The sequence below is a fragment of the Trachinotus anak genome, unplaced genomic scaffold, assembly GCF_046630095.1.
Source record: "Trachinotus anak isolate AG129_WGS33_773 ecotype Australia unplaced genomic scaffold, CSIRO_AGI_Tana_v1 ptg000013l, whole genome shotgun sequence".
NCBI classification, from domain to species: Eukaryota; Metazoa; Chordata; class Actinopteri; order Carangiformes; family Carangidae; genus Trachinotus; species Trachinotus anak.
The window spans coordinates 15117189-15261367 of record NW_027273864.1 but is presented as its reverse complement, the minus strand read 5'-3'; the positions used below and the strand labels follow the sequence as shown (position 1 = coordinate 15261367).

Here is a 144179-nt window from a genome sequence, read left to right as displayed (position 1 = left end):
CCTTCTTCTTGCCATTATAGGAAATGAGCTCACTTCACTTCCCCTCCATCCTCATCGGGTTATCCTGTCATTTTTCTGCACTGGAAGGTCTGGTGCTCCTGGGTTCCCCTGGGGTCCATCTTGCACTCTCAGCCTTGAGCCTGTCTATGTTGAAACCAGCAGTGTTAGCCACAGAAAGAAAATGGCTCCGGTTTTCAATGGAGGCTGTGACTCTTTGATACACCCTACCCTAACAATCTTTTAGGGGAAGTGGGCAGCAATTGGATGGGTGGTGAGGTGGGGATGAAAAGAGGAGATAGAGGATGAGTTTAATGTGGCACAAAATCATAGTAGAAAGCTCAGGAGATAATAAGCAAGGGTGGAGGCACAGGGTGAGCCACAGTTCATATTTAACCAAACGGAAGATTGAGCATGTCCCTATGATCAGCAGGGCAGCTTTACTCAACCACAGCTATCACTGCTGCTCATGGTTACAGAGCAGCCATGGTTTGACTCTCTCAAGTCTCTTCATCACTCCTTTAGTAGAGTTGCTGTTCAAATGTGATGCGAGTGGTAGAGAAAACTTAGGAGAAAGACGAGCAAAAGCAGTGCACAAAGGAAAAACTGATGAGAAGGCGAGCAACATCAGCGATTTAATCTTGCAAAATGTCGTCAACAGTTTGTATGACGTGTATCTGTGTTTTTGTGCTTCGTGAATGCACTGCTGCGATGTGAAATGGTGATGCAGTGCTGCTGTCAGAGGCATGACGGCAGAGGAGAGGGCAGCCGTCACTCTCCCAGAAGTACGGAATGAAAATGTTTGTAATCTCTGTCCTCTGTGTCCTTTCACACTTCTCCAAAGTTTTCAAGTATCAGATGATCGTTTTACGTGGGACCTCATTTGTTCTATCACACTACGTGCTTTCAGCTGCTGCCTGCTCTGTTGGGGTTGATCTGAGTTGTGTGCTGTGGAGAAAGTGCATCAGGTGAGGTGCCTAACAAAACTTGAGCAGCAGGGACCCATGTTATGGTGATAGATGGTGGGAGTAGTTTAGATGTCACACTGGGCGAGGGTCTGTTTTTTTTTTTCCCCAGGGGGCTCAGGGTGATAATGTTGTGACAGCTGAGCTGTCAAGACTGTAACTGAGAGGTCAATTTATTAACAGTGACATTGCCTGTCCTCAGGTCTCCACTATGTGACAACTGGACAAATACAATCCATACACTTCACTGGAGATTTTTTTCTTTCTTACTCTGAAATAAAATTTGTCTGTAACTAGATGTGTCTTCTCTAGTCATATTTGCTCTGCGAAACTTAAACTAAACTTTAAACTAATATTAGTTCAGTTGTGATTGAGATTTGTGGATGTTTCTGAAATTTTAGAAACAAATTTTAAATAGTAAAACAAAATGGGGTTAACAGTAGACATTTTAGGTCATTGAGATGAAAGTATGCTGTTGCACTTACCCTTGTGGTTTGGGTTTGTGAAATGGGACGTCATGTTTATTTAAAACCGTGTCAGCTTCACAATATTGGTCATATGTTCACTGGGACACATTATAGTCTTTTTTAATGAATGTATCGATCAGGGGCGGTGTACTGTTACACCTCTTCCTGCTGCAGCAATGTTTATCACATTCATGCCCTTTTCAGAGCACATGAAAGGGCTGGTGTTAGTGCTGTGGAGCCTGGTGTGCTCTGCAAATCTATTTTTCTGATTGCTCCAGCCACACTCACTGCTGAATGGCCTCAGCAATATTAATGGCACAAAAATACTCGAGTTGGTGCTGTGAAATCGTTTTGGGCCTAGAAATTAGACATAGGTTTTTAAGGAAATATAGGATTTCTTCTTGACAAACTGCTTAGTACATCAAAAACACTGTGTTCATCTTCCAAAACCACTCAGAGTGTCCTTCTGTTCTACAAATTATGATCCTCCATGGGCGCAAGTGATTTCACGGTGTTAAAATAAGAAAGGCAAACATGGAGAGGAAATTGAGACCATAATCCCTTTATAGCCCCCCTTTATCATTGGATTTTCTCATATTTTTGAAGGTTTTTCTTTAATAAAAATCAGTTAATAAGGTTTGTTGTACTTCACACACACTAAAGTAAGCGATTATGCCCAGATTATGTCCCATATCAAATAGATCAGAGTCTCTCTCTTTCTCTCTTTCTCTCTTACCATTTTTGATCATGGTTGCTAACTGTGTTGCAGATGGAATTGATGTCATTTCCTGTTTCAGCTGCCCCCACCCCCACCCCATCTGTCACTTCCTCTTTCAGCTGGCTGCATGTAAAAGAGAAGTGCGTTTGTGTCTTTTGTTCAGCTGTTGAGGAAACCAGCACACCCATCCTGTGTCAGTTGCAGCGTTCTGATCTTCAGACTGTAGGCACCACAGTCTGTCACAGTCTCTTACACATGCAACAGTGAAGCCTTTAAACCAGTCTAACTGTACTTCTGAGAAGGAAAGAAGTCGCCCTCCTTCTTTTTCTCTCTTATTTATCGTAAAATGACAGCAGCATGAATAACACGCATGTGTCAGTGAGCGAATGTCACAATGACAGTGGCAGACTTCACAGTAAGGAGAAAAGCATGAAAATGACATACACTCTACGCACTCCTTAATTGGCCAATAGCAGAGTGTGTCTGCTTTCAATGACGAGCGTTTTGAAAAGTGGTAGTTGTGTACTCGCAGTCTGTTGTTGTAACTCATCGTAACTCACCATTGGTACCATTGAACACACCCCTCAAGCTAAGAAAGATTTTTGGAAAGAATGTTGTAGAGCCATAAAATATGTTTGTACTTTGCTGTGTTGTTTTGTTTTCCACCTCATAAAAAAACTGCTCTTAAGGCAGGAAGGCCCAATGGAGAAATGTGTATGAGACCCCTTACAACTAAAAAGAAAATCTGGCAGTGCATGCTAGGTTGTGTCACTTGTAACTTGTGTGTGTGGGCTTTCGTGTGGTGTATAATTTGACATAAGGGAGGCAGGCTGACATGCCCTCGAATACTACACACAAACTAGTATTCAACTTGAAATTCAGTTCAAAAACTTTTCCATGAGGGATTTATGATTAGTAGGTAGAATTAAAAAAAAAAAAAAAAAAAAAAAAAAAAAGCATAGTGATCAGACCACTTAACAGCACAGCCTTTTAGATTATGCTCTCTGTGGCTGTGACACAGTAAGTGAAGAAAAGGTGATTTATTAGTTTTGCTTGTCAAAGCATGCTGCTGCGTGTCCTCCCCACAAAGACTCTGCATGAGGAAACATTGTACAAATAAAACGGTTACTGATGACTCTTTTAAAAACTGATGGTTAATATGGTTGTTTAAAAAAACGTTCAGCAAGAAACCAAACGTGAAATAAGATGTGGAAATTCTAATGTGTTGTACAAGACTATAACACCATAACAAATATCATACAGTGTGTAAACTTAGGGAAAAGGCTTCTTCTTACCACATTTTTGAAAAGAAGCCCAGAATAATGAAAATCACTTATTCCTTACAGGTAACAACTTTGTTCTAAGTATTGAGCTGAATCAATTTGTTTTCCAAAAAAAGATCTGTGAACTAAATATAAGTTTCCTTTTGAAACCTTGTATGATGTTTCGTGTCTTAGAAACAGTTGTATGTATTTCCGGAGGAACACAAAGTAACATATACGCAGGCAACACCTGGCGTTCAATGGATAATTTTGGCTGAAGTGAGTAAGATAGGGTGAGGCTTCAAGAAGAAAGGCAGCTGAAAACACTTATCACCTGAGTTATCATGTTCAAGGGATCGGGAGGAGACACTGACTCAGCTCCTGCCTTGCAGTGGCTCTCACATTGACAGAGATTATGTCCTCCAAGAAGGTTTTAATCAGATCTGCTGGCAACCTGGGAGCTACTTTCACTTTGCTGCTGCTGCTGCTGCTGGTGTGTGTGTGTGTGTGTGTGTGTGTGTGTGTGTGTGTGTGTGTGTGTGTGTGTGTGTGTGTGTGTGTGTGTGTGTGTGTGTGTGTGTGTGTGTGTGTGTGTGTGTGTGTGTGTACACGCGGATGGAGTGAGTATCATGAGGCCAGAACCACAGCTCTTCTTAGTTATAGCTGACCACAGAAGTGTAAGTGCACATGTTCACATACTGTGTGTATGTAGGGGAAGGAAAGCACCTTGTAGTGCTCATAGTGAAAATAAATTCATTCTAAGGATAATTCCCCTGTTTCCCTGCATTTTATATTCTGTTCAATGTTCAGCTGAAAACCAAAGAGCTCATAACAGTGGGAAATTCCCAGGGGAATTAGTTTAATGGTTCCCTTCAAACAGAGTTAGTTTCCATGAAATGATCTTACCAATAATGCAGAACACTGTGTTAACATGCCAACTGAAACACTTTTGATATTCTAGCATGCAACAAGTCACATGGACTGTTTTCATAGGATTTTAAGAATTTGAATATAATAACTAGATTATTTGCTTTGGGCTTTAAATCCCTTATAAATAAAACTGTACCTCAGTTCTCACTTTTGAATCACTTCCACTAAATTCTATTTTAATGTCAGCTCTGGATATTACACTTCTTTTGCACTTTCCACTTAAATAACTCAAATTGCAACAACTGTGCCAATGGCTCAGGGAGCTGTGTGCCTTCCATTCCTAGCGCAGTTGCCGAATGTTAGTGAGCCGGAGGTTAGGAAAACTAATAAGTAGAGCATATGATGGTCTCATCCACATTATTAAGAATTCCTTCCCACAGACAGGGGAGTTCATGGTGGTTCAAATGATACTTGTGTCTGTGTAATCACTGTAATTGCACTCTTACAAAATAATAAAATCAGCCAAGGAGATACAACAGTGAGACATCCACTGTTTAGCAAGTGGAGAAAAGGGCAAGAGAGAAAAAATGAGCAATAGAAATAGTGCTTGGTGACACCACACCTCTCCTATTGCCTTACTTTTTCCAGCTGCAAACATAAATGGCAACAATGGCTAATTAATCAGGAATGTTTGAGATAACTCTGAAGCCAGGTATGGCCTGATGCACATCATTTTTTATGACCCTGTCATTTCATCTTCAACCTTTGAACCTCTGAGGCAAGACCTGTGGCTGCCAGATACAGACTGGTTATGGAACAGTGACAGTGAACGGTAGAAGGATAATTTCATTGAAGTAGAGGTGATGGTCAAAGAAACTGACTTTAGCTGCCTGTTTTGAGTTCATGTTGTAGAATTGTGTTTTGTCTTCACTTCGGTGTCTGGATCCTTGGTTGTGGCCCTCTCCCTGCCAGAGGTGAAAATTAGCAAAGGATGTTTACTGAAGTATTGTGCATAAAACAATACGGGGTGCTGGTGTTTTACCTTCACAACATTTACGAGGGAACTATTGAAGTAATTGATATGATGTGGCTCCTCTTTTTATGACCTAGAATCTTACCGCTTTGGGGACAGTCAGTCGAATCAACAGTACAATGAAACAGACTTCCTGAGACAAACTTCTCTCTGGAAGTAACAGTTACATGGCATTTCTGCATATATTATATATAGTTGTGTAGTTTCCCTGTATGTGTCCCTGCAGCTTCTCTTATTGATATTTGTCTGCGTCAAGTCTAGAGGTTTAAGTCAGTCACACTTTATCATTTGGAGAAATGATTATTCTGTCCTTGCCTTTATCTCACATTAATGAGCGTGGTAGTTTCAAACAAGTGACTCTCCCTCAAGGTGACCCCAATGTCAGACCACCACTGATGCCCTGGAGGAATAATTGAACCATAATTACCTATTAACTCACTGAAGAGATTTAGCCCTTTCACTTGAATACAGCTTAATTATTGGCTTAGGTTTGTTTGCTAAAAGCTGTAGCTTTAGCTCTGTGTTAGACTGCATTAGGTCTTTATTGCTCTGGCACGAATCCTTGGCTAATAAAACCACGTTTTCATGTTTGTATTTGGTGCTTGCTCAGAAATTCAGTTTGTGACCTTTTAGTATGCCTGGTACTGTACATTGATATCATAGCTTATTTAGTTGTGTTTTTGGATGAGCTCCTATCTAACTGTGGTGGAGTTATAGCAATTTAAAACTGAGAACTGCAGATATTCTCTCCAGTAAAGACCACAGTTCTACTTTATGCATAACTGCCTAACGGTGAAGATCTCAGCAAATGAACAATACCAGTTTGCAACAGTATCCTGAGTTATTTTGTGTTTTTTTTTTCCCCCAGACTTTCAGATGCCAATTAATTTGGCATATTTTACACTGGAAACTCCCACCAGTAAAAAAGTGCACAACATGCTAGACTTTAATTTTGAGGGTGGCACTCGCGTTTGGACAACTAGTGTAGGAATATTTTTTTATTTCTAGATTTATTTTTTATCATTAGTAACATTTAATTGTTCATGTTTTACAAAGTGTTTAACCTGAGCCATGCCAAACAATAATAACAGCAATCAAATCACATCCACACAGGGCTAGTAGTACACAGCAGTTAAATAATATTTTTAATGCAATGGTATGTAATCAATGCTTGCTGTGGGCTCAAGCACAAGTTCAGGTTTGAGGTCTGAATCAGAATCAGGAAGAAAAAAAAATGTGTTGGAGCATCTCTTATGATAAGTTCAAGTTGGGCAGTGAACAGATTTTTTTTTCCTAAGTGTGGATTGTTTAAGGTGAGTTGGTGAAGAGGACAGGGAAAGATTTACAGCAGTGACAAGAGAAAGAGATGGATGATGGAGGGAAAGGGCATGGGTTACCAGACTGAAAGAAAGTGATTAAGGAAGGGGGGGGCTTGTAGCTGTAAGCAAATGCTTCAAGTTGGAGCGGACCAGAGTGCAGCTGAGCCTCTGGCAGGGACACAGCACTGAGGGCTTTATTGTGATTTGTAATTATGTGGTTTTCTGTGGGGCCTCAGTTTGGTGCGCTCCCACACTGAGGCTCTTTTTAGCAAGGGAATACTGAGTAGGAGAACAGAGGGAGGGTGGGGCCGGGGTCACTGTTAACTATTTCTGTTAAACCAAGAATGAGTAGACATAGCTGGAGCTCCACTGGAGTGTTGAACTGGAGCCACGGAGAAGCTGTGACTCAAAAACAGTCACATTTATACTTAAATGCAGGCTGAACTAGCTGGAAAAAAAGACAACTTTCCTTTTCCTCGCCGTTTCCTTTTCAGGATCAGTATGTGTGTGGTTAGTACGATGTTTAAACTGGACATCTGTACATTTGTAGAATCACTGAAAAATGTGCATGACTAGCTGAGCTGAATATGAATGATTTTGTTTCTAAAAAGAAAAGGGAACAGATATGGGTAAAAATGGGCACAGCTATGGCCACAAATAGTCCACAGGTTTCTGAAGCCGTGTACTCATTAACCGCTGGATGATAGAGTCGTTTATTTTAACAACCCACTGATTAAGTAAAATGAGAGCAGCTGATAAATATGAACATTGGTAAATTTTCTGAAAAGGTAATGACTTCTCTTTTTTCACAGAGTGTTAAATCATTGGTATCTCTGGCTTCCTACAGTGACACATTTATTTTCTTTCATGGGGATGTTTTTACCATCGGTCTGTCTGCACCTTAAAACTATGCGATATAAACACAAGTCAGTGTAAATTATGGTGGGCAAAAGTCTATGCAAATATCTTAATTCATGCGTTTTTTTATTATTACAGCAAGCTTGTGGAATTTGAAGAGCTGTCAGCCAGTTGTGTGTTGTTGCATGAGTAATGGTGGTCTGCTGTGTAGCAGCTCAGATTTCCTTAGTCGTGTGCTGATTGAGACCTGAATCTTTATTCTTGGCAGCCTCTAGAGACTGACAGAGGATCCCTTCACTTAAATGTGGATGAAGGGACAAATGGGCTGCAGGGAGTGGAACAAACTAAAAAAACAGAGATGAAAAAGAGAAGGGAAGTCACAAATTTAGGTATCACCTGACTGAACATGAATAGAAATGAAGGGAATGATGGACAGGACAGTGAAGGAGGGAGCTTGAGGAGAGAGCAGAGGTGATAACAAAGTGTTGGAGTGTTAAATTGCTGTGCTGCATTTTTTGCTGTCAGTCAGTGGTTGAGCTGTGCCAGTTAAGTTGAGAGAAAGCAGACAGCTGTACTATGAAGAGTTTGAAAACAGGGCAGGAGGCTTCGTCAGAAGTCTCTCCTATATTATACCAGCATGCTCTTTAATTGCAGTGCCTGTAGTGCCAGGCATTTATTACTATAGCTTGCATTTCTGAAATAGCCTGTGATATTTGTTGTGATTAGTTTTATAGTGATCTGAGTTTGGTAAGGCTGAATGTTTTTTTTTTTAACAATAAATCCATTTTAAAGCACTTTTTTGTAGTTAGATTTAAGTCAAACGTGCTGTGTATAGACAGTGATTCAGAGCTTTTCTGTGTATCTGCTTATCGATCACTGTTCTCTGCCCTTAAAAGCAGACCGAACCAAAGACAGAAGGCCATGCATTGACTCAAACCTGGCCACAACAGCTGCCAGTTGCAGCAGGTTGATTTCCTGTTTTTCTTTTTTTGCCTTCATGAAACACTGCACGCATTTAGGTCTGCAACTCTCGGTGCATCAACACACAGAAATATCAGATCAGATTCAAGAGATAAGTGTAGATAAGATTCATCTTTCCATTTGGCTCTGTTTTAGATTGACACATTATCCTACAATCTATTAAAGTAGGTCTCCATTCTTCAGCAATTTCTATGGTATGCCCAGGCCTTTGGTGAAAAATGGCCTGCCCTTCCCACTCCGGCTTGCTTAAAGACTGTGGGTAAATGAGGCATAGAGACAATGGAAGATTCTGGGCTGCGGCAGCCTGGGGGTGGGCCTCGCTGCTTTCTTCAGCAGACCCTAAATACAGCTTTTCCCATCTTTAGAGGAGAACTATTACATTAACATTATCACTTCTCAATTGCAGCCCAGCTCAGCCCAGGCACATGTTTAATCCTGATGTTTTCCAAGCTCTGCGTCTGTGCGTTTTCTTTGGCCCTCACTTATGTTGTGGTTCAGGAGCAAAGACAAGGTAGTTTGGGTTTGTCTGGGAAGTGCAGGACAGACCTGTACTTATGAACTTGTTCATTTCTAGTACTTTTCTAAGTATAGTTTTAGAGCTCATTTTTCAGATGCGACTCGCACTAAAAGATAAAATACTCCAGTGTAGTGTGCTGTTAACTCAATGGACACGATAGCCCCTTTGGTGATTTGGTGGTGTTTGAATTACCTTAAAGAGAAGAAGAAGCTGACTTCAACCAGGGCATACTGTGTGTGTATGTGAATACAGGCACAGGGAACAGGAAGGGCAGGGCTGGGGCTGTTCAGCGTGTTTCCTGTAAAGCAGGAAGTGAGCAGGGTCAGACCACAGAAGCACTATGAGTTATTGCTCTGAATTGCCGCTGCCAAAATCCAAAATAAACAGTCCCTTGGTGCCTCACTCTTCCCTCTGATTTTGAACTTGATTATGATTGGACTGCTTCATTCAGTTCTGTCTTACTAGCCAGTCAGCACAACCACTAATGCCTGCTGTCTGCATGAAGCCTTATCATCAGACCTTTACACTTTCTTAAATTACAAAGAAAACACCCATGTCCTTGATTGCTTTTCCCGAGAACACCTGTGATCAGTCTGCTCTTGCCACAGAAGGTTCCTGAAGGTTACTGTGCAATAGAAAAGGGCTAATATTATCAGTAATGCAGTATGAGGGAGGATAGGAACCTGACATTCATCTGAGGATCAAACCGTGATCTTTTGCATGAAAAGACAAGAGAATTAAAGGAGCAGAGAGATGGATGACTCAGCTGTTTGGGTCTAGTCTGTTTACACTGACATTAACTACTGCATTGGAAATGTACATCACTGCGCCCTTTTTTGTTTAGTATTAACATCTATAGACACATTAAGTCATTTATTCTGTTGCGCAACAAAATGTTTGACTTTATTATTAATTTATTAAGGTACTTGCCTGCCACTATGCAGTTTCTATATTCTGTCATATCTCAATGCAAACATACCAAACAACAGACAAAATATATCATGTGAGAAAAAAATATCATCCTGCTACTGTACAATCAGCAGAACCTTGTTATTTGGCAGCCAAAGTGTTCATATTTGGACGAACAAATGAATGTCATCTGGGTTCACTCTGCCCCAGTTTCTGCCTGAAAGTGCTCCTCATAAGCTCTGACACCGAAGAGTCAAAGTCAGAAAATGGACCCCAAAACTCAGCTTTTGGAAATTTTATTTTTATTTCTTTATTTAAGTCGGCCTGGGTATAAAATTATATTTTGGTGTTATTTTAGTTATTTTCTACTTCTGTGCTCAAATTGTTGTTTTTCTATGCAACCATCATCCACAAAAGCCCTGTTAAAAACAACAGATCCCACTATATTGCCTTTAAGAAGACTCTCCATTATGCTGGCTTTGCTTGTTTACACTGAAACAAACAAAGCCAGCATATTGCCGCCCCCTGTGTGATTTTAAGATATCATGCTGTTGTTCCAAAATCAGAGGCGTGACGTGTAACACAACAGTGTAGGCGTCTGTCCACCATGGGAGCTCTCTTATTTACACAGATGTCGATCCAGCTCTATGAATACCTCTGCTGCTGGCTTAAAGGTGGAACAAAAATGTTCCCAGTTCATGTTTATACCTTTTATATAGAACGGTGAGGTGGAAAAATATGTGAAATATTCCCACTTTTGCAGTTTCATTCTCACATGACAATAATGCTGTATTTGCATTAGCAAGTGGATCTGTTGCATTAAACTCTGAGCATCGAGTAATGGCAAGACAGTACTACACCACTTGACACAGTTTACACTGGAGGGAAAGGAAGCAAAAATCAAAACCACATTTAATGTGAGTGGTGGAGACAAAGGAGGAACACAATGAAAGAAAAGCTTCAGAGGAAGTGGCAAATACTAGAACAGAATGAGTTGTAATCAAAGAAACCCCATGGTAATAGCCCCAGTTTTTTTTGGGGTAGTAAAGACAAACCTGAAAATGTTCCTATAATCAAACTTATGCTAATTTTCTCTGCAATCCAGATGATCTTCAATGCAGTTCTGATGTTCTTCACTTAGACAGGAAGTTTGTGCAGTGTTTCCTGGACAGTTAGGGTTATCAAATGTTTTTAAATCATACATGATAATTTGTTCACTTGGCAATTTAGTGGAATATGAAGTACTAACCACTAAGCAGTGCGGCTTTTGTCCCTCAGCTTTACCTTCACAAGAGCACCTTCTACAATATGCTCCAACTTCCTGTAGACAGTGTCAGAAAGAGGAGGGAATTGAACATATTTGGTCATTGCAAGGATGCCTTTTTCCTTTGACATCAACTTCCCCATTTGCAGTGAGCCACCAATATTTTGTCCTTAAGGGTGAAGGACAGTAAATGTAAATTATATAAAAGTAGCGGTGGCCTAAAGGGAGGTTGCGACTGAAAATTTGTAATAGATCTGGGCAGGGAAGTGAAAGAGTGGCAACTGGATTTAACTTATTACCACTGTGGAGGTGACCTTGGGCAAGGCGCTCCTGACTCCTCTATAGGTGCTTTTCAGTGGCCAGTAGTGGGCAGGAGATCAGGTTGTATTGGGCAGCTTCTAGTGTGAGTGTGGAGTGCAGCGTTGCCACGTAAGAGTGTTGATGCTTAATGAATCTACCCTGGATAAGTAAGGGTCAAAAAACGGGGGAAAAAGGCAACAACTATTTGCACTCAGCAACAACACATTATCTCCACCTTTTCTTCACGCCACTTCCTGGATGAAGCCAGAGGTCTCTGTTGCCAGGTTGCGTTGTCAAGGAAGTGTTTTTGTTGTTGAGGTATTATTCTCAGTGTAATGGTGTTAATGAATTAATATGCTTTGTCTCGTCATCTTGACCCAATGTCTGATGATAGTCTTCTGTATGTCAGCCTCAGTGAACTGTAATTGTTAATGTGTGGAAAGGCCAAGTTAGCATAGGGTTTCAGCTCTCTGGTTACTATGGTGATTATCACTGGAGCAGAGTGTGTTTTGAAAGCAAACGGGTCTGTTTTGGCACTACAACCAGCCGGGAGGATGTCACTGACAGCGAAGAAGGTGACTGTGAGTGCCTGCATGCGTTTCTTTTAAAAGAAAATTTCTGCCCTGGGTCTTATTTTGTCTGGGTCTTATTTTGTTTTGGGTTGTGACATAAATTACTGTGTTTGATTTGTGATGACAGTTTTTAGTTTTTCCACTAGTTTCACAAACTTTGTGGACTGACACTGAACATATTTAAGGATTTCACGAAACCTACATTTCAATCTGTCTCATTAGGGTGATATAGAAGCACAAATGAGTATTAATAATATTAATATGATCTCAACAGATTAGGTTTTTAACATAACAACAAAACATGAACTTCCTTGTAATGTTTTAGCACATGTACAAAAACCTTTGTCCATTTCAATTCTGGTTAGCATTTTGCCCTGCAGCCAAGAGTATGAGTAGCTGCTGTCACTGTAGAGTCTGGTCAATAGCTGTTACGCTAATGTTGAAGTCGAAAAGTCAACGTGCCGCTGATGTCCTGCTGATAGCTATCGAGCCACAAACCCTGTGCCAAAAATAGACTGTTAGGAAAAAGCGGACCAAAAAAACATGTTTGTACTTAGTGAACAGAGCTCATGGATTACATGCAACACTTCTCTGGCTGGACACACAGAAATCCCTTTTGCTAAAATTGTTATATTTTCCAGTGACAAAGACTAAATAGAGTTTTTGTTTTTGACACCACAGGTGTCCAGCAACATTTCCATCATAAACTTGGTAATTGAATGTCTGGTAAAATGTCAGTAACCCCTGTTCTGTTCTAAACCAGAGTCTCTAGACAGAGCATTTGTCTATCTTTCTGCCTGTGTGTCGGTCTCTCACTTTCTATCGCTGAGTCTCTTTCGCTCCCTCTTTCTGAGTCCAGGGCCATCTCTCTGGTCAGCTGCAGCGAGGGGAGCCTGAAAGGAAGTGGAATAAACAAAAGGAAAGCAAGCTAAACAAAGCTGCAACGAGGCTTTGGTCGACTTGCTGGTTCAGGAGCAATGTGTGCACACAAAGAACTCTCTGTGAGAGTGGTAGTGCTCCGTATTCTTGTGGAGTACTCACTCAGTCACACACACACACGCACACTGATTAAAATCACACACAGTTTAGTGCACAGATAAGTTAATATGAGTACACAATTTTAATGTTTTAGTACATGTGGTTTTTATGGCTCATCCCTTAACTTTGCTAAATGCCAGCAGAAATCTGTAGTCACCACTAGTCCATATTCATCCTAAGTAAATTCAAGCTGCGGTAAGGACTCCTTGAATTGAAAATAGAATTACTATATCTGGGTTTTCAGAAACAAGCACTGCTAATCATGTTCCTTATGGATACAAGTCGTAAATGTACAATTTTTGAATTTATGCGAAGGTTGTTTGAGAAAACACTGGCTCTTTAAACTGCAGCTTTCCTGCTTTGATTGGCAACTTTACAGTGCCAAATAAAGCCTCATTGATGTGATCACTCTGTCTGGGTTAGTGGTTACATAACTGTTGTTTAAATGTCAAAAATATTAAAAGAAATTCCCTGCTTTAATAGATACCTAGGAAAGTCAATATTGGAGGTTAATTTGCCAACATGTCAGTAAACCTTAGAGGCCTATCTCCATCAACAGTTCTCTCGGCCCTTGTGTAAGATATTAGAATTAAATCTAAATCCTCTGATGACTGTGGTGGTGTTGGTCCTTTTTCATGTTTTTAATCTGATTTTGATCTGCTTGCTGCAGCTTTATATCCCCTCCTCTCACAGTACTTGCACCATAAGGCTACCATTAACATTATTAACACAGATAACCTGTCTTGAATCTCATAGACAACTTTAGTAGCAAAATTAAGTGCCGAGCTCCAGGAGTCTGTAGTACTGAGACTACAAAAGTTGTTTTTTCTTGTAAGACAGTCTATACTTACTAAAATCACTGACACTTTTTGCTGCACCAATGAGGTGAACTTCTGCTTACTTTTTTATCTTTTCCCCTCTCAATCCATCTCCTGCAATCCTTTCCAGATTTTTACAATGGTCTATAGAATAATAATAGAAAAGGGATTAATACATTACAGTACATTAGTAAGATGACAAACTGTAGGCCTGCATGGTGTCTTATGCAAGTAGTTGAATACCAGAAATACCCTCATGGATTGATAACAACTTCGGGGAGAAAGCTTCTATAGAAAAATTTTTCATATTCCTTAAATTTACATAATACCAGTTATTACCAATGCTGTCACACTATTCCACTGATCTAGAGGCAGCGGTACCAAGTCAAGATATGCTACAGTGTGCCAGCACAGACAGGGAAGAAGAAGACTGCAAGCTAGTAGCATGGATGTAAACAAGTTATTGCTGGTCAGTCTTAGAAATATCAATGGAATTAAATTTGTCAAGGTCAAGACACATGCCGAGTATTATAACCCAAATTCAGTTTTTTGCTCATTCACCTTTCATCATTGTAGGTGCATGTGGTCTTTAGCAAGACAACTTTTAGTTAAGTGAGACATGGGCAGGTTCAAACTTGTTTCTTTCGGTTTTTTTTCCTGACTACAATACAAGATTGCAAATTCAACTCATCCTCTAAAAGAAAAAAAGAACATTTTTGAGAAATCCTGTGACTTAAAGCCCAGCTAAAACTGTGGAGCCTGGACCTCAAATACAAGCAATTTTTATTTAAAAGTTTCATAGCACTGTATTTTACAGAGTTTGTTTTTCCAACCTGACACAGAATGTGGAAACAAGTGTGATGGAATTATGGACGGATGGCAAGTGTCTGTTTGACATTTGAAACTGAAATATCACAGCCACATTGTCAAAGAGAACCGGTAGAAGTAAAGTGCAACTGCCTATCACCTACCACATCTGAATGATTGAAAGAGCAGAGCACCTGTAATTAATCTGCAGAGGAGAGAAACCAGTTGGGGGACTGTACAGACAGTGTCACTAGCTATCTTCCTTGCTGTTTTGTCTGGTCTTGCATGGCGTCATGCAGCGTCTTGATAGTGGGTCACTGACAGGTAATGGCCCAGTGACTAATGAGGACAACTCAAGTTTGTTCTTGGACCGATGATGGAGTTTGTGAGAAATCAGGATTCTTTTGGTTATAAATTTTCATATGCAGGGAGGTTTCTTGAGGCCAGTGTCATGTCAACAATATAATGTCCTTGCATGCATGTGTAGTTCAAGGTCCCTGCTTAAAACAGTAGCACAGAACAGACCATCTCTCTCCTGTGCAAATACACATGATCAATAAAGAGGCTCACAGCAAGATGGTGTCATCTGCAAAGATGAGTAGTCCTGTGTTAGATACATTTTAACAATGGTTTAGTCCACTATAGGAGGTTTTTTAAAATTAGGATCTGCTAGTGAAGGTAAAAGACTTCAGTTTTATGGAATTTCAGTTTGAATAGATACCTTGAAAAGAGAATAAGCTAACATACTGTGCTGAGGCTCCCAAGTATGACTGAACCATGTCAGGGATTTTTCTGGTGCCTGAGCCTGCAAAATGAGTCTCATATGTAGCAGAAACCAGTACAGTGATAGCTTTTATCTTGCATCATGGCCTGAATATAATCTCTGATAACACCCACAGTTCTTTATCATAATTTCTTGATTTCCACTTCCTCAGATGAGATTAATGAGTACAACATTTAGTTTGATTCAGTATTTTTACTAACCATTCGTGATGTTCGGATACAGTCTCAAGGTGCTTGCAGACATTCTCTCCATTGCTCTCAGTTTTCATATTTTGGCAGCTTTGCCGCCTACACTGGGGACAGGAGACAGCTGCTCATTGGTACACTCAGGGCTGTATGTGAATGAGAGATTTTCAGTTTGTCAAGTTTGCCACCTCACATGGCATCCACACCAGAGAAACAAGTGGAAGAATTTTTAGACAAAAAGGCTGTAGATTCATACAATAGATTGCAGATGTATGTTATAATTTTTTGCTGCACTAGTAATGTTGTGCCTATTTACCGTCCCGGTCCAATCCTAAAAAATCAGCAGCACTCTACAACAAAGCTTCAATCATGATTGAAATACATAGCATATATAGCATATTCAAATCAGATCTGTTTGAAAGTTGAGACCAATAACTCTGCAATTACATCCGCCTTCATGGTGTGACAAGTCAACTTAAATTCTTTCATTCAGTGAAAGGTGTCAGCAAAGCAAGCTGCAGCCTGTGTGTGCTGAGGAAATTGTGTGAACCGTTGAGAAACCTCCCATTTCACCCCTCCTCTTTTCATTTCCTGTGCCTTTTTTTTCAACTTTCAAGTCGAGGTTGCCATAGTGACACAGAGAAGAAATAAACTTCCTGTCTGTTTCCTGTGCTTAATTGCAGCCTCTTTTGGCACTTTCTCTTATACTTCCCTTACAATCTCATTTACAAAATCATTTTTAGATTTTATTTCACACTCTCTTCATCTTTTCATGTAGATAATTAAAACCCACATATACCCATAGTAGATAGAAATAGAAGAATAAATAAAAGAGAAAATAAAAGAAAAGCAAATTATATTTCAGGGAAGTATTTAGAAACCATGTAAATACATTATGTCTTATTTTGTTGCATATAAATAATTATGTGGCTTTAAAGTTACTCTGGAGAGAGAACAGGTTTTATATTAAAGTTAAAACTGGATTCAAAGTCAGTGTCTCATTTAAACTTGAGTTGAAATGCTGAGCAATGATGTTTGCTCTGGCCATGTCAGGTACATTGGTCTGGTCCCGCCTTTCATGTCTGCAGGCTTCAAGGCCAGGGCAGCCTCTGATTTTTAGGGCTGTGCGAAGGCCAGTCGTCAAAGGCAGCCTTGGCTGCCTCGTCTGCTCTTTGATCGATGACCTTTCAGTGTGGAGTAATTATGCCAGGCCAGACTGGGAGGCTGGTGACTTCTTGGGCTGCCATGTCTACACAAAGGTTCATAAACCTTGAAATTTGGGACTACATGTGGAAATTACTTGTATCCACAGCAGAGTTTTCACATTATTTTCAAAAGGTTCACTGTTCTGACTGAAATGTCAATTGAATGCCTACAGTGTCATCTAGTAAAGACTCGGCTCCCTCTGTCTGTCTCAGTAAGTTTAAACTGTTTCACTGTAGTCAAACATTTAATTGATATGTTTCTGTTGTCAGAAGCTGTACAAGTATAAAATGGGGATTTAATTGCAGCTCATAAATGCTGCCTATAGCACAAAGACAGTTGAATAAATCACTGTATTATGGTTCTGAAATTGACTGACAGGATACTGTTAACATAATTATAGTGGTTGACTATATTGACACTTTAAATAACTCAAAGAAAACTGCAGGCAACAGAAAGTTGTCTCTAAACATTATAGGGGCTCAGCTGCAACTGTTTGCAAACAATGATGCATTCATTGTTTTTGGAAAGGTTTTCCCCACAAACAGTACAGCACAAGATTGTAACTTTTAAAAACAATTAAGAATTTTTTTTAAGAAGTTCAAAAACCTATGGAGAACCAGGATGGATGGCCAAAAAGAACAGGCTTAGTGTAGACCAGGCCTCAGCGTGTAGAGAGTATCTGTCTCTGCGTATGCTCCTTCTTATCTCTGAAGTATGTGTACGATATGCATCATAAAAACATGCTTTTTGCCAGACTCTTGAATTCTTGCCGTAAAACGGATAAAAAGGATTCTGCCTTTTGGTAGAGAAACATATTGGATTGGACCTGTTTTGACTGAAATAATCTCAAATAATGACTACAGTACTTAAACATGCTTTAATCAATCACATTTAAATTCAGCTTTGAATTTCACCTTTAGAAAAAAGTGATTCCACATTTGCTGGCTGTGTAAAAGTATAGTAGTATAGTAACATATTCACCTTGATTTGACTTCAGATTTTTGGGAATTACTGCTTTATTTTACATTTTCTAAACTGATTTACCACCTGGAAAATGGTCATTTATTAGAACACTATTCAAGAAGCCTTGTATTTTACTGTTGCCTCACTGTCTAGCTTTTGTTACTGAGTAAATGTTTATACCGTACTTCTCCCACAGCTCATTGCTTATATTTTGATGCAGCAATCCATAATTCATTGAACCCTTTTCCCTCCATCTCTGTGTGCCTGTACATGTGAATGTGTGTCTGAGTACAAAGGTTAGTGCGGGAGGGGGGGCTGGTAATGGATGTATGTATAATGCATCAGCAGTACATGTCCTAGTCACCCATAGCCCATGATGCAGCAGATGTCTCCAGTGAGCTCAGGACCACCACACTGTGTGTCGCTGAATGCCTTCATCTTTGCCAGGTGAAGAAGAGTAAGACAGGGTTTTCCTACAACAACATGCCAATATGAAGGATCGGCAGAACATATTCATGCTATTGAGTGCTTTTTGTCGTGACTGGACTGCTAAAGCCAGTGAAAGATGCGGTTCTGGCTTTGTTTCGCTGCTTGAAGCGAGACTGCAGCTCAAATAATGATTGTGTGGAGTGGCTCCTCCTGTGAGAGTAATGTAAGCATAGCATGGCTTTCTGGATGGCACACAAGGGTACAGTATGAGTACGATCACTATCCTCATTCCTTAATATAATAGTTTTTGGTATTAATGCATCAAAATCCTTGACATAAAACCTAATTTATGCAAAACTGAACCACTATCACATGGCTGCCAGATTCAATGATGCAAATTTTTGTATACTTATTTAGATACACAGCTACTTAGCACCAAATTGCATTTACAAAATTGAATATGGTTAATGTTTTGTACAGAACACAAACACGCACAACAACTAAAAGGGAGGTAGAGTGTGATGGAAAATACAGGAAATAAATTTACAACCTGTTGCCCAAATGACGTAAAGAGCTCATGTCACATTGCTTAGTAGCAGACAAAGATATATTTGTGTGCTTTATCCTTCTAAAGAAGTGTTGAAGCGTTGTGTATTTTCTGTTCATCTTAGCAGATTGAACATCTGCATGAGGTATTAAATCAGTGTCTGACCTTGTGCTGCTTTAGATGATGGATAATATCCCTGTAGTCAGTGCGGGAATTTGTGTGCGTGCATGTGTGTTTGTGTGGGGATTGTCCTCCAGTACCCTTGATGTTAGCCCAGGTCTTTGTCTCTAGCTAGGGCAGCAGCACTGTGTCAGAGGTCATGTAACACAATCCTAAGCCTGACCTCACCAGATGCCTGCAACATGTAAGCTCTGATTTAATTATAAAAAACTAGGCGTCAAAGAAAAGCGAGGATGAGACATGCGCACACATGCATCGCGGCTTCCAGCAGATAGATAAATCAAGAAATTCTTGTTGTTTCTAAATATGTCTTTCTGATATAAGTAGAAACTACACACAGCTACCAGTAACAGTACAACTGTGTAAGGAAAGCAGATGGAGAAAATTCATGTAAAGATGTGTCTCTGTTATTTAACCTCACAAAAATCTTAAGCAATACCAGCTCACACATACATGATGTCAAATGCAAACAGCTGGCTAATTCCATTGGTTAGTAAGTTATGCAATAATCTTTTCACTCATTTCAATCACTGAATACCAGCTACTACAGTATGTTAATCACTATAGAAGAACCTGTTGGTAGTAGTGTGTTTGAAGGGTATTCTCTCTTGGAACAAAGATTGGCTTGCTTATTTGCTTTGTAGTAGCATCATAGCAGAGGAAGCCCACTCCAGATGTTACAGCACATTACAAGAAGCTCGGAGTGCTGCAGACTTTCAGCATCGTTCTGCTTGATGCTCCTTCATCCCTGCAAACAGTTCGAAAATCAGCATCAATTATGGATTCATTCCATCTGGTGGGCTGTGATTACTGCTCCTGGCGCTGTAGTGTGCCTGATAGTCACTCCTGCTCACTGCTCTGTCAAATGATTTCACTACAAGAATTCAGAGCTAATGAAATGAGGCAGGAGAGACACTTGGATCAAAGCCATGAAAGAAATTAGAGCAGGAGAGACCTCACCTACATTTATTTTCCCTCATCAGCAAATTTAACGAGCACGATCAAGTCATTTGTAATACATGTTGGCTGGCTCAAATTGGTAACGGATCGACCGGAGCTTCCCTTTTAGATATTTGTACACTCGTCTGCTTCCGACTGGAGGTCAAGGTTGTTTCAATCATCGGCAGTTAAGGACAGACTGAGCAGTTAATTTGGCACCCTCACAGCGGGACCTCACTCCAGTGTCTCATCAGGGTCTCTAAGGGCCGTCACTCCAGTTCTCTCCTCCTCTTCAGCTGATCCCCTCTCCTGTCTGCTACAATTAATCGTTTGCTGTCTCGTTTTTCCCAGTCTCCCATCAATGTCTTTCAAACCCTCCCACTTCTGGTTTTCTAGACCCCCCCACTGACTTTGTCCTGCCTCTGTTTTCCCATCTGCAAACAGCATTCACCTTGTTGCAGCACTTCTGACCTCTACCACTGTCTCATGGAAAGCAGGTGGTTTAGAGATTTTACCTGCTCTACATCCCTTCCCCATCCATCTAGTTAGTGAAACATATAATTTACTAATTACTTATTACTGTGTGTGTGTGCAAGTTTGCATGCATATAAAAAGCCTTGAAGGGAGAAACAGTTGCCATGGGAGTTTAGAAAGTTGCTGTTAGACAGAGAGATAACCATGAGTATTTTTCTAAGAACACGTCACCTTTCACCTCTGCTTCTCATTTGTTTTAAGTCCCACAAAACTGACTCTACAGCACTGAAGAGCCTCATGTCACAATCTTATCTTGCTAATAAACACAGCGTAGGATCTTTATTGAACTGAAATTAGAAAATTCGATTTTCTTTATTTTGGACTGTCAGACAAACAGAAGTTGGTCATGTAATGTTGCAGTTGATAAGCTGCTTGATCAACTATTAAGGTCTGGAAAGGGACTGCAGCACAGCAGAGGGGTAGAGGAGTCAAGAATGCTTGCAGGGAGTTGTCAGTCTGTCATAAGACCAGCTGCTGTTTCCTTCTTTGTGCTCAAACCACATCTCTCAGGGGGAGTAAGGGGACAGAGACATTTTGTTCCAAAGGGCCCAGTAGTCTGTCAGAACATTGTACCTCTCACACACTTTCATGTCTGACAGGATCCTGAGTCCCTATGAGCTCCATTATCAATTGAACATTTCTCAGACACATTTCAACCTGATACCTCAGTGTTATTACCCTTTCTTTTATTTGAGTTTCCTCTTTCAGCAGCCCACTACATTTCAGTCTTCTATAGACAGAAGGAGGATGTCTGTGCAGCATCCTTTCCTTCAAGGAGGATGGTATACTGCCGTTAGGCATTTGTATCTAACCTCCATGACTGTTCAGTACATCAATGGCCTTTATTCTGATAAAAATACATTATACATATACTGTACACTGCAGTTCACATAGAGTACCTACTTGAAATTTGGGTTGACAAATTTCTCAACATTTACTGTGTGTGTGTTTGTGTTTGTGTTCTTTTTAGTTGTTTTTTTTTTTTTAAATCCGTCTCCTGTCCACTCATTTTCTTCTCATATACATTGGTTAATCTTTACACCTCTAATTGCTCAAGAGGTCCATGTGGTTCCCTTGTGACTAATAAACTCACTACCACATAGTGCTTCAAGCTCTGTTGTTTCTTTTTTTAGCATGTTTATGGTCCCACAATCAAATGTCAATCATACTGTATATAAGTTTTCCTTTCGTTTTTGTGATTCCAGAATTGGTGAAGTTAATGTGTAATCGATTATAACCTTGATCAGAGCCGGTGAGAGAGATTTTCCATACACAGTAAAACATGTTGCAGCTAATCATGTTGGAGTTGTGAGTTCTCCCAAACTGGTCCTTCCAACTCCTCATCTTACCAGCTAATTGTGACTTCTTTACTATTGAGGAAAAACATGCTTTTTGTTATTGTTGAAGCTTTTAATGATTAATGGATTATTGATTGATGCTGTACTAGTAACTGGTCAAGGAAATTTGCATCCTTACGCAGAATTTTCATTAATTGACTTACGTGAGGTGCATAAAATGCTCTTTTCTCCCACCACCTTCATCAGTCTAGCCTCACATTCACTCAATATACATAGAGGAAGCAGACTTGGTCTTCTCGCCTCTTATCCCTCTCTGCTTTGGCAGCAGTTGCGACTGTGCTGTCCAGACTTGCTCTTTGCCTGAGGCATGGTAACCATCTGTTGAAGGAGACTGAATCTCTCCGTCCCTGTCTTTCCAACAGACAGATATGTCTGTGTGTATGTGTGTGCACATGTTTTTGCATTCACAAGTGTACACATGTTCATGCAAGCTGCTTCCATTTCCTCCTTGATTGGATCTGAGAACAGGAAGTGGCACGTGTGTCTCTCAGAGGGGCTCTGGTCTCGAGTCTGGATTGGCACATTTCTCGACAAGTAGCAGAGAAGAACAGGTGGCATCGGGCCACTCATGGTTGGTGTGTAGGCAGCCGAGGACAGTGGGAGGAAGAGTTTGAGAAATGATGGAAGCTGAAATTACTTAGATTATAGAATAAAGAGAGAGTGAGGCCATTGGGAGATGGAGAAGTGATAAAGGCAATTTTTTTGTGTAAGAGATATGTATGTGTCAGAATGTTCAGTATAGTGAGGCTGTCTTGTCTCACTGGATCCTGCTGCAGCTAGAATTGCCAGCTCAGCACTTTTATTGTTGCTTTTTTCCCCTCTAACCCTGTCACCATCTTCTCTACCTTTTTGTTTCCTTGAATTCCCATGGCTTCCTTTATCACTTTTGTTGCTCAACTTTGCATTAACACAAGCTGCCTCATCACTTTTCCCCTGTATATTAGCAGAGGGATTGTGAGAATTCATTGTGTTATTTGCTTGAGACACAAAGTGTTGCAGGCGTCTGAGAGTGAGAAAAGACACAGTGAGAAGTGATGTCTAACAGTGGGAAGAGCTTTGTGTGCACTGCGACCAATATTTATCAGCACTCTAAGGAAGCAGGAAGAATCACATTCAAGTTGACTAAATGGCATTAAGTCTCAGTTTCTCTTAGTGGATATTGATTTGAAAGCTCATGACATCCAGTGTTTGCCTTTATTGTCTTCAGAGTTAGCCTGTGCATACTTGATATTCATGGGCCAGCCTGAAATATTCTGGGTCAGACATTGATTTATTTATCGATTATTTCTTGTCCTCTTTGCAATACGTTTCTTTCATTCAACTTCTTTGTTTGTAATAACTTCCTCAGCAGCAGCATGAGAATCTGTCAAATAACTGTCTCATTTTTCACACAGCACAGCTTGCATGCCCTAAGAGTTCAGTACAAATGGCTACCACAATTACAACACAGCACTACAGTAATTACTCAAAGGCAGTCTATGTTGGATATTGTGAGCAGCTTGTAAAAGCCTGTTTGAAAGAGGAGTTCATGAATATACTGGGGGAGTAGTATCATCCTGTGTACACAATAACATGAACACCTACAGTATGCAGTTAGTGTAATGCAGGACAATAGCTTTGCAAGAAAACATGCTCATTAGGCCAAGCTGTTACTGAGCTTTTAGTTTCAGCTTGGAAGGGAGAAAAAGCCTAAATGGGAAAGAAACAATCTAAATGGGACATTTAGCTTCTTTTCAGATTGTGTCTTTAAACATTTATTCGAATTATCTTTACATTTAAATGTGTCTTTGTTATTCACATCAAAATGTATTTTCTCTTTCTCTTTCAAAGCTTCTTCCCCATTATGAAAATAACAGTCAGATACACTCTTTGATATTGTTATATTGCCTAAAATCATCCTCAAAGTTTTCTCTGAGATCACAGTCGATTAATTTCCTCTGGGGCCTCCTTTCATAACATAATCTTTGGGCTAATGCTGTGAAACTGAGTTTGTCAGGCTCATTGGGAACAAGAAGCCCGTCAATATTGTTTGGTTGTAAGTCCTTATTGTCTGAACCCATTTCACAGTTCCACAAATGTTCTCTCATCAGCTATGAAATGTATCTTCTTCAGTCATGTCCCATCAAGGATTTTCTCTGGCAAGTGGCCCTAAAGCGATTTGCTGTGGGTGGCGAAGGCAGTTGTCATGCTGACTGAAAGGAGGCGGAGCAGTGTGAGTAACTTGTGTGAACTGTAGCGCTGATTGGAATAGATCTTGCCTAAACATCAACAGCAGGCCTGTGTTCTCAGCTAGCAGGGGCCCACACTGCTGCCTTTGTGTCCTGCTCCCAGTCCCACCAGGATGGGTCACACTTGCTCCAAACACATGCACATTTATTCACACATAGAGTAAATGCCTTAATACCATTGGAGGTGGACATTTGAAACAGTTACGTTTTAAATTTGATGAGGATGTGGCTGCAAGATGCTAATGCAATGTGTGGCCACTGCAGGAAGATGAAGAAATAAGATGATTGTTTTAAGCTGTTCCTCAATCTTGACACACAACAGTGGGAAGTACCCTTTATACTTTCTTCCTTTTATGTCTGGACTTGTCATTTTCATCATGCTTCACTGAATAACCAAACTCTAGAGACGGTGTGAGCATGCCAGGAATTCTCACAGACGAGCTGGCTGGCACAGTTCTTCCTCTGATTGGGTTTCATCACTAGTCAAATGTGGGAGTAGATGAAGCTCAGTCAGTTCTTCTCTCAAAACCTATTTCTGTAAAAGAAAACTGAAATTCCATATTAAGGATGTAGGTTTTCACACTTAAAAAGAAAATGAGTAAACCAGCCATCAACAGATGTTCAGTTGGTTTTTGCTTATATTTTGTGATCCTAAGTTTGACAAGAAAGCCTCTTGGTGCTGAGAGCTACTGTCCAGTGTGGGCCATATTACACATAAAGACAAATCACCAAGGTTATTACGTCTGATAAAGCGCGGGTAGAAAACCGGGCCACCTTGGAAAATTCTACACTTTGGACAATGACAGGTGGTAGTGCAGTGTGTTATTTTATCACTTTTACCCACCAAGACAAATTTGGCTTCAGGTAGCTCAAAGGCTGCTGATATAGTGTAAAAGACTCAAGCAGGTCATTTGTCCATATTAGCAAGGTAGAGTTCAGCAGGCAACGTGGCATTGAAAGACTAGTTAGTGTCCATGTCTGTAATGTTCACGCACATTTGGTTAACTGCTGGACTTTTAGTTTTCTCAGATTGTAGCGTCAAACTAATGCCAGAGAAGTGTACCCAACCTCTAAATCCACCTGTTTGCACAGTGGGAACAGACAGATTCCCTTGGCACAATAATGATAATCGTTTTTCATAGCCAGGCGCCCCTAAGCAGCTATCTGCTCCTCCCCAAAGAAGTATAGATACCCAATTACAGGTGTACTCATATGAGTCCAAATGATGTGTCCCATGTTGTCTATAAATATAAACAAGAGTAATTTCCTTTATCAGCTCTCTAACAATTCATTTAATGAAACCATCAGGTACACCAGGGCAACAACACGCTTTGTTTTTGATATCTTACCTGACCCAGAGGGACCAATGTATTCTTTCCTTTTTCGCAATTAGCGAAGGTTTGCTTTAGTGTGTGGTCACCTGGGACTTGATTAAAGCTGTTCATGTTTCTGTTTGGATGTGCCGTTGTAATATGCAGAGGGAATGCAACCAAAAAAGGAGACTATCACTCACTCAATGTGACTGTCATCTGACCTGGTTGTGTCACTGATAATGACACTCACCACCTGTGGTATTCACAGAGGGGTCAGGCCCCTGACTCTGTCCTGCTGCAGCTGGACCCCAGTTAATCCTGGCACTGGTTCCCCTGGCACCCATCTCCCTCCCTGTCTGCCAGTCGCATTGAAACCCATCAGTAATCAGGCAATTTCCTGAGTCTTGCTGGGAGATTTACAAATTCCCTACTGCTTTTTCCTAGTGCCACATATCTTCATGCTAATACCCCCTTCTTCCACAACAAGCATGCAGAAAGATGATATGTAAGCGTGCACACACACTGACATTCTTCCTCCTGTTGTCCATTTTCTACATCTTTTGTGTGAGAGCAAGGCAATTGTGAGTGAAATATAGAAGCTAACTAATCTCATTCAAATGGACTTGGAGACTGAATTGGCCTCTTTTTTCCACCTCTTCCTTTTTTTTCTCCTAATTTTCTACCATGAGTCAAAGACGACCACAACTGTCGAACATGTTGCCCAGTTGCTAGGCAGTGGACAGTATTTATTTTCCTGCAAACACAGCTTTTCATCATCTCGTGCTCTGCACAAGCAGTCCTATCCCACAGTGTCTTTGTCAAATAGTTTAGTTAAATGCATTAGTGCCTCTGTCATTTCATCTTTAGTTCATTCTTCAAAAACACATAAAAACAAAGCAGAGACGCTAAGTCTGCTGATTAGTTTGTTCTACTTGCGAACTGTGTGAGATCTGATGATGACTATAGTGTATTCAGTCACCAAGGCCAACAGTTATAGCTTACTGTAGAGGGAAGCTCTGCTTGTTCAGCACTGAGTCATAAAAAAATTTCCAAACAATCTTTGGAAAATACTAGTATGAATGGCGAATGTGGAAATGGTCAGTGTGTGTGTCTGTTCATGCAGCTGCAGTCCTGAGCCTCCGTGGTCCATAGGGAGATATGGTGATAATGCAGTATTAGGCCACAGATCAGACAAAGTGTGTTGTGTAATAGATCAGTAGTATTAATCTGACCATCATCAGGCCCAGAGTTCCTGTGACAGCTTTTCCCCACAGAACCACCAGCCACATATGCTCATTGCCCCAATCTTGAGAGTGATTGTCACTTATATCACATCAGTGACCATGACAAAAGAATCCTCTGTGATCCCTCAGCAGTCCCAGCTGCCACACTGAATGTGTGTTTAAGTTTTATTCAGTTAAGGCTTTGTTAGCAGAAACAAAGCATGTCCAGTCCTGTAGGGATTCTGCAAGCATCGTTATTAAAGTACATGTGCTTGTACTGTTGTTGGCAACCTTTTACTGTCAGCTGGCAAATATGAAATATTAAAGCCAAATAGTGCAGTGCAGGACTTCCTGTGTGCATGTACATTATGGTTGCTGAATCACTAATAGTCAGGATAACTGCAGCAGCAGTACATTGTTCATCTTTTTGGGAGGTGTATATAAAACCTGGGTTTAGTCTTCAATGTACTGTGTTGAATTCATTATTTTAGAGTGCAGTCACATTAAAGTTACTGTCATGTGTAAAGAGGAACAGTCTGTTTTAGCAGGAGAATCATTTCAGGTAGATTCCACATACACATGCTTGAAAGACGAGAGTACACAGAGTCTGTTAGGAGCTAAAGTGTTTTTGTATTGTACAGTAAAGTGACCTGCTACCTATTTGTTAATCAAAGCAGCAGTAGCACCAAGGTATGTGCCAAACTTCACTGCTCATTTCTAACTGTTAGCAGCTTCAGGTTCAATGGACAAACTCCAAAGGGCATGTTTACTACTTTCAGGTGTGTGTGTGTGTGTGTGTGTTAGCTTGGCCCTGGTCAGTGAGATTCATGAACTCAAAGGTCTAGAAAGTATGTTCTAGCAGTTTGACTCCAGATTCGCATATCTGTGGCTGAGGGAATTCAACCATGTCTGTCTTGCTGTGTTGCTCCCCTCCCGATGATAATGCTAAATGATAAATTATTGATTTGCTTTATCAGTGCTTAAACCTAAAGAGGTAGTTTAATAGGCAGTTATACAGACTTAATGTGTGGAGGTTTAAGAGAGGACCGTTTTGATGGCCCTTTGGCTTTGAACCAATATTGTAGTTTTCAGCTCAAGTAGAATGATGCTTGAGTGGCACATATGATTTATTTAAGTACTCTATCTGCATTCTGTCATAATAACTAGATTAATGTGGAGTGCACCCTGCCCATTTCCTCTGACTCAGCCTGTATCTTTTTAGATGTTTCTCATTTTTCATTTTCACCCCGGACAGTCACACCCTTTTGCTTTTGTTACATTTCTGGCCACATATTCAGCCTTAGTACGCACCTAATGACACCTTTAGGCTGTCAAAATCCATTGGATGTCTGTTAAAACAGTCTTTATTTCAAGGCAAACTGCTCTTTCTGCTCGATTAGCCAGTCTGAGCTCATACACCATGGAGGAGTAGGAGCTGACAGCTGTCTGTGGAAACTATCTTGGCCCATTCCTACCCAGAGGCTACACTGTGCATGTGCGTGCTGCATGCTGTGTGGTAGTGTATTTTGAGGGTCATCCCAGAAAGACTTCACCCTGGGCGAGTTCGAATGGAGAGTGCACTGACAGGCACCCCTGGGTGTGTGTGTGTGTAGTGTTAGATTCCTTGTGGCAGATGAGCTCTTTCTGGTCGCCTCAGGCTGTTAGAATAAACATAGCACTGGATAAGAAAAGCCCATATCCTGTCAGTGCAAGACGGTTCCATTAAAATGCTAACCATGATACAGTGACTTGTCTTGAAAGAAAAAGAGGCGAATAGGATGACAGGTGGCTTTTGTTCCTTCAGAGGTTGAGAGTGTCTGGGGTGTTTCCACTGGGAAATGAAGACATCGCTTTATTACCATTTGAAATCAGACTACAGGTAGAGCTGACTGGGTTGTAGCTTAAGAGGCAGAATCCCTGAAGATATACGGTGAGAGAGAACAGTATAACTGGCCCAGGATGAAATTGAGAGATGAGATCTGTTGCAGAGCTACAGCCAAGGCTGTGAGGTAAAAGGGAGGGGAGCAAGACGAGTGTCCAGATGTGAGGCAGCCACGCTGGTGGCCTGTTTACATTTCTCAGCTAACAGGAGCGTATTTTTAACCTCTTGCCTGTTTTTGTTCTCTCTGCAGGTGCTGGAGAGTCAGGAAAGAGCACCATTGTGAAGCAGATGAAGTGAGTGACTGCTAATTGTTTTGCTTTTCCTCCCAACATGTCTGACAGACTAATGTATCTTTTAACAGCACAAGTAAATGTTCAAGGAAATTTAAACATAGATGGTGTTTTCAACATTTATTTGAGGATCAGTATGTTCTATTTCACTTATCCAAACCAGATCACAGAGGGGCTGGAGCTGACATTGGGTGGGCGAGGGCGGAGTACACAGTGAACAGGTCACAAGTCTGTCACAGGGCTTACATAGTGAAACAAACAATCACACACTCACACACCTATGGGAAATTTAGAGTCACCAGTTAACCTAATCTGCATGTCTTCGGACTGTGGGAGGAAACCAGAGTACCTGGATGGAACTGACGCATACTCGGGGAGAACACACAGATTGTTGCCCCCCCCAGCCCCGGGGTTCGAAACCTAGAACCTTCTTGCTGTGAGGCAACAGCGCTAACCACTGCACCACCATGCTACCCACTGCAAAAACATAAATAGAAGAATTATAGCAGCACAATAATTTGCGGATATGAAAGCGAATGTGGAGCCCAGATGTTGCCCAGCAACAAAATATCTTTCCTAAATTTCAATCTTAGCCCTGATCACTTTCTTAAATTGTCACTATGAAAGCGAATGTGGAGCCCAGATGTTGCCCAGCAACAAAATATCTTTCCTAAATTTCAATCTTAGCCCTGATCACTTTCTTAAATTGTCACAAAAAAGGATTTTACACTTGCTTGAGTTGGAAAAGTTGATGTATCAACTATAATTCTAGCACATTGCATCATCGCACATCAACTTCAAATATTTGAATTACAATGGATGGAAACACTCATTAATTTGTATTTTCTTTAGCTGATTCTTTTGGTTAAAATTTGCACTAAATTTAGATGGGGAACTAGTACATGATTTCAGGCATTACCTACCTGAGATAATTTTATCACACATGATTTTGCTGTGACTACAAAATAAGAGAAAGTTCCAGTGGAGAAGAACAACTAACATGTCAAATAACTGGGTTGTTAAAATGTGTTATACCAACGCAAAACTGTGAAGTCAGTTTTCTAAATGGAGCTTATCTCTACTTGATAGTTCATCAGTTAGATCAGCTGGAAACTCTGAAAATCGTCACTTTTTCACACTCTATCTATAGAAGATGGATGTCATTTCATTTTCAAAATATTACTTTTTTTAAAAAAATTCAAATTCCAGTAAATACACACACACACACACACACACACACACACACACACACACACACACACACACACACACAGATATGGTTAGGATGGCACTCATTGGCTCAGAACCAACAGGCTGGAAATGGGCCTCATACCATGAACATTTATCACCAGCCTTAAGAGGGAAACAGATAATTAAGGGATTGATTAAATTAGTCTAGGAGTCCAGCAGAATACATATATCTTTTGCCATCTGAACAGGAGTCTCAGCCGATACCAGGGTCCATTGGTACCTGTTGGCTACAGATAATTCAGTGAAATTGCTCCCAGACTTGTTTGTACATTTGTACAATTCAGAATTAGCCTAGCAAGGCCAGCCCACCATTACTGCTGTGGTGAATGCAGTCTGATAAAGCACAGTAAGCATTTGATAAGGACTAACGTCATTTTAGTCAGACTGTACATAAGATCTTTGACAGTGCTTTTCTACACTGAAACAACAGCATGAACTTTTCCTACAACCCATCACTGGACTGTGACTAGTTTTTGCCTTAGATTAAAAAAATGGCTTATTGTGCACGAGCTGACACTGTCAGTGACAGCTGGTGAGGTTGCCATGTTTCCTAATGAGTTGGTTTACAAACAGTCACAAAAGATATGATAAACGATATGAAACAAAGAGGAGTACAACTACAAAGAGTTATTTTCGTTGTGTTCCATACAGCCTGAACTCTGATTACTGTGCACTGAAGCATAAATGAAACTGCTGGTTTCCTGGCTGTGTAATTTCGCACCTGCCAGTCTCTCTGAAACCCTCACTACATGTCCTTAAAACAAGGGTTGAGAAGTTAGTGCTAAATGTGCATTTCCAAAGCATGAATGAAAGAATAAATGTAAATGTTAAGTTTCTTGTATCGTTCAGTGTTGGTGCACTCACTTAATCAGTTTCTCACATCACTCAGATGGAGTTCTTTAAAATCCACACGTGCACATCAGTGAACACCTATGTTTGATGCTATTGCTGTTGTTATTAATTACCATAAAGGCTCACAAATTCACTCATTCATTTAATCTAGTTTAGAGTTGCATTGAAAATTTCCTCTGGTTGACACTAGACTAAGAAGTTATTCTTAACACAGCAGTAATAAAATATTTAAATAAGAAGGAAGCGGCTCACAAAGTCCATGTAATAAAATATGTCCTTACTTGCTGTGCATTTACTATCATCACTATTATATTATAGTTTTATATTAGTTTTTACTCATTCATGGTGAGCAATTGTAACAAAAGTATTTCCCTGCAGGGATCAGTAAAGTTTTCCTGTTTACCATCACAAGAAATTATTTGTTTAAGGTGTAAATATTGTTTGCTTTGCTTTTTTCTTGCTATTAAAACTCAAAAAGGTGTACATGGTGAAGTGTAGAAGCAACTCTTTTTAGAGTCTTGGGTTCAGCATGTACAGCATGTGGCCATATAGGCCACAACCATCTTCAACAACACAAAGTTTATTTTTATGCAAAACAATACTACTGTTGAATACAAATCCCTTAAATTTAATCTAACATGGTTTTATGTCAAATTTCTGGTTGTGTTATTTAAAGAGCTATGTGGCACTAAGTGTCAAGCAATACCTCTTCCACCTGTGCCAGCCTAATGTTAGGTTTAGATAAAATCTGATTAAAATTTTCTAAAACAAAGTTTGCAAGTCACAGTCAAGTCAACTAGAAATGTTTTTATGAAAATATTAAAAGTTTGTATGAGGGGGATGACAGTGTGGGTTCTGGTTTTGGTTGTGCCTCGCTGTGTTTACCAGTGGGCTCACTTGCATTTTAATAAGGTCCCATTCAGCACATCTCACCACCAATGAGCATCCTGTCTGTGTGACTCTGGTCTCTGGGCTGTGACAGGCCAGGGGAGGTGGTTCTGTTTGGTTTCCAGTCCAGCAGCTTGTGTCTCAGCCCCATGGTTTTTCAACCACATGCCTCTTTCTCTCTGTTTCTCTCTCCCCTGCTCCAAAAGCAAGTAAATATTTGTTTTAGGGTCCTCTAGCTGAGCGATACAAAAATGCCTGAAATTTCCCAGCACCTCAACCCACTGAAAACAGTTTTCACAACCATATTAAGATAATCTTAATATTACAACTGCTGTCAAACAATAAACAAGGAAGGTGCATATTAGTTGTAGGTTCTCTGTCAGAGGTGACTTGTATAATATTTTCCATTGTATTTTATCGTCAATTTGAGATTTCTCAGCACATGCGTTAGCCCTTTTTTTTTTTTTTTCTTCACCTTCTCCCATTCTGTTCTGTTTTCAGGATTATTCACGAGGATGGATACTCAGAAGATGAGTGTAAACAGTACAGAGCAGTTGTCTACAGCAACACAATCCAGTCCATTATGGCTATCATCAAAGCCATGGCCAACCTCAAGATTGACTATGAGGAAACTGCTAGAGCGGTAGGTGTCTGACAGTGAAAGTGACCCTGAAATACAAAACTGTTTACTCTGCAAAAACTAAAGTGAAATGATGTTGGGAATAAAAAAAAAGATGTTTTATTAGATTGTGTGACTGCTTACAGCCATGGCAAAACTTAAGATAAGCCAGCAAGAGAGCATCTCCATCCATGCTAAATATACTAATATATAATATTTATGTTTTACAATGCTCTATCCTCTACGTATGGATATATGGGCTGTATATTAGCTTGATAAGCATGTTGCAGATACTTTTAAATACAGATGTAGTTTGTTTTACAATGCTCTATCCTCTACGTATGGATATATGGGCTGTATATTAGCTTGATAAGCATGTTGCAGATACTTTTAAATACAGATGTAGTTTGAAGAGTTAAACTTTGAGTCCTATTGTCCTCAAGCAATTTGAAACAAACCAGTCATTTCAGAGTAGGGAGCTGTTAAAGGTAGTCACAAAGCGTCAGGAAACTCATTAAAGGTTAGTGTAATAAAGCTGCATGCAGTTCAGTGATATCATTTCTACTAATCACCACTGAGCCTCCACTCTGCCTCCATCCCAACCACCCATATCTAGCTTTGACGATTTGAGGCAGCAGACCTTATGCAGCTCATGAATTTCTCTCTGGTGCAGTGTGACAGATTCTACTTGGAAATCAACTCTGGGTAGCAGATGCTTAAGATGGTCTCCTGCAGTGCTCTGTATTTTTGTCCGTGTGTGTGTGTGTGTGTGTGTGTGTGTGTGTGTGTCTACCCTTAAAGAAAACTGTAAAGAACTGTCTTTCGTCAAGGCACCACCCAGGGAGATAATGACAGCACAGGAACAAAAACTCTGCATTACTCGTGAGGAGAGAAATTGACTCCCTTTGTCCACAGACCCATCATCTTTCAGATGTGATTAATATATTCTATTATCACAGATCATCTGAAAGATCATTTCTAAATAAGCATCCTTAATTAATCGAGGATGAAGCAGTCTGTCAGTATCCATATCAGAGTAAACTTGAAAGGATTTTACTGAATAAAATGCAGAAAAATGTAGACAGCTGTGTTGGTATGCCTTTTACACAATCCAACAATTAAACACAATGTACAGTATGTGACATTGTGTTTAATTGTAATTTCTACTCATCTTGTATTTCTGTAATAAAACAGCAGTGTGTCATGTGTAGTGATGCGATAAAACATGTGCTCCACAATGTTGGCAATGAAATTCAGATTTTTTTTATAACCCTAATGTTCCCAACTTCGCAGTTTCTGTACATTTTTGATACTTTTCGTCTTTCTGAGTGTCAGTCTCCCAGGTGACCTTCATTCCACAGCAGTTGGATAAACATGGTTTTATGTGGAAAGAGCTCTTTGACTGCCTGGTGTATGTCAGGTTTGGCTCAGCCAAGGTAGCTAGCTCTGCATGGCAGGTTCTGTTGGACAGATTGCAGTGTTTCATGAATTAGTTTATTTGAGTTACTCCTCCCCCCACTGCAGTGGCCCACAGAGAGTTTTGCGTATCCTGGAATATTTCACAGAATTCAATTAAAAAGATAATATTTGTTTCACAGCCAGAGGGGAAGCAGTCAACATTCAGCAATGCTCTGAAGTCCATGTGTGACTGAACTGATTTGTCTAATCCCTGTATTTGTACATACGGAACAAACTGCTTCATAAGTGCCCATCCAGCAGCTTTAAGGCCGTGCAGATATAATGTTAGTAAAGTTAGAAGCATTATTATGCCCTTCAGGTGAAAACCAGCAAAAAGCAGGTATCAGGCACCAATGTGATTTACATTATGTTAATCTGATGTCCATGTTAAACTGTCTGTGTTATATCACAGGATTTTAATTACTACCATGTGGTACTCGGTAAAGGCTGCTACCTTACTGTGACCTTCAGCTGAGATGGATTGGAGGGTAGAACAATGTTTAACTAATACATGGAAGTCTGCTCTCAATAGTTAACATCAAAACCTTAGATCCAGTGCAATGAAGGTCACATTAACTCTATAGGATGCCCTTTTCATGCTGCAAGTGAGCCATCTCTAGCTTTTTTTAGGTTAGGTTGTGTGCATGTACGGGTATGTGTGTAACAGTCATGTTTAAATTGATAGAATCAGAGGATAGTCCTTAACTTAGTCATAACTTGACTCAAGCCACAACAGGGTTGGTCCATCAACAGCCATCTATGATCTTAGCAAGACACTGAGCAACAAAGAAGAATAGAAAAGAGTAAGTTAGTATGGGACCAAGAGAAGAGAAGCAAAGCTAAGTTTAACTGTAGAGTTTCTGTAGACTGCTGACTCATTACATGTAGCTCTGGGTAATAACAGCAAATAAATGCCTAAGATATTAATCCAAGTGGATAGTATCCATGTTTGTCCCCAGTGTTTTCGCCATTTAATGTTTACTGTTTAATTCACTGTCTTTCATTTCATGTGGCATGGGATCATTCATTACAGTGCAGTTTGATCACAGACGATTGTGTAATGGCCCAGGGCCAGTGACACATAAACCTGAGCCAGTCTGCACTTGGGCCACTTGAGCATCATCGATCCACTTACGCAGATAAAGGATACATAATTTCTGGTCAACACTGATCACACTTTGATTTACTTATGTGTTTCTTCATGTCTCTTTTGTGCCATCTGATTGGTCAAAAGAGCATATCTCTTTACAGTTGGCTGCAGGAACGTCTTACGACATAACATGGAGAGAAAATGCTGTTCATAGCTCTTATCTGCAATTGCTTTGTGGAGTAGGTCTAGATGGTGGTTTTTTAAAAGCAACCACATGCACACACTGATGTCAGCAAGGCAGTGTGCTGGCAAACACTCATCATACGTATCAGATATATGTTGGTAAAACAAGTTCATCTAGAATATTATCAGCCCCATGAATCTCTGTTCTGTTTTTTTTGTTTGTTTGTTTTTTGTTACTGCTGGTCACATCTAAAAAAAAAAAACTACAAATAAAATAATTTTAAAAAGAATTAAAAAATTTTAAAAACTTTTTTTTTTTTTTTAAATAATCAATTAAGTATGTTATTGTATTTTTCAGTCATTTTACCACAGTTCTAAACTCATGATGAAATGCATTCAGGGCTACCACCACTGGACGTTGTCAGAAGCAAGGAGAATACTGGTCATGTGGAAATGAAGTTCTAAATATAGCTCTGCCGTGCTTATCAGCTTTTCCTCGTAAAAAAAATACTTTGTTTTTTAAGAGACATACTCTGTCTAACTGTGTGTGTGTGTGTGTGTGTGTGTGTGTGTGTGTGTGTGTGTGTGTGTGTGTGTGTGTGTGTGTGTACCTTTACTTGTCAGGATGATGCCCGCCAACTGTTTGCCCTGTCAGCAGCAGCAGAGGAGCAGGGCATCCTGCCAGAGGACCTGGCCAACGTCATCCAACGACTGTGGGCCGACAACGGCGTCCAGAGCTGCTTCACACGGGCCCGAGAGTACCAGCTCAACGACTCTGCAGCATAGTGAGTGTTTTAATAATATAAATTATCATCAAAATTATGGTGTGGAGTATTGTGTCTAAACATAAAAGTGCACATGGTTGTGCTCTGAAAACATGTTGACTGGACTTTCTTTGTTTCTGGAGAGGACATTTTAACAAATGCATTGTTCAAATAAAATTTGAAAGACTGCATTGATTTAAAACTAAATAATCATTACCAAATTAGTGAGTTGCAGTTCATGTTAATTATTTGGTTTGTTCTTTAATTTTTATATCTTAGTTTGAGAGGAAAGAATGTAAAACTATTGTGTCCCATGAGCATTTAGAGCTGAGGTTTAGCTATAATATACCTTCAACCAGCTCCAGAATATCCTACCCATTTTTCTCTGTGCTGGATTCTGTTTTATTACTTTTCACATTTTTGATATTTCAACACATTTCCACATTTACTCTGCATCATCGCATTAAACAGTGAGAATCCACAGAGAGCAGCTACTGTTATTATAAGAGGGCATTACTGTTTTGTTTAACCAGTAGCTGGTAGCTTTTACCAGTCATGCTGCTAATCTGCAGCAACACAGCCAACCTCAGCCTCTCTCCACAGGTCTTAATTACCTCAATGACCCTCATTTGTGAGTGCTCCATTTGTTGGCTGAATTGTTCTAATGCACCAGTATTATAGCAGGGAGAGCCAGAGGTAATTGTGAGAGGCTGCTGGTAAGAGGTGAGAGGTGGTTGTCACTCCGACCCTTAGGGATGCACTGCTGCTCTGAAATGGAGATCCAGAGAAAACAGCCTCAGTGTTGTCCCCCCACCAGCTGCCTGCAAGCAGCAGTAGCAGCAGCAATTCACTGCCCTAATTTCTGTTTAATACACCAGGCCTTTGACAATACTATGACGCCTCCAGCTTGTGCTGTAAACTGTCAGGGGAGTGTTAAGTGTTTCATAAATGATTGCTTTGCAGACAAGGCAGTATTTAACTTCAGAGGGGAGTGATGTTCTTTGTTTGTCTTGGCCAGTGTAATCATAACTTTTACATCAGTGCTTCACTGCTCTTGTTAAAGCCATGGGGACCTGGACTCACATTTAGTAGCTGGGAGAGTGGACGACGTGCAGTGTTTCATCAAGGCTTTGTAGAGTGCTGGGCGAGTCGGCTGCTAGAGAGAGAACTAAGTGAGTCTGGTGCTAGACCATAATCCATGTCTGAGCGCAGACTAAGAGCCAAAGAAAGGATGGGGAAGATAAAGAGAGGGAGAGAGAAGGCACAGCTCACATTAACAGAGATCTCTCTCTTCTCTCTCTCTCTAGGTTTGATAGAAAGGGATGTGTACTGTACACTCTGAAAATAATGGACCCAGCTGTCATTATTTGAGGAAACAAGCCTAACCTTTTCACATGTCTGCGTGTATGACAATGAAATGTTCTCTCCTTGCACTGTAATTGTTCTGTTTGCAACAATATTTTGCAGCCTTTGGGCTCTACAAGTCTACAGTGGTTTCTCTCCATCCTTAAAATGTCCATCATCTTGCCATTGACAAATCTATGTCACACTACATTTGAGTACCTTTTCTTGTTAGAGTGTAAGCTAACCAAATTCAGTTCATCCTCAAGGCTTATAAACCCAATGGCCAAATCAGGTGGTGTTACAGTATCTGATGTGTGGACTACAAAAGCAGCCTAAACCTCTCTGTGTGACACGTGGCATGAAGTATTGGTGCAAAAGCTCTAATATCTACACTCAGGCTGTGGCTTGTATGGGATTACATCCAGCACCAGCGCTTTGTTATACAACGCAGTCTTTTAATGCAATTGAATATAATGTTGAAAGACTGACAGAAAATGTGGTTGCCCTCCAGCCTTTTGTGTCTCCCATGGCAATAGTATATGTGTAACAGTTTATTGTGGCCTTGTATTTAGTGCTTTTATCAGGCTTTAGGCATGTTGGCCCGAAGTAAGGTTGCTTTATTTGGCCATGTTTGCATACACACACGCACACGCACACACACACGGACACAACAGATCTTCTAATCTTCTATATTGTATTCAAAACAATACAAAATATGGACCTAGTATTGTCAAACTGAAATTGAATTAAGTACATCAAAGCTATATGTATACCTTTAAGAGGAAATCGAAAAATATAAGCAATCTGTCTATAATATTTTACAACGGAACTGTGTGCTGTGCCCTGTTGCCTTCGTTGTTTGCAATTCCTAAAGCCACATCAGGTGATTTAAATTTACTGTTTTTTGTGTGTTAACATTTGAACTAACAGTGAAGCAGGAATTAGTGTTTACATCAGTGACCAGACAACATCATTTCATAATTATTAGCGAGGATCACTGATAAAATGTTAATACTACAGTTGTCCTGCCCTTGCTTTATGTGTTTCTGGCAGCTGAGGAAATGTTAGAGAAAATGTTTTCCGATCTTAGACACATACACGGACTAAAAATAGTAACTAAAAGCATTTCATTAAGAAATTATTCATGACCTTTAGTGTTTAAAAAGTAAGGTGATCTAACGATGTATGGTCAGTAGAGGTAAAGAAGTCTGGTGTTGTTCTATGACAGCACACTGACTCCTCATGTAATGTCATTATAAATTTGAACCTGACTGTGTTGAGACAACACAGTGCTGCCAGTGCTGTTACAGGGCCGTCATGAGGCACTTCTGTTTTTCTCATGTCCGTGTGAAGGAACAGATGAGACTTTTAACCTGAAACAACCCTCCCTCACACCTCATCTTAACAACAACAGCTTAAGATCCTTTCCCTTTATGAGTGTAGAGGACAACAGTCTTAATTTTATGTTTATGCAATATGTTTTGATCTTCCTGTCAGCTACCTTAATGACCTGGAGAGGATAGCCAAGCCAGATTATATCCCCACACAGCAAGATGTGCTGAGGACTCGAGTCAAGACCACTGGCATTGTGGAGACACATTTCACCTTCAAGGACCTGCACTTCAAGTAAGACTTTCACAGTTTATAATCAACTCCTTAAGCTCATTCTGTGAAACACTTAACAATGTGCAGCTCACCGTTTCATTTTACCTGCAAAAGGCCATGACCACTAGTTCACTCACTTGTTTGGCTTGACTAAGTGCTATATGTAATAGTCAAGCTGGGTCACCTTCACTGCATCAGCAACTAATACAGAGCTGCTTCACACAGTGAGGCTATAATTGTTTAGACCATCATCTAGAAACTAAAGTGATCAGAGAGGATGAGGATGAGGTCAAGGTCAGGCTCAGCTCAGCAAGTGACAGCAATTACTTGATTAGGCTCAGCACCTGCAATTCATCAGCACATTTTTGTTTGAATTGCTCTGACGGTTTCTGGAAAGTGTTGCATGTGAGGATTCACACAGTGAGCATGTTTATGAATGCATCAGAGAAAAAAGCAGTGAAACCCATTTTGACTTTCTCTATGAATCACAGTGTTATTTGAAGATAATTTCGACCAGATCTTAAACTTTATTTGCACATAAAGAAAAATGCACTTCTTGTGCTGATGCAGAGAATTCCACTTTGTTTTGACCATCATTGGAGGATTTTAACAACTAAGGGGAATTAATCAGTGCATGTACACGTATGAGTCATTTATGTTTTTATTAAAGTTGTTACATGTGTTTGCCAGTGCACAATTTCCTCTTTTGGAAATTCAATAAACTTCACAAACAGCTCATCCTACCCATCAGTGGGGACTCCATTAGTGAAAACATTTTTTTTTTTTTTTTTTTGGTTATCTCACACAAACAATACACATGTGCGTGGGATTTAAGTAACTGAATAGTTATCACAGCAGAGTGACACACATCTGTAATGGAAAAAATGTCTTAGGGAATACAAACCTTCATTAATACCCCCTTTAGTTTGTTACTTCGAAAGTCAGTTTTCAGTCATGTTTGTCAGAAGTTGTCGTGTTCTTACAATGTAAATGATTTATCGTTGTGTTTGTGGGTACCGATAATGGTATTTCTTTATAGTTGAAATAAATTCCAAAGATTGGAGTCATTCCTCCAGCGACGCACACACACACACACACACACACACACACACACACACACACACACACACACACACAGACATATCTGATGGAGACATTAGTCACACGTAAGGCTTTGAAAACAAAGGAAAATGTTTGTAAAATGTCAAAGATATATATCAAAATGCTTTCAGTCAGACTTCAGTTCAACTGCTTTCATAATGTAGTTAGAGTGAAGCTGTGTATGCTTCTGCTGCTTCTTTGTCTGCTGTGTGTCTGTGTGTAATATGTAAGTCTCATATTTATGTCTTGATATATGTTATTTCTTTTTGGAAGACATGAACCAAATCCAGGCAGCATATGTTTACCTACAGCAGTCTCCTCAGCGCTGTGCTGCTCTGATATATTGAGCTTATGTAAGCAGTGTGAAAGATGAGGTAAACAGTCTAAAGTGTGTCACTGTTATAATGAGCTCTGCTTACTCAGCCCAAAGCTGGCTCTCCGTAAGAGTCAAGGTTCGTCTTTAATGGACCAAATTCTGCAAAGTGAAAACTGTTTAGTAGGAAGAATGAAGTGTTGTGAAAAAAGTGTGTCACTCTGAGAAGCTACAGATGGTTATAATCTACCTTTATCTGCCAGCTGAAAAGCTTTCTCACAATATTAGATGAAGAAAATATTAAATATGGCTCAACCATAGGTAAGCTCCATCTTTATGAATAAGTCATATAGGATCTGAGTGAAAAACTTGCAGCTGCCTTGCCTCCACCTGTCTTAAGGCCGTCTGTTACCACAGCATCTGCACTATACTAAAATGCTAGCGAATGCCAAGAAAATGACAAGGCCTGTGCCGCGAACACCCTGCCCCAAAGAGAAGAAGAGGCAGAAAGAGGGAGAGAGGAGAAGACCTTAAAGCCGCTTGGCACTGTCACACTGAAAAAGTGTTGTGTCCCCTCTACACAGTCCCATCCGCTCTCATAAAAACAGCATGTTTACACTGTGTGTGTGTGTCTGTGCAGGATGTTTGATGTTGGAGGCCAGCGGTCAGAGAGGAAGAAGTGGATCCACTGCTTCGAGGGAGTCACAGCCATCATCTTCTGTGTAGCCATGAGCGCTTACGACCTGGTCCTGGCTGAGGATGAGGAGATGGTGAGTTAAGCTCCAACTCCTTCGACTGAAAACAATAGCTTCACAAACATTTCACAGCAGAGCTCATTCCCAGGATAATTCAAAATGGGGAGGGAGGTTGGGGTTTCAGTGCGCTCATTTCCTTTATGTTCCCTAGTTGTACTCGAATAATCTCTTTATCTCCACATTTGTGCCCGTCCCACCCAGAACCGGATGCACGAGAGCATGAAGCTGTTTGACTCCATCTGCAACAACAAGTGGTTCACAGAGACGTCCATCATCCTGTTCCTCAACAAGAAGGATCTGTTCGAGGAGAAGATCGCCCACAGCCCTCTGACCATCTGCTTCCCTGAGTACACTGGTACAGTATCAACGTCTCAATACAAACCCCGGCCAGGGCTGTCTGATTTGCAAAGCTTCAGTGTTTCATGTTTGTATTGTATGTATTTTTACACACACTTGATTGATGAAAATGCCAAATTCAGTCTTAGAAATCTCAAATTAGTATTTACACTCAAAGTATTTTTTGAAAAACAAGTAATATTCTTTTAATGTTATAAGGTTATGAGTTGCACTTCTTTCCTCCTGAAACAAAATAATAAGAGTCTAGTCCCAGTTTGTGCCTTTCATGTATTAACATTATATTGAAGTCACAGAGCTAAGCTTGTGTTTCTCTGAAAAATAAGTACATGCAAACTGATAAAACACGTCTTTTTTATTGTGCAACAAACGGAATATTTTTTCATCAATAGGCTTTTGGAAATACCCTTAAGATGTTTTAAACAATCCTCTGGGGTTGTCATACAGTGCTGAGTAAGTTTGTTCAGAAAAAATTATGCTTCATTCAGTGATCCTCATGGCTCAAAGAGAGGCTCAAACTAGGCCTTGGCAAAATGAAGCAGGATGAGTCAAACATTATGAAGAAAATGGAACTGGTTCCTGTGAACTTCTGAAACGAGTCCATACGGATCACAAACAAGTAAAACTGCCTCACCTCGTCAGCAGGAGATTTTTTAACTCCATTTTCTTTCTCAGGCCCTAACAAGTACGAGGAGGCCCAGGCTTACATCCAGACCAAATTTGAGGACCTGAACAAGAAGAAGGACACCAAGGAAATCTACACCCACTTCACCTGCGCCACCGACACCAAGAACGTGCAGTTTGTGTTTGATGCTGTCACTGATGTCATCATTAAGAACAACCTGAAGGACTGTGGCCTCTTCTAAAAACACATCTAGAAAGAGTCAAGGTGCGTTCGTTTAGAGAAATGACTCAGGCAGTGATTCATTTCTAACAAGTCACAAAATATATATAGTTTGTGTTTGAAATGACTGATTTATGTGTGTTGTTTATTTATTTTGTTTTTGTTTTTGTTTTTTTTCTTCTTCATTAGATTACTTGAACAGTTCTGATGACCATAAAGATGGGGGAATATACACACATCATGAATGACTGCACTGGCCAACCACGATTTCTGCTTTGATCTGCTTTTTATAAAGACACCTAAGAGACTGAAAACTCAACGAGCCCTGCAGGATTTCAACAATTGCTGATTCAGTCGCTCGTATTGTTAACTCTTTGGGCTATGACCACAAAAAAAAAAATCAACATTTATTTTGTATTTTTGTTCTTTATTTCTTGTTTATTTTCAATTACCAGAGGAGGCAAAGGAAAACTTTTTTATATAAATGCATTCATTTTACTTTTAGAAATTCTGATGTGCAAATTATTAAACTTTTAATCACATGAAGCTTATTTTTTAAGAGATGAAGCACAGGCATGGACAGAAAATATGATTGATAAAGGAAAGTGCTTTTTTTTTTATAATGTTTACATAAGTTCATCATTCATAGCCAAACCGCATATTGTTCTGCATGACTCAACATGGCAAATATTAGCTCTGTAATCTGCACAAATTATCTAACATTCCTACAAAATATTAAAAAAAAATATTAAAAGGTTAAAAAAGAAAAAAAATGGCTTCACATGCAGGCAGAAATTAAATTCTAACTGATATTTAAAGTATGTGTGTACCTAACATTCTATCACTTTTTATAGTACCTTTACCATGTCTGTTGCAGTATGTTTGTGCCTTGACTTCTGTTTACAACCAATTCCTAGATATGCTTTCAGTACTGTCTGACCTACTGTGCGCCTATATTTTTCTTCCGTTTTTTTCTGCCTAGCAACTATGAATATATAGTGATTATTAATGAGAGACGAAAATCTAATTCAGAAAAAAAGTTAGTGTTTTTGGTAAATATTAAAATGCTTTAAAAGTCCTATATGATTTAATTTAAATAAAAGTAGAGATCACCTGACTCTTGCATGTTATTTTTCCTCTCTGTTTTGTTGTTTTGTATTGGTACATTGTTGTGACACAGGAGAATTATATTGCAAGCATAAAATACAGTTGGGATTTGGAATAATCATTATTTTCCAAAAAACTGGATTACTCTGCTGAAAAGGAGCCTGACAGCTTTGGACCAGTGATGTGAGAGAATAGATGTTGTAACAGTGGCTCTTTCAACCATGGAAGCTAGAGAGTGAGCAGATTTCACTGGAGTAGATTATTTCAGTCATCACATCCATCCAACAAACTGATGTAATATTTAGGTTGCAATAAAAAAAAAGTAATACTCTTGGATGTCAGTGGCACATGGTTTAGTGGCTATTCTCACACACAGGTAAGGTACAGTGTAACATGCTCCTCCTCTCAAATTCTCCTGGGTGAAGCTTTTCTATTAAATCATCGCTCATTGGTAGTTTGATCAACCTAAAACTACACAGGAACATTTGCACCATCTATATTCACTGTAGGTTCGAGCACTACACTCAGTACATTTGACCAGTGAGAAACAAGCACAGTTGGACTTAAGCCATCAGAAATTGCTGAAATGTTTCTTTTGCTAAATCAGTGTTATGCCCACAGCACACATGAGTCAACCTAAACCGCAACTTCTCCCTGAAGACTTGTTTTTAGACAAGCTGAGGGCCCCATCTAGTGGACACTTGGAGCATAAATTACTCAGTCAGCCTCACTCAGCTCAGTTAATTTCAACACTGACTCTAAGACACAATGCCACACAATCCTACAGGATGGAAGCAACAACTGATTTTCACAAAACAGCTTTGTGACAAAGTGGTGTCAGAAGGGGGATCGCAACCGATTTTCTATTGCTGCCGTGAAGTCTGTTGAATGAAATGCTGCTGTCAGTGAGGCTGACGGAAAGGCAGACACTTAAGTTAGTGCAGCTGTTTACTGGGCTCTTGCCCACCTAGTGGTCGGGTACAAAGAGAGAAGGAAACCATCAGTAAATTAGACATGCCTCAGCTCCAGTGTTGTACTTCATCAGTCTTAGGTCGGCTGCAGGAGCTTGTTAAGTAGGTGAGAGGCTGTTCGTGGTTTAATGCACATCACACAGAGAAGCGGGTTAATTAATGATGCCTGTATTAGTCTGCAAGTCATAAAATGCACCAGCCCTCCCCCAGACTCATCCAGCCAGTCTTCTCCAGATGCTCCCCAGAATAGTAAAACTCATACTGAGACAGAGTATGAGCCATTGTGGGTGACCTTCATAGAACTGCAAAGGCAGACTGGCAGCATTATATACTTTTTATGCATCTATACAGCGTAAAGGTTGTCAGTGCAGACTAGGTCCGAGGACAATAGGATGTAAATGATCACTGGAGCCTGGAGGTTCTGCAAGCAAAAATACAGCTGTGTTGAACACAAAGTCACTCATGAAAAAGTGACCAGGTGACATGTCATGTTACCAGCCAGTTGAAGTAAAGTTCTGCACTGTGGTGGTTCATCTATGTCCTCATTCACCTGTTCACCCGTATCCACTGTTACCACACTAAATAATCCAACCGTCTCAAATAGAAATCTCATGTTACCTACAGTTTGCTCCAACACTTTATCACTTACCTTTTTTTTCTGTGATTCAAATCAAATAAGTAAATTTAGTGATCACCCCTGTTGTAATGTCATTACCCATCTCTGATCATGCCCTGTCTCTGCTTTGCTGTCTATCTTTAAATAAAGCAAAAGTATCAAATGAATAAATGAAAATACAAAAGGTGTGAGACACGGACTAAGCCCCGACATGAATAAATGAGTGTAGGCACATGATGTTGCAGTTTTTTTGTCTACTTCATGAATATAATGTAGAAGAAAACAGTATAATATTAGAGTGAAAAGAACATGGATGAAAAACAGGGAGCTCCACACATAATCAATATACTTGCTGAGTCTTTAATAGAAACTGATAGGATTCTGCTATTACACCCCATATACATATTTGTCATATGAATCTATAAAGGGATAAATACAACTTGCTCACTTGTGACATCCAGTTTTGAGCAGATGGGGTCTTACTGCTACAGCAAGAACATGAGACAGTTCTCTGTTAAAAATAAAATCCTGAGGAGACTCGTGTCCATCAGTTTTGTTTTTTATAGTGAAACCTTACCAGCTGACAACCAGTGGTAGTTTTAGTTATTCTTAATTGTACAAGATCATTAAAATCACTGATGCTTCCTTGGCTAATTATAATAATAACAGGTCACAGAAACTGAAGACGTCATAGAAATAACTCAAAATTGTACATAACTTCATTGAAACTAACTCCATAGACCTGTCAGCAGTTCTTTCTCTAGAGGGCACTGCAGCTCTACGTCTGAAGACTCCACCGGTCCCACTCTTTCTTCCAGTTGCTCAGAGGCCCAAAACATCTGGTTTACCCCACAACAATAAGATCTTAGTTTCTGTTTACCCAACAGTGAAAGAAGATGTTCTCTTATGTTCCCTTGAGTTCAATGTGGCAAAACCATCAAAGCAACAGCTTTCAAAGCGTTCTGTGCGCACTGAAGGTTTGATGTTTCTGATTAAATTTTGGCTTAAAATAACTGGGAATGCACTGAAGCTATGAATCGTGGCTAAGATCAGTGTCTGTGAGACTCGGTGACTCATCCAAACAAAGAATTTGCTGTTTCAAAACTACATCCTGACATTATTGAACACAACAGAACGGGGTAAACAGACGGGATGAAACAACTTAACTGATGCCAAAGTGTGTTTTGTGCCTCAGACTTGCACTCAGCCTTAATAACCATCACCACTGCAGTATTTATAACTGTGATGTCCAGAGAAAACTGATAAAATATCCCCATCATGATAAAATCAAGTACTGTGAAGAAGGAGAGTAAACATTTCATCAATGACCTTAATGGACATGGACCGTGCTCACAAACTGGTACAATGATTAAATCCATTAGGCATTTGGAAAAGCAGAGATGCTCGGGATAAGGGTCAGCCTGAGCAGAAAATTGAAATAATCACAACTCCATTAGCAGCCCTGTGTAATTACTTAATGCATAGTGTAGAGTGCATGGGCTGGTGGATGTTAGAGTGGAGGGCTTTAGGAGGCACCATCCTTAATGTTTTTTTTTTTAGAAACATGATGTTGGTGCAAGTGAAAGCCTGGAGTACTGCAGACTGCACACTGCCAAATTACTATTTTCATTCTCTAATGTTAGTGTGTACTGTAGCTTAAACTGTATATTGAAGCTTTTTGTGAAAATATGTGCAAGGATTATACAGAGAACTCAACAGGTATTTAAGTGCTCAAAAGAGTCAAATGTGAGGTGTTTATAGGCGCAGGACTATGAGAATTTAAATATGATTAAGTTGATCGTATTACCATCATGTCAAAGGTCTGTATTTCACGTGCTTGCTGTGCTCACATCACAGCTGTGTTACTGGGTCATGTTGGTTAAGCAGGTTAGAACATGCCACAAGTACCCCTATGTTAATGTTGAACTTGCTGTGGAGATACATCTGCACTTGAACAGTGGGCTATCAGATCTGGATTACTCCCCAGCAGTAATGAGCATATGAACAATCCCGCTAGCCCATCAGATTAGCATGAACATCCACTCACTGAATGGCGTGAATGGAAAGTGGAGGGCTCCACGACTGTCAGGGCTACAGGCTCAATGCCCAATTAGAGTGCAGATTACTACATTTACATTGAGGCATTTTGTTCACACTCTTATTCAGTGATTCACAAATGAGCAAACAGTGGGACAAGAGGAGGACTACAGGGAGGGGAGCAGAGGTTTGGAAGGGCTACTGAATAAGAGACATATCTTGCCTGCATTTTCACAAAGCCAGCATGACAAGAGATGAGGCAAATAGCGGATTAATTGATTAGTTGATCAATAGAAATGTAATCATCAACTGTTTTAATAATGTGCAAAAATGCCAAAAATTCACTGATTCCAGTCTCAAATGTGAATACTTATTTTTCTACTTGAGTAAAGTGAATGTGCTTTGGTTTGGTCACCAAACTGCAAATTAATCAATAATGAAAACAATCATTAGTTACAGCCCTGCATCATGTATTAAAACATTAAATTGTGGATGTAGGAACACAGATGCAAAGACTGGATCTTCAAGGGAGAAAGCAAACTCATGAAACTGTTGATATTAAAATTGTGGGGTTTTCACCCAATTTAACAAAAGGCATGAAGCGAAATAAACCAGAGGTCAAATATTTCATGAGACTCAAGAACTGGCCATATGTCCAGAGCCTCCAGCGAAATTAAACCCAGTCCAAATATCACTGTCAGAGAGGAAGAGCACATCCACAGCAGAGGTTTGATCCAGACAGTCATTTAATTTCCCCTTCTTCTACACAAACAGCTAAAGCACCTTTTTTTTATCCTGTGCTGGTCAAAGACAGACTGTATATAAAAAAAAAGGGTCTAAAATCATGGTTAGGGTTAGGGTTTCTCTGCATGTCTTGCAGCTGCACACAGAGCTGCTGCTGCTGCTGCTGCTGCTGCTGGGTTTGCAAATGAGCCCTGTGAGCCTCCTGCGCTCTGATTGGCTCCTCCAGACTCAGGTCGCTGCGAGTGGCTGCTGAGCGCGGAGCCGTGAAGGGAGGCGAACATATGAGGGCTGAGATCGTCCCTCAGCACATCTGCCCGTGTAGACTGCTGCCCGAGACACATCTGATCAGGCATTTTCTCCTTCATGGGCCAAAACATTTCCTTTGGACGGAAGCGCTCGTTTCAGAAGTGAGTGTTGGCTTTGTATTTTACATTTAGCTTTGTATGTTGCCGTGATTTCTTACGTTGCGTTGCCCTGTTTTAAAACTAGTGTATAATTCTTGGTTGTTTTTTTTTTCTGCAGGAACTGAATTTTACAGATGAGAAGAAAAGAAATGGTGAGTTCGTTTTCTCTCTAAAATGTTAGCTCTGTGTTTCAGACCGTGGTTATTTTACTATTTTTTACGCACAAAGCGAAGGGTACACGCTGACCTGTGTTTGGGTTGATCTGAGCGGAAGAGTAGTGCGGCGGCCCTCCAACATTTGGAGGCAACAGATGCCAATGCGGCACTGCAGCAGAAGGCTGAACCGCCAGTGATGCTCGGATGCCTTTGTACAGTGACCAGTTTACAGCAGTAATAATGACAGTTGATTCTTTTCATACATTTATGCAGCAGATGGATATGTATTAAGCAGGCATGCACTGATTATAAACATATAAGCATTATATATATTTTTTTAAAATATATATGAATCACATTTCCTGCTTTGTTCATGTCCATATGCCTCTTGGGTACTTTCTCAAGTTCTTGCAACATCTAGCAGAGTTATGAGGAGAACAAAATGGGGGCAGAAGGTCCCTCAGCAGGGTCAAATACTCTACTGGACAGTGTGGAGAGGTCATACAGGTTCAAAGGGGAGTGCAGTGGCGTCAGGGGAGGAAAGAAGTGTGCTGTTATGCTGGCTTGTGCTGGACGTGGCTATATATCTCACCTCTTTGTTTTGCAATAGCAGCATCACACTCAGCTGGAGGATTTTTGCACCGTCTGAAGTCAGTTTTGTTCTCAGCTCCGTTAAAGTGATTGAAATGAAGCAAACAAACCCATATAGAAAAGCTTACGTTCTCCGAAAGTACATGGGATATGTTAATAATGTCATTGTCCATGTTTACAAAGAATATGTGAATATGTATAATAGCAAGAATATTTCTCCTCTTTCTTTTTTTTTTGCTGCTTCCTTTCTACTCTTAAACTCCCTCACACACACTGTCACATGATCCTTATGCCCTGTTTAAGTTTGAGCGTGAGCCACCGTCTCTCACTGGCTGATCCTGACCAATCAGCACAGTGAGTCAGAGAGGAAACAGGAGTATTATATTCCTTAGTATGTCACTGGTGAATTTCATAGGCAAGCGAGCTGCACCCTTAAAGAGGCAGGACCCCGGTAACTAAATCATGATCCACGAGACCCCAGTTTCTCCTTGATACACTGCAGATGTTTTTACTTTGGCGCAGAGTTGTCTCACTATGTAGATAAATAGTTGAGGTTAGGCAGTAGTGCAGATCTCTGTAATAACAACAGTCTGGGTGTTCGGATGAATCACTTCTGAGTCAATGAAAATAGGGCGTTCACTCAAGCTGTTGGTGTGGTCAAGTAGATTAACGGACAGATAAATTTGCATTGTGCTGAAATCTATTGACAAACCTTTGAACAGCAGGTTGGCTTGCCTGTAAGATTACAATAAGAGAAAAGGTGTTTGAAGCTCACTGCGAGCAAGCCTGAGCGTGCCCACGGAGCACTCTGCATTCAGTCAACTCTGTTTTTATCTCAGCCATTCAGCAACAGTTCATTTGACAGGCTTTGAATATTCCTGTCACCTGCGTTTGCTCACTGTTTCTCCTAACGTGTGTGAATTACTGACTCTTGCTCTTTTGTCTCCTCAGCTTTGCTTACGTGACTCAAGCGACTGCTTACGGGAGCACATGCAGTATATGATGAGGTCACTGCAAGACCTGAAACAACTGCGGAAGACCTGCCCCGCAGCCAGGCGCCCCCTTGCTCCCATCAGCACCCAACTCCCAGAGTTAGCACGCCACTCTGCAGTAGCACGTGCATGTCAGCAGCGAGCACTGCAAAGAGAACAGCGCACACGCCTGCGGATATCTGATGCCAGCACAGCCAGTACCTACGACTCTGCCTGCTGCCTGGCGAGTCCTCTGGAGGAGGAGGTGGAGGATGACGACTCAGGCAGTCAGCTGGGCCTGAGCCTCAGACTGGGCTCTCCCTGCAGTCAGAAGAGTCTGGACTTTGATTCAGGCTACTCTGAGGCTTCATGGCAGGATGAAGCAGTGGTTCTCAGGAGGACGAGGAATGTGCGGGTGTCCTCCTCAGCCTGCCTCCGTACAAACAGAGCACTGAGTGGACGCGTCCGACCTAAATCCACCTCTGACGCCTGTCTAGAGACGTGGACATCATTTGAGGTCAGCGACCCAGAGGACTGGACAAACTCTTTATTGACCAGGGGGCGCAACCGTCAACCTCTGGTCCTGGGAGACAACAGCTTCGCAGACCTCATACAAAACTGGATGGACTTGCCAGATTGCCCTGAGCCCACTGACCTGAAGCCAAGCTCAAGACATCGACTGGGAAGAGGTTTCCTTGTCAACATGAGAAGGAAACTGGCTGGGTTTTCTAAGAGTGTAGAGGACAGAGTGAAGATGAGACCCGCAGACTCTGCTCATGCTAACAGAACAGCAAATGCTCCAAAACGTCTGTCCTGCCCAGTTGTGGCATCACAGCCCAAAGTCCCCTTTTTCCACCAGTCACATTCTTGCATTAATGAGCTGGACACAGACTTTTACCACTTTGCTGCACTCATGAAGTCAGGCAGCCGACAGCCCATTATCTGCAAAGACATCATTGGCTACATCTGACACATCAGTTTCCATGTAAAGCCATGTAGAGACAGATGAACAATCCTCAGAGTCACTTTATTTTTATATCCCTTTTTTCACTTTTATATGCTGTGATTAAGCTATTTGAAATAAAAATGTTCTCATAATTTAAACTCTACGTACTCTTATTTATATTTCTCATGTCTTGCATGTGACACAGGTTGATATAATTTTGCCTTCTCAGAAGACATTTGACCACATTTCCTTCTATTTGATTGAAGCCTCCGCCATGGTCATCTGAGTTTCATTACAGCTCATTACAGTGAGACAGTGACTCCTCACTGCCGGATTAGTTAAAGGAGGCTTTTACTGTCTCTGCAGAAAGCAATGAATGTGGGTTCATTTGTTTTCATTAGAAATGTAATACTCTGAGCATACATGATGGAGCTTGAAGATGCATGGCTTAGTGTAATTGGTTTATAATCAGAAAGATAAATTGAAATCACAGTAATATCTCAGATGTGCAGACTTGTCGTCTTTCCAGGACTAATAAGGGCATTTGAGGTGGTAAAGTCCATTTTAGAGCACATTTTGGAGCACACTTCTTAGATACCAAAGGACTGAGTGTTCTCAAAAAAGTGCTGCTCTTACTCAACAAAAAGTTGAATCCTTTGGAGAGGCTTTAAACAGGACAACGAAGCTATTTACAGGCCAGAAACAGAGGCTGTATCAACACAAGGCGTTGTGTGCCTTATGAGGTAATTCCCCATGTGTCCGTGCAGAGAGAGGTGAAGAGAGGCAAAGCAGCTGGTTGCAGATGGAGCACAAGTTTACTCTCCCCTTTGCTTTATGAAGCATAGCACCCCACTAAGAGGCCCTTGCCTCATTTAACCTACTGTCGACTGGCCTCACAGGTGGTACCAGCTCATCCACGCACATCAGTTAATGGTACTATTAGTTCTGGGCTTACTGGAGAGTAAAAACACACTGATACAAAGGAGTGACATATGCACCAAGATAAGGTAATGATCACTTCACCTTTGCCTTTACATATTCGCTTTGTTCATCAATTAAGAGGAGAAATAGCACCAGGCATAGTAAAGATAAAGCTTTTTCCCAAGGCGGGATTTCCCATGCACCCTGCTGCAGCCACTCTCACCAATCATGTCTGATATCGAGGACATGGGAGGCTAGAGAAGAGAGATGGTTCTTACTGGGTGCCGTTTGTCTTAGCCTGTTTATCTAGGTCTCATAGAGGTATGTCACCATGGCACACTGCTATGCACACTGGTTCCCAGAGGTTTGCAGCTGGATAAGTGCATCAATACATCACCTTCCCCAGCTGACTGAGGATCATCTGAGAGACGAGGGGAGAAGGAAGAGGAAGCAATGGATCCAATACATTATTCAAACTTATCTTGACAGCACTTAGTTTCCAGATCATCGTCCACTATTCTGCATGTGTGTGTGCAAGCAGGAGAATCTTTTATATACTTAACTATGGAGTGTAGTAAAGCATCATCATCTCAAGCATCAATATTAGTGGAAAATGAATTTCTCACTTCTGTAAACTAATGGTTACTGTAATACATATTACCAATCTAAGTTGACAAAACTATATTCAGCTGTAACAGACAAAAGAAAATGCAATCCAAAAAGCAGTGTTGAAAAAGTGAATGCAACCATGAACTTGTTGTTGTTGAAGTGGGTGTTCAGATAATCCTCATCATGTTGTATTTCACTGAAGAGGCTAGAACTTGTTGCATTATTTCCAGAGAAGAGAGAATTTATTACAAAACATCAGGTTAGATATGATCCTGTGGGATCATATCTAACCTGATGTGAAATGCAAGAAGTTTCCTGGCAAATAACAGATCAGTTCACGTTCAACTTGTTGAACTATAAAGCTTTTAGGAAACAGCTGCAAAGGAACAGAAGCCAGGAGTCATTAAATGACTAAACAGCAACAAAATGCAGTTTGTCCTGAGGTAATACTGTATTTTGCCCAGAGATAATAATGTCCGTCTATGGTATTAATGGCAGCTCCAAACATGATAATCTGCTGACTCCAGGAATTAAACATTTCTCCAGTCCATGTCGCAAAAACATTGACACGTGTGACATAAATGAAAATGTAACTAGCTTCTCTTGCCAACATGAATATGCTGGCAAACTTGTCTTTAGACTGTACCTATACCTTTGTCTAGAGACCACTGTGCACTTGTTAAATTTTGAAGCAGTTTACTTTCTTGCTCTCTTGTGGTTGTGGTGGAGGCAGCCCATGGTTGCTCAGTTTATCTAACTAGTCATTATATAAGTCTCCATATCTGACCACGTGTACTGTCTTTTATCACTTCCACATCACATGACACTATTTCATAACATTTAAACTCCAAGTTTGATCAGATCTTCCTGGTCCACTTCCTTGAAGATGGCAATCTCTGAAAACCTTCTGATAACTTTGTCCAACCTACAGGTAATTTCATCAGTTTTACTTTTTCTTTCTTCTCCACACCTGCTCTACTCACCAGCATGACAAAAGGATAAAAATGGTCTGTGCTTCAGAGCTGACCTCTGCTGTCCACCAGAATTTTACCTGACAAACATCCTTATTTGTCAGCAGTGTGGACAGGACCTGTGCATGATGGTTTACCTCTGGTTCATTGAGATGCCTTATATCTAAAGTCCAAATATACCTTAATGTTAAAACTGAGTTATTATTGTTTCAATTAGGCAGCAATCACGGCTGCATTATTCTGTGCGTCTGTCAGCTTTGCTACTTTAATGTACCTCAAAGTGTCTTTAGAGGGATGTTGTTAACTAGGCGCGGAGATACGGCTGCTCCGGGAGGATTGCTCAGCCTGTCCACCAGGACAGGATACTTTTAAAAAGACTTACTTTTAGAACTATAAACTATAAATGATGGCTGCCACCCACAGTCTACTTGTACTGAGTTAGACTCTCTTAGTACCAGTTACCATAAACAGTACCTGTGAATCTGGCACACAAGATGATCTAAAGCAGATCTGATGAGGCATAGCAACCTTACAGGGTGGCCAACTCTAACACAGTGGACACACAACAAATCTCCTGTTAATTAAAAGTGTTGCCGAGGGTTTTATTTCTAGTCCTGGATAGTCCTGGTTGCCACTGTGAGCGTGAACTCATGTTCACTAATCCCCCACTCCCATCACCCATGTCGTAATTATCCCCTCAGTAAACAGAAGCAGAAGATGGGTCTTGTGTTTCAGTTTGGGAAAGTCCTCTTCACTGTGATTCTTGTGTGTTGAAGCTCTAATTAGAGCTTCTATCTGTGAATCTATGCAGTAACTGTCATAGGAAGCCTTATTCAGGATTATTGAACTGTGCACTCCGTGAGGGACCTTAAATCTGTCTTGCCTGACAGATTTCAGATGTAATATGAGTAGGCTTTGAATGATCCTTCCCAGATCACTGCAGTATCTTGTGGATGCAGATGTTTGTGCTGTTATTCTAATCCAATTTTTAATTTAGGGCTACTAGATGTCACATAATTACTGAACTGCTCCATGAGGATTTACTTGATGTTTTTCCTCTCATTTCACTGGACTCATGGACATCATAGTCCTTCACTGCATTCATATGAATGAATATGATCTAGGAACAAGCTCTTGGGTAAAATATTGGAACTGAGCTACTGTGTAAATGGGTTAATGAGTTCAATCGCTCTCTTAGAAGACTGAAAGTGGGAGAAAATGGTCAGAAGTGGATCAATGACAAGTGAGCTGTGTAGTTTCCTCCCAATTAATCACGCACAGCCAGTGTTAATTTCACCTTCTGCACTTGTCTTGGGTTTGTTGCAAGACCTTTTGTTTTTTTCTTCGCATTATGTTGAGAAGAAGGGAACCACTGTTTTGTTTTTACATTAAAGGGCTGCTGACTGACCACATAGATCTGCAGCTGACTGAAGTTAGAGCTAAATGACATCATTTGGCCATTTTGCTGGAAGCAAGCTGGCGTCATGAAATGCCTCCAGAGAAAGTGTGGGGAGGGGGGAATCATGACACCTGCATATTGAGATATTGGTCGATGGATGACAAAATGAATGTTAATTATTTACTCTGGGTGAATTTGAGTTCACTGATTCACTGTGTTGTTTGCGTCAGAGCTTCAAGGTTCCATGTTTCAAAGAAACCAGAAGTGAAACATCATATTCGGAGGTGCCCTTGAGGCAATGGGAGAGAAATTGTGTAATGATATTTGGGAGAGGCTTTTTTTCTGACTAAATGTCTATGGAGCTGTGTTGAGTTTGAAACAGTTAAAGTTAAAAGCAGCATTTGGCTTCCAGATCTGTCACAGAACCAGACAGCAGTTAAAGCCTGTCTGCTGCACATCACAGATAGAGATCACTTTATGTTGTCTTTACTGAAGCAGGACTCCTCTTACAACTGCTGAGACATATACACACACATTCAGACACACACATGTAGGCTATTCCTATTACCTATCAACTAGTAGAGACTGGAGCAGGAAGTGAAGTGTGGGGGTTGTTTAGCCTGCAGCCTGACAAAGCATGAATGTGATTAATGTCCTTTTTTGTTTTCTTTGTTTCTTTTTTTGGCTATAACATGGCTAGTTAAATAAAACCAGAAAGAACATTTCATATCAGACCTTCACTTGTCTCCTGATACAGAGATTCTGCTCTCAGTCACCACAAAAACCTCCCCCATTAAACCTGGCCAGGATTAAAAAGTAATTTCCGGAGTCATTAATTCACAAGTGTTCCTATTCTGATACTTATATATCCCAGTAATTTAGAAACATCTGCCAGTAGACCCCCGCAGTAGAATTTCCTGACTTAAAATAGTTGAGTATCACTGAAATTATTGCTGGTTATTATTATTATTATTAGTTGTTCTTGATAATTTGGACCTTTCAAGACTAATAATAATAAAAATCTATCATTTTTTGAAGCCCTTCAGAAAGTAAAATTTCCTTTTAAAACATCAGAATATCCTTCTCTTTGCTGTGACCAGATATGCTTTGAACAGGGGATCATCACACAAACTTTATTTAGAAACCACACAGCTGCTTTCGCCTTCTGCTTACTATAAACCGGAACAGGGGGTCCGTGGGAATCATAACAGATGAGATGACATGATGGCGAAATATCCCAGAAGACTTTGCCTTGGTTCTCATGGCCAAACAGGGCCTCTTAGGTCAGATCCTACTTCCTCTGTTCAGTACAACACACAGCTTTACAAGCAAACCCAGAATCCCATAGAATAAATAAAACTGCCTCATTAGAGGCTAAAATTTCAGAATGTTTTGTGCTAATGTAATGAATTGGTATTTCAGTGCTTTATCAATATTGGCTCCATTTTTCTAAATGTTCCTATATGAGAAAAAAAAAGGTTTTGTCCACATTAAACCTTTGCTCATACTTTTATTGTTACAAGAAAAAAGCAGAGCGCGAGTGTAGAGAACATCATATTGGCTTTCTGCAAAAGCAGCACAACTTTTGCACTGATTTGGTTTTCCTCTCTGCAGAAAATCAATAATAATTACAGGTTTAATAATGATAATATAGCATTTCTTGCTTTTGTTACCAAGTCACCATTTGCATGATAGTATTAGTGTTTCCGTAAGTGTTTTCCTCCAGTGAAGGTATTTCTCAATTTCTGTAATATTAGAAATAGAAATCTTCTGCTGTGCTGCAGATTTTTAAGCTTGAATAAACAACCAGCATTTCTGGAATGTAGTGCTATTCTCTGCCATCTATGCTTAGTCTGTATTTGCTGTACTTCAGGACGTGCCTGAGCCTGTGTCGCTTCATGTCCCACTTCACCCACATTTGGCTCAGTGAAACAACCACAGGCCTCTGCAGAGCCTGCAGCTCGCTGCCAACGTGACGTCTCCACACTGTGCCTTGGAAAAACAGAGAGAACACAGCAGTAAAGAGAACGGAAAAAACATTAGCTTCTCTGGAGACAATCAATGGTTTTTCTATTTTTTGCAGAGCCTCATTTTTCAGCAGTCCCATAAAACAGCAATTTCCTTCTCTTTGTCTAAAAAAAGACAGAACCCACAAGATCCACTTGGAAGAGGCAACTGTTTGAGACAATGCAACAGAGACTTTTCTTTGAAGATAAAGTTTAATCTTCATGGAGCTTTCTGCCATTCTGTCACAACTACAGCAAAGAAAGCTTGCCAAATAAAGCCTGTGTAAGACACCAAAGCCACATATGGTGACAAACTCTCCGCATAATACTTTCGCTGTTTGAGGATGCAAGTGTGAGAGTGTATTTGGTCAGTCAGAGTCCTTTCACAACCACATGGCCCAGTGTGTGTTTATAGTCACAGTGGAAAGGCATCACCTTTAACAGCCTGATTAAGTCAAACACACACTTTCACTGCCAAACACAAATATTCACACTCGCATATACGCAAACACTGCCACATAGTTTACCTTGATACAATAGACACAGAAGGATACATACAATAAACCAGAGTCTCCACTGAGGAACTTGACTGAACCCAGAAACCAAAAAGCAGATGCTGTATTTTTAATGAAAAAAAATTCATTGTGTCTCCACAACTGTTCTCACACTATTTTGAATGGATCCAATCCAGACTTTTTTTAGCAAAACATTAGTTAAACCCTGGCATGTGATGTATGGCGCTATATACAGAAATGAATGAAAACACACACGTGCATATGCTTGTGCAATATGCCCAGTGTCCTTTGATAATATAGCATAATGGAGCCTTTTTACCCAGAGTGCCCTGCATGTGACCTTCTATAAAACTGCATCACATGAGTGATAGAAAGTTGCCCTTTTTTGCCCTCATTTCTGCTCTATCTCTCTTCTTTCAGACAGCATCTCATGTGACTGACATTTCAAAGCATGGGAAAAGCAAGGTAACCTCTTTCTTGCCCAAATTTTGCAGACACAGGAAGCATCATAGACTTGAGCAGTGTGGGAGAGCGGGCTTTGCCAAACTCAAAGTGTGGAGAGATAAGATGAGGTGGAAAGAAGAGACATAAATCCTGCTCTATGAGGAGGAGAGGGAAGTGAAGGGGCAAACACTGATGAAGAATAAAATACCAGAGGGGAGAAGTACTTTGCAGAGGAGACTATAGTGAAAAGGCTCCGTTAAAAATGTGAGAAACTGTGCGGTGTCTGGGTGGGAAATTAGTAATCAGTAATCAGAATTCAAGCCTGCAAGCTGCCCAATCACACAATTGGTCATTATGATGGGCAGGAAACTAAGGGTCAGAAGAGTGACCTTGATAAGTTGCCTTCCTGTGGTGCTCCACAGCATGGTCATGGCACTAACTGTCCCTCCACAGCTCCTGACAGAAATCTCTTGCTAGATGTTCACACAATAGAGTCCTTCTCCAGTCCAAGATGGCCACACTGGAGACAGACAGAAAGCAGACATTGTGTAGTCTCAAAGATCTCTCAGTCTCCCACTTCCCTCAAGTCTTTTTTTTGTCTGACATTCTCACTTCCTGTTGCCCCCCCCCCCCCCCCCCCCCCCCCCCCCCCAAACTCATCTTCTCTGTCTTCTAATGTCATCTCAATTCACTGCAATAAAAACGATGAACCATTTGCATTTTCAACTGTGTCTCCCACAGAATAGACCCCTGCAGGTATTTGTTATTTAAGATGTGCTATTTGTTTGCACAGACTTTGCTTTACTGCGCTGTCTAACCACTCGGTCATGGTTGTCTTGCTCTACACTGTGTCTGGCTATGGATAATTTGTTATGATGGCTGAACTTGTTTAGTGACCTCTCATCCTGATGTATGCCAGAGCAGGCCGAGTGTAAATAGAAATGTTGAGAAAAATGAGAGAAAATGTCAGTGAGGGCCGTGCAGTCACACATATCACATAATGATACACATACACATATACATACATAACCCCCCACGGGTTGTTTGTTTATGGTTTTAGAGATTTATTTCTAATAATGCAGTGTGACTCCAAACATGAACCCTACTGTTAACCCCATTTTAAAAGATCCTGGACATCTTGGACCAGTTTAACCAACATGGTTTCATTGAAGAAACCATTAAAAACAGATGTGCATGCAGTCAATTATTAAGCTTCAGCAATTTCTTTGAAACTGTTTCAGTGTAGTGTGGTAAACCTTTAATGAGTGCTTTCATTCTTCAAGGATGTGGCATTTGACAAAGGTTTAAAAAGCCCTATCAAAAAGCAGTGTTGTATGATGCTAGTTCAAATCATGCATCACAGAGGATCAGTTGGGTTGAGGGCATGTCATCATGTGGGTAAAGAGGAGGTCAGAAAGGGAAATTATATGATCATGTGAGAGAGCAAATGCCTCCCTCCCCAACTAAATTCAAAATATAATTATTTGGATGTGGGAAATAATTGAAAATGCAGAAAATGGTGAACATTGAGGTGTAATTCCTTTCATATTTCCTCACATGCCCACTTTGTTGGCCCAAAACATAATAGATTCAGCCTTTCTCCTTATATTATTTTCTTTTTGCAGCAGTCAAAGGAATAGTTTAGCCAGCAATGTTTAGCTTAGTTTGGCACAAAGACTGGAAACTAGGGTAAAAAGGTAGCTTAGCTTAATGTAGAGGTAGCAATGCGTCTAGCAGCACCTCTAAAGCTCACCAACTTGCTGTATCTGTTTACTTCACACAAAAATCAAAGTGTAAAAATGACCTATTGTGGTTTGATGAAGGATTGTGTGACAGACATAGATGCTCATCTTTTGGACAGAGCCAGGCAAGCTGTCCTGCTGTCTCCCTGTCTTGGGTCTCTGCTTAGCTAAATGGCTGCTGGCTGTAGCTTCATATTTACTATACACACATGAGACTGGTGTGAATCTTTTTATAATACTCCCGGCAAGAAAGCAAATATTCATAGTTTAAATTATTCCACTTCTGCAGCCATTGTGAGTGGCTATAAAATCCCTGTTAGCTAACTAACATGGACATATAAAATGAATTATTGATGAAGCCATTTTGTACAACAAAAACGTTTTTAAGTCATGTAAAGCAGTAAATGCAGCAGTTTTTTGATTGTGGTAAGAGCTCCTGGCTGGCAAAGAGGCATCCTCCTCATGGCCCCTGTGTCAACACACGGCCCACTGGAGGTGGGCTACTGCAGGCACCAGATGGCCGTCCACCGCACCTGGAATACTGTTGATTTTAAACAAAGCTGTCAGTCCTAATGCAGACCGCATGGCTGAGTGACCGCCTCAGTATGGATGGTGGAGTCAAATATTAAACTTAGAGACATTAACCCCCTCAACCCCTTTCACCTCTCACTCCCACTCAGCTGAGACACACTGTACACACTGCAAACATTGTCCTCTTTTCATAGTTTTAGGTCCATTTCAATCTATTCAGCACTGATTGCTCCAACATAACCCTAAGCTACTATCTGTGCTCAAGCAGTCTGCCCTTTTTTCCTTTACTTAAACTAATTATTTTTATTAATTAATTTGAATCAGTTTGCGAAACAAAATATATATAGTTTGACAAGACAATCCCAACTCGAGGTTGACTTCTTTGCTTTTTCTGGAGCTTTTAATTGTACCATTTGCATCAGCAGATAGCACTTGCTCAGTTGACAGGAAGATGAATGTGTTGAGTGCTAAGTAGCTTCTATAATTTCATTTCACTTAATTTCATTTATAGGACTTATTGTTCTCATTGGCATTATAGATCATTCTTGACCTTGGAAATAGTAGCTTGACATACAAGCTCATCCACTGCTGAAAGCTCTAGAGAAGGCTAGTAAATGAATTAGTAGTTATGGTTGTGTTTACTGTTACCGTCCCATTGCATGGAGGCTAACATGACTTACTGAGGTATCAAGACAATTCAAAATGAAGTCTATGAAGAGTATTATAACCATAATATTATTGCAGTTGTACAGTTTTAAGTAACCCATGAGTGCATTAAAGCATCAAGATAAGTGGATTCTGGACAAATTTTGTATTGCTACAGACACGACAAGTATAATTACAAACACCTTGGGTCAAAGTGAAACCACAAAAGCAACCTCAGACCAGTTTCCCAGTTTCATAACCAGAATTTCAAGCCTCAATACCACTCTGACTGTAAAGAGTTAGCCGTGTCAATGGTGCACAATATCATGAGACAGGTTGCGTGACATGTCACAGAAATAATGTTTTAACTGTCCAGATTAGTCATTATGCCACAGCACTTCTTTTAACTGAATGGTTACTTTCATTTTCCTGATCAGTGATGTTTTCTAACAGGACTCTTCCTTACAGTAGTCAATTACATGAAAGCAGTTACTTTCATGAGACAGACAGTAGCAAGCAATCATGTGGTGAGTATTGCTGCTGGATCCACTGATTGGTCTCATCTGACAGCAGTATTTGAGAGTGATCAGCAGTAATGACTTCTGCAGACTAATTTAATGGCGAGGTAAACCCTGCCTGAAAATGTGGTCACATACATTCACAAGTAGACACATATATGATTGTGATAATGCTTGGGAACACTTCTTTCTGCCCTTTATTAGATGCACAGAGAGGGTAGGGGACTAAAATGAGACAACGCACAGTCCAACACAATCACAACATCATGAGGAAGCGTCATGTCCTCAGTGCACTTTTTCCAGAAATGTCAACGGACAAATGCACAGTGCCACTGGAGCCCTTCGTTACTCAGCAGTAGACAGTTTAGTTGTGATATCCAGTCACCATCACTAACTGGAAATAAACTTCCTGCAGGTGCAGCCTGCAAAATCAGAAACATTGTGGATATTCGTTGGCCTCAAGGCCTCTAAACCTAACTGCCACTGCAGACGAGTCTTAAAATAACCTGCTGTCCCTCCTCTACCTGCTGCCACACCTTCTGTCCCTTCACTAGGATGTGAATGGCAGGATAACAGAAGACTTGGTTTGGATGATGAGTCAGGGAACGGGATGGATCACTTTTCCACCAAAGGCAGAGCACTGTGGGAACTCCAATCAGACTTCAGACCGGCTGAACCAGCTCAGTAACGAGGGGAAATGGCAAGCAGCATGCAGCATGGGAAAATATCTTACTTGTGACGCCGTCACTACACTCCTGCAAACCCGTTCAAAGGTCAATACATGCTGAAGATTTCCTGTGAAACCAGATGGATCTTTTCAATGTTGTAACTGATTCCTAGGGATGGCAATGACAGTTGGTCCATGCTTTGTTTCAGACTGAAATATCTCAACAAATACTGGACGAACTTACATGAATTTTTTTACAGACATTCATGATGCCCAAAGGATGAGTCATAATGACTGCATGTCAAAATCTTAATTTATTCAAAATGAATGAACCATTAGCCCCAGCCGTACTTTGGGTTGAGTGCTAATTAGCAAATGTTAGCGTGCTAAAATGCTAAACCAAAATGAAAAACATGCCATGCAACACCTGGTAAATATCAGAACCATGACATTGTCATTGTCAGCAAGGCGATGTTTTAGGTCAAAGCATCACTGCACTAATGTACAGCCTCACAGACCTGCTAGTGTGGTTGTGGACCCCTGGTCTTTTTCTGTTCTTGTTCTGTAATGTTTCTACCATGATCACAAATGGATTTGCAGAGGCAGAAGTCTGCACAGAAAATTGCAATTTTTTTTAATGGCACTGTTAAAAGCTGATCTATTTCATTTTGACAACAAGACCTCCAACCTGATGGAGGGAAACGGGAGCATTTCATGAAACAGAGCCCCTATGGTGGAGGTGTACTGGACCTTCATCGTCATGGTTACAATAATAAGCATGTGGTTAAGCTTATGGAGCAGTCATCATTTGCCACAAAAGCTATTTGGAAGAAGTTGAAGGGACCTTTGTCACTATGGTTACAGTAATAAACTGTTAGTTAAAAAGCTAAAGTTGTGGAACAAATGGTTAAAAAAAACATTAAACCTGCTATACCAATATTATAATTTTAGTTATAAGTTAGTCACAATAAAACAGATTTTAGCACGTGAGTGAAATTAGTGTGTGTAAATATGGGAGGGAGACGTTGTGTCCTCCAGTTGGAGTGACAGACTGTCCATGGCACAGCACAGTGACAGGTGCTAAATGTTAGCTAACTACTGCTATTCGTGACTGAGCAGTGACTTCTCAAAAAAGTCTGCCAGCCCAAGATGCAGACCAAGTAGAAATACATGGAGGTGGGCCGCCTGAAAGTACCACTGAAAATATGCTTAATGCCATTTCGCAAGCCTAGCTACCTTAATAATATGAGAATGAATGATAATAGCCTATTGCCATTAATCAGCTTGGGTTGTGCTATCGGATCTTGAATAAAATTTAAAACTGTAATCACAGCCAAACTGATTTTTGTATTTTTTGGTCAGTAATGCAAGGTTAGTAACCCCTGGGATAAACAGAGCAGAGGAGTGTATGTTTGCAGCAGAAGGTCACTTTATTTTCCACTGCTATGAAGTCTTTGTCCTGTGCGTAAATATGCGCCAAACTCTGTGTGCCAAAGTGAAGTGGGTTAATGCAGTGTGTTTCAAAGGTGAGTCGAGAGGGAGGGGGTCACAAACCCCATCTTGAATTTGTTGGGGGGGGTGGGTCACAGCGCAAAAGGTTGAGAACTATATATGTTTCAAGCAAACATGCTAAACATTTGCTGGTTCTAGCCTCTGTGTTATGAGGACAGGCTGCTTTGTCTTACATGAATATGTTTGAGTTTTGGACTGTTTTGAACTGCAGCTTGAATATGTCACTTTCACATCAGCTAAAGGGCATGTTTCACTATCTCCTGACATTAATAGACAAAATAAATAAATAATTGGCGGCTTCTTAATAATACAAGTAATTGTTTCAGCCCTTATGTTCATTTTTGTCATGCAAAATACATATAGTAAAAACTGAAGTAAAATCAAACACATAACAGAAACACAAGGCATCTCATCAAACGTCATTTTGCCAAAGTTTGGTATATGACATAACACTGACTTCAGCATGTGATCTATGATGCAGAGACCTGACCTAAAGGCAAAAAAAGACACACGTATGAGTAGTTACTTTGGGATGTCAACCACTTTATGACATGGCAGCCATGGTTACTCATGGCACCACAGCGTCTGTGTAGCTGCAGGGCTGAACAGTGCAGCAGCTTTTACGTCTGACAACACAGACTGACCAGTGTGTTGCTAATTACTCTGCTGTTGAGCTCTGTCACCTCATGGCCCCTTGTGACTTGTCACCACCCACCCAACACACAGTCACCCCCCCCCCCCCCCCCCCCCCCCCCAACCCCCCACTCCACCTCCCTACCCCACCCCAGAACCACAGTGCCTGAAACAAAAAAACAAAAGTGACAAAAATGAATGTCTTTGACTTGGCAAAAGAACTAAAACTCTGAGTCAGACCTGAGGCATGATAAAATATGCAACAAGAAAAACTCTTGCTTTTCGTCTACCGAGACACTGCATAATATACATGAACACTGATTCTCCCATTGGGGTCTACTCAGCACTATATCAGCTCAAATAACAGCCCTCTTCACCTCTGCATCGTCTTATCAGCTCTATTAATCACATAAACTCTGTGTGATCTAATCTGGACTCAATTTATGTTCCATTTTTGTTATCTGTGCCTTTTCACCTTCTGTATTTGAACACAAACACATACATCAGCCAAACTAGAGCAAATAAACCCGAGATAATGCTTGTGTTTACACAGTTAAGTCAGGCTGTGCTCTTGGCTGACTTTCAGCGATGTGTTGCTCTGCAAGGCTGAGTAATGCATGTCACTTGGTGCAGATCAAATACACTGGTTCAGTGGCAATTAACATCCACATTCCTACTGAGTGGTAAACCCACGAGCATGCTGTGTTTGATGTTTTTACTGCAAGTTCAGCTGAATTGGGCAAGGAATGGGTTTATTCACAGTTCCAGATCTTTTAGTCAAACTGAAAAAAAGAAAGGGTGTTTTAATGGTGGGACATGTCTTTACTTCTGTAATTTTGCAATAACTCCTGTATTTAGAAATAGTTTGTAATTTTTCCTATTCAGGTCAATACCACTCTCATGTCTTCTCACCAAACATGAAGTTAACCAGTAGCCAGTTAGTTTTGCATAAACCTGTGCAGACTAAACAACCAAACGTGGATTTTGCTAAGATAAGTTAATGGGCTGCTGGCTGTAACTTCCAATTTAGCATAGAGATATGAGAATCAATTGCCACATCTAACTTAATTTATCTAACAGCAAGAAAGTGAACAAGATTATTCCCTAGACTGTCAAGCTATTTCTTTAAGGGCATTGTTGCTGACTGGATGAAATAATTCACCTCAAACCTGCATGGTTTGAAGTGGTAGTTTGCTCTGATGCGTTGCATTGCACATGATTTGTTGTTTGGTCATAATCACACGTATGTGCTTAGTCAGTCACACTGTGCATCAGACCACAGCTGTGAAACACAGTAGTGTTAATTGATATATTTCCTATTATGAGGATTTTCACTTGGGAACTGTCATTATCTCAAGTCAGCAAAATGTTCCCTCATCTGAAACCTCTCTCTCAAAGAGGCTTCGCAGAGTGGGACCAAAATCTGTTTTACATCTAAATTCCATGAACACAGAGTCGGAGAGTCAGAGGTGATGCTGCTTGTTTACCGCCCTTCCCCACTTCCTGCGTTGGTCAAATGAGAAACCACACTGTCATCACAAGAATAAATGTACTTCTTCTGCAGTGGGAGCAGCCTGACCTGCTGCCTTTGATTAGATGCTAATGCCATTATCACACAGCCATGTGGCATGAAGACTATTCTATCAGACCAAAGAGGTGAATACTATGGTCCTTTGTGTGCAGCTGCTTTTCCCCACATGCACTCTCCTAATAGGGTTGATGTGATCACATTAGCCCCCCTGACTCTGCAGCCTCATCCTGCCTCTGTATCCCAGCAGGCAACAGTAGGGTGGTGATCCTCCAGTACTGACTCCAGAGTGACAGGAAGCTTTCATGTCACATCACCAGACCACACCAGACTCTACTCTCTTTTTCCCACTCTCGTTCTATATTAATCTCTTTCATCGTCTTTCTGTCTGTGTTTCCTCTGACCCCGTGGGACTCTGTCTCACCCACAACAAACACAAAGCTGCCCCACAGAACGTCACATAACCACCAAAATAACCCCACAATGAGCTGCGATTACTGATTCTGACAGCTAAATTATGTGTAACATGTAAGTTTCTACGCTGTGGCCTTAGACAGTCAATGGTGGGGGTGGTGGGGGAGGGGACATAACTTTATGAAGCTTATTATCTATTTACATCTTAAAAACTATTATCCAGTTAAATCTCTTCGTAAAGATGTTGGCTCTGTTAAGGTTTTTGTTAAGGGTGATTTTTTTTTAAGTGTGTCATGCCAGGGCGTAACGTTGCAAGTCTCTACGTAACTCTACGTATTGTTATGTGTGGATCAAACATGGGATGGAAAAACAAACAAAAGCTAAAAAGAAACAGAAAAAAGTCCCATCACAGTACTTTTACAACATAATAAAACCAAGGTGATAACTGATGAGGTCACAGTATATCAGTATTTGTACAAAAATTTGAAACCAATAAAGCCATCATGGAATTTTTAAACATACTTCCTACTGCTACCCCACTATAAAATCTACAACTTCTGCATGTTTCAATGTGACAAGAATGGCCACACAGCACTGTCTGATGTTTTTATTCATTGAGATAATGTGACTTGAGCTAATTCATTTTGAAGGAAGCTGAATTTTGAACAGCCCAAGCATTTGCACAAAGCCCCAATTTTTTATTTCTACTGGAAATGCCTGGAAACATCTTTCATAAAAACATAAATGACTGAATGAAAATGTTGTTATTGAGATGGTGTTGGCATTTGGTTAGTTGGACGATAATAACAATAAACACAACTCCAAGGAAAAATCATACTGATTCATTATACATACAATATGCCAAACAAGTCCAAAATTGAGATGCAAGCTTAGATTTTGTTTTTAACAAAAATGAGACCCATGGTTTGAACTACACATTATACATTTTTGTGTCTTAAGAATATTGTTGCCTCAGTGGGAGATAATGAAGTCATTTTTTCCAGCTTCATCCAACCTTGATAACTGTTGTTTTTTCCAGTATGGTGCCACTTCTCTCTTATTGCTTCATAATGTTGTAATAAACAAATTGTAGCTTTTTCTATTGTCATTTGTTCAAAAGTCTAAACCATAATGGGAAATGTAATCACTTAAAATGTTCATCCAGCAATGAGGGCAGTCCCACACTGTTGGGATGTACAGCACACATCATCTGGTAGTTTATAATATACAGTATATAGAATTCTTCTCATGAAGGATGTGGCTGTTCAAATTAAAAGCATAGCAGGAATGTCTTATACCTGGACAGATCCTTTCATTTGGTGGAGTGCTTTATCGTTGGTCAGTGACTTCTTATTCGTTAACCCATCATTCTTTCATGCACTTTGTATGTTGCAGTGACAGCCTGCACTGAGGACGTTGTTAGATGAAACATCTGGTTTGGGGTGATGCTCTTTGGTCTTTAATGGCCTCTACGAGAGGCCACATCACTGGCAGGGATGATAAATCTGAACAATGAGAGAGCCAGTAAAGCAGTCAGCAGGGGTTCGACCGTGCAGACTACAGGAAGTGTGGCTCCTCTTGACCCCTGAACCCTGAGGTGATGTGTGCCCTTCAGTCTGCTCTCTGGGATCTCTGACAACCACATGCTATATAGTACAGTTGACTGGCTGCACGACATATGCCCCGTCGTAGTGATCAAATGAGTTAAAATGAAAATCACATGGTTAGATGATGGATTCTTATTTCTTGGTTTGGTTGATGCAATATGTCATTTTTTGTCTTAAATGCTTTAATTACTACGTTGATGGTTACACAGCCAGTCCTAATGTAATCTGCTCAATATTAACTCTCCAGCCACCTTGTCTACCACCATGATATCCTTCAAGGGAATATTGCTCATCCTTACAAAGCCATGGTTTAGAAGAGAACAGAATAATATAAAACTTTATTGTCTACTAGGGTCTAAATTATTTTATCCAAGACATGGAACGGGCAAAATAGCATGTGACATATATAGGGCAAATGACGATAAACAAGCAGCATCAAAAAACATTGCACCATAAGATGCTAAAAGCAGCACAAAATAATTCAACAAAAACGTTAAACCATAAACCCTCTGTAGAGTAGGAAGGTTTAAAGGAGTAGTTTGACATTTGGGGAAATATGCTTATTTGCTTTCTTTGCCAAGAGTTAGATGACAAGATAGACACCATTCTCATATTACATGTTACCTGATATGAGAGTGGTATTAACACATTATGTCTATCTTATCTTATCTAAGTTGTTTGAGGGCAACCTGATGAGAAGACTCCATGAAGTTTTTTCCACAGTTTCATTGTACATATAAACAACATATAACATGTTGTTTGGTATAGGCAGATATATCTTACCTTCAGAAAACTGTTTTTACCCTGTTTCAAATCTTAATGCTAAGCTAACTGGCTACTGGCTCCAGTTTCATGTACCATACAGATATGAGATGAGTATGAGTATCAACACTTTTTATCTAACTGTTGGAAAGAAAGTGAATAAGCATATATCTCAAAATGTAATAGTATTCCCTTTAGAGTTTAAAATACTGATTGCTTGTGGAATCACTTCATGAAAACATTTATTTTTGCAGATTAAGTAACTTATAAGAAAATTCAATGTCTAATCAGTATGAGGATGTCTGAATTTGAGTTTCCATATGGAAAAGAGTAATAAATACCCAGACTTCTTCTTCAGTGCCTGCTTGGTGCCTGTCAGTAAACAGAGCTGCCTTGTTAACACCATTGAGAGACTTAGTTTTACAACAGTCTGGCACTATACCAGCTGACAGTTGTATACATGAAACTTCTCTCAATTAGTGATGAGCAGATGTCACAGTAGCTGGGAGAAGATCAATAGGGTCAGTTGTGACAGACTGGTCGTCAGTGTGGCCTGGCATTTTACAACACAGGCTTCTGCAGGCCACGGGGACTTTAGCTGCTGATAATGTGAGAAGGAAGTGTGGCAATATTAACGGTACAGGAACAGAGGGACTCTCACAAAGACAAAAGGGTCCACTAGAGCTAAAAGGCGACTGCAGCCAGTGAACCCCCTGGACCCTGAGAGCTGCCCTTTCAAATGGGTGAACTGTCCGCTGCTCTGGAGGAAATGAGAGGCTGCAGCTGAACAAGCTGATGGTCCAGGTCTATATAAGGAAAAGGGCTAAAGAAGATCTGAACGCAGCTGAGTTAAAACAGTGCAGTTCACTTCTGCCAGTCCTCCCTATGGGCAGACGTTTACAGCAACTTGTCTAAACAATAGCAAGTGAGTCGGATAGGGAGAGGAAAGGTTTTACTCTCTGTATCCAACACCATATTTGGATGAAAGTGACAGTTGTGATCTATCATGCTGTTTACGAAAGAGTGTACCTGGGCACCGCCAGCAGTATCTTGTAAAAGACTTTCTATATAATTTATAATTTCTCATAATTAAGTATGAGAGGAACACCTTCTCTAAAACTGTTGTGTATAGCAGCTTTAAATGAATCAGCATTTTACCAAACACTTGGCCCTGGGCTGCAGTTCCCAGATACTGAGTGGTTAACCCAGCTGCCTCTGAAACCACTTGTATGCTTGTACCGGCCCAAAATTAAATCTGGCCTCAGCTTAATCTTCTGTGTTCCCACTGCTATTCTTCAAGATGAATGGACTGTCCCTCCACAGGAGTAACACATGCCACATATTTGTTTTTACTTCCAACCTCCTCATAAAACCTAGTTTGGTACAAGCATCAGGGAAATGAGAGTGTTCTGCCTTTCCACTTTTGAAAATGGTGCACCTTTTGTGAAGGAATCAGATTTCAATTAGTCTGAACACTAAACTCCAATTTTGTCAAGTGAATCACAGCTGGACCACACCAGTGCCCAGATCCCTGTACCCCCTCACTACCCATCTCTTATTTCAGGTTTTTCATGTGGTCCCATACCTGATGGTGTTGGGATGTAATCACCTTCACACAGCAGGCCCACTCCAATCAGGATAATTGGCACCAGACTGCAAGCTACAAAGGAAGGGTTGAGCTTGGGTTTTTTCTTCCTTTGCTCTCGTGTGCACGTGTTTATTAGCGGAGACTCCAGGTCAAGAGAGTGTACTGGCATCCATTAAATCAAAGCTGTGCTACCCCCATGGAGATTTATTCACAATTATATCACTATATTATATGTTTGGGTCTGTTTCTATCTTTTGTCATCTATGTTTATGAAATGTGGTGTCACTGTTAGCTGTTGGACGTCTGCTTTAGCCAAACACTAGAAAGATACGACCTTAAACGGACCTGCGAAAACTTCTAATTCAACGTAAGTGTCACTTTACTGCTTATGAAAATCCTTTCTATTCTAAAACATCAGCAGTATATGGCATGAAAGTGGCTGAATATCTAATACCAGCTCATGCTGCCACATGCATATGTTCCACTAAAATTCCTTTATTCCCCAGCATGCAGTGCACGTCCTTTGATATTTATCACTGTTACACTATTACACTTGTTTGGGAGAAGAAAACAACCAAAAAGAATATTCCAGCATTTTGGGAAATATGTTTATTTGTTTACCTGCTTAGAGATTGATATCACTCTCATATATATGTACTCTAACAGTGGAAATAAACATTTAACTTTTAATTCCTTTCAAAACCTCACATATTGTCATTTAGATTTGATACTGCGATCACTGATGAGCTTTAAAGGTGTTGGTAAGTGTTTTGTTTGTCTGTTTGTTTTGGTTTTTACCTTTGCTACCTGTTTCCCCCTGCTTCCAGTCTTTATGCTAAGCTAAACTAACTGGCTTTTGACTGTAGCTTGAAACAGGCAAAAGAGTGGTGTCAATATATTCATGTAGCTCTATCGAAAAAAAGCAAATATTCTGTCTATTCATTTATTGATATTATCCTCTGATAAGATATAAAATACAATTGATACTGATGTTAAATCCTTTCAGGCCCAGTGCAGACCTAAATCCAGCTGGTGAACAGTTCATTAGCTGTTAATGGGAGTGCTGCACCGGGCTGTGCCCCTCCCCTGACACCCAGGTGTGAAAAGCTTTTGAATGCGGTGGGGGACAGGGCCACTCTCCCTGCAACCAGGCGTACAAAATCACAACCACATGCACTTTCAGGTTCGCACGAGCCTCGACAAGATAAGGGTGATGGCAAGATGGGAATACAAGATAGAAAATACGTGGAATGAAAATAGGAAGTGCAGGAAAACCGTAGCGGGAGACATCTGCTTCTGTAGCTCAGTTGCTTTTGCTTAAAAACACTTTGCTGAACTGAAATGTTTTGCTTACATTTACATTGCTATTTTAAACAGATGTATGTTATTTATAGAGCCCTTCTTATCTTAGACAAATGCTTCAGTGTTTCCCATATCGTACTAGATAAGGGACAATGAAATGTTGGTTTTTCATTGTTTATTCTGACTAAAACAAATGCAGCAGGAAAAGTGCAGTGCATACAGCAGTCTGAAAGATAATAGCTCTCATCTTGCTGTGACCACAGAGCCATTTGTGCAGTTTGGGGATCCTGGCTTGGGTAAAGAGAGAGACCCAGTCTGCTCGGCTGCTCTCCTCTCTCCCAGTATTTAATCACCAGGCCACGCCAAGCAAAACCTCCCTATCTGAACCCAGAGCAAAGCATCTGGTTCACCACAGTGGAGATTCTCATGTTCAAATATAGACAGGAGCAGAGTCGCAAAATGACACAGAGAGCACATTCTTTCCCACCAGAGGTTTGCAGCACACACCCTGGGGCCTCGACCAAAAATCAACATGTTGTTCGGCAGCGTGGCACTCCTGTGAATAAAATATGATGGAAGGGAAACCTCTCTTCCACTAACCCCTGTTTAGCGCTCCCTGACTACACGTTTAGGGCTTTGTGAACACAGTCTCCCTCTCCCACAAGAAGAGCTGGAGAAGCCTTTCCTTTCCATAGCCTACAGCAGATGTGTTCTCTCCTCTCTCCTGTGGTTTATTCCTGTCCTCAGTGGGTTACAGTGCATGTGTGTGTGTGTGTGTATGCATTGCTGCATGAGATCAGTATTGTGCTATAATTAAAGCTTGGACACTGTGGGAAATACATCAGGAGAGTTGTTTTGAATGATTTAAGTGTTGGTTGTGGTGGGTGTACAGTGTACCCACATCTGCCTTGGCTCTCAGAGATGCAGCTCACCGCCAGGTTGCTAGGATATCTATGGCTCATTTAGAACACCTGGAAGGTAAGGTGAGGCTGAGCCCACCAGTTTAGCAGTACAAAAGATATGGAGTTGGCCAAATCAGCACATAATTGTACTGAACTGGAGGAACTAAATGAGATCAGGATTGTTGATAGAGAAATACAAAGAGATAAAAGGTGGGGAATTCAAGAGGATGGACCATAGCAGCAACAATACAAACCCCAATTATAATAATGCACAGTTACATGTAGATTGTGGGGACAGATATAAATTAAATTTCAGTGTATTTACTCAGATGCTTTACCTCTGTAAAAGTAGCAAAACCATGATGTGAAAATACTATGCTGTAAGCAAAAAATATTACAGAAGTAAAGGTATACAAGTATTATTTGCACAATGTAGTAAGTATTTCATGCAGAAAATGATCCAAAGATTATTATTGCATCAGAAGTTAATGTGTAGTGAGTAGTAATTTACTGTGTATTGTTGGTCAAGGGTACTACTCTATATACTGTCAAGTAGTTTAATCTATGAGATGACAACATATTTTATGGGCTCATACAGTATCTTGTCTGGAAAATGCAAAAATCAAATAAAGATGAATGAAATGGAAATTCTCAAGAAAAATACCTCAAAATCTTACATGCCACAAGTGTTGAAGCTGAAATTGAAACACAACTGATGAAAAACATATTCACATTTGACTTTAAAATGACATGAGGTAAACAATATTCTCTAGAGAGGTAACAGTGTGGCCCCTGGGGACCCTGCCTGCAGTGTGGGGGGTCCCACCCCTGGCACACTTCCCTTGACCTCAGGGTTATCACCATGGTAATCCTGGTTACAGCACCCATGAGGAATGATGGCGGCTACTGGGTGATACCTGGAGACACTTAAGCAACTGTTCTGGTGTGGTGGTCACTGAGGAGTCATTTGCTGCATCAATATAGACATAACTATACCTGTCATTCTCAGATTAAGGTGTTGGTAATCATGTCTCATTGTGCCAATAAAGACATCAAATGCAATAATGTGGTAAAAATTTGGAAACATTTTGCTAGAAATATCTGGTATTAATCTTCCATTAGCATAAATGTATTCCAAAATGTAAAGTTGAATGAAGGTTGTACTGTATGATTTTACTGCAGGAAAAAACCTTACAGCTCTCATTGTACAAATGTCTTCTACAAGAAGAATAGTGGTTGAGAATAATGTGTTCTCCTTTCTTTCAGATCCAAACAACACATTGTAATCCCTCAAGATTTATTTGAATGTTCTTTTGGTGCTGTATAGGCCTGTATCTCCACATGCAGCATACAGCAGAGAGACTGTGTTTGGGTTGAGTCCAGGGTCAGTCGGGTTTCTCCTGACAGTTTTATATACCCAATAGATGACTGGCTGCTTGCACTGCGACGCTCAGATGTTAACTTCCTCTGTCTGAGGGTTTAAAAGCGTGCTGTGATGGTGTGTCGCATGCTGTATTTACGTTTGAGCCCCGGCTGTTCCATCTGACCAGGCCCCTGCATGGACCCTCACTGTACCGCTGAGGCCTGGGTAACTCCTCCACCCAGGCAGGCTCCTGTGTGTTGACATTTGAAAAACCAAACAGCACTCAGCAGTGAAACATGAGCCCTGCACAAGGAGGAAAGGCAGCAGATTGGTGAGAAACAGAGAAATAGAAAGAGAGAAAATATGAGGTCGTAAAAAAGAAAAAATAACGAAGGAAGTACCCCACACCCTGTAAGATGAGGGAGATGAGTTTTCAAAGCTGCACCCTCCCTCAGTTCCTTCCTTACATTTCTGTGCGCAGGCTGGAGCAGCTGAGAGGTTTCAGCCGGGCTTTGGCTCAAATCGACTGTCAGAGAAAATCTGTTTCCAATATGAGTGTTTCCTGTGAATGCAGGAAAAGGCCCTCCACACCGTAGAGCTACTGCACTCCTCTCTCTCCCTTTCAGCCTGCTGCACCACTCAAACCCAAAACAACAGGAGTGATTTTTTTTTTAATAGCTCCAATCCAAAATAGATGTGTAATGGAAAGTTATGGTTTGAATTCTGTTCTGAGAAAATGTGAGATCTGAAAGACAGAGATGTTCAGATATCAGATATGTGATGATTAAAAAAACAGAGAGGTGAAAACATTCAGCAGGCAACGGTGCATGAAGAAGTTTCAGGTTTGTGGAGATAAATATTCTGTAGCCGCTGAAAAATCTCTTTAAGGAAAATAAATTAGACACATTTAAAGTCTTCAGGTGTGTAATGTACTACTGTCCAAGCATTTGTGTATTTTTGTGGCTTACACTAGATCTCACAGAAATTTAATACTAACTCCAGGCCCACTTAAAGGAAGGAAATGTATGTGGGAGTACAAGTCTAGCCTGTTTCAGCACATGATGAAAAGGATTATTATCCAAATGTGACATACTCCTCTTAAAACCCACAGATCTAAAAATCCTTGCACCAGAGTATCCTGAATCTTATTCCTGATCTAAAAACCAGCAATGTAACACAATATTTCCCAGGGGACACGCCGTCATCGCACCCACCACATACCACAACAGGCTTCTCCAGGCTCAGCCCAGAGGATGTGACAGGAATCAGAGAGGCCTTTTTCCTGCTATTTAAATCAGCAAAGCCAATACTTACTTGTGCAGATGCTCAAATCCGCTGTGCTAGCCAGGATTTGCCTTCAGAAGTCAAGGTCAGATGACTTGACTGTTTTTACAGATATAATAGAACTGCCTCATGAGCTACCACAAGCAATATAACTGCTGTTCAGAATGATATTCACGTGGATGATTGAAAGTATTGTGAGATTTTTGGAGGTAAGCTACGTGCTTTTTGTGTTTTAACATACCACATACCAACATCAAAATTCACTAAAACATAGCTTATTACTTAACACCCTTAGTTTTGAGCTGATTAAACTGTTTGCCCATGAGCTCATGACAACATCCATCACACTGGGCTGGACATAGGTCACAGTCATTGTGCTGTATAACAGCTGGATCTACTGAGGCCCCATCCTGTTCCAGATATGAGACAATGCAACGGGGAAGGAAGGGTCTTAGGCTGAGAGACACACACCCTCACCACACTGGTGCTTCCCTAACAATGAGCACTCCTCATTAATGATCCTTTTCTCTCACGTTTAGCTTTATGACTTACAGCACTTTGCTGAGTAGTTAACCCACAGGTCAGGCCTCAGAAGGCCGATGTGACCCAGCTCCATCCGGCCACATATTCATTTCAATTCAGTTTGTTATGTCACTGTCCACACAGACTGGTTATTGAAGCTACAGTATGTCTCAACAGAATCTTAGAAGTGACTTTGCCCTCCAGACACGTTTTAAGATATAAAAATAGTCTGATATGATTTTCGATGCACCCACTCCTTCTTCATCATTATATAAAAAAAATCCAGAATAAGAATATTTCTCACTTCAAAACTGCTGGACACAAGATGTCTGCTTCAAGTTTCTACATCACATATGTTGCAAACATGTAAGTTGCATATCACACCATGAGTAGTTGTGATGTCACAAAAACTCAGATTTAAGGTGAGCACAGAGAAACAGATATATTCTACCTCAGCTGTCTCAGCTCATGTTACAATTTACAGAACACCAGCTGACAAATTCTCTTTAACACTGTGTGAGCGCTAAGTGACCCAATCAGTCTGGGCACAGGATCAGATACAGACAGTGAACATGAACACGTTGTGTTTTTTTAATAGCACAGGTTGTTTGCACATACACAGTACATGCCACTGTGTCACTGTGATGCCCTACTTTAGTCGGGCAAAATGAAAGCTTAAACATATCACACATCTGCAGTGCGGTGAAACTTGAACTCTGCAACCCCACCACCCTCATCATCATTCATTTCTCCTTCTGTTGTCCTCTCTACTGTGCTGGCACTCTGTAGATCAGAGGTGTCTATAAGGCACTCTGTGGATGCATGTAGTTGGAACTGTGACAAAAGATTGGGAGGATGAGGGTTGTGTTAAATGTACCTAGGATGAGTGATTTGAGACAGGTCACATTACCTGGGTGTAAATTCAGAGTGGCGTTGGTGTGTAATCATCCTGTGAAGACTGTTGCTTTGCTTCTTGGATCATTAAGCTCCTGGACATCAGCCAGGCCAGACCTTGAGAGAGGGAGCAATGCTGTGCGGAATAACTTAACATAAAGTAGTGGTTGAGAGCATGTCTCTGGACGTGCTTGATCGGGCAGTGTAGGGCTGTAATTTACAATTTACATACATCACCTGCAACCTCAACTCCCATAAAACAGAAACACTTTCCAACATGGAAACATGAGTCCACTCATCGGACACTTTTTCCACAAGAGCTAAGATGCATAGTGCAGATACACATGGATCTGTATACACATGTGCACCTACATGTGTGTGTGGTGTTTGTATGTAATGGGGATCCTCATGACCATTCCTATTCATACGTGTCATGCCTCCATCTGGATCCTGCTCTCTGACCACATGTCAGGTAAGTCAGTGCCGAGTAACAGAATACAGGCACAGATGATGAGCTTTTACGTAGAGCTGGCCTGTCATTTATCTGATTTTCCACACCAGGTCAAGGGACTGAAACTGTGGGGTCATGCACACAAACATACAGCCTTCCTGATGGTGCTCAAAGAGGAAAAGACAGACTGTATCAAGTTACATATACCTGTAGAGTTTTTCAATTAATGTCAGAAATCAGTAAAACATTAGACCTTTCAGTCTAGCTTTGCATAAGCTCTAATATTGGCTGCTGATGTGAGAAGTGCTCTGATTGATAAGTAATGAGAACCAGGTGAGTATCAGTCAGGCACACTAGTCCCAGCACAAGGTCACCACGGGTTGGAGAGAGAGGTCACTCTACCTCAGGGGGCTGATGGGGGGTAGAATAGCCTGAAACTCTGGGAGTCAGTTTTCAATTAAGTCACAGCTCAAAGTGTCACAAGGATATATGGACAGCCCACTGGTTTGCCTTAAGATGAAACTCCTAATCCATCTTTCCATTTAAAGCTCAAAGGAATCAAAGAAAGCTCATGTCTCTATCAAACATGACCATGACTCTCCCCCATCTATCACACTTTATCACCCTGAGACATGTGGGCTTGTGTGTCTCTTCATCTCCAATCACACACAGGATGTTGTCTGATTTTTTACTTATTGTCACCAAATTCTCTCATATGGTTCATAAAAGCTGAATGCAAATTTTTTTGCTTCAACACATCTTTCCACACATCATCCAGTTTGGAAGCAATGCTGTGTGTGAGGAATGTACTGTTACTCTGGTTGACATTATTACTCTCTTTGTTAATCTAAAGAACTGAACTCTTCCCCTCAGTCTCTGTGCTGTATGTGAATGTGCTTATTTATTTCGATATGCTCTTACATACATGTGTATGTATGGATGACAGAGAAAGAGCAGTGAAAGCAACCCACAGAGACAGAGTTTAAGACAGAGAAACTAACAGAGACGTCTTAAAGGACAGGAAAGAGAGAGCAAAAATTCTGGAAAACTCTATCTCACTGATGGATGGCTCCATCTTGGAAAGTCAGACATATGAACCAGATGGTGGACTGACACAGACACAGGACTCTGTTGATGAATAGGATGACAGTGAGGTTCACATCTACCTTAGAGCTGCTCCCTCTCAGTCTGTCAGTCGATTTATCAGTTGTAGAATCTTGGAAAAATGAGAATTTTTCAGCCAGTGAGTAATTTTTGAGAACTGATAAATTCTGATAATAAGAACTGATTCATTAAAGATTAATGGAAAAAATGTGAATGTCATATCAGTCACATTAACTAAATGCTTTGGTCGCTCCACATGACAACATGCCTCCGCAGAAGAGCAGAAATATAATGCTGAAGAGTTTTTTTTTTTTTCAATTCAGTCTATTAACCAATTATTTAAAGAAACCATGTGACCATCAGTGAGAATCTCTTTAGTGAAGGACAGCCCTAATGTGCATGCTGGGGTCAGAGGTCACTCACTGGTCATAGGACTAACTAGTTTCAGTCACACTGATTTACCAGTGCAGTTTTTTTTTACATATAATTTTTAGTTATTATAGTGTAGATAATCACAAGGTAAACACAATGCTCTCAGTGTATTTATTCACATTCATTTCCTTACTGAGAAAGTTTGAATGTCTCTGCTGACAAATAATAGTTTTAGTAATATGTTTGTTTTCTTAAGGATAAAAGTTGAGACCCTGAAACACAATGTGAATAGACTACGTTGGTTATAGAAGAAAACAAAAGGAAATACTTTCATCCTGATTTCATTAAGGTTATTTTTAAGTGCCTTGGGCTTTTGGCACCAGAGTGACACAGATATTGCCATCAGGAGAACTATAGCTCCACAGCAGCAGAGCTAAACACAACATTGATTAATCAGCATTAAACAGATATGGTCTTTATTATTTTGTCTCTAGGAACTTAATGATAGCTTGAGCTTAGCTGGCATAGGAGGGCAGTCAGGAAAGAAAGATTCATTCTCATGGTATGTGTATTATTGACTTTTTCTTGGTTAGTTCTATTTACTCTGGCATTGTATCTTTCTTTATTAAATACCACACAGCAATGTGATTTAGCAGTTGGACCCACAGGCTGCTGTGGTAACTCCAAGAGGATTAGAGGATGAATTTATCATCATGCACTTTTCTGACACATGTACAATGTAAATTTCAAGCTGCAGAGACTGGATTATTCTAACTGGAAGGTCTGCAAAGTCATTTGCAATTTGAGAATTTGCAGAAATTAGCATCAGACTTAGGGCACTTGGTTTTAATTTAACTGCTAATTAAGGATCAATTAGGCAAGGGATATTTCTCTTTGTAACCATGTTACAGATTAATAGATAATGATAACACACCTATTAACTATTTTATAACAAGTGGCGTGGACTCTCTCCTGACTTGTAGTAGGTCTGAGTCTGGCGTGGGGGGCGGCATTGAGGATGTGAGGTGAGGGGGTCGGAGAGTGAATGGTAGACTGTACACACAGCAGAGAAATTAGGCAGGCTGTCAGCTGAGTGTGCAGCAAGGCTTTGGCAGCCAGACCTCTTCTGGGAGGTGGAGGAGAGGAGTGCAGGACGGAGGAGTGTGTGAGGCGTGCACAAGGGGTTGAGACACAGTTTCCTGTGTGTATTTCCTGTGTGTTTAATGTGAAGCTGAAGGCCAGGGCCTGTTTCCTGTGTGTGATGGGTGCCAGGCCCAGGGCCCCCAACACAAAGACAACGCTGCTCGAGAGTCCACGAATGTCAGAAACAGGCCAGGCAGCCGGTACACGCATCAGAACAGATTCACTGGCTTCTATATACAGACTCAGAGAGCTTTGCTGTTTACAAAGTGAAACTCTATAGAGGCAGAGCTCTAGATCGCAAGACCTCTGCCCTGAGGCCTCAATACAGCCAGGTGCGTCTCTTCACATGAGTACTGTAATGAATCTATGATATGACATAAACATTTCAAGGATATGGCTGCTGTTATTATCTATTTTCTTATTATGAATAAATCCCACAAAATGACTAAAACCAGCAATGTGCTAAAGGATACTTGCCCATTTGTTCTCTAGGGTTTTTATTCTTTTTTTTTTTTTTTTTTTACTAAAAACAACTGCCTGTTGTAGAAAACAATGCTGAGGAAAGTGTTAAGACTGAACTAAAACAGCAAGGTTGCAGGCCAGACAACCAAAGCAATGGACTGGAAGGCACAAAGAGCTATGTAGACCAAAGGAAACTGCATACATTAAAAGCAGCTCTTTTGTCATGTGATCAATTGTATAAAAATATTGACTAAAACTGCTTTAAGGTTGTCTGGGCATATTGTGTATTCAAGCTTTTTTAGTGTGTGTGTGTGTGTGTGTGTGTGTGTGTGTGTGTGTGTTTGGACATGTGTTTGAGGGTCAGGCCAGGAGCTCTGACAAAGTGACAAAACCTCACTCAAGAAAACGGAGCATGTTTGCCCAGTAAGAGTAGCCTAAAATACACAACCCACACAAAGAAAGACCCCAGGCAGATGGCAGGATGACAGGTAGCAGGAAAAAGAGAGGCTAGAGAAACCAGAGAGAAACCATAAAGGTGGGGATGGAGTGAATATGAAGCTGTTAATTCACCTCAGACAAGCACAGACACACACACTGAAACTATGACGCACTAAATGACTCTTCCCGGAATTCTCCACTTTGTAAGTGTAAGTGTGTGGTGAGGACGATCTGCGCATGCACATCTAGTGCGTGATGTATTATTGTTGTGACAGTATAATTACTGGCCTTTCTTATAAATCTGTTGATTTCTCAACAACAAAACCTTGGGGCAATTATATTAAGCTAATACAGACATATATGAATACTTATACTACTGGTGGGACACACACACTGAAATGCACAATCAGGCACACAGAGATCCATGGGTGTATGTGGCACTCAGCCAATGGCCAGGGTTATACGAGTTTATCAGACACACACTGATAGCATAGCCAGACTGCATCCAGAGGGAAAGCCTCTGGAAGGAAAAAGGCCATCAGTCCTCTGTTATCACATATCATTGCATCAGGGCAGGGAATAAAAACAGGGGGGCAGACTCTTCCACTGCAGCTGAGTATCAGAACAAAGGTAAGAGTTTAAATCTGAGGGCTGAACGTATGCAAGTGATGCAACAATTCACACACAATGGCAAATGCTATGTTTCTCTCCTGATTTCTACTGCATTCATTTCATACATTATTATATTATAACTCATTATTCTGCATCATGAGATACAAAGTCAAGTGCAGTGACAGCTATGGATGATAGATATTATGACCTGGTGGTAAATATGTAATAATATAAACAGGTATAGGATTATAAATTGGTGTGTGGTTGATCTTCTGTATGTTGTCACAATAGCCAACAAACTGCCAGTGATGAAAGGCAGACAGCAGGATATGCTTCCATCCAAGTTAGAGCACCCTGACACCACAAAACTAATTGGGAAGTGAGCAGAAAGTTAAAAAAAAAAATGGTTGAAATGTCCAGCTTCCACTCCAAGTGGTAGCAAAGTCTCATGTAAAAAATATTGAATCAATATCCAATTTTTGCACTTAGAATTGTACAGTAATATCGGTTTTAAATCAACTGAAATGAGCACATTTATCACAAGGGTGGTGTTGATGATGGGGCAGGAGCTCATCAGAAAAAAATAAATAAATATCAGCAACAGTAATGGAAAGGTCATAAAAAGACATACACATTTTAAAAATAAGTGTATATATCATGCTGTGAGAAGAAGAGATGCAGGTATGAGCTCAAAGACCAGCTGCTACTACCCACTTAATGTTTAAAAAACACACTATTTCAGTGTGCATCATTGGTAACTGGACACGACTATAACCTTCAGAACTCCCCATCACATCTATAAATCAGACCTCTCCCCAAATCCGTATAGATCCCCCATCACTCAGCTCTCAGCTCTGTATTCTACATTCACATGTCCCATGGTTCACCAGTGGGAGGGAAAAATATCTGTTGAGCCTGCGTTTGTGTGTGCATGTGCGCCCAATAGGGCTGAGAGGATTATAGGGGGAAGTGTATGTGATTATGTACAAAAAAGACCAGGCTGGAGTCTATTCAAAAGGCTCTTGACGATAGAAAAGACCTTTCACCCATTATGAGGAATCCCCAAAGTCTTTTTTATTTTTTCCCCATGCATCATTGTATGCTATTTACTGCAGAACTCATTTATCAGAAGAATGAAAGAAACACATCTCGATGGGTGTGTGTATTAGTCTGGGTAAGAAAAATTGATATCTATTCAACTGCTCTCACAACATGTATGACTGATAAAAGCACAGCAGTGGCTTAGTTACCAGCTGTGTATGTTTGAGTACTGTAAACATGCAGCATAATGATGCATCAATAACTCATTAAAGCCCAGACTGACTTTGATGAAAACATTAGGATGGGCTGGAACAGGGAGTCTGTAATCACGCCTTGCCCATTATTGCACTGCTTTTTGCAGTGTCACAAACTGACAGGTCTGAACATGAAGGTGGCAGCTGTGGGCAAAACAGAAGGGTGGATAACACATGACATCGAAAGCGTTGGGTGTTTAATTTAACAGCGGAAAACGTCAGCCATATACAAGACGCAGTTGCTATTACATGTCGAAAATTCTTGCTTAATTTAAATTACTTTAAATTCTGTGACAAGGATCAAAATGTTTTAGTGGCTGATGATGAGACAACAACACACTCATCCTCAGCTGATCAGAGTGATTGGCGTTTCTGTTGGTTTAGAACAAAAGGTCAGTGAGGCTTGGCTTGACAGCAACTTGGTTGTAGAACAAAAGCCTGTCATTCTTGTTTAAGTATCTAAATCCTCTGTGAGTAAACTGAACTTTGACATTTACAGCACAACATGTCAACTCTACATGACCCCCACTGTTGTTTTCCTTCATGTTAAATATGTGACCATTGTTTATTAGTGAAGACAAACTGTTTGAGATTTGATCAACACGAGCCTGTGTGAATGAAATGATGAGATGAGCTCAAAGACACAATCTGTGGCTGAGTCTCTGCTGCTCTCTGGGGGCAATGTGGTTCACTGACATGTCCTTAAATAAGAGAATGTTGCATTGCCAGCCCCTTGGTGCAGAAGTTTGTTCAGTGTAGTCTTCTTTGTTTGACCTCATTTGCATATTATATCCCTCACACAATGTTTGTGCAGAAGTACACAAGGTTATGAGGATTTGACTCCTTCTCTATCATGCAGCCACATCAATTATTTGTAAACACATACTGTTCGTTGCTTGTCAGCTTGAGATTTCAGTAGGTTTACTGTGATATGTTTTGCACCTGATGATGAAGATGTATACTATAGTATCCAAAACTACATAGTTTTTGGTTGATTTTTGCTTCTTGACTAGAACATAAATGATTCTCACTGACCTGTGGCTCCCTCTACTGGTGATAAAGTAGAGGGACAATTGGTCTTAGGGGTTGTCATAGCAGGGGGTGGTTTATTTGTCATTCATCTTGATGTTTTGATGTTTTCATATGTGTCCAGCTCCTCATATTTTTTTTTACAGCTTTCCAAAGAAAGTTGTAGAATTTGGCAAAAAAATTGTAAAACTTAAAAACTAAATTAGAAGCATTTAATAACTTTTAATTCAGTAACTTCATAGCAAACACCTTTTATCAGGTTATGCTGCTTCCCTTACTACTCAAACCCACTGCATTGATTCATCATGCACTTATAATATGACTGTATGCCCTGTTCCCTTCATTTATTTTATTATTAAATGTGCACACTAATAAAGTCTAATCATTGTAATCCACACATCAGACTCTGTCACTCCTTTTGATATTCATGAACACTCCAGGTTTTCTCTGGAGGAATGCAAGTACGTATGTATGAAATAATAAACATGCATTTGTACTTCTGTCCTAGAACACTAGAGGACCTCAGAGAGTTGCTTTGTTTATTCATTAGCTCCAACCCAGTCATGTTCAAACGTGACGTGGGTTTGTTTCAACACCCTAAAATGTCTGTTTGAGGCTATGCAGTGTGCAGATTTTCTTAGTCATCTGTCTGAAAATCAAAGAAGGATTATACAGTCGCTACTCACGCCCCTTGAGCTAGACCTTAACATCTCCCGCCTGTGACTATCAATATTTATTTTCTTTCATGTGTCTGACTGCTATGAAAAGCTCAGCACAAGATGTTTAGCTTCCTGTCTATGTTGATTTACTGTGTTTACCACATCTACAGTTGCTTTGATTTTCCTCAGAATCACAATAAAAAGAAAAAGAAAGAAAAAAAAGAAGAAATACTTCTCTTTATTTAAGAAGGACAGAGGTTGATACAAATTGAAAATGATAATGATGATAGATATTGATAGATATTGATAGAAGAGTCTAATGCATATAATGACAAATGGGAACTCTGGACTGGTATAAACCTTTTGAAACTCTGGAACATGAATAAAGACTTTCTATAACTGATCAAAAGTTCCATACATACCATATTTAAAGGTACATTTGCTTTTATTAGATAGCATAGGAACTGCTCCTGGCATAGAACACTTACGCAAATATCCATATCCTAATCTATACTGTATGCAGAACATGCAAACTTGAGTTTGAACCAAGAACCTTCTCACTGTGAGACCACAGCGCTAACCACTGTATCACCATGCCATCCCTTAGCAAGCCAGGAAATTGTTGCCTTTAAACTTTGGTTGCCTTTAAACAAATGAGATATAACTTGTTAATTTGTAAGTTTTAGAGATGCTGGTTAGTGAATTTTGTTTCCTTTCAGCAGAGGCAGTCTAGATATTTCTGCTATTTCCAGTCTTTGTGCTAAACTAAGCCAACTAGCTGCTGACTGTAGGTTTATATTTACTATCCAGACATGAGAATGGTATTGATCTTTTTATCTAAATCTCAGCGAGAAAATGAATGCGCATATCTCATGATGTCAAACAATTCCTTTAACAAAGCTGATGACTCTGTACCCAGTTGTAGGCTCTAAAACTCAAAGGCACTGCAAACATGAAAGGGGCTCATATCTGCAGACACACACATACACACATACAGCACTGAACGTCAATCAACGTGGCATTTGCAAGTCAACACTCATTTTAAAGCCTCTGAACCCTGTTGTTATAGAGAGTTATGAGGTAGCTGGAAAGGTAAAGTGGTATTCTTTTAAAAAGCTCCAGGAAAAGCAGGACCACACCCAAAATGTGAACATGTGTAAATCCTGAGAGAATAGAATTAAATGTTATCACATTTATCGGTGGCAGGAAACATCTGAAAGTAATGTTGAAAGTGTTTTCATTTCAAGTGTGAAAAAATATTTTCTTTTGCTAAACTGGAAGCTCTGAGATACTGAGGAGATACAGAAGATAAATGTGGTGCCAGACCTGCTGTGTTATTTTGCTCCTTTTTCTTTTTTTTTATTCAGGATGTGAAGAAGACTCTCACATTCATTTAATCCTGAGGTTTTGCCCTTAAATCTTATAAAACATGTCAGATCTTCCTGCCAAGAATGGCAATGCCCACCAGTGCTATTACTGGGGAAACGAACATCCGAGCCAAACTGATGAATCATCAAAGACAGTGCCATTGTGTACATAAGTTTGTTCAGACATGTTACCACTCTGTTATTAGAAACTAATAACATCAGCTGCAGCACTCTGTCTGCCCCTCACAGTGTTTCCACTGCAGGTCAACGGAAATACTGGGAGCACAGTCGTGGAAATCAAGTTGTTCCAGTAAATGAGCTGAGACCAGCCAAAAGTCTTGATCTCTTAGATATCTATTCTATAGAGACAACATGTCTCCTGATGCCTTATGATGTTTGTTTTGAGAAAACAACAGCATGTGAAAGGCCAACGAAAAGCTTGGAAGCACAGTGTGCTGTTTCAGAAACAAATCATTTATTAAAAAAATGTGGAAGAAGTATATATGTATGGTCTTCATTTTGGACTAGATGGTTGGATGTTTAATTCTGGCAGGCAGTTTTAGGATTTTGGGTGCCATGCCAAAATGTAACTTATCTACAAAGTCTATTGGCTTACCTGTTCGCATTGTCAAGCTGGCATGTCAAGATTTTCTTAGAAGGCAATTTATATACAATTTTTCAAATGCAATTTGGTATGTGTGGCATTTTATATTACACTTATTCCCTTTTCCATACATTTTGATAACATCTCTTTTCGGCGTTATAATACATTTAAAGCAGAACATTTATGACAGCTGTGTCTGAACCTCAGCTGTGCACTGTATGCTGTGCTCTTAGATAAACACCTGCAGAGCAAGTAATCATGTTTCATCTCAATAATTCAAGCCTCCACGAACTAAATTAGAAAAATTTCCAACTTTGGCACCCCTTATCTATAGGATCAAAAAAAAGACACCATGGCAGGCAGCAATTCACTCCTGAGCCACGCCTATCCTGCAACTTTATTTTTGAATATATATGTATGCTTTGATATGCTTATTTAATTAACCTAAGTGAATTCTTTGTACGTGTCAACTACCAGATGTCGTTTAACTATTTTTCCTTTTTGCGTTTTGTTTCTGCGCAGCATGTGTAGTGTCTTTTAAGTCCATGTGTACTCAGTTTGTGCAAATATGTAGCCATACCAACATCACATGCTGATGATAGCTTCAGAGCGGGGAACAGCCTCTGAGCACTCCCTCTCAGCTGTTTCTGGTTTTATTTCAGAGATATGTGATATGCCATGTCACTCTGTGCCTTCTTCTATATCCTATCAAATTTATGGAGTGGAAATGAGTAACAAACAAAAATCATTCTCCATTAACAAAAAGTTGATGTTTTTAAAAAATCGTCACTTGTATTCCTACAGACTCTGTTATAATAACCTTGACCTTAAAGGAAAAGTCTTCTCTCTCTTAGATGAGAGGATTAAGACCATTGTCAGGTCTGTACAACCTGATGAAGTATGACGATGCCACATACAATCAGCTACCTAGAGCACAAGACTGGAAACAAGGGAAAACAGTGAGCCTGACTCTGTAACATGTAACCAAATCCACCTACTATTACCCCTAAGCACATTTGTTAACATGTTGTATCTAGTTTGCTAAATCTGTACAAAAATGTGTTGTTTGTTTGTGGGGTAATGTACTGAGGTATTTTTTGGCCGCGACCAGTCTTCTCTGGTTGCCTGGTAACAGTTTTCTGGACTCTATTTCTTCATATTAACTCTGAACCAGACATTAATCTTACCCCAAAATATCTATGGCCCATTTTCACATAATTATGAGTAAGGGCTACAGTGACTTTTGTGTGTCACATTTATGTGACTTTGAATCTTTGACTTTGTGACTTTGAATTTGATATCACTTAAATATCCAACTATATCAAATAAACTATGATGCGTATTCATGCTCCAAGACACCAATTAGTTGTGGTCACATCATGGGCTCTGTTTCAGCTGAACCAATAGGCCAAGATTTCAGTTTTTGAATTTTCTTTCCACACTTAAACTCCTAAAAAGATAAAAACCTATTGATTCTGGGGACCTTATAACATTGCCTCATGCACCACCATTGTGTCAGTCAATTTTGAAGTGAAAAATGAAATCTCCTGACCTATGGGTTGCACACAGAAACAAAAAGAAATATATTGACATTGCTGACCCCAACCATCACCACCAAATATGGCAGCCGTATTTTCTTGTAAACTCAGGTACACTGACAGACACTTTTTCTAAAAAAAAAAAAAAAAAAAGTGCGTGTGCTATATTTTAAGTGTACAAAAATATTTTATGTTTCTTTCTTCTCTTGTTTCATCTTAATAACCGGCTCCTGTAATTGAGGTATGACAGCAGGTCATTGTGCTATTTGTCACCTTGGACAGGTGGTATTTGAAGAGAAAGCTGCAGGCCATTGAGGATCAAAACAAGACTGCCTTGCTGACTACCTCTTTCCTCTCCAACTCTGCTAGAGACAAGGAGGTGAGAGCTAAACCTTCTCTCTTTCATGTCCCTGTGGCAAAAATTGTGCTTGAGAAAAGCTCTAAGCAAACGCACACTTGGAGCTGTGGCTCCATCTTAGACAACATGAACATAAGCAGATTATGCTCTTGTCATCAGTCTACATTCAGAGATGTCTACAAAGTCACAGACAAAACACAAAGTCCACCCACACAATAGTATGTTTATAAAGCTGGAAGGAAAGGGAAAATGAGTCCCTACAGGAAAAAACACTACTCTCTCTTGTAAGCTCTCCTACCCCCCATGCTGTCACCTGTCTTCAAATACAGTTAAATCAGCTAAACATGTGGAGCAACCAGTGATGGAAAAGAGAAAATGGAGAGATCAGTGTCAATTCCAAAAGAAAGCACAGAAGACAGAGATCACATGTCATCATCGAGACCCTCAGCATACCTCTCTCCAGCTGGAAAGAAAATATGCCTCTAAAACAGCAAGTAAAATAATACTTGTTGTTTTTGTTTTGTTTTGTTGTTTTTTTTCATTCACCGCTCTAATCATAATAGAAATTGCTTATTCCAACACTTAAAAGTTATCTTTGGAGGAAAGAAGGAACATCATTTTGGATAAGATTTTTCCAAACAGAGACATTGTTAATAGTTGCACCACAGGATGATAAGATTATCCCAAAGTAACTGAGGAGCATTACTGAATCTAACAAATAATAAAATGATGATTTACCTTTTGTAAAGCACCCAACTCCAACCCATTCCCTCACAAAAACATCACACCTGTTGATTGACAGCAGCTTGCTAGTAGAAGTTCATTTTAAAAATATTAAAACAAACTACAGCTCAGTCCTACTTCACCCATCCTTGTTTTTAATCATATGTAGCTCACTGGGTCCTACTGTCTGCCTCTCCAGACTGAATATACATATGAGAAGTGATAGTGCTGGCACACAACATCAGAAATTGCTCACTGGCGGCCAAAGAATTTGGTGGAGAATTTATGATGTTGTTGCACTGATATCTTTCCCCCTGACTGCACATCCACAGTATGAAATAATATGAGTAGTATGAATAGATGATACAATTTGCTGATCATGCACGCTGGTTTTAAGCAAAATCGGTGATGAGCTCTATCACCACAGTCACAGCTACAGGCTGCTGAACAAATCCATTAGAACAGCAGAGATTGACTGCTTTGCTCAAAGGCACATCAGCGGTAAAACACCACCCTGAGGATTCAAGCAGGTCTGGGAATTCAAACCACAAGCTTGTCTTCCTAACCTTTAGGTCGTTTACTGTTGTAGCCTGGTTGTGATTAAGACAGAGGGATGACTTTAAGGTGGGAAATCGTGTGCAACGTGCAAACTAAAGCAGTTTAAACCACAAGTCAGCTTGTCTCTATTGTCCCTAACCAACACAGGCCATAACAGCACTGTCAGGAGAACATACATTCTAGTGCTGGAATGTGCTTTTATTAGTGCAGCATGGTTATGGTTTCAGTTTTTTTGGCTGGTTTAAAAGATCCAGAGCTGCACAACACATCTGCGTCACACAGATTTCTTTAGACCTCTGTCTGCCTGCCTGCTTCCCTGGCTCTTTACACGAGCTTCTGTCTCCTTTGTGTACACTCAGGTACAGTTTGATGAATAGTAGAGTGAGATGGTTTAATCTGAATTTTATCTGAAGGGTAGTATTACTGAAACAGTTTAACTATTGTGAGTAGACCAGGTTTGTACAGATATTGCTATGGCAACAATAAATAGCACAGAACAATATTTATATCCTGAATATATTTTTAACACCAGAAAAAAGATTGATTGATCAATTGGTAGATTCTCTGGATAAACAAGACTACAAGCATTTGAGCAGCTTTAGCATATTGATGTTATGTATAATGTTATGTTATGTAACATTATGTTATGTTATGTTGATAGTATGTATAATGTTTACCATGTCCATCATCTTTGTTTTGCGTATTGGCACGCTAACATTTAGCAGCACTAAATTCTGGTGTCATTATTCATGCTGGTAGGCCTATTTAGTCATAAACCAAAATATTCAACAAAAGGAAATTCTGACATAATGAAAACTCACCAAGGTGACTAAAAAATCATCCTCAGACTGAAATGAATGTATGCACCAAATTTCATAACAATCCATCCAATGTTGTTGAGATATTTCACACAAAAACATAGATGTGAGTCTACTAGCGGTGCTAGAGGGAAGGTCAAGGGCTCACTAAAGTTGTTAGAACTGTTTGTACCCAATTTCATTGCAATCTATTAAATAGTTGTTAAACTTTTAGACACTAACTTTATACATGTGAAAACCACACAGAACCAACAACAGACCCACAGTTGATTTTACTTACTTTTAGCATTATCCTTGTCACTATAGGGGGCTAAAAAACATCAAGAGTGACTTCAGAGCAGGTCATATAATATTCTAAGCCACTGGCAGTCTTTCAAAACCTCAACAGCCAATTGAACAGAGGCCAGCTACAAAAAATACTGGGATGCTGACTCTCTGCCCTCTACAGGGGTATGGGAAAATATCTTTTTGTGATTTGGGTAAACATTAGGGCTTCTCTAAGAATGCTGGGTTAACCTTAGGCACATTTGCGCATATTTGTCTGTACTGGGCATCTTCTTGGCTGTACTTGAATCTGTAGGAGAAACCCGATGGGCAGCAGAATCCAGAGCTTGTGGCTGATGCTGAGGAAACAGGTACTCCCATGCCTCCGTCAGCCAACCTACAGAGAGATCACTGACGCAAGCACCTCTGAGAAGATGAGGATCAAGAAGGGGCTAAATCAGAAACAGTGCTGCGAGCCTCGTCTATTTCAACAAGACATGTGACTGAAAGGCTGTCTGATGCCTCAGAAGAGTAGGTGTCCATCCACTTCCAGGAGCTGAAAACATTAATGGTTCCAGCTGACAATACAGGCCTGGAGGAGGGGCAAATGGAGTCACACACATTTGAGGAGGTCATGCTGAAATCCAACTACAATCATTCCAATTACATTTGCTGCCGCCTTGAAATGGTAAGTCAAACTTGGGTGAAATTCTTTTCAAATTTATGACCTCCGTTTTATGACCTCTGTTTGCTCCAATGGCAACTTCATTTTGCATGATATTTGACAGGCGCAGACCTTTGAATGAAATGTATACATTTCACAGCAGAGAAAGCACAGATGTGAATAATTAAATCAGTGATGGTTTAATACCATGTATCTGATTCAGTTTCAGGGTTCTGGTATCGTGCATGCTGACACACTGTTATGACTTGAATAGAATGAAGCCATCAGTTATGTAATTGGTAAATTGGAGACACCTGGACTGTGTCCTAAATCACCCCTTATTTAATGTACAGTGTGTAAATGTATCCACTTCTGGGCTCTCAAAATTTCCACATTGGAATGAAAAGGTAGTGTACATGTGTACACGTGCATTTTGTTGATAAGAAGATGACCAGAGTGGATCTACAGCTGAAAGTGATGAGGTAAAAGTGTCTGTGACATAGGGAGCAGTTGATGTGTGTACAAGGGGTGATTTCGGATACAGCCCTGTCCTTTTCTGACTGTGACAATTCAAGATGTCCGCTGTGAAAAGGATCTGCTCAATAAACTGCAGCTCTGCTGTAATTCTGTCCTCCACAGGAGAGCCTATGTCACACTTTTGACAGATAATGTAAGTGTTTGCAGTTTGCAATATTTCCTAAAAAATAAACTTAGCTAGCTGAGCTTATGTTAGGCTACCATTCAAAAGGTTCTCGTGTTCGCTACCTTTGCGGGCAAACCAGTGGGTTAAATGTTAAACGTTAACTGCTAAAGTGACATTACATATTGTAAGTGTTTGTAGATAAGTTAAAAGAGAGCCTTCCTATCTCAGGATGCACTTATGAGACATGGCAATTAAAAGTCAGAGAGTTGGGGCTAGAGAACATTGATGAGTAGTGTTGTAATTTCTGGTTTCAGTCAGATTGGTTCCAGATCTGTGAATAACCGCCAACATCTCTGATTTCTTCAGTGAAACCAAATGGCAGTTCACTCTGTTTGTCAGGCTTGCAGTCATTAAGTTTTATTGATGAACAGTAAATAAGAAGTAAGAGACAATGCCTCCCTGAAAAGTTTAAAAATAAACCTGGTAGTCAAGGTCACAATTGCCAATAAGTGCTGCTAATTCAGGATTTATCCAGCCTTAATAGTGAAGCACCAAATGAACAAATTAGGTGTCAAGAATTATTTCCAGTTGACTTTAGAGCAATTCTGCATGTGGGGTCAACTCCAGCACTGCACAATTTAAAAGAAGAAGTTTGTAAGACCAAATGTAAACGTCTGAACTGATACATGTCAGATTTTTTGTTTTTAAATATATATATATATATTATTGTCAACAATCCCCACATCCCTGCTTCCAATCAATGGGGGTGACCGGTGCCACGTGGGCTATCAATCGGCATGAAATCACGTGACCCCCGTGTTTTCTCTCACCTGAAAAGGTAACGGGATTATCTGGATAACGTTTGAGCCGCACATGGTTTAATGGGTTGCTTGCAAGCAGGAACAGGGAGGGACGGGAGGCAAACAAAATGAGGTTGTGAAAAAAAAAAAAAAAAAATGCAGAAAGGGAGAGCTCAGGAGTCCCCCCTTCAGGCATCCGAACAAGTCTGGACTGTTCCTCTGCCGCTGACGCTCAGCCTGCTCTGAGCGAGGCAGCCTGGGGAATCAGAAAACAGCAGTCCTGACAGTCTCCTGCAGGGATGCGACGACACAAGTACAGTTCCTGAGCTAGAGCGGAGTGCTTTGTGAAAGTGTGACACTGGACACCGGGGACGCTGAGGACTTTCGGTGCGGCCAGACACTGCATGGAGAGCTAGGGCTGGATATGTCACAGGTGGGAAGGTGAGGAGCTGCAGGCTGTGGCCCGGTGCACGGAGCAAAGATCCGCAGGTAGGGGTGATGCAGAGGCGGGAAGGTGAGGGTTTGCTCGGGGCTGTTTGGGAAGATGTATTTGCAGAAATGCCGCAGGTTTTGCACGCAGCTGGAGTTATTTGTAAGATGCATTTTTGAACTGCGGAGTTGGGACATAACTTCACGTTTATGTACGGATGAAAAATTCAGTATTGATTTGCACTGCATGTACACGCTGGTAAGCAATAACTCATACTGTACCTATGGAGTACTTGAATTGTAGCCAGTATAACACTCCTTAGACTATTGCTTTCCCTGCAGCAAAAGCTTTGACTTTGGACAAGACCGAGCAGAACATTCATCACCTCATTTTCACCCTCTCTGAAATAATCGTCTTTGCAATACCTCAGGTTACCTCAGATTATTTTCCTCTGGAGTTTTAGACTAAAATACACATAAAATTGTGATGTAATATTAAATGAAAGAATATACAACAAAACAAAATCTGTAATTAATCTATTCTGTGCTTGTTAATACTCTGCCTACATTAGTCTTCATTACAGTTGCTCAGGACAAAGGGGGAGTGAACAACCATGTTGACCTCATCTGAACTCATTTAGTGAGGGGGCATTTTTACTCCTCCGCTTCCTCCTCTGCCTTTGTATATTAATTGTTTTCAATTGTCTGTTCCACTTCTAAGAGCATTCATGCCTTTGCTGTGGTTTGGCTCACTCAGCAGCAAAAAAATCCCCTAATGCCATATCTGGATTTTTTAAAAAATATGTCCCAAACCTTTAGCAGGACTGATTAAACTCTTCCTCTCAGCCTCACCTTCATCCTCCCACTTTCTCTCTCATCTTTTCATTCACTGCATTGTTGCAGCCATGCTTGGTTAAGTTTTTGGCATGCCAATCTGGTAGTGGATGGCTCTGGACTGATCCCAAGTGTGTCATCTGCAGAGGACTGGTGCTTGTTACTGTGTTTGAGTTTCTCCTGTGTTCACTTAGGGTCCTGGAAGAGAACACTATTTTAAGATCTTCATCATTTTATTAGTGCTATTTTAAACAGTTTTTTCAGCAATGGGACATTTTGATGAATTATGCAGACATAAATTATTGTGAATAGACATTTGTATATTTTGATTGTTAGTGGTGCGTAAATGGCGCTTAAATGGTGCTTAACTGTGAATGAGAATGTTAAGCCTTTGATGGATACAGTTATTTCCCTGATTTAGTCCATCTGGCATTTGTCAATAGTAATACAAGGCTTGTGAAATACTTAAATAGGAGGATAATATCGATGCTTCCTTTGAGACGTGATCCAACAAGGGGGCACAGAAGATTTTCAAAAGCTGCTGTTTTTAGTACTTTTGTTTGGTTTGGATGAAGAAATAGACTGATAATCCATTTTTGGCAGATGTGTGTACTTGACCTGAGACTGGAGGTCAACGGTGACAGTCTCCCCTGCTTCTGATGCTCAGCCAGCCTCAGAGCAGGGCCCTTCTGTTCTTGCTACCAGCAGCTTGTGTCCACCAAGTACACAAAATCCTGATGTGTGAGCAAATTTGCAGGAAACTTGGGTAATAACTGTGACACCCTGGCCTCTTTGACGTGTCCATATCTTCGTCCACTCACACTCTGTCCCTGGACTCATGTTATGCTGAGGGAGCTTGGCTCTTACACAATCCTGCACTCTGTGACATTACAGTAGCCTGTGGCCCGCCACCCCCCTAGGAGAATGGCATCTCTATTAAATTACAACTCAGTGATCCTGCCTGGGCTGAGCTTTCAGAAAGCACAGCCCACCCTCTGTACAGGTCCCACCAGAAACTTTGGGATGAGTCCTAATCTCTTCTTCTTCTATCAGTGTTTGCGTACAGGTAGATTTTTTTTCCCACTAAATCCTTGATTAATTCCAGTTGAGGATCTTTCTTAGCAGCACTTTGCTACTGTGTCACTGACCTTTTAACCCATGTGTTTGGTTTAAGTCCCAGGTGGCCTATAGTGGGTGTGACCATGCCCATAAGCCAGTTACTTCATCCCTTTAAAATTCCAGGTGTTGAGGCCACCCTTGGAATGTACTTTATATAGACTCGATGAACATCTGTACTTGTGTTGTAATAATAAAGTTTATCAGAGGAAGTGGGTTCCTCCCACAGCTGGCATGTGATCCACCCAGAGAGTTATTACAGCAGTTATTTGAAAATATACTAGCAAGATTGTATGTACTTACAGATTAGGTCAGGGCATGGGAATAAAGCAGGGTTTGTGGGTGTGTTGTGGGAGTGCCAGGAAGAGGAAGAAAGGAGGAGAAATCTGTTCTTTGTAATGCTTTCAACATTTACTGCCTCTTCTTTAAGTCGTCAGCTGGTGTTGATAGCAGCCCTCAAATCATTAATGCCTTTAAATTAAGATCTGTTAAGTTAGCCAAGATATAATTACTCAGAAAAGACTGTGGGTATAGTGTGGTCTCAACACCTGCCTCACATAATGAAACCAGAAATTAACATTATTTCATTCAGTTTCATACAAGGAAAAGAGAAATAACATGTGGTTTGTCAGGAGGTAGTTGTACATAATTTAGTTTTATAGTCTTAAAATAAATACTTTGAGTCTCGAAAAGGGAGAGGTGCACAAAATTTGGAACATATTAAGCTTTACGTGTGTGCTACATGTTGGGGAGAAAAATCTGAAACTGTTGGGTTTGTGGGCTCTTTGTGTCTCTGACTTAGAGCAATATCTGAAGTTTTCATTCTTGAACCTCTTAAAAGAGGACAAGGGCAACTAATTCTAGCATCAGTTTTCACTTCAGAGCTTTACTGCACTGTATTTTCCGTATAGCACACTTACTTAGTAAACTATTATTGAAAGTTGTCAAGTATTATTATAGAAAGGCCCGATAAACGTTATGTGCTGTAATTGTTAAGGAAATAGTTTGCTGGGTTAGAAGATTGATACTGCTTCTCTAATGTCTGTAGGTAAATATAAAGCAGCCAGGAGACAATTTGCTTAGCTTAGTATGAAGACATGTTAATATGTTATATCTTGTTTATTTAATCTATAAAAAAAAAAAACTAAATGTGAAAATGTCCTTTGTACACTTTGGTTTTTGTGCTCTTTAAACAAACCAGGGATTGCCTAATATTTAGAGAGCTTTACAGGTGCTTCTAGGCATATTTTATTACCTTTGCGCTGAACCAGGCTAGCTGTTTAGCTAAGCTAACAGGCTGCTGGCTGTAGCCTTATAATTACCATACAGATATGAGAGACCGTGAATATTGCCGTTATATGTTATGTACCTTAACCATTTGGCTGTTGGGACAACAGTTTTGATAAAGGGTATGGAATCTGCAATTGCTTTTGTAATGGCTGTAATAGCCGTTATACTTAGGTGCGCAAAGTACTACAACAGAGTGGGAGAACTTGAATGTATTTCTCCATCTGCTGTGAATGTTATCAAGTCTGTCAGGTGGCATCAACTACAGCTGTCTCTAATGTGGGCTAGTTCTCATGGATGCAGACAGTCTGTCTGGTTTGGGTCAGCGATCCAACAAAAAGCGATGAAAACAACCAAATTCCAGATGATGTTGATGTTGATGCATTTCTATATAAGCTTATAAAATCACTTTTATCTGCTGTTATCCTGCTGTTCCCACTAATACATTTGGTTTTATCATCTGTGGTGGTTTCTCATGGTTTTGCTCCTGACCTCGTTTACCCTTGCTCTACAGTGTGGATCAGAGGTTTTGTTCTTTGACTCAACATCTGTTTGTTATTTCCAGTAGCCAATGTGTAGTGCATCAACTTTGTGAAAAGGTGAATGTGAACACAGGTTGTCATAAAAGAACTGTTTGACTTTCATAATGGATTTTCCTGACCTGACGAAAGATTGAAAAGATGAAATTAGCTGCGAGTGATAGTTTTACATAAATCTTGACATAAATTCTGAATTCTGTTTTCAGAAGGCAGTCCATTCAAAAACATCAGATGACAAGCACAATACAAAGCAAGAAACTTAACAGGTTAAACACAGTAAGTACTACAAGTAAGACGTACATGGTAAAACATAAACAAATAACATTCATGAAATTGCCCAAAGTGTTTCAAATATACATTAATTAGCAGATGGAGAAATGGAAAAAGAGAGACCAGGTGTCCTGGAAAGATTTGATGTTGTTCTGTAATGTTTCTTGTGTTGTACTCTTTTCAGTTATTACATAACAACAGTGCTTGATAAATAATGTTATTCTGTTGTTCCAGCTGAAAACCATAATCTTGATGACTAGTGAGCTGGTTAAATTTAGCTTTTAAGATGAAGTGAGGAAAGGTCACCCAGACGTAAGATGTGCATTCTGAGGACTTTAGAAATCCTGATGATTTCTCCCAAAGATAAGTACTGAAATACAGTGTAGAGAACCAAAGAGAATAAAAGCAGTGTGGACTTTATGAACTTAGTTTCAAGGTTGCAGGCATCCGATGTTAGTAATGACACAAAGTTTTCATGATAATTGTGTTAACCAGTGATAACTGATGTGGTGGGTTTTACAGTGCAGTGGCCAGTAAACTGCAGCACCAATGCAGACAGCGGTGGCAGTAGCAATAGATGTCTGGACCATTCAGCAGACGGGCAGAGGCATTGAGATCACACAGATCAGCTACATGCTAATGAGTTCATATTCCTGCCCCAACTTAGACTACAAGGTCTAGTTTTGGTCATTATGCTAGTTTAGGAATTATTTACTGTGCCAGCTCTGCAACTGTAACATGCAAACAGGACTGGTACCTGGGGCATACTTGTGAAGTTTGACTGGATTAATAAAAGATACTTCACCTGGTAGTCAGTCAGACATTTGGAACAAGAAAATAGTTGTTCATGTTCAAAAAGATGAGACTGGCAGGCAGGATATCAAAGACACAAGGTGGGTCAGAACAGGTACAGGCAGGAACAATGGCTAGAACTCTAAGGCAACATAAACGTCCTAACAAATGACAGGGTTGAACTATGTGAAACATATGCTGAGGAGAAAATGACTAATGGGATGCAGCTGAACAGGAAAGTGACATGATCAGGTGACCAGTAGTAACAGGACATTGGATGGGGATTATTAGTAAGTAAGAGACCAATTAATTTATGGATGGATATTAACAGACAAACATCAGATCCCAAATTTATAATTTTGTCAGGCTTTTTTCTAGTGAATTTAAATTGCTTTGAACATGATTATTAATGTTTCTTTGCCCTTTTTGTGTCCAGATTGTGAAAATGTGGCGTTGGCTTTTCACCGTGACTGTCCTGCTGTCCTTCCTGAAACAGGCTGAAGCTCAGGGTAAAAAAAACAAACATTCAATTTATTGTCCTAACTACAGCCCTTCTAATCTTCTCATGTTTTAATGTGTCTACAGAACGTATGTCTTTATGTGCTCACATGTATTCTCCATCACTTGTGTTTGCAGGCAGGTGTAATAATGTGCAAGCAGCAGATATTGTTTTCCTGGTTGATGGGTCGTCTAGTATAGGTCGAGCTAACTTCCTGCAGGTGAAGGGTTTCATGTCTGGAATCATCAAACCATTTGCCAGCTCTGTCAGTGAGTCAGGGATACGGTTTGGAGCCGTACAGTACAGTGACACCTCCAGGTGATTGACAATATTAACATTTACTTCACCACTCTGTCAGCAGTAACAGAGGATCCTACTGCAGGTGCAGAATAATGCATCAATGCACATTTCTCTTCCTCCAGGGTTGAGTTCACCTTCACCACCTACCTGAATGGCACAGAGCTGGTCAATGCTGTAGAAAATCTAAACTATAAAGGTGGAAACACACGCACTGGTGCTGGTCTCAAGTTTGTCGCTGACAACTTCTTCAACCCTTCAGCCAGTCGGGATGTCCCAAAGGTTTGAAGAGCAGCTATACTATGATGTTTCATAATTATATAACAATATACAGTATTTATCTAACTCACCATTTATTGTGTTTCCAATTCTACCTTTAACTCGTTAACTTTCAGATCACTATCCTGATCACAGATGGAAAGTCACAGGACAGTGTACAAGAACCTGCACAGAAGCTGCGTAGTCAAGGAGTGCATGTTTTTGCAGTTGGTAGGTGTCTCATCTGCAGTTTCTCCTCTCTTACTCAGAGTAGTTGGGAATTATGAACCACTGTTTTCTTTTCACTTTGTCAATTTTTTTGTGTTTGTTAGGCATAAAGAGTGCAGACAGGAATGAACTGGCTCAGATCTCCTCTCAGCCCAGCAGTGATTTCACCTCCTTTGTTGGGGACTTCAAACTGCTGAACACCCTTCTTCCTCTTGTGAGTCCCCGAGTGTGTTCAAAAGCAGGAGGAGTCTATGCAAGTGATGGTATGCATGGTAACCTAACTTCCTTGCACATACACTAAAATTTACACAGTCACAAATATGTGTAGAATATTATCCTAAACTGTAAACCTGCATTTATTGTATCCATGTCTCATCATACAGCCATTCTCTCCTGTCCTCTTTTCTCCTCTCAGAGGCATTTTCTGGTCCATCCAACATTCAGTTTATAGGGCAGACGTCTGATTCTCTCAGGTTTCGCTGGACTCCTGCTGGGGGGCCTGTGAGTGGCTATGTAGTCCAATACGTGCCCCTCTCTGGCCTGGGTCAGCCTATTACAGCAGAATTGCGTCAGGTGAGACCTGATGTTGAAGTACATTGTGTTCACACATTCACATGACCTAGATTCAAGTAGTTAATTGCAATTTAATGAGCCAAAGTCAATCTTGCTTTGCGAGACAAAACACATGTCTTCAGGCTAAGTATAAACTTGTCTAATGGGTGGATCTTCTTCATGTAGATGCTGGAGAGATTAAAGTTTGGCGGAGCAAAAAAAGAAATTCCTCTTTGTATACCCTACCAGACATGATGAAGATAGAAGAATTACGTGGCTCAGCCATCTATTTCCCTCACTGACTTTGCAAAAACTTGTTTTAGGCAGAAATGTTAACAAAGATGACCTATGTCTCTACCTTCAGGAGACTGTCTCTGCTAATCAGAGGACCTTCACCGCACGAGAGCTGAGGTCAGGGACAGACTACCTGGTGACTGTCATTGCCCAGTACCCCAACAGTGTGGGAGAATCTTCTTCTGCCAAGCAACGAACCAGTGAGTAAAAATTGAAGGACTCAAATGTCAGCTGAGAGACATCTGCTGAAATGCTAATGCAACCCTTTCTCACACAAGACATAACCATTTATTTTGAACTTATCACAGGCATACACCTGAAATGTCTTTTTATCTCCTCATAGGGTCCTTGCCAGGTGTTTCCAGTCTACGTCTGGTCCAGGCAGGCTTCTTCTCTCTCACTGTGGGCTGGGATCAGCCTTCATCTCCTGTCCAGGGCTACAGACTCACCTATGGACTAAGAGGTCAGGCACACATATGTCCTTGCTTCTATTTTCTGTCTGTATCTACCTGTTTTTCTCTTTGTGTGTGCCTCTCACCTGAACTGTACTTTTCTGTTATTATAAAAGTTACAGGACATCAGTGACATGCTATACACAAAACTCAGAAATTGAGACCAAGTATTATCTTGTCATAAAAACTAATCTTGGCAGAATGAAAAGGAAAGGAAAACAAGTTAGAGTATAGAATAACAGGTAGCCTATTGGTGGCAAGTTGGAAACATGTAGAGAATGTATAGCAGTCAAAGCTGAGTATGAGGAACATGAGTTTCTTTAGCGCCTTAACTCCCTCAGGCACTGGCTGTCAGTTAAGGATTTTTATTGCCCAATCATTACCTAAAATATCAAATACATTTTTTCATCACTAGTCTTGAAATTAGATAGACTGAGAAAATCTTTACTTGTGTCACGCATCACCAGTAATTTTGTCCTTACATTTCTAGAGACAGGGTGTGGCATAGATCATAACAGTGTCAAGATGTCTGGGTGCTTATGCCATGATTCAGGAAAGAAAAATGGTCCCTGAGGGCTGATATAAACGCTTTCTCCCACCAAACATGTAGCAGGAGTGCCAGTCTCACATGGAGCTCCTCTTCTGACTAGACTGGCACGTGTGAGAGAGTATTCAAATGAGGTGTATCCTGTAATGAGAGGTTTAGATGTTTGTACCTGTTTTGGTATCTGCCACCTCCAGCAAGTGCGCACCTTTGACTCTGATAGACAGATACTGACAGCTAACAAAGTACATACAGGACATGCACACAACACAGACACAGCCTCTCAGAAAGCTCAGGACTTATCAAGCTCATTGCATTTTATGGCAGTATATAAGACTGTGAAAGTTACCTCTCTGAAGTTGGCAAGCTGCCATAAATGTATTGTGCTTTGAGATGAGAGATATATGATATTTTTGCAGCTTGTTGTCAGCTACTTGACATACTGTACAGTATAATTTTTGATTGCTGTTAGTGCACTAATTCGTCTTTTACATGCCTTGCATGCCTGTTTGTCCTGTATGTTCTGTGATTGGAAGAGCAGGTCAGCCAGCAGCTGAGCTATTGGAGCAGTCTCTGTCTGCAGACTCCACATCAGTCACCTTGGAGTCACTTCAGCCTGATACAGAATACGTCATCAGTCTCTACCCTCTGTTTCCCCGAAATTCTGCATCTCCGTCCATCCTCAATGCCCGCACATGTGAGTCTACCCTGTGGCCCATTCGAACAAGTAGATGCTATATTATACATTTTTTATATTTTGTAATAAATTTACAAAATGGAGAAATATTAAAGCAAATGTTTAATGCAGTACAGTATTTGTACTCAAGTTCATGCTGTATAATGATGTTGTCTCCTAGTGGTTTATAACACGTTTCAGTATAATTAGCTAATATTTAAAAGTGTCTGTGTGTTCATGGTTTTGCATTTGTCAGTGCGCCTTGAGGCAGTGAAGCAGTTATCAGTGGAGACGGAGTCAGAGGGCAGCGTTCGTCTGCGGTGGAGAGGCGTCAGTGGTGCTCGGGCCTACCGTCTGGTCTGGGGACCATTTACAGGTCAGGACAAAGCAGACAACATCAAACACATCCTTGTCTTTCACTACATGTATGACTTTTTTCTCCAGATAAGCACAAATGTAAGTTATTTTTACTTTTCTGTTCCAAAGGTCGAAATGTTGAGACTGTGGAGGTTGCTGGTGACAGTGAGTTTCATACCTTGTCCAGACTGCAGCCTGACACTGAGTACATTGTCACGATCATCCCACTGTATGACGGCAACACTGAAGGCCCTGTAGCCACTGCCAGGTTCAAGATAGGTAGGTACACAAACAGCAAAACAATACACTAAATGGCATACTATACAACTGCAGTAAAAGAATGCTTTTTGAGTATGTGCTCGCCCTGTTGTGTCCTGCCATGCATAAGCACAGGAAATGGGGGGGGGGGCAGGGATGGAGAGGATGGTCAACAGTCTTCCTCGCTGTTTGTCTCTCTTCCAAAAGACCAACACATGTTACTGTTTAGTTCTGTTTAGGAAACATTTCTAGCACACCTACACACTCATTAGACGCACACCATCTGTCTCTCGTGAGTAATACCCATATGGTGTCACTTCAGTTGGACCAGTGTTATTTGAATGAAGGCTGAGTCACTACAGCACCACTGTAGTGAGCAGAGAGCTGTGGGAATGGAGAATGAAAATCCTTTGTGTGCCCCAGTTCAGCTGTCAGAGAAGGAAGATGTATACCAAGTTGTACATACTGTAAATCACAGTAACTTAAACTTTAACTGCTTCTCTCATGTTTGCTCCTGTGTAAACCAGGAGAGCTTTGTTATGTCTGTGGTTTGTGATTTGAAAGTCTGGTCCTTCTTACTAGGAAATAATTTTATGCCCCCACACTGGCGACAGCATTATGTTTGCGTTTGTCCATAGACACTTTGTAAAAGTTCAAAGATCAAGGTCACTGTGACCTCAAAAAAACAGTTTTTTGCCATAGCTCACAAATTCATACGCTAACGACAACACAATTTAACACAAATGTCACATGGGATAAAATAATGAATGATCACATTTTATATCTAAATGGTCAAAGATCGACTTCACAGTGACTTCATAATGTTCTGCAGAAACACTTGTGGCCATTATTCAATGCTGTTACTCAGGAGGAGGAGATTGTGACCATATTTCTTGGCTGGTTAGTGGAGCCAGACAACTGCAAGGCAGTAATTCTTGTTTTTCTTTTGCTTTGAAAAGCTTCTAAACCACTCTTCAGAAACCTATGGGTGACATCACAAAGGCTACATCCATCTTTATATACATACAAAAGCTTTCCAATTTTCCCTCTTTCTACCCAACATTGCACAAAGAGAAAATTATTTTATAAAATCAGTGTTCAGTAGTTTAAACTGACAAACAGGATGACATATCCATGGTGTGAAAGTATGTAAAAGTCACTGTTATTTTTATAACAGTGACTTTTACATATAACAATATATTTTGACAGACTGAATGGTTGTGACAGTAGCCTACTAATGTTGTGAGCAAGATAACATTAGCCTTTGTGATGTGTGTGAACAATGTGTGTGGAGCGTTGATGCCATGTTGTGATGTCCTACTTCACAAACAAAAATGCTAACATTTCAGGGCATTGACATTTTGACAACATGTTGTTAATATATTAACATGTATATAGTATATTTTTCAGTGAACAACTGAAAGTTACTCACCCTGAATTGTGTGTACAGATCCAGATCCCTGTGTGTGGTGTTTAGATAAGTCTGAGGTATTTCCTCCTTTCATTTGAAATGTTCTGTTGCAGCGTTTGCATACTGGCTTTTAGTTGTCTATAGCTTCTCCCTATTGTATTGGGTCTTGTGATATCCCTCCATGTTGGGTAGCTTTTTCTACGCATCAAATAAGATCTAAAATTTCAACTAACTCGTGTCTGTGTGGGTTCCCTCCGGATACTCTGGCTTCCTCCCACAGTCCAAAGACATGCACATTAGGGTAACTGGTGACTCTAAATTGCCCGTAAGTGTGAATGTGAGCGTGACTGGTTGTTTGTCTCTATGCGTCAACCCTGTGATAGACTGGCGTCCAGTCCAGGGTGTGTGGGATTGGCTTCAGCCCCCCCACGACCCTGTGTGGATAAGCAGTATAGATAATGGATGGATGGATTTCAAGTAACTACTACTGTGGCAGCTGTTGTATGTATGTGTGTTGGTTATGCTGTCTGAGCCTAAAAAACTGGCAATTCCTAACATGTCTTTATTCAACAACAAATACACAAATAAATATATACACAAATAAATTAATTCTATCCCTTGACCACTTTTCAGTTTCAGCTGCATTCAGCAATTAAGTTCCATATTCAAAATATAGTTTCACATTTTTTCAGGTCTCTTTTAATACATTGCTATTGTTACATTATCATTACATTATTTATTTTACTATTCCTCTGCCATGGTTGAGCAAGGAAAAAACATCTGTGGAAGCACAGATACTGTTACTTTGAAAGATACAGATTTCTGAAGCCTAGTTTTAACTTCATCTGAACTTGTCAAACGTGTTTTTGCAAAGAACACACACAACTGAGGATTTTATCTCCCATAACTTACACTGAAATCACTTTAGTAAGGGATCTCTTTTTGGAATATTTATAACAACCAATAACCCTTTCACAGTGCATAGAGGTATTTTAGTATTGTTCTTAGAAAGACTTGAAAATGTGAACCTATCCTTTGACATTTTTATTGACGAATTGATGAGAATAGAACTTTACCTGTGACATATTACATAATAACTACATATTACATAACATGTTTTCCGCAGAGCGTCAGGAGCAGCAGGTTCTCAGAGCAGCTACCACCGGCCCCTCCTCTATCCGCCTCACCTGGAGAATAATCCAGTCGTCTCAAGGGTATCGACTGGAGTGGAGGGAGGGCGAAGGTCAGATGTGCATGTCATTCATGCTTAATCATTCAAATATTATATTAAAATTTAGGAATCACATTTTTTGGTTTGATTATGCTTTTTTTTAGCAGATATCATCTGGTACTTAAACACTATTTCAATGCCACACAATTTCACTCAAATATAACCTAATGTCTATTCCCTTTCTGCTCCACTTTCAAGATGAAAGCAGAGGGAATCATATATTATATACAGTACATATGCAGCCATCATACTCCCACTGAAGTAAAATTAATATGAACCTACTGATCTTGGATTGTTGCTCTGTGTCCAGGAGGCCGTGTCCAGAGCCTGTCCTTTCCTAGAAGTGCTACCAACTATGAGTTAACAGGCCTTCGGCCCAACACGGAATATATTATCACCCTGTATACCCTGTTTGAAGGTCGTGAGGAGGCCACACCTGTTTCTACCACATCGAGAGGTCAGTGACTCAGCCAGAGGGAACTCTAAATTGTGAATTCATTTTGGATTGATTTATGGGTCATAAATGTGCTGTGGTTGGATTTCTTGCAGTTCTGAATAGGTTTATATATAGATAACTATTCCTAAATGTTACTTTGCGCTTGTATCCATTTTCCATGAGCATCTTTACCATCTGATGTTACAGAGGAACAGCCAGTGGGGAGAGTGTCCAACTTGAGAGTTGTGGAGTCTCTGGGCAGTACTGTCAGACTTGGCTGGACAGGTGTAGCTGGGGCCACGCAGTACCGCATCATTATCCTAAACACAGAAGGTACAGTAACTGATTTTATTCATTATTGTATCATTTATGTTGATTTTCATTTCCCAGTTATGAATAAAAACATGATTGTGGATTATGTGCTGCATATCAGCGGGAACAGAGGAAATTCGGACTATCCCTGGGAACCAAACAACCCTTGACCTCAGAGACCTGACAGTCGGAGTGTCTTATGGTGTCAGTGTCACAGCACTGGTGGGAGAAAATGAAGGAGACCCAGTTACTGTATACATCAAACCAGGTGAGTTGAGCAGGGACATGATGTGCTGTACCTGTGTATTTCCATTTATCTGTCGATTTCAGTACCTGGAATCTTAAATACTGTTCAACAGATACTGTAAATTTGTTCGTGTTACCTATGGATCTTTCGTTGAAGGCAACACTGCCAAACACATATGTCTAAATATTTGTAACTTTGGATAAATTTCCTGGTGTACAACATTTTCTTTGTTCCCATTGTTGCCCTAAAAGTGAAATACTCAGGCTCTACAAGACTCTTGCAGTTGTAAAAAGATCCAAACATTGAATTTTTGTCATGTGAGGCATTGTATTACCTTCATTTCAGAGCAAAGTGCTGGAAGAGTGACTAACCTTAGAGTTACAAATGCAAACAGTCGGAGAATTCGAATTGCCTGGGCAGGTGTCACTGGGGCAACAGGATACAGGGTTACTTGGAGACAAGGCAACAGTAAGTGTTATGTGTTATAATAATTTTGTGAGTGTATGTTGTTGTTGGATTTGTCTTGTGCATCTTGTACATTGAAGATTTGATTGATATTTTTTTTGGTCTTACCTCATGATCCTCTAAAAAAGGATAAAAGCAGACTTTGAAGCTTGCTTTGAGGTTTCATCTCCTTACTTCTCTATTTTTTGGCTTGTGGTCAGTTTTTTATGTGCGTGACATTGTCTGCCTTTATGTTCTGCACTGCAGGTGCAGAGCAGTCCCGTCTTCTTGGAGCAGAGGCCACTGCCTTCACTGTAGATGGCCTGCAACCAGATGAGACAGTGGTAATTGGTGTTGCAGTTGTTGTTGATCAACGTGTTGGAGAGGTGGTCACACTGTCAGCTCGGACTAATCCCCATAGTGGATCAGTATCTGGACTTCGCATCACTGATGTCACATCTCAGAGGATACGCATTGCATGGTCACCTTCCCCGAGGGCAACTGGGTACAAGATCACCTGGCGTCGTGATGATGGTAAGTAATGATTAAGATGGAATACTGAGCATTTTACAGATAGAAGATGCAGTCAAACACAGGGCAATGTAATGAAAAAAATTAAGTAATTAAAAGATTTAGATTTGGGTGGTGAGCCAGCTGTCAGCTTTCTGTCCTTGTGTATCTGTAGTTGAAGAAAGATAAAAATGTCTAAATTTCCATCTCTTTGCCATGTTTTGCTTGGTGCAGGAGTTGAAACAACTCGTAACGTGGCAGCCGACGTCTCTTCCTTCACCATTGATGGACTGCAGTCAGATACAGCCTACAGCGTGCTAGTCTCTACACTGATTGGCTCTCGAGAGGGAAGCCCTTCCACCCTGAATATCAGAACAAGTACAGCTACAGCAAATCTGTCAAATACTCATTATTTTTGTTGTTTATAGTTTCTTTTTGGAGAAACCTGACAATAAGTGGAGGGATGTAAAATGAAATAACTGGGAACATGGGTAAGCAATCGTTGACAATACTTTCCTGTCCTGACTGGCAGAATCAGATCAGTCTGTGGTTGGAACTGTGACGTCACTGCAAGTCCAGGAGACCCGTGGAGAGGTGGTCCGAGTCACTTGGGTTGGTGTGCAGGGAGCAACGGCTTATCGTGTTTCTTGGAGGAGAACAGATGGTGGGTTTATTGTTGTCTCCTACTGTTTCATAGCTCTTACAAGAGAATTAATTTTAAATCCACTCCTTTTTTAAGACATTAAGCAATTAATAAGCAAGTTGCCCCCAACATATGCATTAATGACAAAGAAGTTTTCTTCAGTTATACCTGTTTTATTGTTGCCAGTCTGAGTTACCGTCCTCGCCGTTGCAACTGTGTTCTTCTATAGGTGGTGCAGAAAGGAGTCAGCTGGTTGGGGGAGATGTGACATCAGTGGATTTAGACCGGCTGGACGCTGGAGCTCAGTATGAGGTGCAGGTCATGGCTTTAGTTCAAAACAGAGAGGGAAGTCCTGTGTCTGTCAGAGTCACTACACGTGAGTCCTGTCTTCCGGAGTATTTCAAGATTTCATATTCAGAGAGTATTTAAAAAAGGTGTACATTGGAGAAATTATACTTAGACTAGACTTAGACTTAAGGCCTTAAAAGTCTTCTTAAAATACTGGCTTTAACAGTACTTGACATTTTTTAATAAACTGCATGTTGCACATTAAAAGTAACTTTTAGGCCTCTGAACTTGACATGTAATTGAGCATTAGAATACTGTCTTTGTTGTGTGTAACAGTTTATTCAAAATCTTATATCTCAAGAAATATATAGCATGAAATGAAAAATCAAATGTCAAAATGTGCATATCACTGTGTATTTGCTACTCGTCTGTATCTGTGTGTACAGCTGGTACCTATACTCCTCCCTCTCCACCTACCACAACATTACGAGTGACAGAAGTCACCCAGAGTTCTGCACGACTAGACTGGATTCCACTACCACGTGCCACAGGTTATATTATACGCTGGAGAGAGGAGACAGGTGAAACATGATAATATGTATATTAATAGACTATTTGTTTTATTTTCTTAAATGCCAGCTTTACAATGCTATCATTTTAACTGTTCTCATTTTCCAGATATTGGTCCAGGCTTGTCTGTTTCGCTCCCTGCTTCATCCAGCTCTTACCAGGTGACTGGGCTGCGCTTGGGCCGTCGATATCGCTTTAGTGTGCAGCCCACCTTTGAAAGTGGATTGGGAACAGAGAGCTCTGTCGATGAACGCACTAGTAATACACCCACACATGCTTTCATATACTTACCTATAATTACCTATAATATAAAATATTATACCTTACCTAATGTTGCAAACCTCTCTGTCCACAGTGTGTGTGGGGGGGCGTCTGGATGTGGTGTTTCTGGTGCCGGCATCTACCGATCGGATTAGCCTTGCAAGACCTCTGCGTGAACTCCTCACAAGTGCAGCGGGGTCACTAAACACCATTGGACCACGTGACTCACAGGTACTCTTGACGAATAAGTCTCAGAATAGGATATGGACAGGTACCAGGCTGATAGCTCACACAGTGTGCTGGCATGGTGTTCTTTTAGCTGTGTACTGCCAACATTTTCATTGTTTTCTGTCTGTTTCAGGTCGGAGTTGTAGTATACGGTTACACACCCAAAATATGGTTCCTGCTTAGTCGCCACAGCAGATCTGACACACTGCTTCAAGAGATCCAGTCCACACCCTTTGATGAAAGCCCAGGGAATAACATTGGTCAGTTTTTTTCTACTTTTCTCCATTTCTCACTTTATGAACTTCTTTTCTGTAGCTGCTTGTTTTATGTGTGTTAGCAGTTATAATATTGTTTGTCTCCCTCTGCAGGTGAGGCAGTGACCTTCACCAGACAGTACCTTCTGGCCCCTTCAGCTGGACGCAGACCAAGGGTCCCTGGTGCTGTGGTCATCATCGCTGACAGAAAATCAGCTGACAACCTCACACTTGCAGCCAGCAATCTCAGAGCTACAGGTGTGCTGAGCGGACTAACAAGCATTCGCACTCTAGTCATCTGAAGAATGAAAATTAGCTTTATTCTGGCTGGATGTAAATACTTGCCCCTACCAGATCAGTGTAGTTGGCTGCATCTGGACAATTTACTTTTGAGATTTTACTACAGAAGTGTACATTGATTTAAAAAGGTCACTGGTCCTGTGACAGACACATCCTATCTAGAACTTAAACAAACGTTCACCTGGACTCAGGGACGAACTGATTAGATTTTGGTGGTCAAAGGTCAAGGTCAGTGTGACCTCACAAAACACTTTTACCCATGACTCAAGACTTCACACAAATATGACATAATTTCACACAAATGGTTAATATTTTGTATGACTCTGGATAAGCAGTAAGGTCTGCTTCTGAATTCACAAAAACTTAAACAATATGTATGCATACTTCACAATGACAAGTGCTCTGCAGACAGTTCACACACAAAACCAAAAATCTGTCTGTTGTGAGACAAATGCGTTTTGTGTGTGTGTGTGTGTGTGTGTGTGTGTGTGTGTCTGCTAGGTGTCACAGTGTTAGCAGTGGGTATTGACCAGGCAGATATTGACGAGCTACGTCGTGCCGTTACGGATGGTAGCACCCAGAACATCCTGTACAGCCGTAGTGCAGCACAGCTGGACGCAGTGCATACTGAACTGGCAGACCTGCTCTGTGGAATTGCCAGAATACCAACGGTGAGAAGAAACATGGAAAAATCATGTTTTGTTAATAATCTTACTTCAGATTAGAGTCATTCTTGGTGTAGTCAGTTTGCAGTGACCAAGACTAAAACAACACATTATCCCAATACTCAATTCAGCTGTTTGACAAACAAATCTAACATTAGGAAGTATATTCCAACAAATGTTTTTAATGGTGTTTTGTGGCTTTTTAATGAAAATAGCATGGGACTGAATTACTGTAATAAAGGAGGATATAAAACAAAAAAATCTCTTATCTAAGCTTGATGTGTCTGTCTTTGTTTCTTTTTTAGGTAGAGCCAGGTCCAGACCAGTGTGCAGTTCAGTGCCCTCGGGTGAGTTATTCTATATGTGTACTTTCATACTTGCCTTTTCCTTCCTGTGATTTCTAAATAAGTTTAATCCTTCCCATTTCTTTTAGGGTGAGAAGGGAGATCGTGGAGAGAAGGTATAGTGCAGTTTTTTACCACTGCTCTTTGAATTGTATTTTCATCTGTTAAGGTGTCACTTGTTGTTTGACTCTACAGGGTGAGAGGGGCAGAGATGGTGCAGATGGACGCAAGGGAGAGCCTGTGAGTCATTCTTTAACACTGACAGTGATGGTTCTATGTGGCAATGTACTGGTCTTTAAAATTAATATTTATAGTACATATTTATAGCACATAGTAATAATGTGTCCACTTGTGTGTATGTGATGCAGGGTCGTGATGGTTTCCCTGGGAGAGATGGCCCCAGAGGCCCTGAAGGACGCCCAGGTACACCAGGCCAAACACCCCCCTCAGTGGGGGTGAAAGGAGAAAAGGGGGAAAGAGTGAGTACAGCTAAGGCCATAACAACATCATACAAACTTGTCCAGATGGCAAAAAGCAAACATTTTGTTTTCTTTTTAGGGTTTTCCTGGTATTGATGGAAATCCGGGGTTGCCAGGACGACCAGGTGCCCCTGGAACTGCAGGGATCCCGGTGGGTTGAGATATCAAAACCCATAGATCCTCTGAACATCTTTATGTTTTTGTATTAGCGTGGGGTTAACAAAATACTGTTGTTTCTGTGTCCTACAGGGTTCACAGGGCCTACCTGGTGTCAGAGGAGACCCAGTGAGTAACTGTTGACCTGCAGAGATTTTTGGTGGCTGTCTCCTAATACTGCCTCCTAAGTCTTTTTCTATTGTTCTAGGGTGGACCAGGTATAACAGGGCCACAAGGGCCAAAGGGCGATAGAGGTGAAAGGGTGAGCTAAGTCATTATTTCTGATGCATTTCACAAGTAATTTATGTCTGGTTGTTTGAGAGAGACAAGAGAGAAAGGTGATGTGTGAAGTGTGTCTCTTTATGGTTCTTTGCCGATGCTTCAGGGTGAACCAGGCTCAGCTATATCTGGAGGGGGTCTTCCAGGGAGGAAAGGAGAACCAGGCATCCCAGGGATACCGGTAAGAAACAAACTGGAAATGCAGAATGTTATTAAACAACCATAACCGACAACAGTAATAATAATAATAATGTAAATAAAAAACCATAAGTCAGATCATCACACTTCTAGATTTGTTTAGTATGGTCACATTTAACCTTAATCCCACAGTGGGCCTAGGACACGTACATTTTCCACACACATCTGATGTCCATCTGCAGCAGCGAGCTCAGGTGTAGCTTTTGAGATGTTTTGGATGTACTGAGTAAAGAGTCATCACCCCTCATTTTTATATGCTAAGCAGTGTTTCTGTTTTGTTTGAAGGGTACTCCAGGTCGGCCAGGCAGCGACGGAACCAAAGGGGCACCTGGATTATCAGGGTCACCAGGTCAGGATGGTCGCCCAGGGATACCAGGAACACCAGGACTCTCCATCAAGGTTTGCCTCCTCCACTTTCCAACTCCGGTTCACTCAATTTAGAAAGTCATTTTCCTTTATTGACTGATTTTTCTTTTTTTTTTTTTTCACGACGGACATATTTGAAGGCTGTCCGTCATCTTGACAGATAAGAGCAGAGTTAGATGGCAGGTTCTGTGAGAACATGCTTACACAGGCAGAGGCATAGACCTTTTCTATTTTGTGCACAGACTACATTGTGGAGGTAACTAAATTCGCCACTAGACAGGCAGGTGCAGCCGCACCCTTGGTAAAGAAAGAGAACATGCTGTGTCATTTTGTCTCAGTGAAGCGAGTGCTTGCAGGATTGCAATCCCCCATTTAGAGAGTCTTGCCAACTTCTGATCACTTCACTTTGACAAATGTTTCTCAGCTTCAAAAGTTCAATTTAATTTCTTGTCAATAACTTGCTCATATTTTAATTGACAGATTTTACTGTCTTATTCTGTAAAATTGCATTGTTCATATTTGCCAGTTTAGGCACAATGACAGTGGTGTATTAGTGCCCTCCACTGTCACTGTTGGAAAAAAAATAATTCAGCTGCTTTGTGTGGTGTGGTGCATGATCTGTGTCTCTGTTCATCTTTTCTCTCTAATAATCTGAGGTTTTTTTTAAATTAAATGCTATTAGATAGGATATGCCTGATTTTCATGATGGGTAATGGTAGAATATGATGATAATTTTTGCGACCCTGTCCGTCAAAATGATGAACATCAAGAAGGTCTAACCCAACCTCTGATTGACATGAGATCTGGAAGAGTTTCACTTGTAAATGCAAACCAAAAGTTTTTCAAAGCTGCACAAGGCAAGATTTTCATCTGAAAATAGGTTTATCTCGTTTATGAGCTCACACACTTTACCCAGTACAGGTTACAAATTAAAACTGCTATTCTCTTCTAAACTGCATTAAGCAGTTTTCCATCCAAACAAAGCTGAACTCAGCAATGTTGGATCTGTTTGTTCTTCCATCCCTTTGGTATGGTATAAGGACATATGGACCAGTAGGTTTGGTAAACATCAGTGTGCTGTTTTTAGTTTTATAACGTAATGATACATAATGGAGATAGAATTTTAAATTATCAAAAAAGTTCCCTCGTGTCATTTGGTGCTGATAATTTGCCTTGGCATCTTAATACTCAGACGGGATGTTTTGCTGAGCTGCTTATACAAGAAAACATTTTATAGTTTTACATGCATAGAACATTTTTTTGGTTGTTTAAGACTTAGAATTTAAAAAAAATGTGCATCATTGTTGTAAAGTTGATCAGGCTTTGGCTATTATTATTATATGAGTAGGCACAAACTATTATTGCATTTTACTATTATTAGATTATTGCAATGGCAGAGGAAATGTTTAAATCTTTGATGAAGTTATGTTCTCACTCAGTGCTGTCCTTCATTTAAATTTCCATACACTTCAAAATAAATATGTATTAAACTTTTCCACTCACTTCTTGAGATATTTCAGATTTTTTAATCAATTCTGAATGGAGTGTTTTGTTTCCAGCCAGTGCTCCAAGATGAAACTGTCATTGTCAGACACACACACTTGATGGTAGCATTGAGTCACTTACATTTTTCTTTAGTGGAGGCTCCAGCATTTACTGTATGTGCATGCAAATCTAAGACTTAAGAGATCATTTTTCTTACACAAGATTATTTTGAATTTCACTGTTTTGTATTTTACAGTGCATCCAAAACCCAATGTCTCTATGTGATAGTTGAGACAGATACTGAGGGTATTTCGAATACATATCTGTCAAGACAGTTAAATAAAAATCTTGAGATATTGATTCTTGTTCCAACGAATTTCTTCTGGTACTATGTTGTTGTCAGTTTTCTTATATCAGTTTGCCTCAATGTTGAGATAATATATGGAGCATCAGAGAGGTGGGTTTTTATGGCTCTGCACCAGAGACAAGCATGGCCAGAGACATTGTGTTTTCACATCCGTCTGTTCATCCAATTCTTGTAAAACAGAATATCTTAAGAATGGATCAAGGGAATTGGACACAAACGTTCAATTGGACTTAAGATGTAACTGATTAGATGTTGGTGGTCAAAAGCCAAGTTCACTGTGACCTCACAAAACACGTTTTTGACCATAACTCAAGAAAACTTATTATGATGAAATACACTAAATTCCTTTAAAGTCATCACTACATATATTGCATTACTCTAGAAAGTCATTAATGTAAACTGCAACTTGAATTCACATGAAGTGGTTATTCCAGTTTTTTGTATGAATTGATCTGTGAGTATATGTGTATATACTGTACACATTATCATACAAATACTTTTGTAACAACAGTGTTCAGCATCCCTTTGCTCTTTCTGACTTCTTTTGTCTTTAATTTTTTTGATATTGTTTTAAACTCCGGAAGTGTGATTACAATTTCATGGTGGTTTTGTTTTGCACAGCTATACAATGACAATAAAGACTCTTATGTCTTCCATGTCTCTCTCTCTGCTGTTTCTGCAGGGAGAAAAGGGCAGCTCAGGAGAAAGAGTGAGTCACACCATCACCAGCTTGTCCTCTGACTGCAGAAATATCCGGAGGAGCATGCAAGCATAATGATTCTCAGCTCTTATCTCTCTTTGCTGACAGGGACCTCCAGGAGTAGGCAGCGGGGTGGCCGTGAAGGGCGAGAAGGGCTCCTCAGTAAGCGCTGTCAAACGCCTAAGATGTTCTGACATGTTCAGTTTCCAGATGAGTATACAGCTGTGTATTTTGCATTTACTAATTATGTTTTTATTATCAGGGTACTCCAGGACCTACAGGGGCTCAAGGTCCTAGAGGGCCAACAGGACCACAGGGCAGCAAAGGAGACAAGGTAGCTGCAGATTGATTCAGAGTGTGAGTGGTTGAGCATATGAAGTGTTTATCTCAGAGAAATTACTTGTGGTTGTTTTTTTAGGGCGACGGTGCTGATGGGCTTCCTGGACCTCCAGGCAGGCAAGGAGAGCCTGGAGACAGGGTATGTCAGAGACAAAGTAGATAGCTGATGGTATGATAATAAATCCAGTTTTTGCAGAGTATGAAATCTGCATCTGGGTCCAGAGCTGCATCACATAGTAAAAGACATTACTGACAATCTTACTTCTTTTTGCATATTTCCCAAATCCTGAGAACTCCTCAGTTCATAAAGGAATGATTTCTGCCAAATTTCAAGTGGGACTACTGGAAGTGGATTTGTAGTTACTTGAGTTCATCAGAATGCTGTTGCCTCAATTATAGTTGCAGGATCACACAAAGTTTATTTGTGCACATGCCATTAAAATATGGCTGCAATTACACAGTGGCTTCAATAGTTATGGTAATTTATGTCATTTAGACTATAACAATTACAAAACAGTTACAGGAGGTGGTTTTCAGGCTCATGCATATTGGATAAAATGGCAAAATATGTGTCATAAAATCTGTGGTCTATATAGATAGACCACATGTTAGCCCAAGGAGAAAAATAATTATTCTTCTGTCCCTTTTCTGTATTTTATAAATGGCCACATGGTGGCACTATACACAGTTAAAACTAATATGTTTTGTCCTGGCAGAACTTTCTCTAAAACCTCATATGACATTTTTGAGATAGCCTCCGAACTATCACATAATTAAACTGAACTAAAACATAATTTCCTTGGTGCAGTTGATAAACTGAAGTTGTGGCATTTTTCTCACATCTTTCAGGGTCCCCGTGGGCCTCCAGGAGAGATTGGCAGCAAGGTAAGATAAAGGTAAGAAAAATCACTTGTGTTGTTAGGTGTTAATAGAAGAATGACCTCTGTCACTTTCTGTTCTGTTAGGGTGACCGAGGACAGCCAGGTGAGCCTGGGTCACAGGGAGACAGGGTGAGTCAAAGTATGTGCCTGTCTGTGCATTTGTGTGTGTATGACTGCGCAGTATAATGACTGTGGTCCACAATCGAACATACAGTACCAGCTTTAGTTGTTAGTTTAAATAAGGGAGTGCAATATTAATATTAAGAGAGATTAATATTAATGTCTCTGGCCCAGATGTGAGTCTCATCTTGTCTCATATAAGTTACAAGTTAAAAATGTTGGTTTGAAAAGGGTGAAGACCGAGTGGAGACACAGACACATTTTAATATGCTGCAGTGAACTTGTTTATATCTGAACCGAAAGGCAGCTTTAATGTCGGCTCCATGGCCTCATTATACCTACTTTCTTTTTCTTTTATTTATTTTTATTTCAATGAGATGTAAGTCTGTCTGTGCAAGACCATGGTCACAGTGAGTGGAAAGCTGTGGTAATTGCTGGTAAATAAAGGCCTCTTTGCATCAGAAAAATATATTTACATTGTATGGAACTAATTAGATTTTCCCCACATTATAGTCATTTGTAGATGCAAATTAAGTAAGCAGTAAGTAACTGGAGCACAATTACTGCAACCATTTTTTGTAAGTTGCAGTTATTATTGTCAATCAATCAGACACTCAAAGAAGAAGAGTGTCTCCACACTCCATTTACAACAGTAACAGATAATGCAGTTTGCACAAGCATGTGCTGATTAAGGGGGATACGAGGCTAATTTCACGTAGACAACAATCATCTTTCTGCATGTGTCTCTTTGCAGGGTGAGAGAGGACCGGCTGGTGAAACTGGGGAGAGAGTGAGTGCATCAGTGTTTCTGTTTTTTTTTTTTAGATTTAAATTAAATTATTTTCATCGTTGCCTTTCAGTGGGATTTTGTGCTGTTTTTTGAATAATGTTGTCTTCTCAGGGGGACACAGGGAAGCCAGGCCTCCCAGGAACACCAGGGTTGAGAGTGAGTGGCAGATTGTCATGTAGTATTGGCTAATGACATGAGTATGCCTTTTAGTTTGATATTTGTTGCATGATCTGACTGATATAAATGCATTGGGAGTCTCATGAATGAGTCTGCCCGTTTGTCCCCAGGGTTTACCGGGGCCCAGTGGACCGCCAGGAGAAAAGGTGAGACTGATTCAATTAAGTGTTACAATCTGAGAGGCGGCAGGGCAATAGCAACGTGATTCCATCACAGAAAGTTTCATAATCTGATGGAATGAATCTCTAAATAAACATGGAAGAACAAGTGAACCTGTCTGTTCCCAGGGAAATGATGGAGCACGTGGGGAGCCTGGAAGAAGTGTGAGTCCTCAGATACTGACATACAGTAATTCAACTGTCCTTTCATTTTGAATATGCACTTAATGTCCATGGCAGTCTTTGTGTGTGACAGTCTTTACTGTATCATGCAGACTCCAGGTTTGCCAGGAAGGAAAGGGGAACAGGTAAGATGTCAATTTCTGTTCTTATATAACTTATCATTTTAACATTGCTCACTGGACACTGACACCACCATTCTTCACTCTGATTGGTTTCCTTTCTTTTGCTGTTTTCCCACAGGGGGATCGGGGGCCGGCTGGTCCCGAGGGGCAGAGAGGAGAGAAAGGAGAGGCTGGACAGAGAGGAGAGAAAGTGAGCAACCACTGGCTGATAATGCCTTAAAATGTACAATTGTTTGTGTGTGTATGGTAGTTAGTGTGCATGCTTACAATCTGCCATACTGTGTATCCAAATGACATTTGCTTTTCTCTCATTCTCAAAGGGGTCTCCAGGATCAGGAGGGTCAGGTGTTGTTGGACCTAAAGGAGAGCCAGGAGAGCGAGTAAGTTCACATTTAAGTCATAGTAACACCTCTTTGTCAGAACTACAAATGGCACAATCATAATGTTTACAACTGCAGTGAATATATTCCTGACAATAGCATCTATTACTCATAAAACATTCCCTCGTGCCACCTGTCAGTGTAAGTCATGACCCAAAACCACACAAACCGAAAATACATAAAACATTTGATCTTCCCTCAGGGACCTGCTGGTATCAGTGGAAGGCCGGGTGCCAAGGTGAGAGGCCTGCTGTATTTTCTTGCCTTTCTTTTTTATTTGTATTTATTTGATTGTTAAACTGCTCTTGAAACTGTTCTTTAGGGAGACCCCGGTGAAGCAGGGGAGAGGGGGGAGAATGGGCGCCCAGGAATCCCAGGAAAGCCCGGTCTTCCTGGGAAAGAGGTCAGAGTTGTGTATGGCTACTTAAAACTGTGGAAAGTCACACAATTCACTGTTCACCAGTACTTTTATCAAGAGTTTGTTAATATTCTCTGCATACAGTAGTGAGTGGGGCTGGGTGATAATTCAGTATTACTCTTCACTGACTTTCAGCTGAATCTTATTGTGATGCCATGATCATGGGGGATGAAATGATTAGCTAATTAATAGATATTTATTGACAGACATTTATCTGCAGTCATTTTAATAGTCAATCAATCATTTAGGTAAATTTTAAACAAATATGACAAATATTTTTTGCTTCCAGCTTCTCCTCTGTGAGAATTTGTTAGTTTTCTCAGTTTTATATCATTGATAACTAAATATCAGTTTTGGACCATTTCTTGGGTGAAGCTGTTTTTGTTGTTTCGTGTTGCTCTTTGTGCTGCAATCAAAGATCAAAGAGCCTCTTAAGTTTTTCTTCTCCCTTCCAACATGCATCTCTTTCCAAAGATGCCATTTTAGAGGTAAAAAACAAATACACTTTGTGTGTATAATATAGAATTTTTTCTTCCTTTTGTATATTGTATCTGTTCTGACCTTTTACTTAGCTGATGTGGTAGATTTTGAAATTCACTGCCACTGAAGTTTCCTTATTTACAGGGAGGGAGAGGAGAGAAGGGTGATGAAGGCACCCCTGTAAGTATAATCTGTTCTTCTTACTATTTCCATTCCTCTTTTTTAGACAATCACTTTCATTTCCTTTTTGTGATGGAATATGTTTCCTATATGGTGTTATTCTCACCATCCACTCTCATTACACAAAGGTGTGTGTTTATATATAACCATTGGTGTGTAGATGTCCCTGTCAATGTCCTTTCTGTTACAAACTTGTTTTTCATCAGGGGGAGTCTGGCCTTCCAGGGAAACCAGGAGAAAGAGGACTGAGGGTACAACAAGTGTCTTTGATACAATTTATAGTCAGGTTCTGTCATTAAAACTTTCTAACTATCCAGCTAATTCAATAGAAAGTTCACTGAACAGACATTTTTATTGACTGTCCTCAGGGACTGCCTGGTCAGCCTGGGCGACCAGGAGAGAAAGGTGACCTGGGAGACCCTGGAGAGCATGGACGAAACGTAAGACAAACATTTTATGCGTCATCATACAGACAGCTTTTCAATATGCTCTTGTGCTACTCCAGTGAGGCCTTGAGAGAGGAGAGAGTGAGAAAGGTCAATTGCTCAGCATCTTTATTGATCTTTGTTCGATCATAGGGCAGCCCTGGACCTACAGGACCGAGAGGAGACAAAGGAGACCAGGTTTGTCATCTTGCTCTATTTCTTTCAAAGTGCTTTTTTAAAAATTTGAAATGTATGGACGATTTGTGGATTTACAAACTTCTGTGCTTCAAGGGAGCTCAAGGGCCACCAGGACCGCCAGGAAAAGTGGTGAGTATGTCACATGGCAATAACATCCATAGTTAACTAATGTTAGGAAAACTACAGTCCCCAGCATGTCATGATTTTAACACTGAGTAAACTACAGTCCATCAATTCTGATAGCAAAAAGGTAGAAGAAATATGTGTGATTTTTGATGTTTGATCTCCACTACAGGCTGACATCCAGGGCCAGCTGAGAGGGGAGAGAGGAGAGAAAGTATGCACTGTTCTTGTAGATGTTTATTTGTAGCCTGTGACAGTGTGTGTGTTCATGCACAATAAGGTATCTACATCCAGTCTCATCACAGCTGTTGTACCCCAAAAAAATCCCAAATAAAACCACCATGTCATGCTTACCTCAAAGTTGGATTAGATTCAAAAAATAAGTAGCACAGCTACAACAACTTGAATCATTTTGATTCCCAGGGCGACGCTGGCGACCCAGGAGAGCATGGCAGCAAAGGTCAGAAAGGTGAAGCAGGGACTCCTGGAGCCCCAGGCCTACGAGTGAGTTTGCTCTATTCCTGCAATTTGTAAATGCTTCTGTGAGCATCTGATAAGCCGCTGTATATGCATCTGTATACACGCTGACCCCTCTCCCTGTTGATTTGCTACGCGTGACTGATGATCCTTTGTGACTTCTTGTTCTTTCCCTGCTGGCTATAAAGGGTCCTGAGGGACAACGGGGGCCTGCAGGCACAAGAGTGAGTTTGTTTTCTGTCACTGCATCTCTACTTCAATTCACTAGATTTGTGTAAATATCTGAATCATTTTCTCGTTGCCTTTTATGTTTATTTACATCACTTTCACTTCTAATATTTTCAGGGTGACACAGGAGAAAGAGGAGCACCTGGAGAGAAGGTTTGAAATCAATCAGTGCGACTGGTCCCAATAATCTCACCTATTGTGCTATAATGACCCATGTAATTTTACCAATGTTGAAGAGAATTAAGGTCGGCATGGTGGTGCAGTGGTTAGCACTGTCATGCTGTGTCTGCGTGGGTTCCCTCTGGGTACTCCGGCTTCCTCCCACAGTCCAAAGACATGCACATTATGTTAATTTTTGACTCTAAATTGCCCGTAGGTGTGAGTGTAAGTGTGGTTGGTTGTTTGTCTCTATGTGTCAGCCCTGTGATAGACTGGCGACCTATCTAGAGTGTAACCCACCCTCGCCCAATGTCGGCTGGGATTGGCTCCAGCACCCCCTGTGACCCTGTATGGATAAGCGGTATAGATAATGAATGAATGAATGAATAAATGAATGAATGAAGGACTGGAAGGATTTTCTGGTGAGTTGCAGGTCTCACTGTCCTTCATTCTGTTCCCCATTCAGTAGATTCTCGGTGAGAAGAAGTGCAGAGGGCCTGGCAGAAAGCCTCCTTGAGCCACTTTAACTGTTCTTTTAATGTTTCAGACTGCAATTTAAACGTGGTCTCCTAACTCGGAATCTCTGTGTGATCAGGGAGAAAGAGGTACATCTGGGTTAGATGGACGTCCAGGTCTGGATGGTAAACCAGGTCCTGCTGGACCACTTGGACAACGGGTACTTGAGTTTGTGCCTATCTATTCACCAAACTATAAAACACTGCATGTAGAGTCTCACTGGATAATGAATGTGTGTGTATCTGATGCATCATATTTGTTTTTTCTTTGTGTTATAGGGTGATCCTGGGAAACAGGGGGATCCTGGGAGAGATGTGAGTTTCCTTTTTCCAATGTGTTTATGACACATGTATTGGCCCTGAGTTCTAAGTAATCATTTCACAGTAAATGCTAATATGTTTTTTTCATGCCCACTTCTTCAGTAGTGAGATCGGTAATTCTTTAGCAAGTTGTTTTAAACTGTTTATGTTGTTTTCAAATTTTGATCATACTATCTTTGTCTGTATCAAACACATTTTTAGTAAACACTTACCTGCCCCTGAATTGCTACCACATATATGCACTTTAACTATACATGCTGCAGAGGGCACTGTGGAGATGTTGAAATTTAGTCCTCACTCCTGTGGTAAGTTGTATAGATGGACTGTAGGGAAAGTTGTCTCCAGTCCAGTTTTGTATGAAGGACAAAAAATTATGTAAGTATAAAAAATAATGAAATACATAAGTAAATGCAGAATAAAAACATTTTGGAAATGAAAGAATTGATATATTTGTGTTTGTTACATTTATTTATGTGTGCATTTCCACATTTATTTATTTATTCATTTATTAAATTAGCAGCCCGCAGTCCAGTACTGTCAGAGTTTCTCCTCTCCAATGTCACCAAGTGCTTGCTCATGGAAAGAACTGATGGGTTTCCCTTTAGAATATTCTAAGGTTACTTTGTAAAGTGCCTTGAGATGGTGTATGTTATGATTTGGTGCTATACAAATACAATTCAATTAAAATGAATAACATCACTTTAGCTAAATGGCTAGTAGCAAGCTTAAGACAAAGCTCCTGTGTGCTGGTAAAGTCAGGGCAGTAATAGTCGATCCAGTCACACCACTGTAACCAATCGGGATTTAGACTGCATGAGTTAGGACCACCTAATTAACAAACAGAGACAGAAATATATGAATAAATAAATGTAGAGATATATAAATAAATAGTTAAATAAATATAGAATTCAGAAATAAATTAGATAAATGTAGAAATGCAGAAATAGCATGTTTCATTACCAAAATGTTTTTATTTTGCATTTATTTACATTAACATTTATTTTGTGACTATTGTGCAACTGCTGCTGTACAACCAAAACAAATTGTAGTTGGAATTTCTGAGATCTACTTTGCTATGCACGTTTGGTTTTGTTGGAAGATGTAGAAATGCTACTCATTTATTTGCAACAACATTGTAACACTACTATATTTTACATTTTAAGCATCTATTTTAAATGAGCCTCCCCATAATATAGTCTGACTAAATTTACTAAAAAGTGAGACTAAATGATTTACTCTGGTGTGCTGGTCTGTTTCACCAGGGCTTACCAGGACTAAGAGGGGAACAGGGCCCCCCAGGGCCTGTTGGGCCTCCAGGCATTGCAGGGACACCTGTGAGTACACACATAAATGTAGACACACACACAACCTTTTTTGGGGTGGTTTTCTTCCATCAGCCTTGTTATTTTTTCAAACTCTGTGTTTTCAGACACATTTAATTAACTCTGTGTGTCATTATCCTTGTTATATTTCAGGGTAAAGCAGGTGAAGATGGCAAACCTGGGCTTCCTGGCAAAACGGTAGTTCCTTACAAGCACTTGTCTCAGATGGCATACTCCTGCATCCTGAATATAATATACTCTTCCTTTATAATATACTGTCATAGTGTAATATGACAGGTTGCACATTTTGAGTGATTTGACTTTGATTTTAATATTGATTCCATTTAGTAAGAGTATGAACATTGTAAGTAGTGTGTGTTTTTTCTCTCACTGTCTCTCTATCATTCTGTAGTTGGTAATGGACTTGACATACTCTTCCCTGTAAATTATGTTTACTGATCAAAAGTAATGCAGACATTGATTCAGGATTTGCTAAATAATGGCTGTCTTAAGTGAGCCTCTAAAGCAGTGGTAATGAAGACTGACCATTGTTCAGTTTGTTTGTATACAGCCCATAATGCATTTTTTTTTCCCCATACAGGGTGAGGATGGAGTGCCAGGTGAAGATGGAAGAAAGGTTTGTGGCTGTTTATCAGTCTATAAGATCACCTTGCACTGGCAGGATGAGTTTTAGTCAAGGAGTGTTTTTGGATATGGCTTAATAAAATACATATTAAGTTATTAACAATATTTTGCTATCTAATCAACATTTTTTCAGCGTTTTCTCACTGTTGTTGCACAAAAAGCCTGTAAAAGTGCAGTATATTTAACAAATTATATGCAATATTTTTGTTGGCGTTTTGATTCCTCATTGGTGCTTTCGTAGAAAAAAAAGATAATTAAATAAGATCCATTTTGTTCAAGTAAATTATTGATAAAATTGATTGTAAAGATTGTGTTGGCTGTGTTACTACTTGTAATCTGACACTGCTCTTCTTTAATCTACAGGGTGACAAAGGAGAAGCAGGAGCAGCTGGAAGAGATGTTAGTCTCTAAATTTCTTTCATGTTATTCTTCTTCTAATGTGTTCTTGTTGTTACTTTGTTTCTGTATTGCTCCTGACCTCCTTGACTTTATTGTATTGCACATTAGCTGTCCTCTTTCCTCCTTTCTTTTCTCCTTTTTACTTTACCCCACAAGTGTGTATTTATCAACTGTAGCTTGCGCTGACATTGACGCTAGCATCTCACTCTCACTGCTGAATCAATAGGCTTCTCTGAAGCAGCTGTATCAGTCTTAGCCTTTAGGTGTCAGCCACTTCAGAGACGAATCCAAAGGAGCGCCAAATGTCAGCGTGCTGTTTTCATGTGCAAATTCATATTAATTCAGCCTCTTGTATAATGCAGAAGGAAGTAACGCAAAGTCTCAGTTGTGTAATTGCACATTTTCCAGGGCCGTGATGGGCTGAAAGGAGATCGGGGCCTTTCTGGGCCTGTAGGCCCCTCTGGTCCTCCAGGGCCACCTGGGGTAGCTGGCAGCATTGGTCCTCCTGGACAGGTGCATCTGATATTGACATATATTAAAATTATTATGAGTAGAAATGATAGTTTGTCATTACTGATCCGTGCCCTTTCTCTCAGGTTATATATGTGAAAGGAGTTGCAGCAGCTCAAATCCCAGGCCCACAGGGGCCTCCAGGAACCCCTGTGAGTGTGCATGACTTTGCAGCATTCTGACATTGTTAATTACATTCTTTAAATGTATATTACAGTTTAATACAAACATGACTGCTTTTCATGCATTGTGGTGTGTTAGGAATGATATAGACCTCTGAGGGCTAATGTGCATGAACAGAAGAGATTTCCCATATACACAAAACAATTCATCTGCATTTAATTATGTTTTTCATAGAACTCTGTTATATGTGTTTGTTCCTTTTTTTATGTGTCATCTGAAGTTAATTTCATAGAAACATCAAAAAAGGAGCAAAGTAAATATTAGTTTGATAGTATTTCTTCTGTGTATCTAGCTCTTCTGTGGTGATTTTATATCAACAGCATCATCCCCCACATATTGCAGCAGTGATATCTGTTTTATCTACATCTATGTCTGTATGCCAGTGCATCCCTCCCACACTCTCATCTTTTGGTGTTTTTATCATTGTCCTTGCTCTGTCCTTCAGGGCGTCCCAGGGATCCCGGGAGCTGTGGGAGTCAGGGTAAGTCTTAGTTGTCTTTATTGACCTCAGTATGTTTAGGATTAGTAACCATTTAGTTTTTCTCACCTTATAACTTTCTTTGCCCAGGGAGAGAGAGGTCCTCCTGGCCTTAAAGGTGAAGCTGTAAGTTTTTCCAGTCCCGTTATAGTGAAAATGTGACATGATTAAGGCATCATGTGTTTTGTGTTGACATTTTGATACCTTTTTATTTGAAGGGTGACCCAGGAGAGGATGGGGCGCCGGGCAAACCTGGGACAGTGGTGGTAATAATAATAAAGTGACACAAAAATATAAATTGTCAATATATTGGGATGATAAAACACAGCAACATATCAAACATTCATAAAAGCTTTCCAGTAAAAGATGGTTTTAAGAAGAGTTTTAAAAGACACTTAAGATGCTGCCTGTCTGATCACAATAGGTAGACTGTTCTACAGTTGGTAGCTCTAACAGGAACATAGGAGGTCAATGATTTCGTTTGGAGCAAGGCCATTTAATGCTAAAAGGTGATAGTAGAATTTTAAAATCAATGTGGAATGTAACAGGCAGCCAGTGTACGTTGGCAAGTACTGGAGTAATGTGTTATCACTTGGTGCCAGTCAACATCTGTGCAGCAGCATAGTTAACCAGCAGGAGTGGGTGAAGAGACCTCTGACTGATGCCAGGATAAGAAATGCATTACAGTAGTCGAGACGAATGAAAATGGTAAGGAGACAGGAAGGTAGGAGGTAGGACAACACAACACACACTGACTGGACAACACATTCATTTGAGCATCAAAAATAACTAGATAGATATATGTAGTGGATTGCTTGTTTTTGGTCAAGGAAACAAGTTTATTAGAAGCAGGCTGGTAAAATTTGTGGGACCAACAGTTATGACCTTATTGAAATTTAAAAAGTTTTGGGACATCCAACATTTAACATCACTGAGACAGGCAAACAGATTATTAAGGGTGCTGGGGTTATTGGTTTGAAGCAGAACATATAACTGCGTATCATCTGAGTAAGAGTGGTGGGAAATAGCATGGTTCTGAATGATCTGCGAGGAAGCATGTATATTGAAAACAGCAGGGGCATGCATAGAGCCTTGAGGAACACCACAATTAAAATGAGCAACAGAAGAAGATGAATTTGCTGTGACAACAGAGACGTTTTGATTGGAGAGATGTGAACATAGATTTAAGACCAACCCAAGTTTACTGACCGTGCAAGAGAGTATGATATAAATTGACAATTTAGAAATTAGTCTCTACTTATGGAGTAATAGGGGACCCAATTTAGATTTTTTTCAGAAAGGGCTGAACGATTGCATGTTTAAAACAAGTGGGAAAATTATTAGTTAAGAAAACTGTTAATGATTAGATGCCTAAAATGACCAACACAGGAGTATCTCTTTAAAGGGCTTATCTGAGATATCAAGACCACTGGTAGAGGATTTGATTTCATGAATATTTTTATCTAGTGCTGAGATGTTAATGGTTTGAAACTAGGAAAATGAAGGAATATTATTTTTGGAGGTAGGAAGATTTTAGTTATCAGGTAAGATTTGTGACTGAATGCCCTTTATTCCCCCAAATTAATTTCTCTGTCTAGTCATTCTTGGGTGCAAGATCTGTATTGGATGGACAATCGAGAACAGAACTGATTACATTAAATAAGACCCTGGGGTCGTGATTGTTTGTGGATATTATGTCAGGAAAATACGCTGGCCGTGCATCTTTTACTGCATTCTGATAGTTTGACATGAGAGCATCGAAGGAAACAGTAGATTTAGTTTGCTTCCATTTCCAATCTAACTTTCTACATTGTCATTTCAATGATTGAGAGTGGTAAAACATAAGTGCCATCTGCAATGACTGAGCTGGGACTTGAGGAATCATTTATTGTCAATGTTTAATCTTTGTTGAGTGATGTTTCTGTATTTCTTTCACCAGGATGTACAGAAGGCTCTGGCCGGCTTCGGTATTCAGGTATGTGGAGTCCCCATAATTATGATTTGCAGTTCAATATTTCTGTAAAATGTTTGTTTGCAGGACCTTTAAAGCTGTTGAAAGATTAATTGTTTCCATTATATTATGTTATTTAATTCAGTTAATTTAATAATTTCAGAGTTCATTTTAAAATGATGGTTTGACCTTACATTTTTAGACTTAGGAGGTGAAAGTGACATTGATTACCAGCCTTGTTTAGTGGTGTAATGACATCAAAAGCATTTCAGAGACAGGCACCTGTGGCTCAAAGTTATGAGGATCATGCCAATGATTTCCCTTTTCTGCCCTCCACACAGATGTCTGATCTGAAGGTGGTTGTGGACAGGAAGGACAGCGCACTAACTCAGAAGGCAGAAAGAGGTGAAAAAGGAGACAGGGGGGAGCCAGGACAGAGAGGACCATCTGGTGCAGATGTAAGTCATTTATTTATGTATTTTATATTAACCTAATTCAGTTGTTTTAATTTTTTTTTCTTCTCATTTCCTGTTGAATGTTAGGGTTCTCGTGGTTTTCCAGGAGAGAGAGGAGCAAAAGGAGAACAAGGGGAGCGAGGACTTCTGGGAGCACCAGGGCCTCCTGGTAGAGCCATTGGAGAACGAGGACCAGAGGGGCCTCCAGGGCCTGCAGGAGAGCCAGGCAAGCCAGGGATACCGGGTGTTCCTGGGCGAGCTGGAGAACTGGGGGAGGCTGGAAGACCGGGAGATAAGGTGAAGTTTAGAGCTGAGTGTCAACAGATTAAGAGTTTATCCTGGACTAAACAAGACTCTGCTAATATCATGTTTGTGTGTGTTTCAGGGGGAGAGGGGAGAGAAAGGTGACAAAGGAGAAGCTGTAAGTGCACATGTTAGATTGATGTAGTCAACACATCTCAGCTAAACATCTTCAAAATCAACTGAGAATTTCTTTCTTTTTGTCAGGGAAAAGTTGGGCTAACAGGGCCAGCCGGCCCACAAGGTCAAAAGGTAAACAGCTTTTCATCCTTGATGTAGTGAAACCCTGGTGATGTAATATTTGTTAAAGAGAGAATATAGAGAGAAAAAAGAAAAAAGACATTTGTGTGTGTCTGTACTGTAGGGAGCATCTGCTGATTCTGTACTGATTGGTGCGCCTGGCGCCAGAGGCCCTCCAGGGCTTGCAGGACAGAAGGGAGAGCCTGGTGCAACAGGAGAGCCAGGACCCAAAGGAGAACAGGTAAGATGTACACATAATACAAATCATACAAAATAGCATATCCATATTATACATCATCTCATGTGCTATGTAATATTTCTTAAAGGGTTTTGTGGGACCTCGAGGTGATAAAGGAAACAGAGGAGAGTCTGGAGAAAAAGGACGCGATGGCTCATCGGTGAGTTGGCTCCCAGATGTAGTGAAAAGTGAAAAGTTCATTTTTTGTTGTTACTACTCTACATTTTGGAAAATATATTTATTTGCTTTTACATGAGAAGACTAACAACACTAATTTCTGTCCACTAAATATTACGCTACATCCAGCAGCTGGTTAGTTTAGCTTAGTAGAAGAAGTTTGGGGGATAGAGTTTGCCTTGCTCTTTCAGAAAGTTATAAAGTTTTCCTACTAACACTTGCAAAGCTCATTAAGTAACACATTATGTGTTGTTTGTTTAATCTGTACAGAGACATAAGTGCAAAAACAACAAAGAAAAATGTTTTAGAAGGGGTACTGATCTTCTCATGTAACTTAAGTATATTTCCCAAAATGTCAAACTGTTCCTCTAATGTTTTACTCAGACTTTCAAGACCTCATGTAAAATTATATTTCTTAGAAGAAGCAATATGTGGTTTGTAATTTCAGGGAACACCAGGAGAACCAGGGAAACCTGGTCAGGATGGGAAACCGGTAAGTAGAGTACTGCATGGCTAAGTTATACTTTTGATATTGAAACTGATTGATTATATTGTGCTTGAAATTTTTTCATTTTGATGAAATAATGATGAATTTCTTTTTTTACATTTGTGTGAATATTTCTTTCAACTGGCGTGGTAAGTGTGTATTTTATGACAGGAACCATGTTCAATAATAATATGTACTTAATGATATAGTAATCTACCCATTAACCTACAGTGCAGTGCTATTTAAGCTGATGAGTATTAATGCATACAAAAAACAACCTGCTCCTGTTTACATTTAAAAAAATATGAAACCAGCAGAATTCCTTCTATCAATGGACATGATAAGGTTTCATCTTTTCCCTTACAGTAATTACTAAAAAGTCCAAACACACTGCTGGGAATTTTGATGATATTGTTGGAAATTATATAGAACAAAGAATTATGTTTGTGTGGATGCAGAGGAGAGATATTGGAACTTCCTCACATTTTTTGTTTCCTTCCCTCCATGTTGGAGCAGGGCCCAACAGGGCCCGCTGGTCCTCGAGGGCAACCAGTGAGTAACCAGTAACCCAGCAAAGGGGTCCTCTCTTAGGCTTGACCTGCAGAGTAAAACCACTGGGTTTGCTGCAAGCGTGAGGCAGATGGAGCTCTCTTTTCCCCTCCTTGGGCTGAAGCTTCATAGATCCTTAGACAGTAACCCTTTGCAGCTGTGCAGCTAACACCTCACTCTCTAACTTCCTCTCTCTCCTTATCTCTGTCCATTTCCTTTCCTGTGTTGTTTGTTATCTCTCTTCCAACACTGATCTCCCCCCACCTGTCCTCCCACTGTCCTGTCATCCACCTTCCTCTCTCTTTCATCCTCTCCAGGGCCTGCCTGGATTCCCAGGAGTTCTAGGCAGACCGGTAGGTTCTCTGCTGCTGGCTGGCATGCTTGAGCTCTGGAGAAAGGAGGGTTGTCCTGTCCGTGTGGTATCAGATACAAGTGGGAGTGGACCAAAGATGAGGACATACCTGTGTGCTTTATTGTATTATACTATATCTAAAATACCACAGATTTTGAGGAGATGAAAGTTAGTCAGCTGATATCTTGAGCTCAAGTTCTCACCAGGATCCAATGTACAATAGTAGGAGGGAATACTACATTGGGTTGACTCCAAAAAGTACTGTGTTGTCATTTCGCTTGAGTCGGCTTATTGTGCATGCAGCTGTGCCTGCAATCTGTTATGTGCTTATCCCTTGCATAGCACTGATTTTCAGCTTTGTGTTTGTATTGTCCTACCTGTTGTGATGAGTCAGATGTTTATGAATTCGTATGTAGTATTTGTTGAAAATAACTTAATTTTTTGTCGAAAATAAGTAATTTCCCGAAATTGAGTTGACCCAACTTAATTTTTTGTCGAAAATAATTTCCCAAAATTTAGTTTACTCAACTTAATTTTTCCTTTAAAAATAAATAATTTCCTGAAATTGAGTTGACTCAACTTAATTTTTTGTCGAAAAAAGATAATTTCCCGAAATTGAGTTGACTCAACTTAATCTTCCCTTGAAAATAAATAATTTCCCAAAATTGAGTTTACTCAACTTAATTTTTTGTTGAAAAAAGATAATTTCCCGAAATTGAGTTGACTAAACTTCATTTTTCCTTGAAAATAATTTATGAACTGAAATTGAGTTGACTCAATTTTTGACTTAATTTTTTGTCGAACATAAACGATTTCCCAAAATTGAGTTGACTCAACTTAATAATAATAATATATTATTATATGTGAATATGCAGTATATGTGTTTTGCTCACAGGGAAACCCAGGAGAGCCTGGCATAAGGGGGCCAACTGTAAGTACGACACATGATGAAGCATGCATGCACATTCAGAGACTATTATTAACAATTAACAACAGCAGTTTACATGTTGAATTTTGTTTTAATCAGGGTCCCATGGGTCCCAATGGGCTTCCAGGTCCAGCGGGTGTAAAGGTGGGTTCATTGCAGATTTACTGTGAATTGAATGACGTGGTATGTTTTCTACTTTGCTGGCTTAAGTCATAAAAAACTTTGTTTTTCACAGGGTAATCAGGGAGAACCAGGTGTTGGTATCCAGGTAAAACAACTACAGTAGTATTTTAATTGTTTTAGACAAGAGATTCAATTTCATTAGTACTCAGTCATATAACAATGGAGACAGTGGAGTTGTCAGCAGTGTGTGAGTTTGTTTCTCCTCTCTGCAGGGTCCTCCTGGTGCACAGGGTAGCACAGGTCTGCCAGGACCGCCAGGTCCTCCAGGAGCTGTAGTGAGTGTTTCTGTAAATCTTTGCTTCCCTTCAGGGAAAAACAGTTTTTATGTTTTCTCATAAAATCCATTGGAAACCTCATGTTATGTATCACCATTCTATTCCTTCATGCCACTGTATTTGTTTCTCCCTCCAGGGTCCACAGGGCCCTCCTGGACTGTCAGGGCAGGTGGTGAGTATGCATTCCATAGTGAGGAAGTGTAAAATTACTCCAAACTAACCCATTTTATTGGGCATTGTGTGAAAACTTCGTCATCCATGTTTTCACATCATTTGCAGTATTGGAGGTGAATTGGACACACAAGTGGAGACAGTTGCAAAGATTTTTTTAAACTTCTTTAGTACACCCAATAGGAAATGTGACTGCACATGCTTGTTATAAAATGCATATCACATCTACTGAAGTACATTCTGCTCCTCAGGGTGAGGCAGGTAAACCTGGAGTTCCTGGTAGAGATGGGGTCCCTGGCAAAGAAGGATTACCAGGATTACCAGGAAAGCAGGTGTGTGTGTATAAGTATGTGCTGGTGTTTATGTTGTGTCATGTGTATATGTGGTGTGCACCGTGCTGTTTTTATCTGGTGTTCCTCAGTGTCATGTCTCGACACCGGCGACAGCCAGGGCCAGAGGCACTATGTTTTCGGTTGTCTGTCTGTCCATACATACATACATACATGCATGTGTTTATACCTTCGTACGTATGCCCACTTCTAACACCTTATGGGAATTTCTTCAAATATGGCACAAATGTCCACTTGGACTCAAGGATGAAATCATTTGATTTTGGTGGTCAAAGGTCAATGGTCATGGTCACGATGATCTCATAAAACACGGTTTTGGCCTTGTGAACGATACCTCAGTAAGACCTTGACAGAATTTCTTTAAATTTGGCACAAATGACCGCTTGGACTCAAAGATGAACTGATTAGATTTTGGTGGGAAATGGTCAAAGTTTAAAGTCATTGTGACGTCACGTTCTTGTGAATGCAGTATATCTAGAATGCCCTGAGGGAATTTCATTACATCTGGCACAAACATTCACTTTGATTCAGAGATGAACTGATTAGAATTTGGTGGTCAAAGGTCAAAGGACACTATGACCTCACAAAACATGTTTTCGGCCATAACTCAAAAATTCATATGCTAATCATGACCCAATTCAACTAAAATGTCTATAAGGATAAAATGAAGTGGTGTCATTTTATATCCAAATGGTCAAAGGTCAGCTTCACTGTGACATTATAATATTCTGCAAAAACACCTCTGGTTATTATTCAGTGCTTTATGACCATATTTCCTGCAATTTGGCTGGTTGCAGGAAACAAACACGAGGTGGTAATTCTATGTTTGTAAATTGTTTCTCAGGGTATTACTGGACCTTCAGGCCAGCCCGGCTTAAAGGGAGAGCAGGGAGATAGCGGTCCTCCAGGAAAGGTGAGAACATGCTGTATCTACTGAGCAGCCCCCGGAAAAAGGACTGTCAATAAAATTGTTTTTTTGCTTTTATTGGATATGATCCAGGCCACAGAATGATTTTCTGCCTTAAGTGATGAAAACGTAAATGTAGTGCTATTATTAGCTTCCTACTGTGAGAGTTTCCATCTGATGCACAGCACTAAGTGTCCACCTGGGGCTGGAGCCACCTGTACTGCAAATGGTGTGCCGTGCCATGCACACATCCCTGCAATTGGTAAACTTAAAGTTGGTCAGGAGTCCCACTGTTGTGATTTATATGTTACTGCTAGCTGTCACTATAAACTCTGACATTTTAACTTCCACTTTATGTAGCCAAACACACGAGACACATTCATCCCAACTGCCAGTGTTAAATTAATTTATGTCTATCAGTGAGATACCTAAAGTAATATTAGATATTCCGCATATTTGGCTGTTTTTTGAGCTGGGATTTGGCAGTAATACAAGAACTTCATCTCTCCATGCAAGCTGTCTCAGTGGGATATCTCTGTTATGTGACTGTTATTGATTGACATTCAAAGAGCAAATTCTCTGGCACTTGGTGACCCAGTAAAATGGGTTTTCACACGACTGAAACGTAACTAATCACTCTTGCCTGTGCTCATATGTCTATTTTATCTGGTGCAGTACAGCCCTGGAGTTTGTTTTTTGTAGAATTTTAACAAAATAGGGGAAAAGCTTGTAGAGACTTGTAGTACTTCCTACTCTTATGATGACAGCAGAGCTAACTATGAACAAGAATTCTAGCTTAATCCTTATATAAATGCTTGTGTAGTATTAAAGCACTCTACCAGTCTATAGTGTGGCAACTGGTCTGGATTTCTTTATGCCTTTTAAATCATCTGTAGTATATAGTGAATGTGAATATCATGTGAATGTCATTTTGGACTCTATCCCTAGATATAACAAGAAAGATAACCTAGAGAGCACTCTTGACATGATGTCATTTTGCTGTACTACCTTCTCACACTGAAATATTTTTACCTGCCAGTCTGTGTTTGAATGACTGCACACATCTGTGAATAGGGATTGACTTAGATTGACAAAGCCTGCGCCTCTTCTGCCAATGTGGATCTCAATTAAGTCAAATTCAGTGAGGCTGAAAATGACTTTCTCTAAACAGGGCTGATCACAACATGAAATAGAGTCAAAATTATCATCTGTTTTTTGCATTTTCTTAAACGTGGATCAATACAGCTTTTTTATTTTGAACATCAGAATCATTACACTGCAGATACCAACACTAAAGTGACTACTTTTGTCTTGTTAACTTTTATTAAACTGCTGCAAAACAATTAGAAACCAGTTCGAATAAAAATCCATCCTGTCAGCTGTACAAGGTTCAGCACCTTGGACAGAGCCACACTGACACTGTCAGTGAGTTCACCAGTTTGATAAACTGCCAGTTAACACATGTCCATGTGCTCAGCAGCTCCACCATTTGCTCACACTCACACAAACACACAAAACACAAAGATAAAGTGTCATTACCTTGTCTTTTAAATACACGTCTTTTTATGAACAAGAAGCCACATATTGCTGCACAAGTAATTCCTGTTATTTTAAAATTTCTCTGCACTCTTACAGGCAGTGGCTGGACCCCCTGGACTCAAAGGAGAAAAGGTGAATGGCTATGGCAACATGGGTGTAGCTACATCAACCTTTTTTTCTATTTTAGCTGCAGCATTGACTGTTGCAAAAAACTAAAATCTCATATATGAAGAAATAGAGCACAGAAGCTGAGTGCAGCTGACAGCATTCTCCTGGTTCTGATCGATGCAGGGTCTTCCTGGTCAAACACTGCCAGGCACAACTGGAGAGAGAGGTCTACCTGGGGAAAAGGTGAGTCTGACCAAACCATTAGCACTGGAGGCTCACTCCCAGCAAGGGACACAAGACAGCGTGAAAATGTTAACTGCTCTGTCATCAAAACTGTCTTACCTTCTGTCATTCAGGGTAACAGAGGGGACAAAGGTGCTGCTGGCATCAAAGGAGAAAGAGTGAGTAAAACCATGCTGCAGGTCAACACACATATTTATTGGTCACATAACATGTTAATAATGTGTTATCTGTGGTCACACTAGGGAGTGGATGGTGAACCAGGAGAGCCTGGAGAAGATGTAAGTAACCGTTTCATAGTTTGGTTGTAGACTTGTGCTAAATATTCTCTCACACTGTATATGGTTTTGTTGTTTGTTTGTCATTTATTGTTCATTGTAAAACTACATTATGATCTATCAGTAAAGTTTAAAGGCAAACATTAAAGTATAATTTCTAATGTATAGTTGTGTCCATGAGTATTTGGACAGTGACACAATCCTCATAATTTTACCCCTGTACATCAAAACAATGGACTTGAAACAAAGTAGGTTAGTAAGGAGAGGGAGGAAAAGTCATCTGAAGGGCAGATGGAAAATTGCAGGTCTGGAAAGATGAAGGAAGGAGCAGAGATTGAGAAGAGATGAATTGAATCAGGGGACAGAGGGGACCGGTGCAGCTGATTGTGACATAACAGTTAAGGGATTGCAGCCATTTTTAAGTGTTGGTAGCTGTTCATGGGAACTCTCAATCTGTGGTCCTTGAGGTGTCGGTGCAAGTGAAGGAGACCATCATCAGACTGAAAAGACAACAAACCTACCTATGTCAAACCTCAGAGCTAGCAGACATTTTAGGAGTGGGCAAATCAACAATTTGTTATATTCTTAAAAAAAAAAGGACTGCTCGGTGAGCTCAGCAACACCAAAAAGCCTGGAAAATCACAGAAGACAACTAAAGTAGATGCAGGATTCTGTCCTTTGAGAAGAAATACCACTTAACATCATCTAGGCAAGTCAAGAACCTCGAGAAGTGAGAAGTGCAAGAGTATGGGGAAGGAAAGGAACTGCTCATGATCCAAAGCACACCATCAAACATGGCAGTAGATAGTATTATGGCATTAGAATGTATGGCTACCAATGGAGTTTCTTGATAATGTGCATGCTGCTGGAAGTAGAAGGATGAAATCTGAAATGTATGGGCCTATGCTAGCAGCTTAGGTTCAGCCAAATGCTGCAAAACTGATAGGACAGTGCTTCACAGAAAAGATGGATAATGACATAACATACTGCGAAAGCAACCCAAGAGCTCAAGGCAAAGAACTGGAATATTCTTCAATGGCCAAGTCAGTCACCTGACTTGATGAGGCTTGTTAACTGATTTCACCCAAGGAGCTGACAGTACACACCAATACTGATGAAACATGTCTTGACCAGCATAATAATGCATGCCGAACTGATATTTGGGGGACAAGTAAAATTTTGCATCAGTATTTAAATAAAGAGAAAATGTTGTACTTTATTATGATTCATATTAATAAAGAAGGCAATAATTAATATTTTTTGGTTTCTTTTCGATGATGTGTTATTGGTGTGGGTCTTATAAAAATCCAAAAACACAATCTTTGTCTCACTCCCCCTTATTTGTTTTTCATGCAGGGTGCACAGGGACCTCCTGGGCCAAAAGGAGATAAGGTAAGCTTTTGTTGTGTGTTTTATTAATTTGCCTGAAATAAAACAAAATCCATGTGACAGTTATGACAAAATGTGTGTTGCAGGGAGAGAAGGGCATAGGACTGGCGGGTCCTCCTGGTCGTGTTGGACCTCAAGGTTTAAAAGTGAGTAACAGCATGTGATGCAGCAGAGGGTGATTTATGTATTTACCTCTATAATCAGTTAGTGTGGTTTACCAGACAGGCCAAAATCTAACTGTGACTGCATTACAGGGGGATCCAGGCCTTCCTGGTCCAGCTGGTCCCCCAGGGCCACAGGGGAAGTCAGGTGATGCTGGGCAGCCTGGTCCAAGAGGAGAAACTGGACAACCAGGACCTCCAGGACCACAGGGGGAGAGGGTTGGTGGAGCTGCTGATCACACAGTGCAGTATGCTTTTAGCCTTAATCACTGTTGTGTGTTTTTCAACTACTGGGTTTTATTTTCAGGGACTTCAAGGCTTTGCAGGCCGTGCAGGAAATGTTGGAGCTCCTGGTCCTCCTGGTCCTCTTGGACAAGCAGTGAGTTTAAATCATGGTTTTATTAAGAGCTTTGGCATACAACTGTGTAAAAGATTTGTATTTTCAGTGGGGTCCCTTGGTTAAATCAAGTTTTAAAAAAGTTAACGGGGTCCATTTGCATGGTCAAGAGTGCATGTCACAAGTAGATTTAGGGTGTTTCCATGTCACTTTCTTTATTATTATGGTCATAACAGTCATTGCACCAGACGCATGGCTCAAAAGGGTTGTACTTAGTCTCTTGATTAATCATGGGAGTGTTTTGGGCATAACATGCAATAAACCATTCGGAGTGCACTTTGGCAGATCGCTATTATAGTGGTGCAGTGTTTCACACAGAGTTAGATTCTATTTGTGGTGAGTTGATGAGATATTGTGATTGGCTAGTGAGACACACACACACAGCAGCTCTGTGCGCCCCATGGGGCAAAGAGAGGCTGTGTGGATCAATGCACAGCTCTACAAATAAGTAATGACACAAATCAAAACATTAGACATATTTTATATTATATGATGAGAAGTGTGAATAAATCTTTAATTTTTTTTGAAAATGAAATTGTGGTGGAACAAATTAAGCGGATGGATGGGAAACACTGTGGCGGATGTCATGGATGTCTGCTAGTGTTGTACAACACACAATATGCCACAAATAATGCTCCAAGCTTTTGCGAGCTGTCATGTTCCACTTCACTTATCCTAACATATAAGCGCATTTTCAGCACACTCTGCCTGTGTATAACAGGCATGTTATGCACCTGCCCATGTGCCCACCTGCCCTTAAAAGAACAGTGGAAAACTGCGCCACTGACCAAAGACCAGGTTTACGCTTTCCGCTGCCTCAAGATAGCAATGTGTCAACAATGTGCCTGACCACACCTCAGGACCAACATGCCCATGGGTGCTCAGAGGGGTGCAAGTATATTTGCATTTTAAACGATGTTGGCGCTGGATGGAAAAGTGACAACGGCGTAGGTCTGAAACTAGCAAAGACATTTAACTTAATCTTTGTGCCACTTTGCGCTGGGTGTAAGATAGGACCCAATATGTCTGAGAGAGAATGAGAGAGAAGTGGAAGAATAGGATGTAAGATATATTTTATAATTTTATATGGTCAATATCTTGTTTTCTAGGGTTCTCCTGGCACCAACGGGGTGAAAGGTGACAAGGTGACTATCCAAGCTGACATGTATTTCTTTCTACCTGCTCAAATGTTTATGTTTTGTTTTTTTTTAAGGGTATATATGTATAATTTCTGTTGCCAGGGGGAAGTAGGTGTTGGTGTCCCAGGTCCCAGAGGAGAGAGAGGAGATCCAGGGCCCAGAGTAAGACACTGGATGCACTGCTGTATCAGTGAAGTTGTGATCTAATATGGACATGCCTCTGGAGGATAGAAACTAACACTGTCATGTTTGTGTGTCTTCTTTTGTTTGTCATGTTGTAGGGCGAGGAGGGTCGTGCTGGCTTGGATGGGGAGAGAGGGCCAACAGTAAATATGAGACGTTTCCTTTTTTATCCATCACTCAGGAACACAACATGCATCAACAGAACCTTTCGACCAAAGCTTTCAGGATATCTCTCAAGACTTCAGAGGCAGTCTGTGTGGAGGCATAGAGAGAAAAGGAGCTGAATAAAATTTTTATTTTTTTAAATTTCCATGTAGTTATTATGGAAGAGCTATTCTTTGAAAGGACACAATTCACTTCTTAGACTAACTTAACTAATTATACTGTTCGTCCTTCCTTGCAGTGCTGCAACATATTATCTTTTTTAAGCAATTTCAACAGGAGTCTAGTCTACCTGTCATCACTGTTTAGTCAGACTTCAAAGGAGCTATTTGCAGGTTTTACTATCGCTATATAGCCAACATTAGTATTAACAGCTGTTTACTTAACATTCTTGCCAAGAACATCACGCAAACATTGCGCTGACAATACAAGTAGCAGTACTACTTCTTCAGGGCTGACTGGAAAGTGACTAGTGGTTAGCATGCTAACTTCAGTAGAAGAAAAGAAGTGATAAAAATAGAAGAACAACAGGGTTTTTTTCCACTGCTGAAGAGAGCTCTTGGTGAGTAAATTAATGAAGTTTGATGCTGAACTTACAGTGTTTCTTCTAGACTGGCACATAAACAGCTATTAATACTAACATTAATGGCTACATAGCATTAGCAAAACCTTTAAATACTGGGGAGTTATGACATTATTGTATTTTCAGTTTTGTTGTCTGACAAAGGAAAACTGGCTTAGGGTCGAAACAGGCATTGTCATTTTTGTTATTGTGATGCCATATATAATGGCGCATTTGTGTGTCTGTGTGCTCTTCAGGGTCCTCCAGGGATTCGTGGTGGTCGGGGAGAGAAGGTGAATACTACCAGTCCCTTCCCATTTATATGTGTCATTTTGCCTCCACACCAGCAACAGCCAGGGTTGTCCATCTGTCCCATCCTTGTGAACATGATATCTCAGTAATGCCTTGAGGGAACTTCAAATTTGGCACAGACATTCATTTGGACTCAACGCTGATCAGATTTTGGTGGTCAAAGGTCAAGGTCACAGTGACCCCACAAAACCCTTCTTAGCCATAACTCAAGATTTCCCGCAGCAATTATGACAAAATTTCACACTAATGGTTAATATTTTCTATCATTCTGGATAAACAGGGATGTAACCTGAAACTAGTCGAGGCGGAGGCATACAACCCTGATTGGGGTACTTCTAGTGGGCTGGATGTGGTCATTGATCAGGCTGTAGGGGTTTGGCACTGTGTAGTTCCTAGATCAGCTGCTAGTTGTGTCCCTTGAGCTTTCAGGTCATTTTAAGCATGAATGAATGAAATGTTTTGCTATCAATGTGTTTTTTTTTTTTTTGTTTTTTTTGTCAGGGAGACATCGGACTGCAAGGTGACAAGGGAGAGAAGGTGTGTGCAATTTAATATCTAATAAGATCCAATACTGCTCACTCTCTTTCTCACTCCCTCTCTCACTTGTCTATTTGTTTATATTGGTAAAGACGACACTGTCACAAAAATGGAGGAGGAGGAAAGTAAGACATGCTGTGTTGGCAGTGGCTGTTTTAGAGATTTACTGTGTTGTGAGCAGAGGGAATATATGAATACACACAATGTTAATGAGTTGGGATACCACAAGTGACACAGCTGTAAAAAATCAATACATCAAACACATTGTGTATTGATGTTTTGGCTTTGGGCTGAAGCCAGATGTTTACAGCTGTACTGTCACTCACAGGGGGACACTGTGCTGGTTGGAGGACCTCCTGGAGAAAAGGGCAACAAAGGAGAAACAGTCAGTGAACAGTTGGATGTGTCAAAGTGTTTATTATAGTAAAATCTCCACTTAAGTTCTTGTTATGTATTTTTGTTCTTACATGTTTGGTTTCTGTTTCAGGGTGACAGAGGACCCAAAGGTGTGCAGGGAGAAAAAGGAGGGAAAGGTCAAGAAGGACCTCCAGGGGAGCAGGTATTTAACTTAACTGTAATGCAAGCAGGAAAATATGACATGTAAGCGATATTCTGATATTGCAATAACCAAAACCCCTGATGAAATGTTATTGTATTGATATTGTAAATTATCAGTATGTATGTTTTTGTATACGTGTGTATTTAACATCAGGGTCTGAGGGGAGAGCCAGGAGAAAGAGGATCCACTGGATTCCCAGGTGCCCGTGGCCCTGGTGGACAGAAGGCAAGTGACACTGTGAATTTAATTGTGATTAAATCAGTATCATAATTAATTGCAAAGCCAGTCAGTCATCAGTGAAGGTAATAATTTCACTGCCATAATTACTAATTCTGTTTCCTCTCTGCAGGGAGAAGCCGGTCAACCTGGAGTACCTGGTGAATCGGTCTGTGCTTTTACTTCCATCCAAATACAGCTTCTTCACTTTCTGTGTGTGGTTGTCTGTCTTTAGTTGACAGAACTGTGGAGGATTTCTATTTTTTCTTCCAGGGTTTATCAGGAAAAGATGGAATGCCAGGACCTAGGGGCGAGAAAGGAGAGATTGGTATCATAGGCATGAGAGGAATCAAGGTATTTTCAGTGTTTGTGTGTGTGCATGAAACAGTGTTTGTTCATTCTGTGCGATTTCAACCTTGGAGCATTTTTAACTGAATGTCTGCATCTTGAGTTATCAGATAAAGAAGCTGAACAAATGTTCATGACAGCTCCAAGATGTCCTCTCAGAGAAACACAGATTTTTAACATAAAACAGCTTTATTCAGTGTTTTTATCAGATTTAATCACGGGGTCTGGTTGTTTTGGAGAGGAGGAGACATCTGCAAATAATCTGGCTTCCTGTAGAAACCTCCTGAACGATTGCCACTGAAAGAATACTAAAAGAGAGAAGCTGACTGCAATGATGGCAATAATGGTGAAGTTTGCTGACTTTACAACGTCACCAAACTATATCTTCTTTGATTGTTTTGATTGAGAGACCCCCTAGCAGCAGAAAATTACATGTGCGTTTAAAAGTTGGTTCCATTTAGTTGATGGAAAGGCAGTCTTTCCATTATCATTAGTTACCCAGTCCTGGATTCTGGTCTGTTGAACAGTTGTTTTAAATTTGAGAAGAGGTGTAAGATGGGGGTCAGATTTAATACGATACATTTAGAAGCAAAAATGATAATATGTAGTTCCCCTCTTGTTGCAAGTGAAGACCAGCCCATTTTTTCATATAGTACACAGTGAAGAGTATGGTATTTATCTCCTGTAATGAAAGGCAAGTAGAAAACTCAGCTTCAACAAGGTGTAGACTGAGCAGCATGGGAGTGCAGGATATCTCCTGCCCACTGCTACTAACACATTTTTGTGTGAATAATGCTTGGAGTCTCACTGTTACCCTGTAATAAAGACTCAAGTTCTCTGTGCTCACATAAAGATAATACCAGTGGGCTATTGAATGTCCAGGCAGAAACCATGCATGTGGATTTAGGGTGGCTGGACCAAACAACCTCATGCCTCTCCCAGTCCACTGCAGCTGTACTGCCATTTATAATGCTTTTACTTGTCATTACTGTCTGAACAGCCATTATCACGAAATGATAGTTCTGTTCTATGTCTTATCCGCTGTTGTTGGAAATTTGTTGCACAAGGTAGTTCATGTTCACTGTGCATGGAAATACATATTCATGTGCATGGTGATCAGCCTGACTGGCATCTGAAAAGACTGTCTGTGTACGGATGTGATCTGTCTGATTGGTTTGGTGCATTTTATCCCTGTGTGACTCACAAGTTTCTTCACGTGTCTATGTCAATGATGAACTTATGTGTTTCCAGGGTGACCGAGGACCCAAGGGGGTTTGTGGAGCCGATGGACCCAAAGGAGAGAAGGTGAGACGGGATCAGAAAGAAAAATTAGATATGGTTGGAGGAAGAGGACAATGACTATGAATTAAAAAAATTCAAAGTGATAATCTTATACAGTGGGGGTTTCATTGTTTTATAATAACAAACAAACAGAAGCACATTAACAGCCCTTTGTTGTGATTATATGTTAAACTATGATAGGTTAAATGAGTCGTTGTATGAGTCATATTTTATGTGTTAAGTAAAAGAATAAATAAATATCTTTGTGTTCAGGGGGATTCTGGAATTCATGGACGATCAGGCCTACCAGGAAGAAAAGGTGAACAGGTATGACTCATACCTGCATTTAAAATAGGCATCATGTGGTGTATTACATGCCTTTGAGCATTCCTTAAAGATTGTTCCTCATCGGACATGCTTTCTGTTTTTTCCAGGGGGATCTCGGACCTTCTGGGGTCCCAGGGGCCCCAGGAAAAGAGGGGCTAGTTGGCCCCAAGGTATGTACTACATCATAACAAACCTTTCCTTAAATTTTTTTCAAACTATAACTGTCTCTCAATGTGAAATCGAACTGCATTTCTTTGTCTATGTAGGGGGACCGTGGCTTTGACGGGGTTCCAGGATCCAAAGGAGCTCAGGGAGAGAAAGGTGAAAGGGTAAGTGTGTAACTTTAACTTTGCTACCACTATATACATATGTAAGTAACCTCTTTTTTTCAGACTATGCACTGTGCCTAGTCTTCATATTCTACATGTGCTTTCAGAAGCATGGTGTCACTAATCCTCACTGTGCTTTATGTAGGGTCCACCTGGTGTACCTGGTCCTCCTGGTCCCAGAGGAGTGGATGGGGCCCCTGGCCTTACTGGTCCCCAGGGACCAGCTGGTACTCAAGGCCCTGAGGGGCTCCAGGGACAGAAGGTGACAATTAATTCTTGATGATAGATAATTCTAAACTTTGGTCATGTTTTATCTGGTTATTATGATCATTATTATTATTATTATTGTTATTATTGTAGAGGTCTATTGCAGGGAAGAAAAGTGAGGATATAGTGACATTTAAACAATCCCATGTTACATCCGAAAATTGGTGCAGCATCACTTATGACTGAATAGATTTGATTGTGATCTAGAAAAAATAGTGTATAATATATATATATATATATATATATATATATATATATATATATATATATATAAAGATCTGAAGTTGAAAAAAAAGATCTGAAATTGAAAAAATAAGATTTGCAACTGCAAAAAAATATAAAATTCCAGAATTGAATCAAAATTATATTTAAACTGAAAAACACACTTATTTTTAATTTGAATTAATTTTTGTACTTTCAGTTTAAAATTTAAATTTTTCATTAGAAAACTACTGGCCCTGATTTGGCTCCATAAAAAGGTCACTGTGGCTGCAAAAATATGTTTTTGTCCTCAACTGTAGAATTCACACACTAATTAACCGCAACTGGACTGGTTGGGGAGGCATACAACGTTGAGGCAGTAATTGTAGTTTATTTACTGTTATGTTTTATGCTACATTATGTCCACCACATTAAGTGTCTACTGTAGATGTGTCATATGTTGTAATGATGTTTTGTGTGTTTGTTAGGGAGAGAGAGGACCAGCTGGTCCTGCCATGGTCGGTCCACGCGGTATCCCAGGTATCCCAGGAGAGAGAGGAGAGCAGGTTGGTATCACACTTAGTCTCATTCTGTCTTTTGGTTGTTTTCTTGGTAACCATCTTAGAAAGGAAACTACTTGCTGAGGTCAGAAAGTAGGTGTGTGTGCCTTCATGAGCTCCTCAGTGACAGGCTTTGTCACTTTCACAGTTAACCGTATAAACCAAAAACTGTTATTTAAAATGACGACCACATATTTCTGTATTGAAGCTGTGCTGATTGAATTTTAGGACCAGATAGGAACCATGTACAAGGACACATGATATCAAGAATGACAAACCAAACACATTTATTTACTGTGTCTATGCAAGTTACTATTGCTGATTTAACTTTGCATTTAGTTCATGTGCTGCACCTGGTCTCAGTCTAATGAATAATTGTGTTGCAATACCTGTCCATTTTGCAGGGAGACATGGGCCCAGATGGAGCCAAGGGAGACAGAGGAGAGCCAGGCATGACAGTCAGTGCTTGATCCTTACTGCAGGGCACAATCTGAAGACGCTGACACCAAACAGCACACACATGCACAGTTGTTATTGGGGTCGTGTTTCCAAGTGAATTTTGTCTTGTTTCCATCTTTATTTTGATTTCAGGAGGATGAGATCAGAGATTACGTTCGCTCAGAGATGAGTCAGCACTGTGGTGAGTCTTTTATGCAGCCTGCATTGCCAATTTATAAAGTTATCAGATGTTAATCACAGCACAGGTGTCATGGCCTCATGAAAATATAATACAAAAAACCTATAGTGAACTGCTCCAATGCCATGACTCTTCAAACTGACCTTTATTATTCCCTCCCTTTCTGCCACCCTCTGGTCCATCTGTCTGATCCTCAGCGTGTGGAGGTGAGTGAGCCATTCGACTGCAGCAGAAGAGAGAAAAGGGACAGAAGGGCTGTGATTTAGCATGAGTCACAGCAGTATACTGTACCTCATCTGCTACTGCAGAGTCTATAGTGAGAGCAGTCAGTGTCACACTATAGTGAGCATCACTATACTACAGCATAACGCAACAGTGTGAAATGCACTGTTTGTCCAGGTTCTTTTTCATATAAACTCTTGAATAATATTAATACGCTCTGAAAATTGGCCTGAAACATCTACTACTGTGTGTGGGATTTTGTGATGTTCCTTATTCTGCCTTTTATTGTTGCTTCATTTGACTTTTGCAAGTTATCGTCATATCTCAGTCTCTTAACACTAGTCTTTGTCAAGAAATTTTTATTTGCCCATATGAAATGCTCTGACTTATTAAAGAGCATGTTGTTCTAGTTTACTAAACTAATCCTAGTTTGGTTACCAGGATAACCCTGGTTCTCTGAAAACTGAGTGAGCTATCTCATTATGGGAAGCACCATTTGGTGTGGCTAATCATGGAAGCTTCATTACCACCACATCTGTCAAGGGGACAGACTAATCATCTGAGCTGCATGATTTAGCCCATCCCCTGTTATACCCAACTGCAGCCCTACACGGCATTCTGAATTGTATTTCTTCCAAGCGCCCAACACGTGCAAACAGGGCAGTTCTGTGAGAAAGGCCTACTTCACTCAAAGT

At 40.3% G+C, this 144179-nt stretch overlaps 3 protein-coding genes and 1 long non-coding RNA gene across 5 annotated transcripts in view; all 4 read left to right on the top strand.

Annotated features, from left to right (window-relative positions):
• The window catches only part of LOC139630143 (guanine nucleotide-binding protein G(i) subunit alpha-2-like), a 51327-nt gene extending 8033 nt beyond the window's left edge, over positions 1-43294 (top strand). The window contains exons 2-9 of the mRNA XM_071493285.1: positions 28717-28759; positions 32249-32390; positions 35722-35882; positions 38703-38831; positions 40865-40994; positions 41181-41334; positions 42009-42222; positions 42367-43294. Of these exons, the coding sequence (XP_071349386.1) occupies positions 28717-28759; positions 32249-32390; positions 35722-35882; positions 38703-38831; positions 40865-40994; positions 41181-41334; positions 42009-42199 (950 nt within the window). The 3' untranslated portion in view covers positions 42200-42222; positions 42367-43294. The remainder of the gene's footprint in view (positions 1-28716; positions 28760-32248; positions 32391-35721; positions 35883-38702; positions 38832-40864; positions 40995-41180; positions 41335-42008; positions 42223-42366) is intronic.
• A 4625-nt stretch (positions 43295-47919) lies between these two features.
• LOC139631041 (PAK4-inhibitor inka2-like) lies at positions 47920-50882 on the top strand. Its single transcript, XM_071494983.1, has 3 exons — positions 47920-48059; positions 48175-48208; positions 49754-50882. The coding sequence occupies exons 2-3, from the start codon at positions 48191-48193 to the stop codon at positions 50741-50743; spliced, it is 1008 nt and encodes a 335-aa protein (XP_071351084.1). The 5' UTR covers positions 47920-48059; positions 48175-48190; the 3' UTR covers positions 50744-50882.
• Positions 50883-69844: 18962 nt separating this feature from the next.
• Positions 69845-71861, top strand: LOC139631157 (uncharacterized). The gene is made up of 3 exons (XR_011693314.1): positions 69845-70098; positions 70454-70492; positions 70738-71861. It is a non-coding gene; the product is annotated as an uncharacterized lncRNA (long non-coding RNA).
• A 19357-nt stretch (positions 71862-91218) lies between these two features.
• On the top strand, positions 91219-143816 carry LOC139630312 (collagen alpha-1(VII) chain-like). 2 transcript variants are annotated; one of them, XM_071493618.1, is made up of 115 exons: positions 91219-92341; positions 96312-96381; positions 97604-97676; positions 97804-97984; positions 98089-98245; positions 98359-98452; positions 98554-98712; positions 98865-99022; positions 99366-99495; positions 99639-99758; positions 100833-100988; positions 101224-101343; positions 101454-101603; positions 104120-104236; positions 104535-104681; positions 104868-104993; positions 105094-105240; positions 105565-105687; positions 105931-106197; positions 106408-106551; positions 106706-106837; positions 107046-107192; positions 107551-107685; positions 107783-107932; positions 108030-108166; positions 108297-108423; positions 108532-108675; positions 109219-109388; positions 109688-109729; positions 109816-109842; positions 109922-109966; positions 110095-110205; positions 110285-110356; positions 110455-110490; positions 110570-110623; positions 110747-110821; positions 111124-111237; positions 113739-113765; positions 113865-113918; positions 114019-114090; positions 114175-114234; positions 114945-114980; positions 115061-115105; positions 115851-115886; positions 115998-116042; positions 116174-116209; positions 116351-116386; positions 116497-116529; positions 116645-116716; positions 116847-116906; positions 117109-117144; positions 117229-117309; positions 117949-117984; positions 118191-118235; positions 118353-118424; positions 118563-118607; positions 118701-118736; positions 118903-118944; positions 119154-119234; positions 119396-119431; positions 119553-119588; positions 120190-120270; positions 120389-120424; positions 121693-121764; positions 121906-121950; positions 122354-122389; positions 122761-122796; positions 123205-123309; positions 123393-123458; positions 123935-123970; positions 124058-124093; positions 124186-124233; positions 125907-125942; positions 126260-126376; positions 126461-126670; positions 126759-126794; positions 126881-126925; positions 127038-127154; positions 127240-127311; positions 127777-127821; positions 128682-128717; positions 129612-129647; positions 129744-129788; positions 129880-129912; positions 130040-130102; positions 130239-130274; positions 130525-130605; positions 131468-131536; positions 133166-133201; positions 133361-133420; positions 133534-133578; positions 133663-133698; positions 135052-135087; positions 135171-135230; positions 135339-135464; positions 135553-135624; positions 136752-136787; positions 136884-136943; positions 137063-137107; positions 137946-137981; positions 138502-138537; positions 138866-138922; positions 139025-139096; positions 139250-139321; positions 139446-139481; positions 139586-139666; positions 140912-140965; positions 141215-141268; positions 141376-141438; positions 141535-141597; positions 141743-141859; positions 142554-142631; positions 143030-143083; positions 143217-143265; positions 143460-143816. In XM_071493618.1, exons 1-115 carry the CDS (start codon positions 92325-92327, stop codon positions 143474-143476), a joined length of 8757 nt encoding a protein of 2918 aa, XP_071349719.1. In that variant the 5' UTR covers positions 91219-92324; the 3' UTR covers positions 143477-143816. The 2 variants fall into 2 exon arrangements, with proteins under 2 accessions (XP_071349719.1, XP_071349720.1); XM_071493619.1 differs by having other exon boundaries at positions 139250-139325; positions 139450-139481.
• Positions 143817-144179: the final 363 nt, after the last annotated feature.

Excerpts from the sequence above, each read along its gene's own strand:
- LOC139630312 (XM_071493618.1), top strand. Across the intron at positions 116,043-116,173 it reads CAGGAACACCAGGGTTGAGA|GGTTTACCGGGGCCCAGTGG; the intron begins GTGAGTGGCAGA and ends GTTTGTCCCCAG. Across the intron at positions 120,271-120,388 it reads CTGGACCACTTGGACAACGG|GGTGATCCTGGGAAACAGGG; the intron begins GTACTTGAGTTT and ends TTTGTGTTATAG.